We start from the raw sequence: 129,786 nt of genomic DNA, 5'->3' as shown, positions 1-129,786 counted from the left end.
CAGGGGAAGTACAAATCAAATGTAAGTTCATTTCATTACATTACCGAGAGTTTTCTGGCTAAGGAGCGCCTGGGTGGCATGTGTGACTCCTTCACCCTTCCCCGCACATTTCCTGTTCTCACAGCAACTCTTGAGAATGAGCAATGTTGAGATATTTATTTATTTGGCTGGCTGGGGGGCCTAGGGGATCCGATATGGATGGCCGGTTGTCCACATCTCAATAAATTAGACACACACACACCCATTGCTGAGTGGTGATATTTCCCCAAAGCAAAGATGCTTTTAAAAACAAAAGGGGAAAAAGAAGGAAGAGATGAGGTGAAGAATCGGCCATCAGTATAAATAAAGTTATGGGCATCCTTTGTAGGGTTCCTTCCTCTTTCTTGTCCTCCCTCACTCACTCTTTTCCTCCCTCTGTTCTTCTGTCCTTCCGTCCTTTTCCTTCCCTTCCCTTCTCTTTTCCTCCTTCCCTCTTTTCCTTCCTTCCTTCACTTCCATCCTCCCTCCCTCTTTTCCTCCCTCCCTTTTTTCTTCCCTCCCTCCTTCCCTCCCTTCCTTCTTTCCTTCCCTTCCATCCTTCCTCTTTTCCTCCTTCCCTCTTTTCCTTCCTCCTTCCCTCCCTATCTTTCCTTCCTTCCCTTCCCTTCCATCCTCCCTCTCTCTTTTCCTCCTTCCTTTTTTTCCTCCCTCCTTCCCTCCCTTCTTTCCTTCCCTTCCATCCTTCCCCTTTTCCTCCTTCCCTCTTTTCCTTCCTTCCTTCCCTTCCTTCCTCCCTCCCTCTTTTCCTCCCTCCCTCCCTTCCCATTATTTTCCTGCTACAATACTACCAAGCTCTTCTGCCAGATATCTGGCTGGTGGCAAAGAGATTCTGTAGCCCCCATCCCTGGTGAGGTCCATCCAGGCCAGACTGACTCAGCATGACTGAAATCCTGTGAAGAAAGCGGTGGGGAGGGGAAGGGGAGTGTTAACAAATTCAAGATGAAATAACTTTCTACCGTTTCCTCTTCTTTTCTGGCAAAGCAAACTAAGCGAGCACTTCCATTTATTCTTCTCCTGTAGGGATTTAATCTAACTTTGGTAAGAGGAAGCATTAAAATGCGCTAGAAGGAAGGCGAGACGGAAACAGGTCATGCTGGGTGGATTCCAACCAATTGCATATATTGGATTGTTTTATTAATGTATATGGATTTCGGGAATTTATGGCTTTTCAGAAGTTGCTAAATTAGTTCCCAGCATTCTTCGCCACCATTGGCTATAATGATTGCAGATGGGAACTGTAGTTCTATAACTCTAGAGGGTCTCATTCTCCCTCTCTCTCTCTCTCTCTCTCTCTCTCTCTCTCTCTCTCTCTCTCACACACACACACACACACACACACACACACACACACACAGAGAGAGAGAGAGAGACAGAGACAGAGACAGAGACAGAGACAGAGACAGAGACAGACTGTCTGTCTCTCTCTGTCTCTCTCTGTGTGTGTCTCTGTCTCTCTCCCCCCTCTCCCTCTTATCATTTAAAAAATGCTGCTTTATATCAAGAACCTTAAAAGTTCATCATTAAATTTTACAAGAGATACAGGAAATCCAAGGACATCCTTACGCTTAGCAGCGCAACCCTCATCATCATTCTTTTCCACTAGATCTTCCGGTCAGGATTGGTGAGCATCTGGATCCCATCAGGCTGCTAACTTCAGACAATTTCCCACTCTAACCCTTTGGTCCTGGCCGCAAATGGGAATCTTCGAACTGCAAAAAGAGATCTTTGGGCCTAGAAAGCAAGTCTTGAGAAAGTTAATTTTTTTTCCATTTTGCTTCCCGCACAAAGCTTTTCCTTGGATGGCACTTTATTTCTACTACGAGAATCCCATGGCAGACACCAGGGCTACATAATGTTCAATGGTTTTACTGTTTTTTTCATGCAACCTCTAGTGGTTGTTTCCCCCTGCCCCCTCTCATTATTATTTTTAATAATAAGAGATGCCACTGGTAAAATCCAGCAGGATCTGACAGGTTCTGGAGAACCTGTAGCGGAAATTTTGAGTACTTCGGAGAACCGGCAAATACCACCTCGGGCTGGCCCCAAAGTGGGGAGGGAATGGAGATTTTGCAGCATCTTTCCCCCAGGAGTGGGGAGGGAATGGGGATTTTGCAGTATCCTTCCCCTGGAGTGGGGTGGGAATGGAGATTTTGCAATATCCTTCCCCTGAAATGGGGTGGGAATGGGGATTTTGCAATATCCTTCCCTCAGGAGTGGGGTGGGAATGGGGATTTTACAGTATCCTTCCCCTGCCATGCCCACCAAGCCACATCCACAGAACCGGTACTAAAAAAAAATTGAATTTCACCACTGAGAGACGCCATAAACCTCATGAGAAAAATCACTGGAACCAAAATATTTTTTAAAAAAATCATTGCATGCTATAAACAAATAAATACGTCTTACGAAATATTGACGTAGAAGAAATGAAACAAAATGTTCGTCTCTCTTCCGTTATCCAGTCTTGCATTATGTAAGATAATGGATAGATTTGTGTGTGTGTGCTTGTGTGTGCGTTGCAAATACAGCAATATATGAAAAATGCTTAGATCACTTCCCCCGTTTTTCAAGCCAAGAGAGTTTGAATCATGGCTGACTAAGGGCTTCCTTTTAGCCAATGCTAAAATCTAACCACAGGTGCTAAGATTTAAACCAAAATGTTCTTCATGGACTTCAGGGGGGGGGGGAAACTCTATAACCCTCCCCTAATCCTTCCAACAACAGCTTTTGCAAAATGCTGGATAAATAAGTAAATTTTGAACGCCTCCTAAACAATAGTCGGGATTACAGGCAATCCTCAATTTAACAATCATTCATTTAACAACTATTCAAACTTAGGACATGGAAGAAAAAAAAAGCAACTTACAACCAATCCTCAAAGACTCAAAAAATCCCTTTTTACAACCCTGTAATTCCTTCATTCAGGGTCAGAATCAGGAAAACTAGATGGAGCTGAACATTTACTGGTCAGATGCCCTTCCTGATGCCACATGGAGTTCACAATATATATTTTTTCTTCGTGTGCTAGGAGAGAGAGAAACATCTAACCACTACCTAGGATTGAACTAGGGGTGAAATGCTCCCAGTTCGGACCGGATCGCCTGATCCGGTAGCGATGGCGGCGGGTGGTTCGGAGAACCGGTAGCAAAAATCCCTTCTCCCCACCCCCCCACCCCGCCATGCCCAGCTGAACCGCACGATCATCAGAGGCTTTTTAAAAAATTTTAAAAGCATTTTTTCTACAACCTCTTCGGCCGAAAAAATGCTTTTAAAAGTAAAAAAAAAAAAAAAGACTCTGATGATCGTGCGGCTCAGTTGGGATCGTCAGAGGCTTTTAAAAGCATTTTTTTCTACAATCTCTTCAGCAGAAGAGGTTGCAGGAAAAAAATGCTTTTAAAAGCCTCTGACGATCAGGCAACTCAGCTGGGATCGTCAGAAGCTTTTAAAAGCATCTTTTTAGATGCTTTTTCTGCCGAAGAGGTTGTAGAAAAAATGGTTTTAAAAGTAAAAAAAAAAAAAAAGTTGGCCATGCCCACCCAGTCACATTACCCACCACCACCAAGCCACGCCCACAGAACCGGTAGTAACAAACTTTACATTTCACCACTGGATTGAACTCTCAACCTTCTGAGTGGGAGGCAAGAGTCTTCACCACTGGGTCACCACACTACTCAGACCCAAAGACTCAAAGAGATTCTTATATTCTTCACTGCAGTTGCTACACATACACACATAAATTTTTTATTAAAATGTTTTAAAAGAAAGAAAGAAAAAAATGAATACAGGCTAATAAAAAGCATGGGAGAAAAAAGAAAAAGAAAGAAAGAAAGCAAAAAGTTAATTCAAAATGCAAAAAAATGTGATGAAAAGAAAGGAGAAAAAAAATGAGCTTTCCTCTTTCCTGCACACATCTATCTGCCTTCAAGTATAAATTCCTGGCCTCTGGGCATGTCAAGAGGCTGAGTCAGAGGCTCTTTTGCCACACCGGATTTAGAATCTGGGACAGCTCACCTTTTCTCAGGAAGACGGTGGGCCAGAAGGATGCCGTTATTAAAGTTTAAAACATTTATTTATTTAGAACTCAAACAACGTGGCTCCGGGTGGTGTAAAACAGCACGAAATGAATTATTTTAAAAAAAATTAAAATAATATAAAATTAAAAAACAAAAAATAAAATTAAAAAAACAAATAAAAATGACAAAAAAAAAAGGAAACCGCTTAGCACTAAAGCAAAAAGCATGCAAGGCAAGTAAGATCTTTCCATCTCAGGTAAGCAGGGAGAGAAATCCTGCCTTTTGCACATGCTCTATAGAACCCTGGGGCTGCTGGCAATGGTTGTGGTATGCAGTTTTTAGCATACTAAGGCCCGTGTTTCTCAGGATACTTGAAGTTCAACTCCCAGAATTCCCCACCCAGCACCTCCAGAATTATAGGGAGGTATTTTGTCACCTGAGGAGAGAGCCCAGAGGTGGGTTGTTCCCGGTTCTGTTCCCGGTTCTATAGAACCGGTAGTAAAACTGGCAGGAGGCTCCGCCCACCCGCCCGGACGTCTTAACTGACGATCTGCACATGCGCAGAAGCGCACGCGCTCCTGTTGCGAACCGGTAGTAAAGGTTAAGTAGAACCCACCCCTGAGAGAGCCAACTTTCTAATGCACAAAAATTACCACACACACACACACACATACACAATTTGTGGCGCCTCAATTTATGGCTCTACCCTAAAATTAGCAACATGGGCTGGTCAGTTGAGTTTTGCGCACTCTGCAAAAGAGCATTTGATGAGCTTGTAGTTCAAGACATCATGTGAGCGGAGCCTTAGACAAAACCACAAGTGTGAACTTTGACAACCAACTCTTCCACAACCTCTTTGAAGTGTTCAAAGCAATATTGAGGGCCACAGAAAACCCTGCCCAGTGCCCAACGCTAATCTTTCATTTAAGCCAGGGGTGAAATCCAGCAGGTTCTGACAGGTTTTGGAGAACCGGTAGCAGAAATTTTGAGTAGTTCAGAGAACCGGCAAATACCACCTCTGGCTGGCCCCAGAGTAGGGAGGGAATGGGGATTTTGCAATATCCTTCCCCCAGGAGTGGGGAAGGAATGAGGATTTTGCAATATCCTTCCCCTGCCACGCCCACCAAGCCACAGAACCGGTAGTAAAAAAAACTGAATTTCACCACTGGTTTAAGCTGTCGTTTAATATCCTTTTTTAAAAAGGCAATTGTGATCTCCCGAATGAGTTTCGCTCTCGAGTTTTCAAACCACTTCACCAGGAGTCTTCAAACTTGTCCATTTTTAAGACTTGTGTGGATTTTAACTCCTGGCTGGGAAATTCTGGGAGATCTTGAAATTGACCTGAGATATACAGGTAATACTTTAGACCAGGGGTCTCCAACCTTGGCAACTTTATGCCTGGCGGACTTCAACTCCCAGAATTCCCCAGCCAGCTTTGCTGGAATTCTGGGAGTTGAAGTCCTCCAAGCTTAAAGTTACCAAGGTTGGAAAGCACTGCTTTAGACCACAATCAACTCCGTGGAGTCCCCCATTCATGATATCTGATGCAAATATTTAAGGAGTGAAACTTGCATTGTGCTGTTATGAGAGCCAGCTTGGTCTCTAATGCAAGGCTCCCCAAACTTGGCAATTTATGGTAGTTTTTTGGTTTTCTTATTAAAGCTCTATGACAGATCAAATGGGAAAGCAGTAATGTTGGATAATGATCCCTCTGTGCAAATAAAAATAATTTAAAGAATTATGAAAATAAAGGGTTGAAGGAATGAAGTGATGATTTTCCAAATTTTGTTACTGGCCATGGAATCCATTTTTAATAGTGCAATTGACCAAGTTGTGGGCAGTTGGCAGAGGATACAAGGCCACCGGGCCAGATGTTTGCATCTCCATTGCACCCAGAGAGGGATTAAGGGAAGAAAGAGAAGTAAAGGGATGGACCCAAAAGGGGAGGCAAAACCAAGACTTGTGGACTTCAACTCCCAGAATTCCCCAGCCAGGAGTTGAAGTCCACAAGTCTTAAAAGTTGCCAAGTTTGGAGAGGTCCTCTGTCTTGTGGTTAAGGCAGTAGGCTAGAAACCTGGAGGCTGTGAGGTCTAATCCCCTGTTAGGCATGAAATCCTACTAGGTGGGTGACTTTATACAGATTATACAGATTAACAGAGTTGGAAGGGACCTTGTAGGTCATCTAGTCCAACCCCCCACCCAAACAAGAGACCCTACACTATTTCTGACAGATGACAGTCCAGTCTCTTCTTGAAAGCCTCCAGGGATGAAGCTCCCACAACTTCCGAAGACAACTTCTGTTCCATGAGTTGATTGTTCTCAGTGTCAGAAAATTTCTCCTTTATTTCCAGGTGTTTTTTTTTGTTTTTTTTTTTTTGCTTTAATTTATATGCCGCCCTTCTCCGGAGACTCAGGGCGGCTTACAATGCATTAAGCAATAGCCTTCATACTTTTGTATATTTATACAAAGTCAGTTTATTGCCCCCACAATCCGGGTCCTCATTTTACCTACCTTAGAAAGGATGGAAGGCTGAGTCAACCTTGAGCCTGGTCAGATTTGAACTTGCAGTAGTTGCAAGCAGCAGATGTTAATAACAGTGCTTTAGTCCACTGTACTACAGGCTCTTCCTATTCAATAAGATTCAGGTTGAATCTCTCCTTGTTCAGTTTCCATCCATTTGGGCCAGTTACTCTGTCTCTCAGCCCAGCCCACCTCACAGGATTGTCGTCGTTATTGTGGGGCAAATAGGAGGAAGAATGAACATCAGTGATGTTTGCCACCTTGAGTTATTTTCTCTAAAAATAAAAATAATAAAGGCAAGGGAATGAATAAACAAAGCGATGCCGGCATCATCAACATCGTGAAGAAATCCCAGTTTGCTGCCCACAGCTCTGTATTTTTAACACCCGCAAGTGCAAAACACGTTAAACAAACCCAGGGCAACAAATATTTGGCACTTGCTTTTAGAAGCTGCCAAGGTTGGGAAATACCGCACTGAGGACTAGCCGCTTCTGCAAGCAAGGACGTTTCCAGCCTGTGTTTGCCCCCGACAGCTGATGGGGCCGCGAAGTGAAGTTTTCATCACTTCCCCGTTCTTCCGGACTCCTTCATTCCGCCGCTGCTGCGTCACTCCGAAACTTCTCTAAAAAAGAGGGACGTTTTTCTGCAAGTGATGCCCGGGGTGGAGTCAGGCTAGCTGGAGGAAGGGGGTGGCTTTCAAACTTAAGTAGGGCGCGAGAAGGAAGGAACCGCAGAGTCTCTCTCTCTTTTTTATCCTTCCTCCCCTTCGGGCTGCAAGAATTGCTCCAGGATCCACTCGCTTTGCGGATTACCAGCTCGCTCCTACGCCGCCGCCGCCGCCGCCCCGGGTCTCGTTCAAGCATCCTGAATCCATGAATTGCTTCTGGACCGGCGTTTTGTTCTCCTTGGTGGTGACAGACGGTAAAAAGCGAAAAAGAAAGAGAGGGGGGAGGGAGATGGAAGGTGGGTGGGGGGAGAGAGAGAGAGAGAGGAGGGATGAGAGACAGAAAGAGAGAGAGAGAGAGAGGAGAGAGAGAGAGACAGAGAGAGAGAGAGAGAGGAGAGAGAGAGAGAAAGAAAAAAGAGAAAGAGAGAGAAAGAAAGAAAGAAAGAAACAGACGAGGGAGAGATGGGGATGAGAGAAACAGAGAGAGAGAAGGAGAGAGAGAGAGAGAGAGAAAGAGAAAGAGAAAGAGAAAGAGAAAGAAAGAGAAACAGATGAGGAAGAGAGGAGGATGAGAGAGAGACAGAGAGACAGACAGAGAGACAGAGAGAAAAAGAAAAAGAGAGAGAAGGGGAGAGAGAAAGAAAGTGAGTGAGAAAGAGAGAAAGAGAGAAAGAGAGAAAAAGAAAGAGAGAGAAGGAGAGAGAGAAAGAAAGTGAGTGAGTGAGAGAGAGAGAGAAAGAGAGAAAGAGAGAAAAAGAAAGAGAGAAGGAGAGAGAGAAAGAAGGAAGGAAGGAAGGAAGGAAGGAAGGAAGGAAGGAAGGAGGGAGGGAAAAGGAAAAGGTGATGGTGGGATGCGAATGATTTTGTGTATTGTCTTTTGTGTAAAAAGGCTGTAGATGAAAGTTGCTCTTCAGATCTCTCAAATGAGTTTCGCTCCGGAGTTTTCAAAGTTTGCTTTTATGATTGGGGGGGCGGGGGGGAGGGATGAATCGATCCGGCTGATTTCAGAGCGTTTGTGAAGGAGGAGAGAAAAAAGTAGAATTGTAGTTTTCTCTATCCTCGTCTTTTTATTCTCAATAGGAAGGGGTGCCTAATGGTTACTGTTAAGAGTTTGGGCTGCAGAAATGCAGATGACCGCCAGAGGGCAGCGCAGAACTGGCACGTCTGAGTCTTGTAACTGCCCCCTAGCGGCTGTTGAGATTATGGCAGGCGAAAGAAAGGTTTTGTTTTCTAATCTGTTTCCTCTGTTTCACTTAACAACTGCAGCGGTCCCAATTGTAGCCGTAAACTGAGGATTTACCTATTGCACCCTGCTTTACTAATGACTTCCCTTTCTACTCCTTCTAATAGTTGCTGCCCTTCAGTGCTACTCCTGTAACGGGAACAGCGACTGCCGGGATACGGAGACGTGTAAAGAGCATCAGCAGATGTGCAGAACGACTGTCATGACCATAATCAGTCGTAAGTTTTTGGGAGGGACAAAAGGGAGGATGTGATAGGGGAAAGAGGGTGGGAGAGAAAGAGTGAATGGCCCATGGCTGATGGCTGATCCAGGCTGTATAGATCAGTGATGGCACGCGTGCCACAGAGCCTCACGTCGCCATTGCTACCAGTTCTCCGAACCACCTGCCACATTCGCTACCGGATCACCCAATCCGGTCTAAACCGGGAGTATTTCACCCCTGATAGAATAGAAGGGAAGGGAAGGGAAGGGAAGGGAAGGGAAGGGAAAGGAAGGGAGCTTGGATAGCTCTGCAGACTAAGCACTGTAATTTAACACCAGCTGTCTGCAATTAAAGTAAGTTCGAATCTCGCCAAGGCTCAAGGTTGACTCAGCCTTCCATCCTTTCTAAGGTAGGTAAATTGAGGACCCAGTTTGTGGGGGCAATAAGCTGACTTTGTATAAATATACAAAAGTATGAAGGCTATTGCTTAACGCATTGTAAGCCGCCCTGAGTCTCCGGAGAAGGGCGGCATATAAATCAATTTTTTTTTAAAAAAAGGGATAGGTAGGGTAGGATAGAACAGAACAGAACAGAACAGAATAATTGAACTGAATTGAATTGAATTCTTTATTGGCCAAGTGTGATTAGACGCACAAGGAATTTGTTTCCGGTGTGTAAGCTCTCAGTGTACATACAACAATAGTGATAAGCAACAAAGTTACAATCCTAAGAAGATAAGGAGATGGGTAATAGGGAAGAGGAGAATAAAGAGGGGAATTCTGCCTTTTTTAGATAGTTTATTTATTTATTTTATTTATTTTATTCAGCTTATATAGTTTGACAGTGTTGTGGGAATTAGTTGTTTAGCAGAGTGATGGCATGGGGGAAAAACTGTCCTTGTGTCTAGTTGTCTTGACATGCAATGTCCTGTAGCGTCGTTTTTCACGTTGCCAAGTGAAGGATGGGAAAAATCCACATTTAAAACGGAGAGCCGATTTGTACGTACGAGCTCGGGACCTTGCCCTGCCTACCGTTGTGTCTCTGCCTTTCTCTTCCTCCGTTGTCCTGCAGGACCCAAGATCTCCACCTACTTCCTCAAGGGCTGTGATGTCAGTGGAAAGCCTAATAATTCCATCTCACACCTTCTGGGCCATCGGCTGGTGTTTTTGGCAGAAGAACATTGTGAAACCGATCTGTGCAACAGTGGAATACCCAAGGAAGTGCCCAGAGGTACATATTTGAGCGCACAGGAGTTTTATTCAGGGACTGATACCTATAGTAGTGGCCAAAATTGTGGAAAAACTTTGGGAAAAGTGTATTTTTTAAAACTAGATAATAACACCACTTTTTTTTTTTGGAGTAGTAGTACCATAAAATTATATATCAATGGAAAGATAATTTAATCAAGAATGTAATGCAATAACTTTTAGGAAGGGCTTGCTATTAGAATAGCAGTTACAGTAGAAAGAAGAAAAGTGAAACACGTAGAAAAAAACGAGATATACAAAAATGATCACCATAGAAAAAACGAGATATACAATGACCACGGAGACGTCTTCGGACAGCGCTGGCTCTTTGGCTTTGAAACGGAGATGAGCACCGCCCCCTAGAGTCGGGAACGACTAGCACATATGTGCAAGGGGAACCTTTAGTTCCATTCAGTTGCCCAGACTCTACCCCCGCAAGGGATTATGGGGTCGTTAAATGAAGATGATGATGATAGCATCTGTATATGTATGTTATGTATGGATTTGGGTAGTTACATGCTTTCTCTTGAGAGCAGGCAACAGAATTTCATTTTTAATGTGGGCCAGTGTGCTCACACACAAAAACGTCAATAAAAGTTACCTATCTTATCTATAATAATACTGATTTAATATATGCAAACATACACAAAGACTCGTTCACTGTTTCAATGGTTTGCTGTTTTTTTCCTCGACAGTGAGGGATATGATCCGTATCCGAGGCCATAATGAAAACCTCCTGAATTGCTACTCTTGTACAGCTGCTGATAACACTTGTAACAACCCCAGTTTCACACAGATGCGTTGTTTCTGGCCCCAGGACAGGTGCATAGATATCGCCTCCTTGACGGATACAGGAGGTGAGTCATTACCTTCTTCCGATGTACAATTTTTTGGTCGCTTCTTCCCTCCGATGTCTTCGTTTCAGACAGGAAATCATGCATTTAACCTTCATTTTAGATCTTAGCCCTCAGAGCTCGCCGGGGTTAATTCAAGCATCGCGTGTTTGCCTATTAAACGTGTTTACAGATTTAACGAAATCTCTCGGTTTAAAAGAGGGATCAGAGGGGAGCCATTTTAAACCAATCCAATCCATATAGATTTAATACATCAATAAAATACACAGGGAGCCCTCGGGTTATAACCACAACAAAGCCCATTTTTTTTGTTGCTAAGCAAAATAGTTGTTAAGTGGATTTTATCCCATTTTACAACCTTTCTTTAGGGGTGGTCTTCAAAAATTTTAGCAAGGGGTTCTCTGCTTGGTTGCTGGGTGGGTGTGGCCATGGTGGGCGTGGCCTGGTCGGCTTCCTGCACCATGGTGGGAGGGGCGTTTTTGCCCTCCCCAGGCTCCGGAGGCTTTCTTTGAGTCTCCGGGAGGTTAAAAACGGCCTACTCAGGCTCCGGAGGCCCTCTGGAGGCCGGAAACTGGCCCTTTTCTGGCCTTCCCAAACTTTTGGTAATTTTTTGCCCTCCCTGAGCCTCCACGCACACCCTGCAATTATCTGCATCCAAAACAGTCTGCGTGGGGACTTCTGGGAGGGGAGGGGGTGTTGAAGTCCACAAGTCTTAAAGTTGCCAAGGTTGGAGACCCCTGGTCTAAATCAATGTTTCTCAACCTCGGGCTCTTGACTGGGGAATTCTGGGAATTGAAGTCCACGCATCTTCAAGGGGCCAATGTGGAGAAATGCTGGTTCAAACACAGACGATACAAAATATATTTAAGCAGGATTCATCTTACCCAGAAAGCTACAAAGCTGACCAAAATTAAAACTAACCAAGCCTTTGCATGTTTGTAAGTGGAGTTGTTGTAATTAGCCAAATTAAAGGAATGGGCAAATATAGCTCAGGCAAAAATGTATTTAGAGATTTTATGTGATGCTCCAATTTGTAGTAACTTTTAGAAAATTTCAATTTTCCAGTAGTTTAAAAGATGGCAAATGGTGCACCATTCACCACACACCCACCCACTCACCCCACCAAATAAATACACTGTATATAATTAGCATTTAACTCCCCCATTCTCAGAATTGTGTGATGTCTACTAAGACGATGAAAAAACTCACAGCCAGCACTATTGTGCCGAATAATAAAGTCATTTTTTTGCCCTCTGTATGTGGGGATTAAAAATTAGCATTTTTCACTCCTCCGTTCTCAAAACTGTGGTGTTTTGTTTGGGCTGGATGGGTTCTAGTAAGAAGGTAAACCAACTCTCCCAGCTTTACTATGCAAAATAATACAGTCGCTATTATTATTTTTGCCATAAAAGGCGTGACAATTTTACATTTCAAATGTGATGGTTTACAGCAGTGGTTCTCAATTCACTATTCACTATTTTAAATTGCATGGGTTTCAATTCCCAGAATTTCCCAGGCAGCATGTGGATTCTTTAGAAGATTCCCTTTGAATTCGAATAAATGATTAAGGATCCCAAAGAGCTTTGATTTATGTGGGTTATATAGATTAATATCAGGGGTTACCCTTATTATTATTATTATTATTATTATTATTATTATTATTATTATTATCCCGAACCAGTAGTAAAAAAAATGCTTTAAAAAAGTAAAAAAAAAAAAAAAGGTTCCCACGATCACGGGCACAGCTGATTGTCACAGCTGATTATCGGAATCTTTTTTTAACTTCTTTTAGTTAAAAAATGCTTTAAAAAGTAAAAAAAAAAGCTGGCCAAGCCCACCCAGTCACATGAACCCCCCCCCTCCAAGACATGCCCACCAAGCTACGCCCACAGAACCGGTAGGGAATTTTTTTTAATTTCACCACTGATTAATATGTACTACATTAAGAATTAAACCTGAGAATGGTTATAGTAATTATTTATTTGACTCTGGGATTCCCCTGAACAGATCTTGGGGATCTCCAGAGTACACTTTGAGAAACCCTTGTCTAGAGGTCTATGGTACAAGTCATGGTTGTCCCAAAAGTACTTTTCAAAGAAAAAAGGAAGCATTTTTGGGTCAGCAACCTAGAACTAAGGAGAAATTTCCTGACAGTGAGAACAATTAACCAACCGGTGGGACAGCTTGCCTTTAGAAGTTGTGGCTGCTCTGTCACTGGAGGTTTTTAAGAAGAGATTAGACAACTATTTGTCTAATCTGAAATTAGACAGCTATGAGCTTGAGCAGAGCTTGTCTGCTTGAGCCAGGGGTTGGACTAGAACAGGGGTCTCCAACCTTGGCAACTTTAAGACTTATGGATTTCAACTCCAACTTTGGCAACTTTAAGACTTATGGATTTCAACTCCAACTTTGGCAACTTTAAGACTTATGGATTTCAACTCCAACCTTGGCAACTTTAAGACTTATGGATTTCAACTCCAACTTTGGCAACTTTAAGACTTATGGATTTCAACTCCAACCTTGGCAACTTTAAGACTTATGGATTTCAACTCCAACTTTGGCAACTTTAAGACTGGTGGACTTCAACTCCCAGAATTCCTCAGCCAGCAGCTGGCTGAGGAACTCTGGGAGTTGAAGTCCACCAGTCTTAAAGTTGCCAAGGTTGGGGACCCTTGGATACTAGAAGACCTCCAAGGTCCATCCCAGCTCTGTTATTCTGTTAAGGAATCTCAACTCATGGAACAGTGTGCCCCCTGGAGGCCAAAAACACATTTACACCATTGTTTTTCCATCCCATTGGTAGAATTACCCAAGGATCAAGAACGTATCAAAGGCTGCGGCCAGCTTTCCCACTGCCAGGATGCTCTGGGCTTCCAAAACCACAAGAGTTTCCACATGGTCAAGTGTTGTAACTCCAGCTTGTGTAACAATGATGTGCAAGGTAGGTCAACCACAACGTTGTTTTAGAGCGGTAAAAAGAGGCCTGCAGAAAAAGAAAGAGTAGCACGTATAATAGGGCTCCCCAGATGTTAGTTTGAGGACCTTCGATCATGCTCAGTTCTCATTCATCTCCTGTGGGCTGGGCTTAGCCCCCTCTTGGCGTGAAAGCCATGGTGAAATCACCCATCATAGCATCCTTTGCAGGGTGACCTAATGATACATCTGAAGTCAAAGACATACAGACAAATATTTATTTTATTTTATTTTATTTTATTTTATTTTATTTTATTTTATTTTATTTTATTTTATTTTATTTTATTTTATTTTATTTTATTTTATTTTATTTTATTTTATTTTATTTTATTTATTTTATCGAGGGCTCGCGCTTGCTTCGCTCGTGTGCACGCTTTGCTTCTGCGCATACGCAAATTGCCGATGATGACATCCGGGGTGGTGGGCGGAGCCTCCCGCCGGTTTTACTACCGGTTCTTGCGAACCGGTCCGAACCAGGGGCAACCCACCACTGCAGCAACCCTTTGCTTAATGCAGTAAGGAAACCAATTCACAGAGGTTGCTTCTCTTTGCAGATTACAAGCGGGCTCCCTTGCCCTTGAACGGGGTTACATGCCACAGCTGCGAAGGAAACGCCACTCACGGTTGTGCCCCGGATAACATCACAACCGTGCAATGCCGAGGCCCCATGGCTAAGTGCCTAGAAGCCTCAGGAATCCACGGTGAGTCACTTGTGAGAAATTCCTCTTGCACTCTCTCTCTCGCTCTCTCTCTCTCGCTCGCTCTCTCTCTCTCTCCCTCCCTCCCTCCCTCCCTCCCTCCCTCTCTAACATGCCTGAGGTGTTCTGAACTAGGCCTCCCTAGATCACGAAGCAGACTCCTCGTCCCGATAAAACCTCTTTTATTTAGGTTAAAGGGAAATTCCTCTCTAGCAAAGTCCCGGCAAACAGTCTTTTGTGAGATTTCACAACTACAGACCCTTTATCAGGCTTGGAGAGTTGCCAGGCCGATATCTTCCAAACGCCACGCTGGAACAGCAACAATTACTTGGCAAGAACGGAGGAACAGATCTTCGCCCTCGTGAATTGAACTGTCTCCTGCAAACTCCCCTCCCCTTCGCTCCTCTTTAGTCCCCATGGGAGGGGCCATTCACCATCCACCTGTGCCTTTACTCCCGAGTCGGCCCTTGTTCCTTAGCTGTTCCCTTCTCCTGGCAGCTCTGCGCATGTGCACATCGGGAACAGGCTCCAGCTTTTCTTCTGCCCCACTGATATCCACTCCGAAGGCAGCTGATAACTGTCGGAAGGCCCTGGTTCCCTCTCTGCCTCAGACGCAGAGCCCACATTAGACCCTTCCCCAGACTCCAGGACTGGCCCATGTTCCTCCCCAACCTCCACACTCTCTGAGTCTGCCACCAGCTCTGCTGGCGGGCCACAACACAAGGAGAAAGATATGGAAATAAATCTACAGAAATTGTGAGCCTGCTTCAAATGGACTAAGAGTTTCAAGCTGGCTTCAGAGTTGGGTGGAAACTCTTGTCTTTCTCAATGATCCAGACCATCTCTTGGTAGATGAAGAGAATTTTCTCAATCTGCCAATTTATCAGAATGGTATTTGCCAGTGTTTCTTAACCTTGGCAACTTGAAGATATGTGGAATTCTGGGAGTTGAAGCCCACACATCTTCCACTTGCCAAGGTAAGGAAACCCTGGTGTAGGAAGTCCACCTTCCCTTAAGTTCTCAGAGCTGAGAGAGATGGTTGTCAGTCATATGCAATTCTGACAGAATCCATATATCTGTTCCTGTAACCATTGTATAACCATCTGAAGAGCAAAAATGCATGAGTTCCGTTCCGTTCAAGAGTTTAAAAGCCCCAAAAAGAGCATTTCTCAATCATGGCAACTTGGGTGGACTTTTAACATGCTGACTGCAGAATTCTGGGAGTTGAAGTCCATCCATCTTAAAGTTGGCTGCCTAGAGAATTCTGGGAGTTGAAGTCCATCCATCTTAAAGTCGGCCGGCTGGAGAATTCTGGGAGTTGAAGTCCATCCATCTTAAAGTTGGCCAGCTGGAGAATTCTGGGAGTTGAAGTCCATCCATCTTAAAGTTGGCCAGCTGGAGAATTCTGGGAGTTGAAGTCCATCCATCTTAAAGTTGGCTGACTAGAGAATTCTGGGAGTTGAAGTCCATCCATCTTAAAGTCGGCCGGCTGGAGAAGTCTGGGAGTTGAAGTCCATCCATCTTAAAATTGCCATGGTTGAGAAACGCACCCTAGAATAAAGTCTGGCTAGCTATATCTAACCAGTCCCATACTGGACAAAACTGGTTATGTAGCCTCTGCCTCCTAGTGGTCAGCAGAACTGGGGGCATGACTTAATGTAATACCTATCTTTCCCCTCAAGAGCTTAAGGGAAAATGAACTGTATGTACCATTCAGATACCTTCTGCTTCCTACACTATGTTGTAAGACTGCATCTTTCCACGCTACGGTCCAAGTGGGAAAGGAAGACTCAGTTGCTCTCTTGCTTTCTCCCTCATTCAGGCATCTCTGGGAACTATTCCATCGTCAAAGGTTGTGCATCCCCTTCTTGGTGCAACAGTCCCTACACTTCCATCTACAAGAACCTGGGCAGCGTAGAAACCCACTGCTGTACTGGTGATCTGTGCAACAGCTTGATCATCGATGGAAAGCTAAAACCGTCTCCAAGGAGCCAAGCCAACCACCTCACCTTGGCCCACCATGCTATTATGTCAACGGGTCTCCTGCTTTTTATCGTTTTTCTCCTTTCTTGAGAAAGCTCCTGACCTCCAAGAGGAAGACGGATGCTTACTCCAGATCTGGACCAAGTAGGACTTAGAACTAGGACCTTTTCTACTTCTCCCCAATATTTAATGCAGCTGGGAATAAACAGGGAATTCCTGCTGAGAGCCCCTCCTTATGCAGGATTGCACACCTCACACCATTAAAGAGACCACAAGAATCCCTACAAAACCAGGGGTGAAGAAGAGACCGTTCTCGGGGACCAAAGAGTAGGTTTTCCAAGCACTCATGAGCCTCTCAATCTTCTCCCCTCCCTTTTTCAAAACGGTCATTAGCCAAGCTATCCATGCTTCCTTGAGGATATTTATTTTTCTTGAATATACGCAGGTAGTCCTCCGCTTACGACCACAACTGAGGCCAACGTCTCTGGTGCTAAGCGAGACATTTGTTAAGTGAGTTTTGCCCCGTTTTACAACTATTCTCCCTCCGCCTCTGAGCAATTTTGCCTCGTTGCAGCAAACAGCCTGCTTTACTTTCATTTTCGTTTTCAGCAGAGCTTGATTAGCACAAGGGGGGAAAAAAAATCTGCTCCAGCAATTTTCTTCCTTGCAGCAAGCAGCAGCAGAGGCCCGCGCAAAACAGCTGAGAGCAAAACAGCTGAGAGTCGGGAGGCCGATCCAATCAACTTGTGCTAATTAGGTTGTGCTGAAACTGAAAGGAGCTGTTTTTTAGTGGGGGGGGGAAGGTGCGTTTTATACTCTGAAAAATATGGTATATACCGCTTCACAGTGCTTTACAGTCCTCTCTAAGTGGTTTACAGAGTCAGCATATTTGCCCCCAGCAATCTGGGTCCTCATTTTACCCACCTTGGAAGGATAAACGGTCGTAAGTCACTTTTTTTAGTGCTGTTGTAACTTCGAACGGTCACAAAACTGTTGTAAGTCGAGGACTACCTGCAAGATGGCCAGCAGCCAGATCAGTATGGATAGCTTGGTGAGAATTTAGTTACGTGTTGTAAAAGAAGGGCTAGTGGCTAGGAAGGCCCGTGCTTCCTGATATCTTAGGTTTCTGCTCAACAGGATAGAATAGAATAACAGAGTTGGAAGGGCCCCTCAGAGGTCTTCTAGTCCAACCCCCTGCTTAGGCAGGAAACCCTACACCACTTCAGACAAATGGTTATCCAATCTCTTCTTAAAAACTTCCAGTGTTGGATCAATGAATGTAAGTCAAGACTGCTGAATTATAGCAAAGGTGCTGGACACGCATCTCGTGGGGAAAATCCTTATTTTTCATAGCCCGCCGTATAGGACACCATGAAATTCCTCATTCCTTTTATTTATACCTTCTCGATGCTATGAAGGACTCTTTTTAGCTGCTTGAACTCATGAAGATTCAGCCTTGTGGTCTTTTAAAATCTGGGTGGGGCACTCAAGAGCCGTCCCTGCCTTACCTACAAAGTTTGACTCATTATTGACACGAGGAACTTAAAAACGAGGAGCAGCTATTTTCCTCTTTTAGAAGTTTGTTAGCAGCGTGGAATGGTTTCTTCCTGTTATTTTATTATTTTATATATCTATTTATGGTAATAAAATATTTTTGTAACATTCAAAATGTATTCTTGCGGGCTTACTGTATTTTAATCATATTGACACTACAGACGGGTGTTCCTTCTAGATCAGTGTTTCTCAACCTTGGAAGCTTGAAGATGGGTGGACATCAACTCCCAGAATCCCCCAGCCAGCGTTGCTGGCTGGGGGATTCTGGGAGTTGAAGTCTACCCATCTTCAAGCTTCCAAGGTTGAGAAACACTGTTCTAGATGGAAGATAGAAAAGAGGTTTCGATGCCAAAGAGAATATAAAGGAGAATATTTGTAGATTAGGGTTGAAATGAGGGGTCCTTGCTGTACTCTGAGCCTGGTCATTTTCTTGCAGACATTTTATGACCCAACTAGGTAACATCCTCAGTGCCAGATGGGGGAAGAGGAGGTGTGGACTTCAACTCCCAGAATTCTCAGAATGGCTAGGGAATTCTGGGAGCTGAAGTCCATACAGCTTAAAGTTGCTGAAGTTGAGAAAAACTGAGATAAGCAAAACTCTTAAAATGAGCCCATCTCATTGGAGGTGGCATTTTTCACACATTCAGATCAAAGGAATAAAACGCAAACGTAAGTTTAATAATGTAAGAGTCGCTTTTTAATGTAATGAATAAATCGTTAAATAAAGCAAGGAGCTACTTCTGCTTGCTTTTTTAAATGAACCTGCTTGCTCTGGCCTCTTTTATTTCCTCTAACACCAGATGTGATCAAAATTCGGATGCTTGGCAACTGGTTCATATTTATGACGGTTGCATTCTGTGACCTGACAAGTAAAATCAACGAGGAAGCCATGTTCACTTAACAACCGTGTTACTAACTTAACAACAGCAGCGAATTCTGTCAATGCCCCCCTCGGAGTCTGAATCTGAGACACAAGACGAACAGCTGAGAGAGAGCGGGAGACTGGCTCCGTTGGCTGTAGAGGAAACTGGGGAAGGGCAAACTCAGGCTGGGCAGAGCAGGGGAGAGGTAGAACAAGGGAGAGGGGGTTCAGATGAAGACCAAGGCCCACCCCCTCCTCATCCTAGGGCGCGCAGGGAAGAACGCAGAAGAGAGCAACGTGGGTTGTGTAGCTTACGAGGAAGAAAAGGGCCCCAATTCCCTTCACAAGGCACACCTGGGGATGGAGTTTAAAGGAGAGGCAATTGGGAGGGGCAATTGTTGGGAACAAACGCTGAATTCATCTAGTGTTGGGAGTTGTGGCCTGTATTCCTGGCATTCCTCCTAACCAGAGGTGGGTTTCACATATTTTTACCACCGGTCCGCCACGCACCGAAAATGTGAGCACGCACCCTCACTTCGCACACGCTCACTTCACGCATGTGCACGCATGCACCTGGCCTTCAGCACATGCGCTTTGCTTGCGCGTGCGTCTTGCACACCTGTGCACGGCTTAGAAAATGTGGCATAGCACCGGGGTAGGGGAGTGGGCCCACCAGCCGTTGCCACTACTGGTTCTCCCGAGCGGATGCTGCCCTGATTGGGCCATGTGACTGATTGTTTGGGGTTGAACCGGGGGAAAACTTTTATTTTTATTTAGGTGAAAACCAAGGGGCCTCTCAGAGTTGGTTTTCACCAGATGTGTGCCAATATGATATTTCCAATAAAGCTGTTCTTTGAGGAATTCACCTGCCTCGGAAAGTTTCGCTTGCAATATTACTTGGAACCCTGACAGGCTACCTGCGTAGAGTTTATTTTAGCCAGCTATCCAAAATCATGGCTGGGCTTACAGTGTCTTAAAGATGTCTTAAACTCACTTCACAAATGTCTCACTTAACAACAGAAATGTTGGGCTCAATTGTGGTCGTTAGTCGAGGACCACCTGTGCTTATTTGGGAAACTTAAATGAGCGCAATGCTACCATTATGCCACTAGAGGGCATAATGGCAGCATGTGTAGTCTCATCTGGCTATTTGTTCCATAAATATATTTAGGTTAGTATTTGAAGTATCTTTTTAACATTTATATTTTATTGTGTTTAATCAAGATGAAATGTTAATATATATTGCCGGTTCATGTATGATATGCCATACATTAAATAAATAAATTTAGCTTATCCTTTTATTGTACACACTTTAAAAGTAAATTTTCCTTTACTGGGGATAGCACAGTATCTAATTCCATAATCAGCTGTGATAAAACTAAGAATTTTCCATGCGAGCACTGATAGACATCTGCAGAATTGTTTTTCTTTCTTTCTTTCTTTCCTTCTTTCTTTCTTTCTTTCTTTCTTTCTTTCTTTCTTTCTTTCTTTCTTTTTCTTTCTTTCTTCCTTCCTTCCTTCCTTCCTTCCTTCCTTCCTTTCTTTCTTTCTTTCTTTCTTTTTTTGGTGATGCTTTTAAGGCTTTAAGGAAATCTCAGGTCACTGTGGCATCCTCTGGAACCAAATGTGCCATCAGATAATCATTTCTCACAGGACCAATGGCAGAAATGCTTCCTATGTAAAGAGCAATAGAATGAGCAGCATTTAATTAATTGAATTTTAATTTCAGTCAAATTAAGGATTTCCTAGCTCTATCCTCTTTTACTCCTATATCACAGTTTGTCACTATAGGCCCACTGTGCCCAGGGGTGAAATCCAGCAGGTTCTGACAGGTTCTGGAGAACCGGTAGCGGAAATTTTGAGCAGTTCAGAGAACCGGTAACGGAAATTTTGACTGGTTTGGAGAACCAGCAAATGTTACCTCTGACTGGCCCGAGTGGGGTGGGAATGGAGATTTTGCAATATCCTTCCCCCAGGAGTGGGGTGGGAATGGAGATTTTGCAGTATCCTTCCCCTGCCACGCCCAACCAAGCCACGCCCACAGAACCAGTAGTAAAAATAATTGGATTTCACCACTGACTATGCCCTTAGTAAGATAATGGTTTTTTCCCTGTCCACTTGTGTCCGACTCTAGGGTGCGATGCTCATCTCTGTTTTGTGGCCAAGGGAGTCAGCCAGAGATTGTATTCAGCTGGTTTGCACCAGTTTGGGCGAACCGGGCCTGCCCACTTGCCTCGGCTCCAAATCATGCTATTTAGGCACGTTTTTGAGGCTGGGCCAGGGGTGGGTTCTACTTACCTTTACTATCGGTTCGCAACAGGAGCATAGATCATCAATTATGACGTCCAGGCGGAGCCTCACGCCACTTTTACTACTGGTTCTAAAGAACCGGACAGAACTGCTTTAAAGCCTTTTTCCCTTCCTCAAAGATCTTGCAGCCCTCATTTCTTCTACTCCGGCTTTAATTGCAGCTCAACACAGAATGAAGAGATTCTCAGTCCTTACCAAATCCTGTGAAATGCGTCTCCCACCCCAGGGTTAAATCATTGTTAATGTTTAATAATATTAAAGAGTGTTGAATGGCCCCAGTAGTATTAACACCTCTGGGACTGTTAAAAAGCCGTTGATCCATAAAGAAAAAAAAAAAAAAAACCCCAGCAACCACTTAATCAGCCTACTAGGATTTGGAAAATTTAAAAGGTAGAAATCTGTTTCGACGTGCATGGAGAGACCAAAAAAAAAGGGGGGGGAACTAAAAATGAGTCTGCCCTGGGCCACGTTATTCTTTTCACTTTGCATTCCCGACTCCATCGGTAGAACTTCGTGCTCTGAAAGTGAAAGAATGAATTAGAGGCTGTTTTACATAACATCCGTTCTAAAAGAATTCCCACAGCTGGGTTTTCCTTACCTGACCATGTTTTCAGTAATACGTTGCAGATCCTATTTGCTCTTTGATCTGTTATTTGAGCCAGTGCATCCCTATGTTGTTGTTATTGTTGTTGTTGTTGTTGTTATTATTGGTTAATCTTTAGAGAGATTCACAGCCTTTGAGTCTGGTTAATAGCTCAGCAGCTCGAGTCCTAACCAAGGACACAGGAACTGTTAAGGTGGTTATTATATTATTATTATTACAGCCATATTAAAACAACATATACCCACAAAATTTAAAAACAGTTTAAAATATATTAAAAATTTGGCCCTTATATTAAAAACTACAAACACCCAATTAAAATTCATTTTCTAAGCCAGCCCGGCCTGTTGAAACAAAAGAGTCTTAAGGGCACGGCAAAAAGTACGTAGGTCGGGGATCATGCGAATCTCCGGGGACAATTCATTCCAGAGGGTAGGTGCCCCCACAGAGAAGGCTCTCCCCCTGGGTGTCGCCAGTCGACATTGTTTGGCCGACGGCACCCTGAGGAGACCCTCTCTCTGTGGGAGCATATTGGCCGGTGGGAGGCTATCGGTGGCAGAAGGCGATCTCGTACATACCCAGGTCCTATGTAGGCACCTTCCTGAAAATTAAGCCATCTAAGAATTGAGGAGGGTCTCTGCATCTCCTATCTGGGGTGGGCTTTCTTGGGGTGGGGACACATGTGAGAGAAGGCACTGCCCCCCAGGCGTTTTATACAGAATAACAGAGTTGGAAGGGACCTTGGAGGTCTTCTAGTCCAACCCTCTGCTCAAGCAGCAGATCTTATACCATTTCCATTTATACCAGACAACTGACTGTCCAATCTTTTCTTCAAAACTTCCAGTGATGGAGCACCCACAACTTCTGAAGGCAAACCATTCCAGCGATTAATTGTTCTGAAGTTAGAAATACACGTTTTTCTTTATTGGTTCTCTCCTTGATTTGTTCCCATCTGCTGCTTCTTGTTTTCCATCTATTGCTTCTGGTCTTGCCTTCAGGTGCTTGGAGAATACGTTGGTTTCATGTCATTCATGTGGCTTTAATTCTTGTATTTGGAACTTGGCCTGGCCGTAAATGACTCTGAGTCAGCATTGTTTCTTTTATATTGTGCATTTTTTTTTTGACCTTGACCTTCTTGCTGTTTTCTATGCTTGACTGAGCTGCACTCTCTCTCTCTCTCTCTCTCTCTCTCTCCTTCCTTCCTTCCCTCCCTATCTATCTATCTATCTATCTATCTATCTATCTATCTATCTGATGTCAGCACTTCAAACTGCATTTACTATAGTGCTGACATAAGAAGGAGAAGCGGAGGCGTCTGGAAAGGGACGTTTGACTTTTCACCTACTTATTTTCCCTGGAGATAATATCCCCTAGGAGATGTGATGGGAAGGGGGAAATTCCTTTGAGCTGGAGCAGTGGATTAGGGGTAGAATGACTTGGAAGATGGCCAATGAGTGCAGGGGAGTGGGGAACGGAAAGGGAGGGTTTTGGGTCTGGAAGTCAGTGTTGGTTTCGATGGAGTCGGAGTTAGAATGTCGTGCTTAATAAATGGGAGTTTTTCTTCAAAGACTTTGTTTGAAATGCAATTTATTTGAGACGACCTCGAAACCTGACATCTATCTATCTATCTATCTATCTATCTATCTATCTATCTCTCCCCCTCCCTCCCCCCTTCCATTCTTGGATCTCTGTGCTAATGCATAAGATCCCATGACACAACCTGGTAGCTGGTGTGGGAATAATGTGCAAATGGGCATAATTAAAGATGAGTATTTCACACCTACCTTGGTCACCACTCCTCTTCCTACATGTAAGGTATTCACCAGGAAAACAAAAATGATCTTGTTTTTACCGAGCTGTGAATAGATTTGCCACTTAGTGTTTTAAACCATCATACCTTCTTCTCCCATGCTGACGTGGGCTCAGGGTTGACGTGACTCAAACCATCCAAGATTTCTTTTACAGGCTTCTGTAATTCACTGTACATGTTGCACAATTTCCTGGACTATTGGAGTTAATCTGGGACAGGAAACAATAAAAACAGATGATCCAGGCAAGAGGCAAGGAAGCCACCAAGATTTTTTTTTTTTTTAAAGGTAGCATGAAATATATTATTCCTTTCCGGGCTGGTATAACAAGCTGAGCCCAACCAACAGGCCAGGGTTGGGATTATTAACAGGCATGCAAAAACCGTGAGAATCCTGCTATTTCAGAAAGAGTGGTAGAGCAAGCAGAATTTCAGTTTTTCAGTGTGAATCACAGCAAACTTGACCTACCTTGTGATTTCAATCCAATGTAGAGTCTGATGCATTACAGCTAGTCCCCATTTAGCAACCGCACTCAAACCCAGCAACTTGGTCATTATTAAGAGAAGCAATTGCTAGCCTCGTGGTGTGACCGGAACAATCTGGAACTGAACATACTCAAAACCATAGAAATGATGGTAGACTTTAGGAGAAACCCTTCCATACTTCCACCTCTCACAATACTAGACAACACAGTATCAACAGTTCAAATTTCTAGGTTCTACCATATCGCAAGATCTAAAATGGACAGCTAACATCAAAAACGTCATCAAAAAAGCACAACAAAGAATGTTCTTTCTGCACCAACTCAGAAAGCTCAAACTGCCCAAGGAGCTGGTGACCCAGTTCTACAGAGGAATTATTGAGTCTGTCATCTGCACCTCCATAACTGTCTGGTTTGGCTCTGCAACCCAACAAGACAGACACAGACTTCAAAGGATAATTAGAACTGCAGAAAAAACAATGGCTACCAACCTGCCTTCCATTGAGGACCTGTATACTGTACGAGTCAAAAAGAGGGCTGTGATAATATTTACAGACCCCTCACATCCTGGACATAAACTGTTTCAACTCCTACCTTCAAAACGACGCTATAGAGCACTGCACACCAGAACAACTAGAAACAAGAACAGTTTTTCCCCGAACACCATCACTCTGCTAAACAAATAATTCCCTCAACACTGTCAAACTATTTACTACGTCTGCACTACTATTAATCTTCTCATCGTTCCCATCACCTATCTCCTTCCACTTATGACTGTATGACTACAATTTTGTTGCCTGTATCCTTACGATTTATATTGATAGTTTCCTGATTGCTTATTTGTACCCTATGACTATCATTAAGTGTTGTACCTTATGATTCTTGATGAACGTATCTTTTCTTTTATGTACTCCGAGAGCATATGCACCAAGACAAATTCCTTGTGTGTCCAATCACATTTGGCCAATAAAAAATTCTATTCTATTCAGTGAAACCGTAACCGTGCTTACAATCTTCCTTCAGCTTTCCATATGAAAAAGCAAAGGTCATAAATGCGAGGATTGGTCTGCAAAGGTCATAAATGTGAGGATTGGTTGCAAAGTTACTTTTTCGACACCGTTGTAATTCTGAACGGCCACTAAAAAAAGGCAGTCAAAGACAGTCACTAAATGAGACTTTCTGTAATTTCTATTGCTATTCCTCAGTTTGTATTTACTGTCTCATCTAGCAGGGCTTCTCAAAGAGGTTAACAAAACAAAAGACAGAAATATATACTACAAATGCCATGAAGACATAATTAAAATGAAAGCATGGAAGTGATAAAATCACCTTGCATTTTTTTAGTCATTCAGCTTTTTTATTTGAAAATGTTTTGCACAAAAGTACAAAAGAAACAGAACCAAAAAATGTTGAATGTTTCACATAAATGTTTTTTTTAAAGTATCCAAAAATGATAAGAATTCCCCTTTAAAAACCCTACCAAAAAAAAAAAAACCACACAGAAAGCAACAAGAAATTAAATAAATAATAACAAAAAAGGATAACAAACTAGCCAAATAGGTCATACACCTGTCAATTCAAGGTCAGTTTAAAACAATGTCACATCTTTGAAATGTTCTAGATTTTTTTAAAATCTAGAAACTGTGCCTGGTACAAAACAACCACAAAAAACAACATATATATATATAATATATATATAATTTATATTTAACTGATAAAGAAATAAAGGGAGACTAGTATAGATCTATTTCAAGCAATTTAGCTCTCATCAGCTAGCCACACCCCTACTTGGATTCGAACTTGGGCTGCCTGCAGGTAGCCACAAGTTCTCTTCCCTTCATCATCTTGAGCCAGGGGAGAGCTTAAATGTTTTTCTATCGAGACACCTGGTCTACCCCAGCATGTGGGAGGGAGCATACTGCATCCCTTTCGCCTTTCAGCTCCAATCCAGGAGCCCTCAAGCAGACGCATTAACGACAAACCATTTTATACCAAATTTATATTTCGCTGATAAAGAAATAAAGGGAGACTACTATCTATCTATCTATCTATCTATCTATCTATCTATCTATCTAAAGTGTTTTTCTGTCGAAGCATCTGGTCTACCCCAATATGGGAGGAAGCATACTGCTTCCCTTTTGCCTTTCAGCTTCAATCCAGGAGCCCTCAAGCAGTTGCATTCACAACAAACCATTTTATACCAAATTTATATTTCGGGTTTTCTCCCGCGTAAAATTGGAAGTGTCTTGGCGACGTTTCGACGAAGTCTCATTCGTCATCTTCAGGCTGGTGTTTTAAAACAAATATATATATATTTGTTTTCTTCTCTTATCATAGGCCCTTTATGTGTATTTCTCCTCAGCCGAGTATTTTCCTACGTAAACCAAGATTTTCAAAATGCTACCATAGCTCAGTGAAATCACATTCACTAGTTCTAGGCTTTTTCAGACAACAAGCAGTTTGCTACCTTTTGGGAGACTAATATAGATCTATTTCAGACTAATTAGTCCTCATCAGTTAGCCACACCCTCATCACATGTTTCCTCCCCGTAGAGGTGACCCCCGTAGAGGTCAATACGTGACCTCTATGGGGAGGAAACATGTGATGAGGGTGTGGCTAACTGATGAGGACTAATTAGTCTGAAATAGATCTATATTAGTCTCCCAAAAGGCAGCAAACTGCTTGTTGTCTGAAAAAGCCTAGAACTATATGATTGGTTGACAGTGAGAACAATTAATCAATGGATGGATTTTCCTTGAGAAGTTGTGGGTGCTCCATCATTGGAGGTTTTTAAGAAAAGACTGGACAGCCCACTTGTCTAGAATGGGTATAAGCAGGGGGTTGGACTAGAGATCCCTTCCAACTCTATTACTCTGTATTTTCTGCTTATAGTCACCTATCTGGCCCATAACTCAAGACCCCTCTTAAGTGTTTCATATTCCCATGCCTGGGTCAGCTCAGCTGCCATTTGAAGTCATACATTCTAAATAATGTGCCAGATCAACCAAGCTAGTTATTTACATTTGGAGAATTCTTCTTATCAGACTTTTAATTATGGTGGTTGCATTTCTTTTGGGAAGCAAGCCTGGATCAGAGCACGTGGAAGAACCAGCCCAGAGCAAGCAGCTGCCACACATAATCCATGCCCATCTGCACCCTAATTTCCTGGGCGCCACAGAAGTCATCCAACCAGTTTCAAACCTGCTGGCTTCAATCCTCAATCTTTGACAATGGGGAAGATAGTAGCTGCTTCAGAGTCAATATCAATAAGTCATTGAAGTCTGTGATTGCCCCGGGATTTAATAGTCTTGTCCAAACTGAATTGCTGAAGGCAAAACCCAACACAAGAGAAACACAATAATACATCAAAGCACCCTCATAATAAACCGAAGTTAAGTTTGTACAATGTGCATTACCACTTAAAAAACTAGTCAAAAAACTAGTCAAAAAAGGTTGTCATAAGGGTAGTCCTTACTTACGACCATAAGGTAAAGGTTCCCCTCGCACACATGTGCTAGTCTTTACCGACTCTAAGGGACGGTGCTCAACTCCGTTTCAAAGCCGAAGAGCCAGCGCTGTCCAAAGACGTCTCAGTGGTCATGTGGCCGGCATGACTAAACGCCAAAGGTGCACAGAACGCTGTTACCTTCCCACCAAAGGTGGTCCCTATTTTTCTACTTGCATTTTTTACCTGCTTTCAAACTGCTAGGTTGGCAGAAGCTGGGACAAGTAACGGGAGCTCACCCCATTACGTGGCACTAGGGATTCGAACTGCTGAATTGCCGACCTTCCGAATGACAAGCTCAGTGTCTTAGCCACTGAGCCACTGCGTCGCTTCTCTTATGACCATAACTGAGCCCAAAACTTCCACTGTTAAGCAAGACAGTTGTTAAGTGAGTTTTGCCCTATTTTACAACCTTTCTTGCCGCGGTTGTTAAGTGAATCACTGCAATTGTTAAGTTAGTAACACGGTTGTTAACCGAATCTGGCTTCCCCATTTGCTTGCCAGAAGGTCGCAAAAGATGATCATATGATCCCGGAACATGGCAGCCATCATAAGTACACACCAGTTGCCAAGCATCCAAATTTTGATCACGTGACCATGGGGATATTGAAGCAGTTGTTAAGTGTGAAAACAATCTGAAGTCACTTTTTTCAGTGCTGCAGTAACTTTGCACAGTCACTGAATAATGGTTGTAAGTCGAGGCCTATCTTCATGGTTAGGTTTGTGTGCTACCTGTGTTAAGTCTGGTTCTGTATGAACTCAATGCGCTAGGTCAGCCCCAAAACTTTTGGGGCAAAAGGGTTGACTCACTAACCAAGTTAAATATACAGTCAAGGCGGTTTAGACAAGAAGATAATTTCCAAGAATTTCTTCAAAATTGTTCCATATTTTGACCCCGCATGGCAGGGAGGGGCAAAATCAGCTAATTTTGGAACCCCAGTGGAGAGAAGAAGAAGAAGAAGAAGAAGAAGAAGAAGAAGAAGAAGAAGAAGAAGAAGAAGAAGAAGAAGAAGAAGAAGAAGAAGAAGAAGAAGAAGAAGAAGAGGAGGAGGAGGAGGAGGAGGAGGAGGAGGAGGAGGAGGAGGAGGAGGAGGAGGAGGAGGAGGAGGAGGAGGAGGAGGAGGAGGAGGAGGAGGAGGAGGAGGAAAACTAACTAGTAGCAAACTACACAACTGGAATTTTGGAAGAATATTCTCTGTATGTTCACAGGAAGTAAGTTCTCATGAGTTTAGTCAACCCTACTCTCAGGAAAATGCACCTCACTTTTATGAGTTTTTCCTCTACATTTATCCGTCGCACCTACCCACAATTCATTCTAGAAGAACACAGTGACAAATGCCAGACAAACCCGTTTCTCTCAAAAGGCAGGATAACAATCTAACAATTAAACAGGTAAATGTCCACCCAACTAACTGGAGAACAATATGGGACAATATGGAATAACACTGCACTATTTTTTTTTTCCTTTAAAATATATAAGCTACATTGAGGCTTATAACCGCACCCATCCTTTCTTTACAGGGTAAATTTCTTGTTGAACTCATCTAAGTTTTTTTTTTCCCCAAAACTGGGCCATGTAATTGTTGGAACACGTTACCTTCTATTTTTAACTTGCTGCCTGAACTCTTAACAATCATAGAACTGACTGAAATTCTTCTGGAGAAAGAAGAAAGAAAAAACAAAACAAGGATTGAGAAAATGTTTTCCCTTGTGGAACTGGGAATTATTTGTCACGCAACTCTTTGAATCTAAGATGTTGCTCCAGATAAAGTCACCTAAAGCCACAGAGCATAGCCACCTTAGAAAGAGTTCCAGGTATTCTGACTCACACTGTTGTCTTCTCTTTCTTCCACGACCTCATTTTAAGTTTCGATTATTGTGCCCTGCACATTTTTGTCTAACTGTATGCATTCTATGAAGTTTCAGTCTACATGATGAAGCGTGTTCTGGCATGTCCGATGCAGGAGTAGTTGGAGGCCCAGATGTTGACTCAAGCTGGGTTGCTGAGTCACAGAGATGACACCGTATCTTCTCTAATACAACAAAAAAGGTGGGAAAGAGGCCACGTCTGAGTCATTCCTTTACATGACACAGGTGCCAACTTTTCCATTGACCTTGGTGGAAAGATTACACACACGAAACTTCATGAGATCACACAGTGCCCTGGCTACGGTGCAATCTCACTCAGAGATCTCTGCAGCTTTCCTTGAAGGCAGAAGATCTAACTGGGTTGTCTATATTTTTGGTGTGATCAGATGTCTGTAGAGATTCTCAGTCATCCAGGTCATGGTTGTCCCAAAAGTGCTTTTTCAGGAGGCAACTGGACTTTCTGTCTTTTCTTTTGAAGACGTTTCGCTTCTCATCCAAGAAGCTTCTTGAACTCTGACAGGATAGCGGGGAATGGAAGGATTTATATTCCTTCCATTCCATTATATTTATAAAGGAATATAAATTCCTTTATAAACCAAGAAAGAAGCTTTTTGTGGGGAAAAAAATGAAGAGAATTCACCACGCTTCCTCCTATAGTACCATGGAAGTCAGACTTAAAGATCGCAAAACTTTGATTTGGCACTTCTATGTTTATCTATTTATTTGTTCGGTTTATATCTCTGTTTTTCTTCCTGCTGCTCAAGGAAATCTACTTAGGATTCCTCCTTGTTGTGTGATGTCCACAACCACAATGGAAGGCAATGCTGAGAGTGTCAGGATTCCAAGTAACATACCCATAGCAAACAAAACTCTGAGGCAGGCAATTTCCTCAAAGAATAGGTTTATTGTCTATGTCATATTGACACAGGCTGGTGAAAACCGACTCTGATTATTCCTGCGGTTTTCCTCTTAATTAAAAGTAAAAGTTTTTCACTTTCTCAAAACAATCAGTCACATGGTTCAATCAGGTTACTGTTCAGTTGCTAGGTGACTCCAATCCCCTCCTTCTGAGCACCTGCAGGAATGTCCTTGGTTCTCAAGAGAAAGTATTTTGTTTTGACTAGAACACACCAATTATCTATGGCTTAGGGCCGGGGTACTTACGAGACCGCCTTCTGCCACCAATAGCCTCCCACCGGCCAGTACGCTCGCACAGAGTGGGCCTCCTCAGGGTGCCGTCCGCCAGACAATGTCGGCTGGCGACCCCCAGGGGGAGAGCCTTCTCTGTGACGGCGCCCACCCTCTGGAACAACCTTCCCCCAGAGCTACGTATAATAACAGACCTCCGGATTTTTCGTCGGGCCCTGAAAACCTATTTATTTCAACTAGCTGGGCTGGCTTGTGCTAAATTTTAAATTGATTTTAAAATGGGTTGTTTTAATTCACGGCCAAAATATTTAATTATTTTAATACTGTTTTTTAAATTTTGTATGCTCTGTTTTTACTTAGGCTGTGCACCGCCCTGAGTCCTATTTGGAGAAGGGCGGTATAGAAATTTAATTAATAAAATAAAATAAAATAATATCTCTACTCCCCCTCCCTCCCTGTCCCTTTTCTCCACTGTGTCAGCGCTGAAGTCTCAAAATGGCCTCAGACAGGCCAGCTTCAGGGTTGACAGAGAGACCGATGGATCCAAGGCCACTTGGTGATGTACAAATGAATACAAATTCTGAGTCCTGAATTTGGCCCATCCCTGCAACCAGAGTACCACAGCATCCGCAGCGCACGCTATTTTTTAGGGAGGAAAAAATCTTGAGTAAAAATTTCATAGATTTTTTTTTTTAATGATGATTTTGGTGTTGTTATTGTTATTGAGCTGAGGTTGCCAGTCCCGCCATTCATTGTGCTTGTGTAACTACATTAGAATTGCCAGCCTGGTCTTTTTGTTTTGTTGTGTTTGTGACACGTTTCTCAGGTTGAACCACTATCTGGTGTTAGATACAACCTCTTGTACTACCAGCTAAATTCAGCTGACGCAGGAGAAAAAGGATGTATTTATTTATTTATTAATCACATCTATATAGCCGCCCCTCTCACGCAAAGTGAGGGGAAAAGGGAGGAAAAAGAGAGAGTGGTTTGTTGGGAGTCTCAATGTTTGTGCGTGAAACGTGAAAGAAAGAACTTGAAATGTAAGAAATTCAAAGGCAAACTAAAAAAAAATATGGCACTAATAAATTGGTTTGCTCCTCCCGCCCCCTCGGATTTCTGGTTGTTATTACATAACCTTGGGCAGAAATGAGGAACAGAATTTGAGCAAAAAATTGTTTTGATGCTCTGAACAGAAAAAAAAAAGAATATAAAAATAAAACAGAGCAGCCTTCTAAAGTGGGAAGGAAAGAAACGATAACAATAGTTACAGACCAGTCTTTCCACAATTCTCATCCAGCAAGTAATGGGGAGGTGAGCTTTATTTTGTCCAAACTCAAGAGAGGAGTTAACTACAGGTTTAACTGTACGTAAATAATCCTTTATTCCCTCAAGGATCACTTAATTAACAACGCCGTGCCTCTCCCACCAAGCCTATTATTTAAAACCTGACTTTATTTATCCAGCTCTTCTGCTACTTCTCTTTAGCCTTCTTGTTAAAATCATGTCAAGGTTCTTTTTAATATATCCCTATAAATTGTTTATTCTTTTCCCTGAACAGAGGTCATACAACTATAGCTTCCTCTTTGAGAGAATTGGGAATAGCTTTCAAAGGCTGGAAGCATCTCAGCCTGCTTTACAAAGTCTAGCATCTCCATGCTGGTGGGCCTACAGGTGTCTGTAGGCTTTGGTCAAGGAAGATGTGCATTAAACTAAAAACAGACGCTATTGTGACCAACCTCCTGAGTTTTTGGACCACACGGTGTGGATACACTTAACTGTTGGGCAAATCAAGTTTCCATCCATCCCTTATTCACCAGAAGGGCCGATTCAATAGGAGAAGCAGGGTTAAATAGGCAATCCTCGACGTACCACCACAGCTAAGCCCAAAATTTCTGTTGCTAAGTGAGACACTTATTAAATGAGCTTTTACAATCCACAGTTGTTGAGTCAGCCGCTGCAGTTCTTAAGTTAGGAACATGGTTGTTAAGTGAATCTGGCTCCTCCATAGACTTTGCTCGTCAGAAGTTCTCAAAAGGGGATGACATGATCCTGGGACCAGGGGTGGGCTGCTGGGGGTTCACAGGGGTTCGGGAGAATCTCTAGCTAAGATTCTGTACAGTTCAGAGAACCCCCAAATCCCAATCCTGGCTGGCCCTGCCCCGCCCACCCTGCCCCTCCCAGGAATCCCTACATGGCCTGTTTTGGATGCAGGTAAGTGCAGGTTGTGTGTGGAGGCTCGGGGAGGGCGAAAAACGGGCCTACTGGAAGTTCGAGAAGGCTGGGGACTGTTTCCGGCCTCCAGAGGGCCTCCGGAGCCTGGGGAGGCCGATTTCACCCTCCCAAAAGCTCGAGGAAAGCCTCCAGAGCCCGGGGAGGGCAAAAACGCCCATCACCACCACCGTGGTGCAGGAGGCCGACTAAGCCACGCCTACCATGGCCACGCCCACCCAGCAACCAGGCAGAGAACCCCTTGCTAAAATTTTTGAAGCCCACCCCTGCCTGGCACACTGCCACCGTCATAAATAGGAACCAGTTGCCAAGCATTCAAATCTTGGTCACATGACCTTGGGGGATGCTGCCACGGTCGTAAGTGTGAAAAAAAACCGGCCATGTCCCTTTTTTCCGTGGGTTCGTAACTTCGAATGTTCACTAAACAAACGGTTGTAATACAGGGGAAGACCTGCATTCCTTCCGAGGAAGGTGGAAGAGCTGTAGCAACTCCTTATCTTGATCTACATGAGGTTTACCTCCTGGCAACCAAAGCAGGGCCCTGCCATGACCTCCCAAATGGTTTCACTTGATGGAGAAAAGAAGAATTCCTTTTCAATGTCTTCCATCGCCTTTGCCATCTCTTGCTCCTCCAAGTTCAGACTTGCCTCTAATTAGGCAGGAGAATTGTTCTCTCCTGCCTCAAAGTCCTGGATGAAGAATGTAAAAAAACACACACACACACAAAAACCCCTCAACTGGCTGTACTAGTTCCCGATAGGGGCGTCACCCCAGTAAGTGGCCTCCAAGTGCTGGGAAAGGGAAGTGATGGGTTAGAGAGTGGGATGGGATGAATGGAAGAAAGCCCTCAAGGCAAGCAAGAAGCTGCTGAGCAGCCAAATCTAAGGAGGCGTGGCTGAGGGACGAGAATGAACGCCCTGCCCAAGTCATCGACTTATATTTAATGTTTAAGCTTGAACTTTTTAAGGGACTTGACAGAAGCAGAACGTTCTCAAGACCGGCAAGGGGAAAAGAAAAAAGAACCAAGGCAACGTTGGGATTTAGACGACGTAATGATGGGCGCCTACCTACAGCTCCAGATGAGCCCGTCTGTCCTTCTGGTGGCTTTGACGTTTTTCATGAAAGGTAAGAGGACGGGAGATGGTATGGCAACTGCTACAGCTTCAGGATAAGCCATGTTGGAACCAGGAATGCTTGGAAGGCAAGGGGTGACCTCTGGAAAAAGGCTTGGATGAGAAGTTCAAGTGGGAACTTCTGAGCTATCTTGGCTCAGCTCTCAGGAATGGTACCTAGTGATTGGTGATAAAGAAAGCATCGAGGATATAAAATAAAGGCCCATCCTTACCCATTTCGGCCCAATTGCTACACCTATCTGTAATAAATCTAAATTCTAGCACAGAAGCTAAACAAATCCTTAAATGGAAGATTTTTCCAGGGCGTTAACCATACCAGGTTCAAATAAGGAACTTTGCTTGGCATAAATGCATGAAGGTGCCAAAACGGTTGCTCTAAAGATCAAAGCAATATTTTTTTAGGCCATGCTGCTGCCAATGTGTGTCCCCTGCAGTATATATTTACTTTATTGTACTGGTTTTTAAAATTGGTTTTAATTAATGGTCTGATTGTTCGCCACCACCCAGAGTTATTTGTTTGAATGGGTAGCCATATAAATTGAATAAATAAATAAATTAACTTAGATTGCTGTATGTCATTTCTCTAAAATAGTTCTTGTGGCAAATGTCTGTCTGTCTATCTCTCTCTCTTTCTCTCTCTCTCTCTCTCTCTCTCTCTCTCTCTCTCTCTATCTATCTATCTATCTATCTATCTATCTATCTACATAATCTATCTATCTATCTATCTATCTATCTATCTATCACCTATCTATCATCTAGCTATCATCTAGCTAGCTAGCTATCAATCGTCTAGCTATCACCTACCTATCTGTCATCTATCTATCTATCTATCTATCTATCTATCTATCTATCTATCTATCTATTTATCCATCCATCCATCCATCCATCTTTCATCTATCATCTATCTACCTATTATTTATCTATGTATCTATTTTTCTATCTATGATTCTATCTCAGTCTCTCTATATATATCTGTTTGTCTGTCTGTGTCTGTCTGTCTGTCTGTCTATCTATCTATTTATCTATCTATCTATCTATCTATCTATCTATCTATCTATCTATCATCTATCTACCTTCTATATCATCTGCATTCCTATCAACTGATTGAAGAATACAAGGCATTCTTTTAGTTTTTCAAAGGGTTAAGTATTAGTTTTCCAAATAATTGATTCAGGCCCTCTTAATCACAACTTTCCTTCAAAAGGAAGTTTACTTTCTTTTTTCTGTCTTTTTTTTTTTCTATCATGAAATAATAGAGGCCATTGTCTACTTGTGAGCTGAGATGTGCAGCTGAAAAAGCCAGGTTGATAAATTGCGAGGACAGTTGTATTATTCAACTCAGTGATGAATTTTGTTGTATGGCGTGTGGCATGGCTTCATTTATTCACTTCACATTCTTTGGGCAATAGGCTATGGCAGTTCCATTGTGGGCTTGTCTACATTGTTTAAAGGGAGGATGTAAAACAACAGCTGTAACTCTATTTCAGAGTTTCTCAACATCAGCAGTTTTAAGACGTGTGGACTTCAACTCCCACAATTCCCCAGCCAGCCATTCTGCCTGGGAGATACTGGGAGTTGAAGTCCACACATCTTAAAGCTGTTGAGATTGGGTAACCCTCTCTCTATTTGACTGAGGACACAATATGGCAACCTGGTTTTGGTCTCTTTCCAATAAAAGTTGGGAAAATCAGAAAGGCATTCGGGTTCCTCATTATCCTCAGCAATTGGAAGACTGAGAAATAAGGCAACCATGACTCTCATTGAATAAATGATCATTTATTTAGGTAGATACATCAGGAAATGGTCACCCATTGAGCCTATGAGGCTGAAGAGGATTTTACCACAGATCTCTGAACTTCACTGAAGATCTGGGGGAAAAGGACCTTGGCCTTCATTCTCCTCACCTCATAAAAAGCTAATAGAACCAACCATTTCCTCAAAGGCAAAAGGGGGATGACATCACAAATGTCATGAGGTCATTGTACAAAGGACAAGAAATTTGGAGTTGACATAATTTGTAGAATTGACCTACATGACATCATTGTGGCTTCTAACACAGACCAAGGCTGGCAGTGTCAGATCAACAGGCAATGCTTTACCATCTGAGGAAAAATTATGCTGTTGTTTTTTTTACAGTCAAGCCCATCTTTTGTTCCACAATCAACCCCCAAAGGCCAAAAAGGAAAGATAATCATAATTCAAAGAAAAAAAACAAACCATGGTTTAGATTTTTTGCCTCTTTTCCAATAGGCCTCTTTAGAAGCCTGATGACCACAGCCAACGTGGCCAAACCTATAGCTGTTCAGCATATGCCTCTTGTGCGTATATGCCTATACAATTATTTTACAAAATGGGAGAGAGGGATGGAAAATAGGGATTTTTGTTTTAGGACATTTAACCATTGTTTCTGAAGCACTAGAAAGAGCGGGTTAGAAATAAAATTAAGATAACTTCAAAACACGAAAATATGAGTGCTAAATAGAAGGGGATTCTAAACATGGTTTGTGATTGTGCAGTCAAGCCAGGGATGGTTTTTACTTACTTTCCCTACCGGTTTGCAAATGTGAGCACACACGTGTCCCCGTCCATGCATGCACCTGGACTTCCACGCATCCACTTTGCTGGTGCACATGCGCCCGGCCTCAAAAATGTGCGTAAATAGGATGGCATAGAGCCGGTGCGGGTGGGTGGATCCAGCCGTGATTTCTTCTACCGGTTCGGGTAAACCGGTCCAACTGAATACCACCTCTGAGTCCAATTCATACCTGCCTCAGACAGGATCTCTCTTCCATAGGATGTTTGACCCTACCAAAATCAATGATTCCTTTCAAATCTAAGGCCTCCTTCTCAAGACTTCGTTTTCCGGGGATAGACAGTTCTTTAAGGTTACACAACACGGAATTTATAGGGTAGCTTTGTCAGCAAGGAATCATCGTTATGCATCATTCAACAAAAATTCCAGACTGGAGAAAGTTACGCAATAACCTAACTTAAAGCTCACCTGGGGAAATCATTTCAAATAACCCGTTTTAGAGTCATCTAATTCGGCTTCCTGTCCAGAACTACCTCTGGTGTGATGTATCCGTATCCAGACTTCCATAAGGAAGGTCTTTGCACCGTTCCAGAATGAGATTTCCATCCGGGTGATCTCACGGCACTGTTTTGGTTTCATGGCTGGGCCCAATTATTTCCGGCGATGTTTGTGGCTTATTGAAAACCGCCGAAAACCTGGTCTTCCTTTGAACTGCTGCAGCTGTGGGAAGCTTGTGGGTGACCCGTTTCCTCATTTGCAAGAGCTCTGGCTGCACCCTGTCCCTCAGCCTCCAGATATCCTAACAGGTCTTTCAAGGAGAGAAGCAGTTTGATGGATCGCTTCTTCCAGATGATAGGACTTCCTCATCTTATTTGCTCATTTGTTTATCTGGGTTTCAGCAGACAAATATAACATGAGTAAAGACGTAGATGAAGAAGGCAAGCAGAATAACAGAATTGGAAGGGACCTTGGAGGTCTTCTAGTCCAACCCCCTGTTCAGGTAGGAAGGAAACCCTCTACAATTCTGGACAAATGATTGTCTTGAAAACCTCCAGTGATGGAGCTCCCACAACTTCTGAAGGCAAGCCGTTCCACTGGTTGATTGTTCTCACTGTCAGGAAATTTCTCCTTAGTTCTAGGTTGCTTCTCTCCTTGCTTAATTTCCCTCCATTGCTTCTAGTCCTGCCTTCAGGTGTTTTGGAGGCAGGTATTTCAGATTGACCGCTTCTTCTTTGTCACAACCCCTTAGAACATTATTATCATGTCACCCCAGTCCTTCTTTTCATTAAACTAGACATACCCAATTACTGCAATTGTTCTTCATATGTTTTGGCTTCCGATCCCTTAATCGTCTTTGTTGCTCTTCTCTGCACTCTTTCTAGAGCTTTAATATCTTTTTTACACTGTGGCAACCAAAACTAGGTGCAATATTCCAAATGTGGCCTTACCAAGGCATTATAGAGTGGGACTAACACTTCACGTGATCTTGATTCTATCACTCTGTTTATGCAGCCTAGAACTGCGTTGGCTTTTTTAGCACACGGCTGGCTCATATTCAAGTGACTGTCCACTAGGACTCCAAGGAGATTGGACTGCCATTTGTCAGAAATGGTGTAGGGTCTCCTGCTTGGGCGGGGGGTTGGACTAGATGACCTACAAGGTCCCTTCCAACTCTGTTAATCTATTTAATTCCTCTTGCAGTTGTTCCTATTGAGCCAAGTGCCACCTCTTCTATACCTGTGCATTTGGGTTTTTCTTTCCTAAGTATAGAACATTTTCCCCTTTGTGTGAAGGAGTGAGGAGCGTTTTTGAGCTTCCAGGATTGAGGTAGGAGAGCAAATTTTCTGTCTGGTTTTAGCATGCTAAAATCTGTGGATTGTCATTCAATGCGTCTTTCAAAGAATGAGGGAGTGGAAAAAAGGGGTGCGTGGAAGTGTCCTGCTAAATTAGCTTTAATTTGGATGACGTGAATCGATGTATTATTCTGTTAATGAAAGCTACCCATGTTGTTTAAAAAGATTCTGGAGAAGCAGCTGTAGAAAGTTAGCACCCACCCCTCTCTTAGAAGAATGAAATATTTTGAGAAATGTTAAAAAGGCAGAACATTATATTTCTCTGGATGAGAAATGGAGAAAACATGCTCTTGGAAAACAGCACCCACATTCCTTAATAGCCCACAGCAGATGTCAGCACTTAAAAGGTAAAGAAATAGCTAGCTCTATTCACAAGCAAATACCCTCACCCAAGATCCAGCAAAGATAGGATTAGCCCTCAGCCACAATAGGAATAGCCCAAAGCCCCTTCTTTGCATCATCTCAGTTGCACCACTCCCAGCAGTCCAAACTTCAACCAAACCTAGCTCAGACAAACTCCTAGGATTTGTACATGGCCCCATGGGAGTCTGACAACAGCCAATAGAATACATGTTCTTGTACAGGAACAGGAAGCTCAAGTGCAAAGTCCAAGACAAGGTATAAATACCACCCACTCTCAACTCCATGGGGTCAGCTGCACCAGAACTACAAACATGTGGTTCTGTTCATCAATAAATGGACCCTTTTCCAATCAGCCTCCAGCCTCCATTTTGTCTCCATTGCCTTTCTCCCGGCTTGGAACTGAACCAGATGAATATTTCTTCCAACACAGCAACAACAAGTGAACTGGGAGTGTAGTTGGACGCACACAGTGCTGTGTTCCTGAGGTGCTCACACAGGTGGAAGCATTCGTATGAGACTCACCTTGGGCGGGGTCATCAGGATTAGTGAAATCACCCACCATGGATGAACCGGAGTGGAGAATGAAAGAGCTGAGAAGGTTATGCAGGAGAAAAACAGGGCGGAAGAGGCTATAATGAAAAAGCAGAGATCTGCGGATTAACGCAAAGAAGTAGGAGCAGGTGGAGATGCCTGGGAAGAAGAGCCAAAAGCATTCAAAACAAGATGAGCCATCAAGTGGAGGGGAGAAATAGATTACTGTTTTCCAGGTTGGATTTGGGAGATGCCCAGGAGGAGAAAAAGAAAACACAGGGGAAGTCCTTTGTGGGTTAATCATCTACTCTCAAATTACTAATGTCCAAAATGTATGTTGGCATCTAACACACATTTTGGCAGCTTGCAAATTCATTGTGCAAATTAGACAGTGAAAGAAATAGAATAGAATAACAGAGTTGGGAGGGACTTTGGAGGTCTTCTAGTCCAACCTCCTGCTTAGGCAGGAAACCCTGCACCACTTCAGACAAATGGTTATCCAACATCTTCTTAAAAGCTTCCAGTGTTGGAGCATTCACAACTTCTGGAGGCAAGTTGTTCCACTGGTTAATTGTTCTAACTGTCAGGAATTTTCTCCTTAGTTCTAGGTTGCTTCTCTCCTTGATTAGTTTCCACCCATTGCTTCTTGTCCTGCCCTCAGGTGCTTTGGAGAAGAGCTTGACTCCCTCTTCTTTGTGGCAGCCCCTGAGATATTGGAACACTGCTATCATGTCTCCCCTAGTCCTTCTTTTCATTAAACTAGACACACCCAAATGGAGCCCTGGTTTTCTTTAGGAGTAATTCCACCTTTGCAGTGTGATTAGCCTACGACCAGATCTGTCGGTCACCAAAAGCATTCCTCTGCTTCCTTTAGATGCTTAATTTGGATGTGATCTCGCAATCAGATCACAGGTGGCCTTTTCCTTCCTTATTTCAATCTTGGAGCTATTCAGGAATCCTAATGAAAACAGAATAACAGAATTGGAAGGGAGCTTGAAGGTCTTCTAATCCAGCGCCCTGCTCAAACAGGAAACCCTATACCATTTCAGACAAATGGTTGTCCAATCTGTTCTTATTCTCCAGGGTTGCAGTACCCACAACTTCTGGAAGCAAATATCCCTCTTTTAATAAAGTTGTGATGAGCTGAGAAGGAGAACGGCCGTCAGAACAAAAGGAAAATTGGCTGGGGTCCTTCACCCCACAGTTCATCTCAGTTTCATGGATGCTTCCCATGAAAGTCTACTTCAGTATGGCTGGCTGGCTGGCTGGCTGTGGAATTCTGGAAGTTGAAGTTCACAAGCCTTAAAGTTGCCAAGGCTGGACATTTCTGGTCTACATCAGTATATATCAGGGGTGAAATCCAACAGGTTCTGACAGGTTCTGGAGAACCGGTAGCAGAAATTTTGAGCAGTTCGGAGAACCGGCAAATACCACCTCTGGCTGGCCCCAGAGTGGGGTGGGTATGGAGATTTTGCAGTATCCTTCCCCTGCCACGCCCACCAAGCCACACCCACCAAGCCACATCACAGCCACCAAGCCACGTCCACAGAACCGGTAGTAAAAAAAATTGGATTTCACCACTGGTATATATTCACTCTTTTTAATTGGGGTTTTCTAATTTTGGACATCTGCCCTATACAGGTGCCTTGGCTCTGGAGTGCCACAGCTGTGTGGACTTGGGTGATGGCGGTTGCAGTCAGCAGCGGATGAAAAATTTGACCTGCCCCAGCAATGCCCACGTCTGTGTGGAAACCGTGGCTGCTGTGGAATGGAGTGAGTAGCCACAAATGCTTTTTTCCAGCCCAAAGGGGGATGTGACACCACAGGGTTGAGTTTTCGATTCCTTCTTTAGTTCTGCAAGTGCAAAACTTTGATTTTTTTTGGTTTCTCTGAAGCTTTTCTTCCCTTGCCAGAGTTGAGTCAGCAGAATCACCCAATGGGGAGAATGGGTGACATATAAATTTAGTAAAAAACAAATACTGGTAGTCCTCGATTTATGACCACAATGGAACCCCAAATTTCTGTCACTAAGCAAGACAGTTGTTAAGTGGGTTTTGTCCCCATTTTACAACCTTTCTTGCCACTGTTAAGTGAATCACTGCAACTGTTAAGTTAGTAACATGGTTGTTAAGTGAATCTGGCTTCCCCATTGCTTTGCTGGTCAGAAGGTCACAAAAGGGAGATCACATGACCTCTGCAACCGTCATAAATATGAGTCCATTGCCAAGCATCCAAATTTTGGTCAGGCAACCATGGGGATGCTGCAACGGTCATAAATGTGAAAAATGGTCATTAGTAACTTTGAATAAACGAACTGTTGTAAATTGAAGACTACCTGTATTTTTGCTTTCATTTCGAAAATAGAGTAGTAGCCAAAATTGTGGAAACCTTTTGGGAAAAGTTTCTAAAACTAGCTAATAACACCACTTTTTTTTTTTAGTAGTATCATAAAATTATATATCCATGGAAAGATAATTTAATCAAGAATGTAATGCAGTAACTTTTATGAAGGATTTGCTATTAGAATAGCAGTTACAGTATAAGGAAGAAAAGGGAAACACGTAGAAAAAACGAGATATACAAAAATAATCACCATGTCAGTTAATACTTCGTTGGGTAATCTTTAGCACGAATTATGGCCTTACGATGTCTTCCCATGGAGTGAACCAAGTCTTTGAGTTCTGCAGCTGTTCTAATGTGAAACCAAGATGGAATGATGGCTTCTATTAACTGGGTTTTATTGCTGGGTCGCTTCTGACTAACCAGTTTCTTTAGTTGGCTCCATAAATTATCAATGGGGTGAAGGTCTGGGCTATTCCCAGGCCATTCCAGCAGTGGAATATGATTATCTTGAAACACCAAAAAAAAAAGTGGTCTTATTAGCCATCAAACCTCAAAAATACACTTTTCCCAAAAGGTTTCCACAATTTTGGCCACTACTGTACCTTTCAGCATCACCAATAATTTGGTGATGGATACTGGAGACTCTTTGCAGCCTCCCTTCCATGCTAAATTTCCCAACCTGTACATTCATGGCTCTTCAGATGGCATTTCCTCCCGATGAATTAAAGTCCAACAAATTAACTTGGGTAGAATTGGATAGAAGGGTGGGAGGGCTACAAATTCTGGAGAGAAGGCCCCACATGTGGAGAGAAGAAGCGACATTCGCATACATTCCATGGTCAAGTTGTAACCAGACTCCCCCTTCCTTCCATGCTTTTTGTGGCTGGCTGGGGAATTCTGGGAGTTGAAGTCCATAAGGTCTTAAAGTCTACAAGGTCGCCATCTTTGGAGAGCCCTGTTCTAAGCCATCTTATCTTCCTCTGTAACCTCTTGGTTCTTTCAGGTCACGGGAAGTTCTCCGTTGGCGAAAAGGGTTGCGGGCTGGGCATGCCAGGAACCAATGACAAGGCGGTGGAAGTGCACGGCATCCTGGCTTTCTCTCAGCTCCACCAGTGCAACACGAGCCAATGCAACGTTAAACTGGACATCAAAGCACTCCAGCTGCACCCCATGGGTAAACCCCGGCCCACATAATTTCAATTTTCAATTTAATTCAATTTATATGCCGCCTCTCTCCGAAGACTCAGGGCGATAAGAACGATGCTTCTCTTTAGAAGATTGTTAGTCTTAGCCATCTACTGCTATGTCCCTGTGGAATATTGGAATATTTTCCCAGCATCCTTAATAAACTGGGACTTTCCGAATATGAAGGATCCTTAGCTTGTAAATTAAATAAATTGTAAATAAAATAAATTCCTTAGGCATGAAAGCCGGCTGGGTGACTTTGGGCCGGTCTATCTCAGCTCAACTCTGTGAGCTGTTGTGGGAAAATAGAAGGCAGGAGTCTTAGGCATGTTCATTGCCTTAAGTTATATATATAAGGCAGGGGTGAAATCCAGCAGGTTCTGACAGGTTCTGGAGAACCGGTAGCGGAAATTTTGAGCAGTTTGGAGAACCGGCAGTGGAAATTTTGAGTAGTTCAGAGAACCGGCAAATACCACCTCTGGCTGGCCCCAGAGTGGGGTGGGAATGGAGATTTTGCAATATCCTTCCCCCAGTAGTGTGGAGGGAATGGGGATTTTGCAGTATCCTTCCCCTGGAGTGGGGTGGGAATGGGGATTTTGCAGTATCCTTCCTCTGCCATGCCCACCAAGCCACACCCATGATGCCACATCATGCCCAACAAGCTACGCCCACAGAACCGGTAGTAAAAAAAAATTGGATTTCACCACTGATATAAGGGTAGAATAAAAATATGATAATGATAATAATAACAATAATGCAACAATAATAGCAATAACAGGAAGTACTGTGAGGAAAAAATACAGGAAGAAAAAGAGTAGCAAGATAAAGATAAGTGTTTCTCGACCTTGGCAACTTTAAGATGTGCGGATTTCAACTCCCAGAATTCCCCAGGCTGGCTGGAGAATTCTGGGAGTTGAAGTCCACACATCTTAAAGTTGCCAAAAATTGAGAAACAGCGATCTAGATATCCACAGAAAATTACACTGATGTGTTCCTATAGAAATGAGCTCACCTTCAGGGAATATTTGTCTTTTGTCATCCCGAGGCCCGCAAACAACGGTTGCAATGCTTTGTGTAAAACGTACAATAGCCACAAAAGCTAGTTTACCTAGAACGATGTCTCTTCACCCGTGCCTTTGTGTTCTTAGGCTAAGAGCTTTTTTTGCATAATGTGCAAATATGCTTTTAATGGTTTTGTTTTCTTTAGCCTTCCCTTTTATATAAATCCCAACAGTATTCTTTCTGGGAAAGGAAAGGTCAGATGCAGCTGAATCAATAACTAACAGAGGCAGCCTGTTTAAATTTAGGACCGGTTTCAAAAGCCACTTTTGGCTAATCTTAGTTTAGTTTATTTATTTGTCAAGCATAGATAAGATAACAGGTAAAAGTATAAACATAATTTGAATACATGAAAAGAGTAAGTAAAAAAGGAATATTAGGATAGGGACGGTAGGTACGCTGGTGCACTTATGCACTCCCCTTACAGACCTCTTAGGAATGGGGTGAGGTCAACAGTTTAAGGTTAAAGTTTTGGGGGTTTGGGGAAGAAACTACAGAGTCAGGTAGTGCATTTCAGGCATTGACCGCTCTGTTACTGAAATCATATTTTCTGCAGTCGAGTTTGGAACGGTTTACCTTGAGTTTGTATCTATTATTTGCTCGTGTATTGTTGTGGTTGAAGCTGAAGTAGTCATTGACAGGAAGGACATTGTGGCAGATAATTTTATGTACTATGCTTAGGTCAGACTGAAGTCGGCGTAGTTCTAAGTTGTCTAAGCCCAAAATCTTGGGCTTAATCTTGGCGCTAGTTTGGTTTAAGAAAAAATTATAAATACTTCTGGCCCAACTCAGTTCTAATGCTTCTTCTAGAATTCAACCAATTTAAAGTTCTTATCTTTTTCATCCTTGATAATGCTATTTTTTTTTCCTTTTTTTAAAACGGCTCTACCTCCAGATAACGTAAGTGCTCGGATTCCCAACGGAGTGGAATGCTACAGCTGTGATGGAGACAACTGCACAATGGACAAGTCTGCCATTGTCAAGTGTTATGATAATTTCCGAGGTTGTTTCCATGGCAATGTCACAATGAAAGCAGGTGAGACTTCTGAAGGTCATTTTTTAAAAAAACGTGACTAATTTGGCTTTCTTGGGATTCCAGTGACCGTAGGGCCCTAAATATGTCGGATTTCTTCCTTTCCTAGGAAAGGAGGAGCAGGGGAGATGGATTAATGGAGCTAAGAGGATGAGTAAGTGATCAGTGTCCTCTGAGTGAAGGCCATCATAACCCAGCTGAAATAAAAATTATTTTCTAATTGTGTAGGAAATCACGTTCTCCGATATATAGTAAAAACGGAGAGGAAGCAGAGGTTAAATGAGGGTATTCAGTCTTGCTCGGAGAATGGCAAACTTTTAAGAACTACAATTATATTGAGTTTTTTTTTTTTTTAAACCCTTTCTACTTATTTATTTTTTTTAAAAAAACAACACACAGCATTTATATTTCTCTGCCAGATAGATTTCTTTCCCTTAAACTTTCTTTTTTTTTCTTTTTTTAAAAAAAAGTTACAAAATTGCTGCAGCGCTGTTGGGAAGGGAGTGTATGATTTGACAAACTGTTCGCATTCTTGACTTTTTAACGGAGATTAAATGAATTGTTTGGTTAACCTTGACTCAAAAAAAAAAAATCCCTTCGCGCTGAACACAGAGAGAACTTTATTTGGAATGGAGCGGGGGGGGGAGGGTGGAAATAACACTTCGGACCAAAACTGTTAGCCTTGAAGGAGGACATCTGCCTTAAAGTTGCTTCTTCTCATCTTTTCCAGGGAATTTTTCACTGACGAAACCCATCAAAGGATGCGTTCAAGATGGCGACTGTACCAAGGTCAGGAAAGGGAGTCCTGCCATCACCCTCTCAGGCTCCTGTTGTTCAGGGAATCTCTGCAACACTAATCTCTCCAACAAGACACACTTCTCCACCTCCATCCCAAGGCTGGCCTTCCTGCCGGCTGAAGAACCCAAGGAGAACGCAACTGCCACTACCCCTTCGACGTTGGTCCGGGTCAACGCAGCCACAGCGGTAGCTTCCACTTCCGGCAAGCTCACCCGTTCTCTTGCTGTGAGCCCATCGGTGGGCGGCCCTCAGAAGGACCACAGTCATGAGCACGACCACGACCATGACCATGACCATGACCACGACCACGACCACAGTCACGAAGAGGATGAAAAGAACAACGTCGTTCAAAATAGGAAAGTGGTCCCTTCTGTGAAGGTTGAAGAAAGACAAGTTGGTGGGCCGAAGGGAGGCGTAGCAGGCTTGCAGGGGTCAGTCCTGGTGACTTTTCTGCTCCTTGGCTTGTGTCTGTGAAGGTGACTCAAAGGAGTGAAATGACATTCAACCTCCTTCCTCCTCCTTTTTTTTTTTCTTCTTTGCTAGATCGAAGCTTATCGCGTACAGCTTTGCCTCATTTGGTACGATCGCTCCCGCTCTGAGCAGGAGGTTGGACTAGAAGGCCTCCAAAGTCCCTTCCAACTCTGTTATTCTATTGTGTTAATTCTGTTTTGTCTGCCTGTACTAGGCCTCTTCTCAAGAAGCCGGCATTTTGGATGTAATGTCCGATTGATGACGTTTGAGTATCGGAAATAAATTTTCCTTTGGTGCGCTTCAGTGGTGGGTTCCTCCCGGTTCGGCCCGGTTCCGCTGAGCCGGTAGCGGTGACGATATGACATCACCAAACCGGTTCTGCCCCCCCGCCCCCTGCCCCCCCGTCCCCTCCTGCATTATTCTTACCTTTTATTTGGCCCCACCCCCAATCTATTGCTGCCTCCTGAGTCCCAGCTGATCGGCTAGAAGGAAAAAAACTGTTTAAACTCTTGCCGCGGAGCTTCAAAGGGCCGCCCTACAGCTGATCAGTGTTAAAAGGCAGTGTGGTGGTAGACCGGTGCCTGCAAAAATGAATGGGTAGACCAGTGCCTCCAAAAACAAATGAGTAGACCGGTACAGCTCTGCAAGCAGTTAAAAGCCTGGTAGACCAGTACCTCTGCTAAATCCTAAAGAATTGTCACATGACCATCAAGCCACGCCCACAAAATAAACCACGCTCACAGAACCGGTAGTAAAAAAAATTAGAACCCACCCCTGGTGCGCTGCTCTATAACACGTACTCCTTGACTTACAACCATTCGCTTAGTGACCGTTCAACGTTACAGTCGCACCGAAACCAGTGACCTTCAAACCGTCCCTTGCACTTATGACCGTCACAGCATCCAAAAAAATCATGTGGTCAAAATTCAGACGCTTGGCAACAGGCAAATATTTACAATAGTTGCGGCATTGCAGTGTGACGGGATCGCCATTTGTGACCGTCCCAGATGGCTTCTGACAAGCAAAGTCAAGGAGAGAAGCCAGATTTGCTTAATGACTACATGGCTCACTTAACAACTGCTGTGATTCACTTAACAACCATGGCAAAAAAAAGGTTGTAAAATTGGGCATATGGCACTTAACAAGCGCCTTAGTAGTAAAAAAAAATCTGGTCTCCATTGTGCTCTTAGGTCCAGAACTACCTGTACTTTATTTTCATGGTAGTCATTAGAAATTAAGACTCACTGCTCTGGTATATGATTCATCTCATGTTTATGGGTAGCAAAACCTGGTTTCAGTCTTCCAAAACAAAGTCAATTCCTTTTGCATGGGGGCCTTTTCCTGCCCTCCTCTTCCAATATTATTTTGTGCCGATCAGACTTCCAGAGTTTTGGCAGTTCACATAAATTTTGACTTGACAGAGGTCAGAAGGAAGGCGCATGCAGCTGAAGTTAAGCTGTAACTTAATGACGTAAAACCGACCAACTCAAAGAAATCAGCTTTTTGCGTGGGCCCTAATGATTTAACCCTGTCAAAGTGTTCTGGAAATCATGAATGCCAAAATGTGGTCTGAGATCCAGGAGGTGGTAGACAGGTTTTGGTTGAGAGCTTACACCAGGAAGAGTGTAGAGTTAAGTGGATTGTTGCCACTTTGAAATTTGAATTTTAATCCTGAAATGCTGGAGCAGAGCTATGAAAGTATAAAATCAACACATGTAGCTCTTTACTTTTTCAAGGGGATCTATCCCAGGGAAGAAATCCAGCAGGTCCTGACAGGTTCTGGAGAACCGGTAATGGAAATTTTGAGTAGTTTGGAGAACCGGCAAATACCGCCTCTGGCTGGTCCCAGAGTGGAGTGGGAATGGAGATTTTGCAGTATCCTTCCCCTGGAGTGGGGTGGAAATGGAGATTTTGTAGCATCCTTCCCCAGCCACGCCCACCAAGCCACACCACGCCCACCAAGCCACATCCACAGAACCAGTAGTAAAAATATTTGGATTTCACCACTGATCTATCCCAACTTCAGTGAATGAATAAAATGAATCAAACTGTAACCCTCACCAGACAGATCATGTAAAATAGGAAATAAAACCTTTAGACGGCAATTTTGCATTTTAAGTACTTTCCATAATTTGCACACATGATGAAATGTTTATTTTTTTAACATTTGAGGGGAGATGGATTTCGGGGGTTTTGCCTTCTCATGCTCAATTGAGCCTGGAACCAACCAGCAAACATCTGCTCCATAAACTGATATCAAAGCCAATAGAATGCCAAATCAAGGGATAAGACAAAGATTGAAGTTTTGACTAAATTCATACAACGCTCTAGACCAGGGATGTCAAACTCTCTGTGGTGGCACCTACCCTTTGGAACAATCTACCCCCAGACATACGAGTGATCTCCGACCTCCGGACTTTTCGTCGGGCCCTAAAAACTTATTTTTTTCAGTTAGCCGGTCTCTCTTGATTTTATGGTTGGTTTTAAAATTTGATACGGATTTTAAATTGATAAATTTTAAACTACGGGCCAAATTTATCTAATTATTTTAAATCTATTTTTAACTGTAACTTTATGTATAAATGTTTTTATTTTGGCTGTTCACCGCCCTGAGTCCGAAAGGAGAAGGGCGGTATAGAAGTTTGAATAATAAATAAATAAATAAATAAATGTCAGGGGCGCCTGTGGCAACCCAAGTGCTCTGCCAGTGAAAACAGGCTCCCGAGCTCTGTATCCAGGTATGACGGCCTCGTTCAACCCTCTGCCAGTGCAAACGGAGCTTAGGAGGGCTGCATGCGGCCCTCCCGAGCTCCGTTTGTGCTGGCAGAGAGTTGCACGAGACCGTCGCAGCCGGAAATGGAGCTCAGGAGCCCGTTTTCATTGGCAGAAACACCGTAGGCCGGTCCTTCACTGTTTCCAGAGTGGCCCCGTGGGCCAAATCTAAGCACTTTGCAGATCGGATGCGGCCTGCAGGTCTTGAGTCTCACACCCCTGCTCTAGACTAAACTAAAACGAGGGTTGTTTGTGAGTCAGCTTATTGCGTATTTCCAGCCATTATCTTAGCATGTCACAATGAACCAGGTCATCGGATTAGGGCACAATACGATTTATTCATTTGGCTCTAGCATGTTATGTGAACATAGAAATTGTATTTAGTTCACTTGGGTGAAGGGTGCGTTGTAGGAACCCAGCTCCTAAATCTCGGCAGAAATCCCACCCACCCTCCCACCCACCCTTGTTGCTCTCAAGCAGGAACAAATCAAATCCCCAAAGTTTAAACACATCTGGTGCTGTTATTCTTCATTCAGTTTATTTTGTTCCTGTTTGTAAATAGCTTTAATTGTGACTCTTGCCAAAGTAATAAATGTCAAGGAAAACTGGACTCGGAAATATATTAACAAATAAAGAGATTGGAACTTGGCTGGTCAAAGTGCCTTGCTTAGGAGATTTGCAGGGTGTGTGTCTCTCTCTCTCTCTCTCTCTCTCTGTTGCTTCTTATTGCTCATCACTCTTGTTATTTGCCATTTTCATGCTATGAGGCTGTTGGAAGAAACGTCCATCTGGGTTCAGTTCCAAGTGGGGAGAAAGACACTGGAAACATGGAGGCTGATTGGAAAGATGGTTTAATGGTGAAGCAGAACCACCAAGCACGTGTGATTCTGGGTAGCTGACCACATGAAGTTGAGGGAGAGAGAGGTATTTATGCACCTTCTCTTGGGCCTTGCCCTTGAGCTTCCTGTTCCTGTGCAAGAAATATATTCTATTGGTTGTCAGACTCCCATGGGGCTATGTAGGGATCATAGCAGAGGTGGGTTTCAGCAGGTTCTGACCACTTCTGGAGAACTGGTAGTGGAAATTTTGTGTAGTTCTGAGAACCAGTAGTAAAAATTCTGACTGGCCCCGCCTCCATCTATTCTCTGCCTCCCGAGTCCCAGTTGATTGGGAGGAAATGGGGATTTTGCAGTAACCTTCCCCTGGAGTGGGGTGGGAATGCAGATTTTAAATATCCTGCCATGCCCACCAAGCCATGCCACGCCCACCAAGCAACACCCACAGAACCGGTAGTAAAAAATTTTGAAACCCACCACTGGATCATAGCTGACTTTTTAGGTTGTCTGAATTAAGTTTGACTGAAACCTGGACTCTCTGAGAGGATGTAGTGAGAAGGTCTGTGTCCTTAAAGGGTGTTGGGCCATTCCTATTGTGTCTTAATGGCTTTCCTGGTTTGGATCTTGAGTGAGGGCTGATCCTATCATTCTACCGAATTCTGCCTTTGTTCCAAATATCCTGACTTGAATGAATTAGAAATCTGCATTTCTAAAAGCTGGTCTCAACTTAATATCTGCTTGGGGGCAGGAAACTGTGGCTCTGAGTTTCTGTTTCCTTTCAGATTTCTATTTCTCGTTTAGAGGAAATATAATATTCTGCCTTTTTAAATATTTCTCAATTTGAAATCTCCTAGAAATTTCATTCTTCTAGGAGAGGGGTGAGTGCTAACTTTATACAAGACAAAATAAGGAGAGACCGTCGCAGCCGGAAATGGAGCTCAGGAGCCCGTTTTCATAATAAGGAGAGGACAAAATAAGGAGAGAATAACAGTAACAGAGTTGGAAGGGACCTTGGAGGTCATTTAGTCCAACCCCCTGATCACGCAGGAGATCTGTACTAGGGATTCGAACCGCCAAACTGACAACCTTTCTGAGAGGTCTTGTTCTTGCAGTACAAGAAAACAAGGAAGGAAGGAGGGTAAACCTGTGGTTGAAATATGTGAGGGTTGAAAGAAGAGATGGGGGTTCCTGTCCATCAGTGTCCTAGAAGGACCCCTATTGGAGATCAAAGGGAATGGGGTGCTACCTTCTAAAACCATCCATCTTTGATGAGCTGGGACAGTGTTTCTCAACCTTGGCCATTTGAAGAAGTGTGGACTTCAATTCTCAGAATTCCCCAGCTAGCATGACTGGCTGGGGAATTCTGGGGGTTGAAGTCCACACCTCTTCAAGTGGTCAAGGTTGAGAAACACTGAGCCAAAAGACAAAGACTTGGTAGCCTAAAGAAAGACATTTCTGGCTTTGCTAATTGTAGCATTACCAATTCTAAGACTGACCTACAAGTTTCTTTCAGGTTTAAATTCATCTTGTTCCTCCATAGTTAGGTGGTGGGAGGTCCTTCTGAAATATTGCTCAAAGAAAGAGAATGGTTCATAATTCTTCAAGGGATTTCTGGACGCTCTTAAAGAATTCGCAGAGCAACCCTTGAGTAGCAAGGGTGTGCACATGAAAAGCAATTGAGAGTAATTATGAAATAACACAGCCAACACAGAGATACACTGAGTTGTGTTTACTTTCAGGAAATAGTAATAAGGCACAGTCCAATAAACAGTCCAGGTCATTCATGTATAAAGCAGTAGATGGTTAAACAATAGTCCAGGGATAATCCAATAACAAAGTCTTCTTACCAGTCGTTGTAGTCATATACACTAATCAGTTCTTCTGTATTGGCAAACAGTAGCAAAACACAGCAAATAGCAAAGAGTCAGTAAAAGGAAGCAAAGAGAAACAAACCAGGTTTCTAGCTCCCTTTTAAGGACATTGGCTACAGAGCTAACCAATCAGGATACAGTATGATACAATACAGCAATACAGCAGTCTTAAAGCAATATTGATGGTTTATATATTGTCAGCCCAATAAATTAGATAAAATCATTTCCTAACAGACATGTCAGATTTTACCACATACAGAGTAGTTATTAAAGGTAAAAGTTCCCCTTGCACATCTGTGCTAGTCATTCCCGACTCTAGGAGACGGTGCTCATCTCTGTTTCAAAGCCGAAGAGCCAGCGTTGTCCGAAGACATCTCTGTGGTCATGTGGCCAGCATGACTCAACGCCAAAGAAGCACAGAACGATGTTACCTTCCCACCAAAGGTGGTCCCTATTTTTCTACTTGCATTTTTTACGTGTTTTCGAACTGCTAGGTTGGCAGAAGCTGGGACAAGGAACGGGTGATCACCCCGTTACGCGGCACGAGGGATTCGAACAGCTGAACTGCTGACCTTTCGATCGACAAGCTCAGCATCTTAACCACTGAGCCACTGCATCTCTACTGACTGAGCCACCGCGTCCCTACACAGAGTAGTTATTAGATGGCAAAAACAGCTTTCTTAAAGCTTGCTTTTGCTTAGCAAGCCAAGATTAGCAAATATAAATAAAAATCTGGTTCCAAATTTCCTAATGGACACCTCAACTATTGACTACTTTTGAAGGCCTGGCCTTGCTCCTATTTGGAGCCCAACTCAGTGAAATGATGAAACTGAGGGAAAAACAACAAGAGTTTTTTTTAGGAGGAACTATCTTTCAATAACTACAGATTTTCTTACATAAGACCATGCTTTGTCTGAGGTTGACCAAGACCTACAGTGGAGAAAAGGGAATTGGAGAAGAGGAAGGAAGGAAGGAAGAACGGAGGCGAGGGATAGAGGAGACAGACTACCCTTTTGCACAAAGGAAAAACTATGCAACCTTGTTAAGCCTGTTGTTTGTCTATAATATATAGGGCTGCTGTGTGGGGGAGGTTACTGTTAGTCATTCTCAGATTGTGCATGACTATCACATGCGATTCTCCAGTTGTGTGTCTTTCTTCTATCTTCCTTGCTTAGTTAAAGAACGTATCATAGTTATTTCCTTGAAAGAAAGAGTTAAAAATCTTCATTTTTTCCATCCACTTGACCTGCACCCAACAGAAAGAACTGGATTGGCTGCCCAGCAGTATAAAAATAAATAGTAAGATATATTGGGCATCAATTAGATCCAGTTAACCGTGTGGGTGGCTTGGTTTTCTCAGTGTCAAGGGAAGAAAGCTGAACTTTAAATGTTACATTTCCCCGGATGAGGAGATAATAAATTATCTAATAATTTTTTAGTAGAAATTTCCCTTAGTTTTCCTAAGGGAAAACTCTTTGACGACCAAAATTACTTAAGAACAAACTTTCTTAACTGATCTTCTCCAGACACAAAGACAAGTTCCTACTTTCATTAACATAAAAATCCTAAACAACATAGGGAATGGCTCTTTCTGAGATCTGTCTAGACCAGTATTTCTCCTACCTTGGCAGCTTGAAGATGTATGGACTTCAACTCCCAGAATTCCCCAGCCAGCAAGGCTGATATAGGAGAATTCTGGGAGTTGAAGTTCATATATCTTCAAGTCAAACACTGGCCTAGACTAGTGTGTTCCTCAATCTGGACAACTTTAAGATGTGTGGACTTCAACTCCCAGAATTCTCCTATATCAGCCTTACTGGCTGGGGGATTCTGGGAGTTGAAGTCCACACATCTTAAAGTTGCAAGTCTGTGGTCTAGACCAGAGGTCTTCAAACTTGGCAGCTTTAAGACTTGTGGACTTTAACTCCCAGAATTCTCCAGCCAGCGTAGCTCTAAATAGAAGCAATACACTTTACTCTTAGGGCTTGAAGAGGGACACTGTCACTTATCAGAGCTATTTTCAAGAAACAAAGCAGCAACTACATTTTATTTCATTTGGACAATTTGTAGAATAAATGTTTGCTTTTCTGCATTCTACTTCTTTTTGGTCAACAAGCTGTACCAAGTAACTGTCAGGGTTCCAAGTAATAAAGCCATTGCATTGGTGGAAAAATTTATAGAATGTCGAATATGAGCATTTACAGTTAATTAAGACTCTCGAAACCATGCCCCACTCTTCTTTGTAAGATTGTGTTGGCCTTCTTAGTTTTTACTTTTCAAGATAGCTTACCCATGGTAATCAAATAAAATCTGTCCAAGAATGGTTTCTCTATGGATACAATAAATGTACTCTGAGAAAATTTAGGAGCCCTGGAAAGGAAGGAAGGAAGGAAGGAAGGGAGGGAGGGAGGGAGGGAGGGAGGGAGAAGAGGAAGAGGAAGAGGAAGAGGAAAAGGAAAAGGAAGAAGAAGAGGAAAGGAAAGAAGGAAGGAAGGAAGGGGAAGGGGAAGGGGAAAGGAAAGAAGGGGAAGGGGAAAGGAAAGAAGGAAGGAAGGGAAAAGGAAAGGAAAGGAGGAAGGGGAAAGGAAAGGGAAGGAAAGGAAAGGAAAGAAAGGAAAGGAAAGGAAAGGAAAGGAAAGGAAAGGAAAGGAAAGGAAAGGAAAGGAAAGGAAAGGAAAGGAAAGGAAAGGAAAGGAAAGGAAAGGAAAGAAGGGAGTTTCTTGCATGGAATGATGCTGAGGTGGGATCTGGGTGATTGGAAAGCTAAAGGAGGGGCTGATATACAGGTAGTCCTCCTCTTACAACTTTTCACTTAATGGCAGTTCAAAGTTACGGTAGCCCTTGAAAAAAGTGACTTACAACCCATCCTTGAAGTTACAACTATCACACCCTCCCACGGTCACACAATCACAATTCAGGCGCTTGGCAATCGAAGATGGAGTCAAGATGTAGAGAGACAGGTCTAAATTCATGTTTGTGGCTGAGGGTGAGCTCGAACCAGGAATATCTTGGACCTAAAGCACCTCCCTTCCACCCAAACAGCCAAATAAATTGAGGCACTCCTGTACGTGCGAACCCCACCAATGAGTTGCTTTAGGAGAGATCGGACAAACTTGTTCACCCAACCCTTGAATCTCCAGCAACAAGACGCAACTCGTTTACAGGTGGCTGAAGAGCAGGCCTGAGAAGCATCCGTCATTCGTAATTCCAAGCCACATCAGCAGATTGCGAGGACTTCTCAGCTGGTTCTTTTTCAGAGGAGGTGACAGAGTCCAAAGACTCAACAAGTCTTGAAACGTTTGGACAGGTGAGGCCATCTCCAACCGTTCCTGAAGCTTCCAAGATAGGGCAACGGGTACTGTATGCTCTACATGGCTTGCCAGAGATTGGGAGTGACACACTTGTTATGGAAAGTGTAGCACGGAATATGTTAAAGGGCTGTCTTGAATCACGGGCATTCGGTAAATCATGTGGTTCCTCAGAAATAAATCAGCAGGAGCCCAACCAAGAGCAGAGCTTCCAGTTTTTGTGGTGGCTGCAGAGTGGCTTTTCACACCCTCCCGGCTTGATCTGCACACATGACGTATGTCGACTGAATTCAATTTAAGCCACCACAGGAGCAGCCCTCCCTTATCCAAAGACACTCCTCTCCAAGACTTCCACCCGACCACATTTCTCAACTCTTAGTTCCCCTTCTTCTAGGGGATTTATTTTAAGAGCATTCTTTGGTTCTGCGGAATGAGCAGTTTGTGATGATGCCCATCATTTTTCACAGCCTGGCATAGCCGCAATCGTTCCGGTTAGGACAGGAGGTGAATCTTCAACAGTGGAGAGATTCTGCATGATCGCATCTAGCAGGAAGAGATTTTCCTCAAGTTCCTCTTTTCGGCAGGAGTTAATCTTGGCCTTGGATGAGGTCCAAAATCACAACCAGGCGGAGAAACTAAGCGGCAGCCAAGAAATCCGCATATTTTTTTTATTTTTTATTTTTTGTAAAGGGAGCCCAGAGAAATACAGAAGACGTAATTCCTGCAGCCTAAAACAGGTAATTCCAGGGTCTGATCCAGACACCTTCACCTTCACACCACAGTTTCTGGGGGAACTGTGCAAATTCCAGAACAACAACAGTCTTGACTCTTATCCTTGTCTACACTGTTTCTGGATGTGTTAGACTGTCCAAACTTGGGATGGGTGTGTTTTGGTTTGCTCCGTCTTGAGAGATGGGTTCTGCTCGGTCACCTCTTGTCATGTTTCACTAGTTTTATAAGAATGAAGTTTGTAGTCTTGTGGTTTTGCATTACGAAGTACGTGATTGCAATAACCAGGAAAGTTTTATTCCGGTGTGATGTGCTGACTTGATTTTAACAGCTGGACAGGATTGGAAAACAGCTTGATTAGAGCTAGGTGTACACACTTTCTAATATCGGCGCGCTTGTGGGACAGCTAGAGGTTAGTGGCACCTGTCCCATTGTGCAATGTACACAAAAATATTTCTCTTCACAAGGAGTTCAAGTAGTTTAACTGGAAGTGACTTTATCAAAGAACTAGGAATTCCGAAGTCAGTTAAAGTATTATTTAACTTTCCCTACCTTACCCAAAGGTGTTTTTTTTCAGGAGGCAACTGGACTTCCTTCTTTTTTCTTTTGAAGACGTTTCGCTTCTCATCCAAGAAGCTTCTTCAGCTCTGGCAGGATAGCGGGGAGTGGAAGGATTTATATTCCTTGCAGAGAGCTGGTCATTTGCATCCTTTTAGAGGGTCCTTGAAGCACTTGGAAGTTGATCTGTGTCCTCAGGGTCACCTGAGTGGTGGAAATGGTTCCTGTAGTCTGAAATTTTTCCTCTGGAAATCCATTCCTTCGTACTCCCACACCATTCCAAGGCTGGTCATCCCAAATTGTATAGCTAAAAGTCTGCAGAGATTCTCAGTCATCCAGGTCATGGTTGTCCTAAAGATGCTTTTTTTTCAGAAGGCAGCTGGACTTTCTTCTTTTTTCTTTTGAAGATGTTTTGCTTCTCATCCAAGAAGCTTCTTCAGCTCTGGCAGGATAGCGGGGAGTGGAAGGATTTATATTCCTTGCAGAGAGCTGGTCATTTGCATCCTTTTAGAGGGTCCTTGAAGCAGGTGGAGGTTTATCTGTGTCCTCAGGATCACCTGAGTGGTTTTCCTGGGTCCTGTAGTCTGCATTTTTTTCCCTCTGGAAATCCATTCCTACTCCCACACCATTCTAAGGATGTTCTTCCCAAATTGTATAGCTAAAAGTCAATCAAAGACTTGACCTGGATGACTGAGAAACTCTACAGACTTTTCCCTACCTGAGTTCACCTCCCACCCTTAAAAAAAAAAAAGAATGGAATATCTTCAATAATTAAAAGTACTCAAGTATAGGAGCAGAGCCTGGTGCTATGGAGACATTGGTCTAATATTATGTCTAACATCTGATGTTGGCCTAACATCTGTCTGTTCCATTAGATCTGAGATGCAGGTCCTGTTTGTTAGGGAATTATATATCTGGGGGTCCTAGGAGGTGGTCCTATTCTGACATGGTGCCTGCCTTATGAGACATTCTCTTCCTTAAAGTGAGGTGAGCTCCATCCCTGTTAATATTCCAGGAGACCAAAATATTTGAATAAGATGATTTAGAGTTAGGGTTAGGTTTTAGAAAAAAGATTGACTTTAAATTAAAGGATTTCAATTTGAAAAAAGTAATGAGAAAGGGAGTGAGAAAGAAAAATTGACCAAGGTTAGAGATTAGAGCAAATGGTAATATTGGTTACATACCAGAAGAAACAGAAGGAAAATAAAACAAAAAATTAGAGAGAAAGAATATTATGGCAAAAAATTGTGTTGGAGAAAACTAAACTCTATAAAAAATTTGACTCGGCCAATACTCTATCAGAAAAAATGTATTGTTTGTTTGTTTGTGTGTGTTTGTTTTGAAAAAAAATAAAAAACTTTTCTTAAAAAAAAAATATTCCAGAAGACCTTCAAGACCAGGCTAAATCTGAGGATCTCAGAGAACTGGTAAGATCTTGAGGTAGCTCCAGTACTGAAATTCACATTCTTCTCACTTGGGCTTTCTAGTTTTTAAATATTTTTTTAAATAATGAGTGTTTTGATATATTTATCGTTCTAATTTATTGTTGTGGGGAGTTCCAGAAACGCTTTTTGTGAGATGGGCTGCCATATAAAAATGATAAATATTATAGAAATGTTTAGAAGCATCGGATGCTACAGCTGGGCATTCAATTCCATCCCTACAATGTAAGTCATCTGCTCCTCGAGAGTTCCTGATGACCATCCAATCTTTGATTTGAAATTTCTGACTTTGGGGAAGCTGCCACTTTCTGAAACCATCTACTCGCACCGTCAGCAGTTTCATTCTTTGAACCCCTGGGAAATGCAGAAGTACCCTATATTTCTATAGGGTAGATATGAAGAAGGATTGCACCTCCGTTCTTCCTTCCTCCTTTTGACCATGTCTGGTGGTTCCCCTGAGCTTGGCAAAAGCTCCTTTCTCGCTAGTTCATCCAGTTGTTGGATTAGAGATGCTGAAATTCTACCATCTAGTGATGAATTTGGGGAGCAGCACATGAGAGAAAACATGCATGGCCTGAGTTTTTTATTTATATATATATATATATATATATATATATATATATATATATATATATATATATATATATATATATAGTTTCTGGGCTTTTTGTATCTTGCTGAAAAGCAACAACTCTGTGCTGCAGTTTGGGAGACTCAAATAGCTATTTCTGCCTTGTAAGGCATCATTACTGCAGCACAGAGTTGTTGCTTTTCAGCAAGAAACTTCGCGCCGAATAATAAGCAAGAAAATTTTTACCAAAAGTTACATAAGAAGATATTAGAAATGGAATATCAAAATATTTGTGTTGTAGGAGACTTTTATGCAATAGTAGACGCAAAACTAGACTATAAGAGTAGTAAGACAGGAAAACAGATTTGAAAAAAAGACACTTCCTAAAGCATTGATTCTCCTTTTCCAGGTTTTGTTGACCGGAGAAGGACCACCTGATTTCCTAATCTTCCCACTCCGTAAAGTCCTGTTGCATCATGAACGTTAATTTCACCGCTCCGTGCATTTCCAATGCATCCTTGCCCTCATCCTCGGATACCAAGTTGGACGTGAGCAGGCTCATGGACATGCTTCAGATCTTCTTCTACGCAGTTCTTTTTCTGCTTGGTTCTCTGGGCAATGGAGCTGTGCTTTGGATCACAGCCCGTCAGACTACACGGACCATCAGCTGTGTCTGGTTCTTCAATCTAGCGCTGGCTGACTTTCTCTTCTCAGTCACCCGGATTGTGCCCCTCTTGAAGAATGCTTTTGATAACGGGTGGCCCTTTGGAAGCTTCCTGTGCAAAGCCAACAGCTTCATCAAGTATCTCAACATGTTCGGCAGCGTCTTCCTCTTAGCTGCCATCAGCATTGACCGGGCAACTTGCGTAGCCTACCCAATATGGACCAAAAGGCACCGGGACAGCCGCTTGGCATGGGTCGCTGCCATCGGAGCTTGGTTGTTGGCCATTGGCACAAGTAGTCCTTTCTATCTCTACCGTGGCATAAAAATTGACAAGTCTAACAAGACCAAGTGCTCCTTTGCCCTGGAGGGAAATGAAACCGCCAAACTGGCCATCTATATGTTGAGACTGATTTGTGGGTTCTTGGCCCCTTTCGCCGTCATTGTGGTCTGCTACGGCATCATCGTTGTGGTGCTGAGGAGACGACGGGCTTCCCTCCGTTCCAAGAAACCTTTCAGGGTCATCCTGGTTCTCGTGGTCACGTTCTTCCTCTGTTGGGCACCGTATCACATCTTCCTCCTCCTCAAATTGGCAGACGTGAAAGGCATAGGACTTTCTATTGGCCTCCCCCTCTCTTCCTTCCTGGCCTACCTCAACAGCTGTGTCAACCCTATCCTTTACTTTTTCATGGGCATGGACTTCCACCGAAAGCTGACTCTTTACAGCATAAGGGCTGCATTCAGGAGAACCTTGTTTGAAGACAGTGGCACCTCATTTAGGAGGAAGTCCAGGAAGGAGATGGCTTCTTCCACGGATGAGCTACCTCAATCTTCAGTAGTCCCTCAGATGCATTGCAGAACCTTAACACTTCCAAGTTCGGTTTAGGAAACTCATGTGGACTAGGAACTCATAGGTGACAGGTGAGGAACATAGAATCATAGGGTTGTAAGGGATCTTGGAAGTCTTCTACTAGTCCAACCTCCTGCTCAAGGCAGGAGACCTTCTACCATCCCAGTCAAACGGTGGTCCAGTCTATTTCTGAAAACCTCCAGTGACGGAGTACCCACAACTTCTGGTCGTTCTGCTGGTTAATTGTTCTCACTATCAGAAAAATTTCTCCTTACTTCTAGGTTGGACCTCTCTTTAACTGTTCTGTCCTAGGCTTCCCCAAACCACGAAGCAGACTCCTTGTCCCGACAAACCCCTTTTTATTAAGTTACTGTGAATTCCCCTCATTCACATCCAGCAAAGCCCCGGCAAACAGTCTTTCCAGGGTGAATTTACAAACACAGACCTTATCTGGCTTGGAGAGCTGCCAGGCCGATATCTTCAAAACACAGCGCTGTACAAGAAAGTACTTGGCAAGGGGTCTCGGAGAGTCACCAATTAAGGGAACTAATTGTCTCCTGCAAACTCCCCTCCCCTTTTGCTCCTCTTTTATTCCCTCTGGGAGGGGCCATTCACCAGCCACTTGTGCCTTTACTCCCAAGTCGTCCCTTGTTCCTTAACTATTCCGTTCTCCTGACAGCTCTATGCACGCGCACATCGGGAACAGGCTCCAACTGTTCTTCTGCCCCACTGATCTTCGACTCTGAAGGCAGCTGATAACTGTCGGGCGGCCCTGGCCCCATCTCTGCCTCCGATGCAGAGCCTTCATCAGAGCCTTCCTCAGACTCCAGGACCGGCCCATGTTCCTCCCCAACCTCCTCACTCTCTGTGTCTGCCACCAGTTCCGCTGGCGGGTCAGAACACAAGGAGAAAGATATGGAAATAAATCTACAGAAATCGTGAGCCTGCTTCAAATGGACTAAGAGTTTCAAGCTGGCTTCAGAATTGGGTGGAAACTCCTCAGTGTCTGAGTCTGCCACCTGTTCCGCTGGCCACTGGCGGGCCACAACATTAACAAGCTCCCCCCCTCCCCACATTGCTTCTTGTCCTGCCCTGTGGTGCTTTGGAGAATAAGAGGCTTTGTAGTGCAAAACATGAGGAAGACAGCAGTCTGATGGAGGGTGATCCATCGCAGCCATTAACTAGAGAAATACAAGATTTCTTTTTCCGCTTTTATTCCATCCACCCGTCTGAACTGTTGATATTTTCTGGACGTTATAAAACTACAAATACCTCTGTGTGAAAAGGAGCTTTTACTTCCATCATGAATTGCAAATGATGGGTTGTTTTGCTTTATATTCCTCATGTATGTTATTTTTCCTTTGACGTTGATGTATACAGTATGTATAAACTTTTAGCTATATTTGTACATTTGTGTCTTTGGAAACTTATTCAAACGACTCTGCTAATTAGCAGCCCTGTCTGAAGTTTAAGCAATAGCCTTCATACTTTTGTATATTTATACAAAGTCAGCTTATTGCCCCCACAAACTGGGTCCTCAATTTACCTACCTTAGAAAGGATGGAAGGCTGAGTCAACCTTGAGCCTGGTGAGATTTGAACTTACAGTAATTGCAGACAGCTGGTGTTAATCACAATGCTATCAGTCTGCTGAGCCACCAGGAATTGAAGTCCACACGTCTTAAAATGGCCAAGAATCTGTTGAGAAACACAGATTCAGATTTTCCGCCTTGATTAAAGTGCTTGGAAATTGCTGAATATTGCAGTCAAAAACATCTGGAAGAGGCCACCAGCTTCAGAAAAACCTTTCCACTCTTATCATACTGCAATTATTGCTTTCTCTGTGTGTTTGCTTTTAGCTAAAGTGGATATTCTTGTGATGTCATTCTGTTTATTGATTCATGCTCTCGACTCCGCACTGGATAGCCTTTAAATAAACATATTTCCATTATTTATAGCAAGCCAACAAAAAAAATATATAATCACGTGGCCAAAAGGAGGATCCTCCCCCTCCATCTCTCTCTCTCTCTCTAGTTTACCAAAGCAGTGGAGTTTTATATCACCCAGGCTGCCTTTCCTTTGCATGATCACAAAATGACATATATAAATTGGTAACCAGTTTTATCTTTGGAGCAACCTTGCAAAGAAGATGAAGGGGGAAAGGTAATAACTGCCATAGATCAACTCTTGATTTTCATGCAACTAAAATACAGGTAGTCCTCAATGTACGGTAGTTTGTTTAGTGACCATACGAAGTTACAATGGCACTGAAAGGAAGTGCCCTGAAAATTATGCATTCTGTGTGGATGAAGATGGTGGCTCCAACTGGTTCCGCCACTGTCCTGTGGGAATACTGTCTCCTATCTGGTCATCGTGTCTTCTTCTCCCACCCTTAGCCCTCCTTTGGCTGTGATCCCTATTTTTCTTTTTCTATTAATGAACAACAAAGCTGACACAGCAACTTGTCTACTTAAAGATGCTGAATAGCTTAGACTCTTGGCTTAGACTTGTATGAGAAACTATAAATAAAAGAGAATAGAAGCGCATTGCAAGAACTCAGCTCGTGAGCTTCCTCTATGGGTCGCTCTCTCCCTCTCTCTCTCCCTCCCTCCCTCTCTCACTTTCTCTTCCTCTCCCTGTTATTACTTTTTTTTTTTTTAATGTTCTTGCAAACCTTTTCTTCTCATGCCACTGATCTAAGAAGCAGAGTGGACCCACCAGCCCCTGGACTGGGCTGACTGGACCCGTACTGGTAGTCTTACTGCTATCCCTAAGCTCTTTTATTTTTCTTCATTTGAGGAATTGCATTCATCTTTGTTTGTTTTTTGGGTGTAGGAAGTTAGCACCCACCCCTCTCCTAGAAAAATGAACTATTCTAGGAAATATTAAAAAGGCAGGATATTATACCTTCCTGGATGAGAAATGGAGAAACATGTTTTAAAGATAAAGCAGCTCCCTGCAGCTCCCTGACCATCACCCCCTCACACTTTTGTCAATGGGCAAGGCCTGAGCCAGTCTATTCTACGTAACAACGATCTACCTCCTTCAGGCAGAGCCATAATAGGAATTTCCCAAAGCCCTTTCATTACATTCATCACCCAGCAAGAGTCAACCAAACTTGGGACTCAGGACAACCTGCAGAGCATGGCCCCATGGGAGTCTGACAACCAATCAGAATACAAGCTCAAATTCAAAAGCCCAGAGAGGGTATAAAACTCAGGCACTCTCAGCATCTCTTCTCTTTTTCTGCTTCACCCAACATTATCAAGGCATGTGATCCTGTCCACCATTAAAAACAATCTTTCCAAACACTCACCATGTTTCCAGTGTCTTCCTTCCCACTTGGAACTGGACCCAATGGACATTTCTTCCAACAGGGGTTTCAGGAACAAATGTCAGAGACGGAAGAATCAAGATCACACACTAAGTTCCAGTAAAGATGATTTATTTATTTTTTTTATTTTTTAATTTGATTTATATGCCGCCCTTCTCCGGAGACTCAGGGCGGCTTACATTGCTTTTAAGCAATAGCTTTCATCCTTTTGTATATTTATACAAAGTCAGCTTATTTGCCCCCACAATCCGGGTCCTCATTTTACCTACCTTAGAAAGGATGGAAGGCTGAGTCAACCTTGAGCCTGGCGAGATTCGAACCTGCAGTAATTGCAGGCAGCTGGTCTTAATAACAGGGTGTTTTAAACCACTCTACTACCAAGGCTCTTGGTATTGATCATGCCTACACAGGAGAATCTAGTCAACTAACGGTCATCGCTACATTGATGCTAGATAAGAGTCAACAGAATTCAAAAGGGGCTGGATTTAGATTGTTTGTGGGAACATTAAGGAGTCCAGACTGATTCCTCTCTTGACTCCTCCCCAGGCTCTACCACTTCTTGGGAGGACAATGCAACCCACTATTTTCAGTGATGTTTTAGCTACTTCACAGCTGGGTCATCCCTTCCAATAGTCTGTTCAGGACAATCACCAATGGTCAGACATTTGCCATTGCCATTTCTCTGGGATGTATTGGACAACCACCAGCAGTTACAGAGGCCCAATGTCAACAGCAACATGGAGAAAAAAGAACCTCCGAGCCTGCAGCATAGAAATTGGTGGCTTTTGGGTAGAAACCAGCAGCTAGTCACGGATCTTGAAGTGTAACAAGATAAGACTAAGTAGCACATACCCTGTTTCCCCTAAAGTAAGACATCCCCCTGATAATAAGCCCAATTGAGCTTTTGAGCGCATGTGCTAAAATAAGCCCCCCCCAAAAATAAGCTCTCCCCGAAAATATTTAAATGCATGCACAGCCGGTTCCTGCCATTTCCTCTGGTTAAGGTTAGGGGGACAGAGCTGGAAATCAGGTAAAATGCTCCACGTGCCCCAAAATAATAAGACATCCCCAAAAATAAGGCCAAGCATTTATTTTGGGGTTCAAAAAAATATAAGGCAGGGTCTTATTTTCGGGGAAACATGGTAGCAGATCCATTCCGAAATCAAGGTTTCCCAACAGCAATGGGAGTAAAGGCAGAGTTACATCACTTTTTTAATCTTTAAATTAAAAAAAAAAATTAAAGAAGAGATTGGACAGTGATTTGTCTGAAATGGTATAGGGTTTCCCCCTCTGCTCAGAGTGGGGGTTGGACTAGAAGACCTCCAAAGTCCCTCCCAACTCTGTTCTTCTGTTATTTTGTTAACTGTATGACTTCAGCCTTTCTCATGTGTATCCAACCAGTTCTTTTTGCTGCTAAACTCACTCCCACCTTTTGTGTAAAAAAACAACAACAGCCATACACCGGACATCATCGCCATGAAAGGAAAAGATGTGGAGATTCTAGAAGGAGTGCAGAGAAGAGCAATGAAGATGATTAGAGGACTGGAGGCTAAAACATATGAAGAATAGGTATAGGAACTGGGTATGTCTAGTTTAATGAAAAGAAGGACCAGGGGAGACATGATAGCAGTTTTCCAATATCTCAGAGGTTGCCACAAAGAAGAGGGAGTCAAGCTATTCTCCAAAGCACCTGAGGGTAGGACAAGAAGCAACAGATGGAAAAAAGCCAACACAGTTCTGGGCTGCATAAATAGAGGGATAGAATCCAGATCACGTGAAGTGTTAATACCACTTTATAATGCCTTGGTAAGGCCACACTTGGACTACTGCATCCACTTTTGGTCGCCATGATGTAAAAAAGATGTTGAGACTCTAGAAAGAGTGCAGAGAAGAGCAACAAAGACGATTAGGGGACTGGAGGCTAAAACATATGAAGAACGGTTGCAGGAACTGGGTATGTCTAGTTTAATGAAAAGAAGGACTAGAGGTGACATGATAGCAGGATTCCAATATCTCAGGGGCTGCCCCAAAGAAGAGGGAGTCAAGTTATTCTCCAAAGCACCTGAGGGCAGGACAAGAAGCAATGGGTGGAAACTCATCAAGGAGAGAAGCAACCTAGACAGTGAGAACAATTCATCAGTGGAACAACTTTGCCTCCAGAAGTTGTGAATGCTCCAACACTGGAAGATTTTAAGAAGAGATTGGACAGCCATTTGTCTGAACTCGTAGAGGGTCTCCTGCCTGAGCAGGGGGTTGGACTAGAAGACCTCCAAGATCCCTTCCAACTCTGTTATTCTATTCTATTCTATTCTATTCTATTCTATTCTATTCTATTCTATTCTATTCTATTCTATTCTATTTCTATTCTATTCTATTCTATTCTATTCTATTTCTATTTCTATTCTATTCTATTCTATTTCTATTCTATTCTATTCTATTCTATTCTGTTAAAAACTTTCCTCTTCTTGATTTATATCCATCCTTCAGAGCTGGGAGGGCTGCCATAAGTTTAAAAGAAGTCCATAAAAATCAACTGGCATGATCTACATGCAATTAACATCCTTGGTGTCTGGACTCAGAGGGTCTGGAGGAATTGCTGTATTTTCAAAATATTTTTCCCGAGAAGCCCATTGGAAGTAATTCTTAGGAAGACTTTCCTGGTGACCACTAAACTTTCATGAACTTTCTTATCTGATTTGGTCCAGACACTTAGAAGCTGCTGGCATCTCTTTTATTATTGTTATTATTATTAATGGGAAGAGCTAAAACAACTTTGCTATTTTCAGACCTGACATCTGCCAAAAGATTTTGTGCACAGCCTTTTCTGACATTTGACTAAAGGGCCATTATTCCTGGGAACTGAAAAGGGGAAGTAGTGGCCTTCTGGATTGCCCCACAGGGGAAATGCAGGTTGAGATGGGGCAACCAAGAATCCTTTTTATACAAAACAGGCAGTAATCCTCAATTGTTTGAAATGGTGTAGGGTTTCCTGCTTGAATAGTGGGGTTGGACTAGAAGAGTGGTCACCAACCGGTGGTATGTGGACCACCGGTGGTCTGCGAGAAAATTTTGGTGGTCTGCAGAAAAATTATTTGCTTTTTTTAATATTGCATTACATCGGGCGTCCTCAAACTATGCCCCTGGGCCGGATACATGCAATGAACATTTGTGTTGCTGCAGAGAGTCTCCCCCTTCAGGGTCTTTTAGTGTGGGGCAGGGGGGGGCAAAAATTCCAACTTGGGATCTGCTTCGGCCTTCTGGTGCAGGGCTTTGGGCGAAGGCTGGAGAGAAGTACCGCTGGTGGCAAGGAGCCCGAGGGCCTTGTTCAAGTGGGACAGCAGATCACCTCTAGAATCTGAAAAACTTCCACACATGGATTTGGTTCTACTGTATTTCCCCAAAAACACAGGTCTTATATTATTTTTTGCTCCAAAAGGCCCATTAGGGCTTATTTTCTGGTTAGGTCTTATTTTTAGGGAAATACGGTACTAAATGCACCCATCTGGCTGATAATCTTAACTGGGTCTTATTTTGGGAGTACGGTTTATATTACGAGCATCCTGAAAAATCATGCTAGGACTTATTTTCTGGTTGGGTCTTATTGGGCCTTGGTGGAGCAGCAGACTAAAGCACTGTTAAGTAACACCAGCTGCCTGCAATTACTGCAAGTTCAAATCTCACCAGGCTCAAGGTTGACTCAGCCTTCCATCCTTTCGAGGTAGGTAAAATGAGGACCCGGATTGTGAGGGCAATAAGCTGACTTTGTATAAAAAAGAACACCGCTTTTGGGGGGGGCAAAAAGCCCCACTAAGCAGGTATATACAAAAGTATGAAAGCTATTGCTTAATGCATTGTAAGCCGCCCTGAGTCTCCGGAGAAGGGTGGCATATAAATCGAACCTAAATAAATAAATAAATAAATGAATGAATAAATAAATAAATAAATAAATAAATTTTGGGGGAAACAGAGTAGTCTGAAAGCAACTTGAGACTTCTGTAATTTCATGGCATTGGCTGCAATGAACAAGTTAATTTATTTCTGGCTCGGTTGCACATCACTGAAACCGCAGCAAAGCTACTTTTCTCTTTAAGCGTATTGTGCTGGCTCTGAGGAATTTCTGACCAGTCCAGCTTCTGTATTTGCAGGAGGTTTACCTCTTCTTTGGCTCTGGCCAGTGGGTTTTTTTTGGGGGGGCTGCAGAATAGGTGTGTTTCTGTGTGGGTGCAGATTTATTTTTTTTCTACTTCTCTTTCATTCCTAACTGAGCATAAAGAACTCAGTTTAACACTAAAAGGAGAAAATCTGAGTTCAGCTTCAACACCCACCCAAAATCCACTCAATCCAGATTCGGTCCTGCTAATGGACGTGACTCCTTTTCACAAAACGACATAAATGGATGCATTCGACATTTGGCTTTGAAGGACACCCCTTGCCCCAAGTCGCCAATGATACCGGTACTCCTTGGCTTACAACAGTTCATTCAGGGACCGTTCGAAGTTACGACGACCGCTGGAAAAAGTTGACGTGACCGTTTTTCCACACTTAACGACCGTTGCAACTTCCCCACGGTCGTGGGATCACAATGCAGACGCTCGGCAATGGATTCCTACTTATGACGGCTGCAGTGTCCTGTGGACATCTTTTGCCGCCTTCTGTCGCAATGATTCACGTAACAGCATTGGCAAGAAAGAGGGTTTTTTATAAAACAAGTTTTTATTGGTTTTTTATCGTTTTTGAACCGAGTATTGGCCATATCATCTTATACAATTTATCAAATTCAAATACATTTTACTCAATTACAATTTTTGCCACAGTTTTCTTTTTTTCCCTTTTTTTAATCATATCTCAATATTTCTTTGCTTACTTATATAAACAGCATCTTCATTCGCTCTCAAATTCTAACTTTCCTGCTTATTCATATTTATTCTCTTTTATTTTTTAACCATTCATTCTTTATCTTAATATATTTATATATGTTCGGGGTTGCCTTTCTTCCAATTCATCTTTTTTGTTATACAGCAATCTTTCTTCTCAATCCTGCCATCTCCCTCTCTTCTTTCCTTCTTACTTTCTTTTTCCCTCCTCTCCTGCTCCTCTCTACTTCCCCTTCCTTTCTCCTTCTCCTCCTTTCTTCTTCCCTGTCTAGCCCTCTCTCCTACTCTGGTTTCCCCTCTCTTCCTTCCTCCCCTCTCTTCCATCCCTCTCTCTTCTCCCCTTCTCTTCCATCTCTCTACTCTCTACTCCTCTTTCATCTCTCTCTATTGCTGTATTCATTTTCAATTTAATATTTTCCACTATGGTGTCCAGGCAAACCCCATTTTGGGCAAGAAAGGTTGTAACATGGGGGGAAATTCACTTCACCACTGTCTCACTTAGCACCAGAAATGTTGGGCTCAATTATGGTTGTAGGTAAGGACTACCTGTATAAGGTTTTACCGTCTTGTGTGAATCCAGTTGCTTCATCTTACTTGAGAAAGGTAATTTAACAGATTTAACAGATTAACAGAGTTGGAAGGGATCTTGCAGGTCATCAAGTCCAACCCCCTGCCCAAGCAGGACATCTACATCTGCCTCTACCTAGGATCACCCAACACAATGTCACTTATGAAATCTCCTGTTGGTTTAGACAGCTGGCAAGGTGGCTGCAACACAATCCCCACAGACAACATGCTGTGGTGTTTGCTAAGTCAAGTCGCTCTTTGGAAATATAGCACAAGAAGTCAAGCAAAGATCCTGAAGGTTAGCAGATTTTTGTGGCTTTTGCGGAACGTCTGTGACTTCTCAGGAAAAATTTTAAAAAAACCCCAACCACGTGGACTGTCCTTTATTTATGTTCCGTATAAACCAACTTTGTTGGTTCAAGGGAGAGCAGCACAGCTGTTAGCAGAGGAGACCAGCCGCAGCTGAATAATCCTAGTTTCCTGTAAAAAGAAGTTCAACAAAGGAGAAGAGACGTGATTCCTATAGCTTCAAACAGGTAATTCTGGAGTCTTGACCCAGGATGTCCCATCTTCTTGTGATTGGGGTTGGGTTTATTGTAACACCAAAATAGCCCTGTCATGTCTGGATATTCGTTTCTGGATACTTTAGACCAGTGGTGAAATCCAAATTTTTTTACTGCCGGTTCTGTGGGCATGACTTGGTGGGCATGGTGTGGCTTGATGGGTGTGGCTTGGTGGGCATGGCAGGGGAAAGATACTGCAAAATCTCCATTCCCACTCCCCTCCAGGGGAAGGGTTTTGCAAAATCTCCATTCCCACCCCACTCTGGGGCCAGCCAGAGATGGTATTTGCCGGTTCTCCGAACTGCTCAAAGTTTCCGCTGCCGGTTCTCCAGAACCTGTCAGAACCTGCTGGATTTCACCCCTGCTAAGTATGAGAAACGATCTTCCATTTAAAACTGGTTCAGTTCAGAAAGAAATTGAGATATTTCTAAATGCATTAAAGGAAATAGATTGGTTTGTTTCCAAGTAAATACAACACGGGTTGGTTAAAGTTCACTTATCCTAGAAGGGGTAGAAATGTGTTGGAATTCCACCCTCTAATGTTGGACCATGGGAACTGAAATCCAGCCAATCTGGGAACATCACATCAGGAAATCTTGGAGAAAACAGGATGCATTTTCTTTATATTACAGATAGTCCTCGATTTATGACCACAATGGAGTCCAACATTTCTGTTTCTAAGTGAAACACTTGTTATGTGAATGATGTCCCATTTTACGTCCTTTCTTGCCATGGTTGTTAAGTGAATCACTCCAATTGTTAAGTTTGTGACATGGTTGTTAAGTGAATCTGGCTTCCCCATTGACTTTGCTTGTCAGAAGGTCGCAAAAGGGGATGACATGACCCCCGGGACACTGCAACCATCATAAATATGAATCAGTTGCCAAGCATTCAAATTTTGATTACATCACCGGAGGGCAGGGATGGGCAATTGTGGCTCTTTGACAACCTGTGGACTTCAACTCCCAGAATTCCTGAGACAGCTGTCTCAGCTAGAGAATTTAGAAAATTTAGGAACAAATCCAGGGCTGTAAAGATAAACATATTCAATTGCCCAGACTAATATTTTTTTAGCATCTTTTAGCAATGTTGGCAAAGAAAAGGTATTGGATTACAGAAGTTTGCCTACTAAATACAATTACTTTAGCACCCTTAAAATGTTACGTACTCTTCCAGGTTCTGGAGATTTCCAGAGTAGGTCGATTAAATAACATGAATTCTCTTGAGTTCAGAAAAGAGCTGCGGTGGCGCAGTGGTTAGAGTGCAGTACTGCAGCTACTTCTGCTGACTGCCGGCTGCCTGCAATTTGGCAGTTCGACTCTCACCCAGCTCAAGGTTGACTCAGCCTTCCATCCTCCTGAGGTGGATTAAACGAGGGCCCAGATTGTTGGGGGCAATATGTAAACCCCTTAGAGAGGGCTGTAAAGCACTGTGAAGCGGTACATAAGTCTGAGTGCTATTCTCCCTTTTGTTATTCTCTCTTTTTTCAGATTTTTTCATTTAATTTTTTTAGGTCGCCTTCTCTGCAACATCCCATTTGCATCATGAATGCTAGCTCCACTGCCTTGTGGCTTCCCAATGCATCCTTGCCATCACCCTTGGAAACCATCTCTGATTTAAATAGATACAGAGATGTTCTTAAAATCATCTTCTACACGGTTATTTTTCTCTTTGGTTCCTTCGGCAATGGAATTGTGATCTGGATCACCGGCCGCCAAATCTCACGGACCATCAGCTGTGTTTGGTTCTTCAACCTAGCTCTGGCTGACTTCCTCTTCTCCGTGAGTCGTATAGCACCTCTTGTAGCGGTGAAGGAAGGTTGGGCCTTTGGGAGCTTTGCGTGCAAAGCCAACGGCTTCATCAAGTACCTCAACATGTTCTGCAGCGAGTTTCTCTTAGCCTCAATCAGCATGGACCGGGCTGCTTGTATCGCCTACCCGTTATGGGCCAGAAAACACCGAAACATCTCCTTGGTATGGCTTGCAGCTGTCGGAGCTTGGCTCATGGCCATCGTCACAAGTATCCCTTTCTTCCTTTACCGTAAGGTGGACACCAAGAACAACCAAATCAAATGTTTGGTGATGCTAAAGGAAGAAGAACCAGGAGTACAAGTGACCATCTACATGTTGAGGCTGATATGTGGGTTCTTGGCTCCCTTCACCATCATTGTGGTCTGTTACGGCATCATCATCGTGGTCCTGAGGAGACGTCAGACCTCCCTCCACTCAAAGAAGTCCTTCAAAGTCATCTTGGCCCTGGTAGTCACTTTCTTTGTCTGTTGGTTGCCCTATCACATCACCCAGCTCCTTAAACTGCTAGGAGCGAATGGCCCAACCTTCTCGTTTATTACTCTTGTTGCGGCCTTCCTGGCCTACCTCAACAGTTGTGCAAATCCATTCCTTTATTTCTTCATGAGCGTGGACTTCCACAAAAAGTTGACCCTCTGTAATATCATCAGGGCACTCAAGGGAACCTTACTGGAAGAAAACAGCACCCTAATTAGAAAATCCACCAGTAGCCATAAAGGTTCATTTTCTATGAGTGAGCAGGCAATATCCACAGAAATCTCTCAGTTGCCCTGTGGAAACTCAACCCTTCCAACGTGAAGTATCCCAGGACCAGTGAAATTTGAATTTGTGAGCTTCAGTTTTGTTTCTTTTCAGAGACCTGAGCCACAATTTTGAATGTGTTGAAGTTTTAAATGTTTGTGGGTGGAAAGGGCTGACAGAAAGCAACCTGTTCCCCTCATAACGAGCTATGAAATTGCTTTAATTGTTTTGCATTAGTTATATAGAGTATAGGAATTCTGGGCATCCATGTCACTCATATCTGAAGGTTGTTTTCTTTCAGACTCTTATTCATCAGGAACCTTATCATGGTCTATCTCCAATTTTAGCCAAATCACAAGCCATCATGGAACTTTGTTAAAATGATAGTTAAGAGACCCTTTGGATCTGCTTTTCTTGTTTTGAATAGAGCAGGGGTGCCAAATCTTGTCAACTTTAAGACTTGCGGACTTCCACTCCCAGAATTCCCCAGCCAGCCATGCTGGCTGGGGAATTCTGGGAGTGGAAGTCCGCAAGTCTTAAAGTTGACAAGGCTGGACACCCCTGGAATACAGTATTTGCCTTTGGCCTGCAAATTTTGTGGATGCAAGATTATATTCAACTGTGCTATTTATTGTTGATAATTGTTAGAAAATAGGAAATTTGCTTCGGCAAGAATCTGGTGAGAAGCTTGGGCATGCAGAAACTATTTCTGATTTTATGCGTGCTGGAATTGTTGGGATGGGTAGCAGCCTCCTTGTTCTGCAATAAATCTGTCATTCTCTACCTCCTCCCTCTGGTGATTCTTAAGTGCATGTTGCAAAAGAGACTTAACCAACTGTTGTAAATTCCGTTGGTTAGATAACTCAATATCTGTCTCAGATTACTGTCAGAGTTCCACCGAAGCGCTCTTAAGGATTCTGCAATGAACTTTCTCAACTTTTGTAAGCTCAAAGGAAGGCTCTTCGCCTTTGATTCAACTTTTCCAAGCTCAGTCTCACTTAGCAACAGAAATGTTGGGCTCAATTGTGGTCGTACGTTGAGGACTATATGTACCTGGAGGGGGCCGTCAGCTTTGGAAGAACAGCACCATATCTCCCAATTCAGTATTATTCCCTCGGTTTGCTTGCTCTGTGTTTCCTTTAGTTTGAAACATGAATGTTTTTTAACTGTTACGCTGTGATTTATATTTTTATATTTTTTGTACTACTCTGGGCTCTGTGGAGGATTACAGGTTTGTTACTCTTACAACTAGACAACCTTGACTGGTTGTCTTATCATTTCAGAGATATTTTCCTTACCTAAAGAGAGAAATAGAATGAAAATATTATGGGCAAAAAAAAAAGCAAGGAGAGCAGAAATGACTTCCGGCATCCCGGTGGCTTCCCCAGTGACTTTCCTTGTAGGAAGCTGACAGGAAGCGTGGGAAATTATGATTGTGGCTTACCACAGTGGCACAGTGCAACAATTCTCAACCTTGTCTTCACCATGGACCCCCTTTAAATACCTTTTGTGGCCAAATGGGCTACCTTACAGAATGCATCTAAAATCTGGGACCCATGACTCCTGTGGGATTGAAATTTGGCAAGCTGTGGCTGCTTCTGTGCTCCATGATTCTCAAGCTGTGCTCCAAGGACTGCTGGGGAGGGGGCTGTGAGGTCATCTCAAGGTCCATGAAGGCTTGATGAATTCTAGTGCTCTAAATCTTGAGTTAAATCTTGGGGGCTCATATCTAAATGGTTGTCCACTAGGACTCCAAGATCCCTCTCACAGTTACTACTATTGAGCAAGGTACCACATATATGGTACCTGTGCATTTTGTTTTTCTTCCCTAAATGTAGAACCTTACTTTTTTTCACTGTTGAATTTCATTTTGTTAGATAGGGTCCAATGTTCAAAATCCTTCTGCACCTTGAGCCTATCTTCTGGAGTGTTGGCTATTCCTGCCAGCTTAGTGTCATCTGCAAGGAGCCTTGGTAGAACAGTGGTTTAAAGCACCCTGTTATTAACACAGCTGCCTGCAATTTCTGCAGGTTCGAATCTTACCAGGCTCAAGGTTGACTCAGCCTTCCATCCTTTCGAAGGTAGATTAAATGAGGACCCAGTTTGTGGGGGCAATAAGCTGACTTTGTATAAATATACAAAAGTATGAAGGCTATTGCTTAACGCATTGTAAGCCGCCCTGAGTCTCCGGAGAAGGGCGGCATATAAATCAAATAAAAATAAAAAATAAAATAATAAATTGGTGTGGCGCACAATTTATATTCACTAGAAAGCAGGAAATCCTGCTATCTAGTGAATCTAAATTGCGCGGCGCGGCTATTTCCCCCCCCTCGCTGTTCTACTTACCTTGTTAAGCCTTCATTCACCGCATGAAGCGCACATTTGGTGCGCATTGCACCTGCACACACAGCAAACCGGTGGCAATCCACAGAGGATTTCACCACTGAATGAAGGCTTCTTAAAACATTGTCTTTCTAGACAGGAATACACTGAGTCTGTTTTCACTTAAAGGATTTATACAATAAATATTCCATACATGGTTTTTTGTACATGGCTTCCCTTTTAACAGTGTTCCCAGGTTTTTTTAAAGAAAAGAACCAAAACACATAATAAATATAAAGAGATCTATACAGCATGGGGGGGAAGGAGGAGAAGTTCTCCCTTCTGATCGAGGAACGCGGCACTTCTGATCAAAGTGTCCTACAGAAATCTCAAGAACATTTTCCATCAGCCGACTGACTTATGCCATTGCAAAAAAATAATAAAAAAAAATCACCTCCGATTTCCAGACAAGTGTCGTGTTTTCTTTTGAGTTAAGGGCATCTTCCAGAGAAATTGTGAATTCTGAATTCTCTGGAATAAGATTGCTGTCTTTGATGCAACTGGCCAGAATCCATATCAACTTCCAGCTACCATTTCCAAGTCTTCCAACTTCCAAATGCCATTTGACGTTTTCTCCAGAAATAGTGTGATCGGAAATGTCTTCTGAGCGGGGTCCATAAAACATCCAATCCATCCATCATCTTCAAGTATCAACAGTTGCAACTCTGGGTACTGAACAAGCCCTATATGGAAGTTAGACTCCAACAAACATTAAAGCATCCAAGTTCGGCCACTGGATCTCTTGGTGATCAGTTTTTCCCTTAGAAGGAGATACCCCAGTAAAACCTTGGGAGGAAAAGCTATTCCCCAACTGAAGATTTAAAGAATCCATTTCATCTGAAAAAAACCTGGTCAGTATCGAGTGTTTTCCTCGGCTGCCGTGACAATGGCATCCATCCAGATCCGCATAGCCTCTGGACTTGGTGCCACCATGCAGAAGAGGCGATCGTAAGTCTTGACACAGAAGGTCAGTTTGGGGTTGGGACTCTGCCAAAAGCAAAAAAGAGCAATGAATGGACGGATGAAAATAGTGTGCTATATTCACACACAGAACCTCTTAACCCACTTACTGAATTGATCGATACTCCTGTATTAGGGTGATTTTTTTTCTTTCTAATGTTTTTCTCCACTTTTTCTCCCACATCATTGGGATTTGGTCCATTGGTTGCCATAGAAATTGACTGATTGATTTCTCACCCGAGCCTGACATAGTGGGCTGAGAGAGAGTGAGTGGTCCAAAGTGCCCCAGATGGCTTTCATAACTAAGACAAAACTAGAACTCACTGTCTCCTGGTGATTGGCCCAAACTCATCTAACCAGCTTTCATACTTAAGTGGGACTAGAACTCACTGTCTCCTGGTGACTGGTCCAAACTCACCTAATTAGCTTTCATACCTAAAGTGGGACTAGAACTCACTGTCTCCTGGTGATTTGCCTAAACTCACCTAACCAGCTTTCATACTTAAGGTGGGACTAGAACTCACTGTCTCCTGGTGACTGGTCCAAACTCACCTAATTAGCTTTCATACCTAAAGTGGGACTAGAACTCACTGTCTCCTGGTGATTGGCCCAAACTCATCTAACTAGCTTTCATACTTAAGTGGGACTAGAACTCACTGTCTCCTGGTGATTGGCCCAAACTCACCTAACCAGCTTTCATATTTAAGGTGGGACTAGAACTCACTGTCTCCTGGTGATTGGTCCAAACTCACCTAACCAGCTTTCATACTTAAGTGGGACTAGAACTCACTGTCTCCTGGTGACTGGTCCAAACTCATCTAACCAGCTTTCATACCTAAAGTGGGACTAGAACTCACTGTCTCCTGGTTTCCAGCCTGGTGCCTTCACCATTGTGTCAGGGTTCCTATGTTGACGCCTTTGTCCTCATTGCTATAAGCAATGCACATAAGCAACAATAGAAACCTAGTTAAGATTTGGACAGCCACGCTGAATATGGTGTATCAATGGGACCATGAGATTTATAAATTATGCTTATAACACATGTTGAGTGAAGATCATTGTGTAAAAACATAAATACTGTATTATTTTAAAGAATGGTTTGTTTGTCCTTTGTTTATTTGACTTGTTTGCATACAACTGCCTCATGACAGTTCGCAGCAAGCCCGAGAACAACTCTTAAAAAATAAATAAAACTGTTAGTGCAAAGGATAATAAAATAAACGTTGAAAAAGACCACAAAGCATTACAGCAATAACATTTCAAGATAAAGGCCCATCACGGAAGACAGAAGCAAACGCAGCGCTGTTAAGCAATTAAAAACTGACAGTAATTAAAACGGGATTGTAAAGATGAAAAGCTAAAGACATTTTTTTAAAAAAATGTCTCAGGGCTTTTCTCAAATGGTGTCAGCAAAGAAGCCAAGATTATTGATTCTGGGAAGGTTAGGAAATGTGCGAAATATGACAACTTTTCCAAAGAAATTCAGGGCAATCTGATCTTAAAGTAGTTTCATTATTCATTTGAACTACGATGGGAAAGTATTCAGAGGTGGTGGGAAACTTTGCAGGGAGATCAATTTGCTTATGGAAAGGCCGACACGCAGTTCTTGCCCTCTGCAATTAACATTCCCAGGCCAAATGTAAGGGGCAAAAAGTTTCTGCTGAATAAATAGTTCTGGATAAAATTTATTAGGTGTCAGATGGTTCGCAGGACACTGTTTTGACTAAGCCAGTTCAAACTTTGTGCCTCTATTCCCGGAAATTATTCGGTTTATAGTTATAGTCATACGCTATAGCAGATGTTGTCTGCCTAGGATTGTGACTTTGGGGCGGGGGGGGGGGTTTGAAATATCTGAGGGGGAGGGACTTGCACACACAAAATTGGTTTGCTGTTCCAACTCAGCCTGGAGAAGCCTGCATGAAGTAAAGACGGTGTACATTTCTGGCTAGAAAGACCAAACATCACACCAAAACAGGGGTGAAATGCTATCGGTTCAGGCCAGTTTGCCCGAACTGGTAGTAAAAAAAATGCTACTGGTTCCCCGAACCGGTAGTAAAAAAAGTAAAAAAAAAAAAAATTCCGAAGATCAGCTGAGCGACGCGCAATCGTCTGAGCTTTTTAATTTTAAATTTTTAAAGCATTTTTAACTACCGGTTCCAGAGAACCGCTAGTAAAAAAATGCTTAAAAAGTAAACATTTTAAGACAAGCCACGCCCAACAAGCCATGCCACACAGTAGTGGGATTCAAAAATTTTTACTACCGGTTCTGTCGATGTGGCTTGGTGGGCATGGCAGGAGAAAGATACTGTAAAATCTCCATTCCCTCCCCACTCCAGGGCAAGGTTACTGCAAAATCCCCATTTCCTCCCAATCAGCTGGGACTCGGGAGACAGAGAATAGATAGGGGTGGGGCCAGCCAGAGGTGGTATTTACCGGTTCTCCGAACTACTCAAAATTTCCACTACCGGTTCTCCAAAACTGGTCAGAACCTGCTGAAACCAGTCTTTGATGCCATGCCCACCAAGCCATGCCCACAGAACCAGTAGTAAAAAAATATGAATCCCACCACTGGAAGGGAGGCTTGGTCACTCAGCCCAAAATTCTAATGGCCTGAATTGGTTTGGATCCCATAGCCCCTCCCAGGTCTACATGAATTAAAAAAAGGGACTTTTAGCAAATCTCTACACTTGGTACCTTGAAAGCACTGCGGAGATGGTCACAGTAAACCTCTTCAATGGCCTGGAAATAGATCACACCCTTAAGCTTGGTCTCTTCTTTGTCTGGAGGGGGATTAACAAAAAAAAAATCACAGCTCCATGTTAGCAAGTTGGGAAAGACAGAATTATTTGACAAAGTGGCAAAATGAGTGGGCCAACGAAATGCTGTGGATATAATTTACTTGGGCTTCAGTAAGGCATTTGATAAAGTAGACCACAACCTACTACTTGAGAAGACAGAAAAAATGTATTTAGACAGCATCACCACTAGATGGATTTCTAACTGGCTGACCAACCACTCTCAATGTATAGTCCTTAATGGAACTGCATCTACATGGAAGAGAGTATGGGGTCTTAAGCCCAGAACTCTTCAATATCTTCATCAATGATATAGAAAACGAAGGAAGGCCCAATGGATACAATGAGCTACCAACCTGCCTTCCATTGAGGACCTGTATACTGCACGAGTCAAAAAGAGGGCTGTGAAAATATCTACAGACCCCTCGCATCCTGGACATAAATTGTTTCAACTTCTATAGGTTGAAGTGAAGTGGTGTGCAGTGCGCTATAGGGCACTGCACACCAAAACAACTAGACACAAGGACAGTTTTTTCCCCAATGCCATCACTCTGCTAAACAACTAATTCCCACAACACTGTCAAATAATTTACTAAGACTGTATTACTATTATTCTTCTCTTCCTTATTAGTATCTATCTCTTCCCACTTATTACTATAACCATGTTTCTTGAATCTTTCAATTTATATTGTTTTTATTTGTTTCCTAGTATGATTTGATAGCTTATTAGTAACCTTGACTATCACTGTGTTGTATCTTTTTATTCTCGATGAATGTATTTATTCTCCTTATGTACACTGAGAGCATATACACCTAAGACAAATTCCTTGTGTGTCCAATCACACTTGGCCAATAAAGAATTCTATTCTATTCTATTCTATTCTATTCTATTCTATTCTATTCTATTCTATTCTATTCTATTCTATTCTATTCTATTCCAATTCTAATTCTAATTCTAATTCTAATTCTATTCTATTCTATTCTACTCTACTCTACTCTACTCTACTCTACTCTACTCTACTCTATTCTATTCTATTCTATTCTATTCTATTCTATTCTATGAGAAATGCCTGGATTCATTGCTCTAATCTTGCCTTCAATTAAGTGGTTATATTCACCCAGTAAATTTAAACAGTTCAATTGAAGACCTACTGGCCACATTCACGCCATTCTCCATCCCCCAGATGAACCTGTTAACGCATCCTTTCTCCTGGTCCCTTAGATAGGCAGTGCATGCCAATGGAATGCACTGAAGCTAAGACCAAGTCTTCTCCATCAGCAGCAGAGAGTGAAGAATTAACTACCTGTCTCTATCCTCTCTCTCCCTCTCTCTCTCACCTGTGTAATACGCCAAGACGCGCTTCTGGCGATCAAAAGTGAACCAACGTTTCTTCCAAGTCTTGATCCTCCCGCCCATCTTGACCAGGTAACCCTTGCAAGATTTGCTGGTCACCCTCACGTGCTGGCAGGTCTCGACGCTATGCCCCGACGCCTCCAGATGTTTGCGCAGGTCAAAGGCAGCTGGTTTAGGTTCCCGGATCTCCATGGAGTTGTGGATCTGTAGGGCAACGAGAAGGCAAGGCTTAAAAACCAGACAGATGTCGGCCCAAGGAAGCTCTATGCTGTGGTTTGTTTTCCTCATTTGGAGGAAAGAGATTTTGTGCAAATTCAGCATTCGCGCAATGCTGGGTCATGTTGGAACTGATGGTTCCCTTCCTGTAACCTAAACAACTGTTCTACAGATGGATCTTCCATGGTCCTCCCAGTATATTTTAGCAAGTGACCAGAAAATAAGCTTCTAAGCTTTCTGACTTCTTCTAACCTCGTGATGGCAAACCTATGGCACGCGTGCCAGAAGTGGCACGCAGAGTCCTCTCTGTGGGCACGTGCGCCATTGCCAGCTGCTCTTCTAATTTCTGGCACGCACATGCACACCGGTCAGCTGGTTTTCGCGGGTGCCGGAGCGCCGGAGAACAGCCTGAAAACGCTCAAAAAATGCCCCCAAAACAGGCCATTTTTCGGGCTGTTTTTGGCCCGAAAAACGGCCTGAAAACAGCCCCAAAAACACCCCAAAAAGGCCAAAAAACAGGCATGTGCGCACCAGCCAGCTGATCTTCAGGTTTCCAGTGCTCTTGCTCGCGCACATGCATGCATATGAACCAGGGGTGAAATCCAGCAGGTTCTGACAGGTTCTGGAGAACCGGTAGCAGACATTTTGAGCAGTTCAGAGAACTGGCCAATACCGCCTCTGGCTGGCCCCAGAGTGGGGTGGGAATGGAGATTTTGTAGTATCCTTCCCCTGCCACGCCCATCAAGCCATGCCCACCAAGCCACACCCACAGAACCGGTAGTAAAAAAATTTGGATTTCACCACTGACATGGTCGCATGTTCCCGTTTGGGCACTCAGTGCCGAAAAGGTCTGCCATCGCTGTTCTAACTGGTATCTTCACTATTTAGATCAGGGGTATCTACCACCCTTGATACTGAACTTTAAGACCTGTAGACTCCAACTCCCATGCTGGCTGGGGAATTCTGGGAGTTGGAGTCCACAGGTCTTAAAGTTGCACACCCCTGATTTAGTTCATCAAATCACTGTCCTTAACATGAAGATGAAGTTTTCACCTCTAATGAAAACACTGAGATTAAAACAAATTCTAAATCTGGAATACATGCTCACCCACATGCTACGCCTGAACAAATAACGACATTATTATAGCCTAACATGATTCGCACCGCGTGTCAAGACAATGTCTGGATTCCTCTCTAACCAGACAAACTTCCCAACCTCATTTTAACCTAGCCTAAGATGCTAAGAAAATCCTCCCGACCCAAACCTTTGGCATTTTCTAGAGATTCCCTTTCCATCTCAGCTCAAACTCTGACCTCCCAAAGATTGAAAAAAGATTGGCAAAGCATATTATATTCTTGGGTTCTTCTCGATAAAGACGGAGATCTCCTTACCATGTTCGAAGGGGCCAATTCAATGCGTTTCACTTCCTCAGCTACCTTCTTAGCTTCCTGAAACGAAAGACGGTTGAAGGCGGTTTGCATGTGGTAAGAACAGGGGACAGGCAGTACCATCCCAGCTGCTGCAGACATATCACCCGCTCAAAAAACCAAAAACCCCAAGGATACACAAGAAAGACCACAAGCTCTTTCTCTTCCTCCTAGACCAACTCTGGATATTTTTACCCAGCGTGCTGGAAGAGCCGTCAAAAAGCTGACAGGGTGAAATCTGCAACTTCCTCATTCGCAAAATCACGTGAGAAGCAGATGAGAGAAGCAGGGTTACTCGGGTTTAGATCAAAAGTCACAGCAATGAGTCAGAAATGGTTTGATATATGATAATTTCCTGATTGAAACTTTAGGGTGATTAGAATGATTGATTTATTTTATTTATTTATTGGTTCGATTTTATATGCCGCCCTTCTTCGGAGACTCAGGGCGGCTTACAATGCGTTAAGCAATAGCCTTCATACTTTTGTATATACCTGCTTAGTAGGGCTTTTGGCCACCCCTAAGCGGTGTTCTTTTTTATACAAAGTCAGCTTATTGCCCCCACAATCCGGGTCCTCATTTTACCTACCTTCGAAAGGATGGAAGGCTGAGTCAACCTTGAGGATCCCAACCCTGTTAGACTTTCGTAAAGCCCTAAAAAAAACTGGCTATGTTTTCATGCTTGGGATGCTGAATATGTTAAGGGCCCCGTTTCTTGGCTGTATTGCTAACTGGTCAAGTATCTTGATCCTATGTATATTTTTTTAATCTGAATGTTTTTAGTGTTTTTAATTGTAATGTATTGTCTGGATTGTAAAATGCCCAGAGTCAGGGACTGAGATGGGCAGCTATAGAAATTGAATGAATGAATGAATGAATGAATGAATGAATGAATGAATGAATGGATGAATGAATGAATTAATTAATTAATTAATTAAACGTCCCAAAGGTGCTTTTCAAAAGGCAACTGGACTTCCTTGGTTTTGACCTGGATGATTGAGAATCTCCATGGATAGATGGATGGATGGAAGGAAGGAAGGGAGGATGGATGGATGGATGGATGGATGGATGAATGGCAAAAATTTGACTATGGTCCAGGAGTTGGGTCTGCTCTCTCATCCTCTTACCCTTTCTTGCAGCAATCTTTCTCGTTCAGCCATGGCTTCCCGCACCCGGCGTTCCATCTCTGCCAGTTTGGTGACACAGTTTTCAAGGCTGTCGGCAGAAATACCCAGTTAATGCCAATCAATCCTGATGTACGGCCATGCCAATGGAAAAGAAACAGGCCCTCTATAGGAAATCTTTGACTCATCAAGCCATATCATTTTAAGATAGGAAGTGATCTTGGAAATTAATCCATCGGGGTCACTAGGTGGGAAAATTATGCACCTGTGGCATCCGTGAGAACTGTCTGAAAGTTGAGTCACGACAACTGGACTTGCCTTCTTGTTAGTTTGAGATGTTTCGCTGCCCATCCAAGCAACTTCTTCTGACTGAACAAGTCGGTTAGAAGAATCTGAGTAGGCAGAGAGTCATTGGAATGTGCCAAATCCTAAAATTCTAGGGGGATTCCCGCACCAGCTGCTTGGATGGGCAGCAAAACATCTCAAACCAACAAGAAAATAAGTCCAGCTGCCATGGCTCAACTTCCAGACATTTCTACCTGGATGACTGAGAATCTTCACTGACACCCCTCAGAGTTAATCATCTGGACTCTGCCTAAATACCTCTAGTTCTAGACTAGAACTAGAGAGAGTTAGTTAAAGTCAGGGGTGGGATTGAAAAATTTCAGCAGCCGGTTCGCTGCCTGGTCGCTGGGTGAACATGGCCATGGGGGCATGGCCTACTCGGCCTCCTGCAACGGGGGTGGGGGGTGGGGGAGCATTTTTCCCCTCCCCAGGCTCCGAGGCTTTCCTGAAGCCTCCAGGAGGGCAAAAATGGCCTCCTCTGGGCTCCTGAGGCCCTCTGTAGGCCGGAAACAACCCCAATTCCGGTACTTCTGGTAGGCCTGTTTTTCACCCTCCCAGAGCCTCCGCATGTGCCCTGAATTTACCTGGCATCCAAAACGTGCTGCGTGGAGACTCCTGGGAGGGGCAGGGTGGGGTGGGCGGGGTCAGCCAGCCCTTGGAACAACCGTTTCAGCGAATCAAATTAAAATTAACATCTGGTTCTCCTGAACTGGTCCGAACCGGCTGAATCCCACCCGTGGTTAAAGTCAAAGTGAGCAAATAGCATTTGAGGAGGGTGAGAGGAAAGGCGATACTTCTTTTTCCAATAGGGCTTGCCCTAGTCTTATCAGTCTTACACCCTGAACTTAATCTCATCATACATAGCAACATGGATTCCTTTCAAGGAACATGGATTCCTTGGAAGCTGTGGATAGAATGACATTTGGGGGAGGGCCAATTTAGTTTGACTGGAGAAGACTGCAAAGAACGAAGTTAAGCAGCTCTTTGGTGAAGCAGGCTGAAATGTAAAGAAGGAAGACATCAGTGGGATGAGAATGGGATCATGTGCTGACCTGTAAGCTCCTTGAGAGGTTCCTCCCACCTGCCTGGTAGTTGCCTGGCCACCCAGCAGCTGGTAAAGGGGTTTGTTGTAACGTGAGAACTGGAGGTTTGGACTTCCCAGATAATGACCGTTGCTTCCGTTGGAGAGTTGAGCCACCAGAAGGCTGGGATCCAAAGCACCTGGAAGACACAAGTAGATGCAAAGTCAAGATAGCATCAACACCAGAGGTGGGGTTCAGCAGGTTCTGACCAGTTCTGGAGAACCGGTAGCGGAAATTTTGAGTAGTTTGGAGAACCGGTAGTAAAAATTCTGACTGGCCCCGCCCCCATCCATTCTCTGTCTCCCAATACCAACCAGCTGATCGGGAGGAAATTGAGATTTTACAGTATCCTTCCCCTAGAATGGGGTGGGAATGGAGATTTTACAGTATCCTTCCCCTGTCACGCCCATCAAGCCACGCCCATCAAGCCACACCTACAGAACCGGTAGTAAAAAATTTTGAAAGCCACTACTGATCAGCACCCTCAGAAGACATCTTAAAATCAACTTCCTTTTGGTCCAGTTGCTGCTTACTTTAAGTTTATGATTGCATGACTGTCCTACTGACCTTGTTAGGACTGTATTTGAGTAGTCAAACACCTTTGCCTGCCAAAACTCTCATTCAGTGTTGACAATCAGTGAAGGAAGAATATTTAACACCACAAAGAATTTTGTGGCACCTCGCTTAATACTGATGCTTGTATGGAACCAAATGCATCATGCATCTTTTTTTCCCTAGTCTGTCTGTCTTTCTTTCTTTCTTTCTTTCTTTCTTTCTTTCTTTCTTTCTTTCTTTCTTTCTTTCTTTCTTTCTTTCTTCCTTCCTTCCTTCCTTCCTTCCTTCCTTCCTTCCTTTCTCTTTCTCTTTCTCTTTCTCTTTCTCTTTCTCTTTCTCTTTCTCTTTCTTCTCACTCTCTCTCTCAGCGGTGAAATCCAATTTTTTTTACTACCGGTTCTGTGGGTGTGGCTTGGTGGGCGTGGCAGGGGAAGGATACTGCAAAATCTCCATTCCCACCCCACTCCAGGGGAAGGGTATTGCAAAATCTCCATTCCCACCCTACTCTGGGGCCAGCCAGGGGTGGTATTTGCCAGTTCTCCAAACTACTCAAAATTTCTACTACCGGTTTTCCAAACTACTCAAAATTTCCGCTACGGGTTCTCCAGAACCTGTCAGAACCTGCTGGATTTCACCCCTGCTCTTGTGTTCTCTCTCTGTCTCTGTCTCTCTCTCTTCCCCTCTCCCTCTCCCTCCCTCTCATTCTCCCTCCCTCCCTCCCCCTTGGAATTCCAGACCAAGAAATCAAATTGAACAATTGAACAATTTCTCCTGTAAAAACTCAAGAGATCTTGAGAAACTTAGTGAAAACCATGTGAGTTTTCCACCATTCTTCTTTATTAAGAAAATGTCTTATTTTTCATTTTGGTGGCCAGTGGGTACCAAAGAGAGGGTGTTCTACTGATACATGTTGTTCCCACATGGTCCACCCACCCCAGCCCACTGCTGAACCCATACCATGCATTGAAATGGGACGTTGAGGAGAGCGGGCCGGGAGGCGATCCCTACTCCTGCGAGGTAGACTGGCGGTCCGTTGCAGTCCAATCGAACCCTGAGAAGGGAAAGCAAAGAATATAAAGGGAGTCTCCTTCAGCAGCAGTTTGGATGAGTAACCTGGCCTTCCCAGGATGCAATTTGTTTCTGCATCCTTTGTGGTTCTTTGAGCTTGTCTCGAACTGTTTCTGAACTCCCTGATTAGTTGAATTCTGGGTGCATCTCATGGAAACAGAATCCTGATCTGCTTCAAAATGCTAGCTTGGATCACACATCTACTTCACCCAGGTCAGCTAATTAGGATGATCTGCAATGCTATGTTGGGTTGTTGGCTGGGGAATTCTGGGAGTTGAAGTCCATAGATCCAGAGGTGGGATTGAACAATTTCAGCAACTGGTTTGCTGCCTGGTTGCTGGCTGGGCATGGCATGGGGGTGTAGCCTACTCGGCCTCCTGCACCACGGGGGGGGGGGGGGTTGTTTTCACCCTCCCCAGGCTCCGGAGGCTTTCCTCAAGCCTCCAAGATGGCGAAAACAGCCTCCCCCGGGCACTGGAGGCCCTCCGGAGGCCGGAAATGTGCCCGTTTCCGGACTTCTGGTACTTCCAGTAGGCCTGTTTTTCACCCTCCCCAGGCTCCGGAGGCTTTCCTGGAGCCTCCAGGAGGGCAAAAACGGCCTCCCTCAGGGCAGGGTGGAGTGGTCAGAGTCAGCCAGTCCTTGGAACAACCGGTTCGGCGAACCAGATTAAAATTAACATCTGGTTCAGCTGATCTGGCCCGAACCGGCTGAATCCCACTCCTGCAGATATCTTAAAGTTGCCAAGGTTAACAGTATTCTATAGAAATTATTACTCCGTCCCTTTAAGACTTTTTTTTCCTTATGAACAGTAAAGCAATGCAACTTTAGTCTTTAGTCATGCTAAAACTTTTGGGGATTTCTTTGTTAATCTTATTTTTCCTGTTTAGGGTCTTTGGTCAGGAAGCATTAATCATTTTTAAGATCAGTGTGCTGAGTTTACATGTTACTTTTATCAGCTGTTTGGCAGTAAAAAAAAATTAAAAGATTTGGGGAGGACAGAGACAGAACGTTCATTGAAGAACATTCACATCCCTTAAAAATTATTTTTAACGGTAACCCAAATCAATGTAGGATTGTTTCCATTGTTTTTGGTAGCAAACGTCAGCAGCTGGAATGGAAACCTCAAAATAGAAAATTCTTCTTTAAATTCTATTATTAGATATTGTAAATATTTTCTTCTGAAAAATGCCCAGCAAATGTGGGTAATTTAAGGTCAATTCAAGCTTTTCCCAAAGCCTAAGAATTGTCCTGAATAGCAAAAATCCATTAAAAGTTACCAGAGATAACAACAAATCTATTTTAACCTTGGTCAAATAAACCAACCTTATATTCTTTTATTTTTAACAAAGATCAAGATTGTTAAAAAGTAAAAGGAAGGAGTACTGTTATTGTATGTTTATTGTACTTCCTTGTGTGGGGTATAGAATAATTGGTCCCATTACTCACACGGACCCAAAAGACTCTGACATTGCTACTTTCGATATTAATTCTTTAACCAAAACTTTTGTAACACAGGTAGTCCTCGGCTTACAACAATTCACTTAGTGACTGTTCAAAGTTACAACAGCACTGAAAAAAATGACTTGGCTGTTTTTCACTTTCGACCATTGCAGCTTCCCCATGGCCACATGATCAGAATTCAAACATTTGGCAATGGACTCATATTTATGACGATTGCAGTGTCCCGGGGTCATGTGATCAACTTTTTCAACCTTCTGACAAGCAAAGTCAATAGAGAAGCCACATTCACTTAACAACCAGGTTACTAATTTAACAACTGCAGTGTTTCACTTAACAACTGTGGCAAGAAAGGTCGTAAAATGGATCAAAACTCGCGAAGCCACTGTCTTGCTTAACAACATAAATTTGGGGCTCAATTGTGGTTGTAAGTTGAGGACTAGGTGTACCGGAGCTTATGGAAGCTCTTTTGAGAGGGAAAAGGGTCTCTCTTGAAAACCAACATAGAAATCGGCAACAAACAGACAAATAAATGTTAATTAGGTATCTTGTCTCAAGATATAATGAGAGAAAAAAGACAATACAAATCTTCAGCTTCTAAAAAACTTTAGCACATGTAAAAAGAACTTCTGCGGTGGCCTAGAGGTGGAGCTCTTGCCTCACAATCAGGAGGTTGTGAGTTTGATCCTAGGTAGAGGCAGATGTAGGGTTTCCCGCTAGGGCAGGGGTTTGGACTAGATGACCTGCGAGGTCCCTTCCAACTCTGTTAATCTGTTAAAAAGACGGCACTGAAAATTAACCCAGGCCAAAGAGACAGAACACACCTTGACAGAACTGCAGACAGAGAAGACACAGGAGGACGAGTCCGACTGGTCAGAACCCAAGACAATGACCTTCCGATCCGTTTTTTGGGTAAAAGTCAGCTGCAGGGAGAGAGAGACACATATCACTGCTGGAAGAAGGGTGGGGATGGAAGGGAGAGGGCCTGCTTTTCCAAACATGAAATGCCAAATCCAAGAAAGCCCTTCAGATGTTGTTGAACTTCAACCCTGGAACATCTGGAGGTCCCCGTAATCCCCATTCTCTGGACTAGAACCAAACGAACATCAGAAGGGACTTAAAGACCGAATTTGCACACTCTGTTAAGGGAGGCGAAAAAGGAGACTGGATTCCTCATATTGCGGGATTCCAGCCCTTATGTCGGCACATCGTGTGAACAGCGTCATAATTCAGATTGGGGGGGGGGTGTTGTCATGTGATCATTTTTCGCGACCTTCTGACAAGCAAAGTCAATGGGGGAAGCCAGATTCACTTAACAACTGGATTACTCACTTATCAACGGCTCCATGGCTTAGGACCTGGTTATTTACGGGACCGCCTACTACCACAAGCAGCCTCCCACGGGCTGGTATGCTCTCATAGAGAGGGGCTCCTCCGGGTGCCATCAGCTAAATAATGTCGACTGGTGGCCCCCAGGGGGAGGGCCTTCTCTGTGGGGGCACCCACTATCTGGAACGAGCTCCCCCCAGAGATACGGAGGATCCCGGATCTACGCACTTTCCGCCGTGCTCTTAAGACTCTCCTATTCCAGCAAGCCGGCCTGGCCTAATTTTCTCCCCTATTTTAAAATTCTTTTAAATCGAAATTTTAATCTGTTTTAAATTATCTGGATTTTTTTAATTGTCTCGGGCTAAATTATTTAATCTGGTTTTAATCATGTCTTTTAACTTTTGTATCTATGTATTTTATTTTGTGCCTGTTCACCGCCCTGAGTCCTTCGGGAGTAGGGCGGTATATAAATCTAATAAAACAAACAAACAAAAACAAACTGAACAACTGAGGCAAGAAAGGTCATAAAATGGGGCAACAGTCACTTAACAACAGAAATTTGGAGCTCACTTATGGTCGTAAATCGAGGATTATATGTAAAAAAATAAAATAAAATAAAACTAATCTGCGGTGAAGTCACTTGACCGAGTTTCTCCGACCGCTGTGTTTCAAAGCCCCCCACAAAAGTTGCGCCTGTTAAATTTTCTACCTGCTTTGATTCATTAAAGCCATGAAAAAGGGGAACAGGGTAGCCGTCTCCATCCTGGGATAACCTAATGTGCAGAGTCCACAATGCCCTTCTGAATGTGGAATGCAGCCTTGGATGCCCTCAAGAACAGGGAGATAGAAAAGCACTGCAAAGTCCTAGAGAGGCTTACCTGGGTCACGCCCTCCTTATTTTCCGACAGGTCCTCCCCGTTCGCTGAATACTCCTGGCTCATATCCATGAGGCGACTTTTCTCCTAAATGCAGACAAGCAACGAGTCATTCTTCGAGATCAGGAAGACATGTTTGGAGAAGTTTCTGCTGAAGCACATCACAGCCTGCCCTATCAGCTGCACTGTGCTGCCTCCTGATGTCAAGACTTAAAGCAGTGTTTTTGGCAACTTGAAGATGGGTAGATTTCAACCTGAAGATGTATGGACTTCAACTCCCAGAATTCCAGAGTGTGGACTTCCAACTCCAAGTTCCCAGCTGACTGGGAAATTCTGGGAGTTGGAAGTCCACACATTGGAATTCTGGGTGTTGAAGTCCACACATCTTCAGGTTGAAGTCTACATATCTTGAGGTTGCCAAGTACATTTTTAAATATTCAGTTGACATATTTAATGAATAAAAGATATAATAATAATAATAGTGTCCGACTCTAGAGGGCAGTGCTCATTTCTTAATCCAGGGAGCCAGCACTGTCATTTCCATGGTCATATAGCCGAGGCGCACGGAAGGCTGTTATTTTCCCACCTAAGTGGTACCTATTTATCTACTCGCATTTACATGCTTTCGAACAGCTAGAGCAGGAGCTAGAGCAAGGAATGGGAGCTCACCCATAGTGCAGAGCATGGGTCTCGAACCTCTCCACGGGTCTCAAACCTTTAAACGACTGAGCCATCCTGACCAGCTTAGACTATGAAGGATAAAACTCCATCCCAAAACTCAAATTCTCCTACACTCAAGGTTCAAAAAAAAACTCAAATAAGGCAAGGGTTTTTTAATAGATTAGACGTTTCCAGCTTCTGAAGAGTCTTCTGAATGAGTGGAAGAAAACTCAGTGAAATAAAATTCTAGGATTTCACAGTGTGAAACAGGCAAGGAGACTTTGGAAAGATCAGAAGTTCAGGGTTGGGTGTCTTAATAGTAACTTATTTCTTATGTTGTAAACACCTGAGACTTACAGTAATCAGGAATATCTGCATATCCAGAGCATGTTGCAACCGAAGAGTTTCAGGCAGAATCCCGTATCTGCAGATTCTGTTCATGTAGGATTCTTTTTCATTAACTTCAGCTAAAAATATCTCCATACTCGTTCAATTCTTTCATGGAATGTATAAGTTCTCGACTTATGAACACAATTGGGACCTTAATTTCTAGTTGCCAAGCACCCAAATTTTGAACACATGTCTGTGTAGAGGCTGTGACTGTTGTCAGTGCCAGGGTTACAGGTAGTCCTCGACTTACAACAGTTCATTTAGTGCCCGTTCAAAGTTACAATGGCACTGAAAAAAAGTGACTTATGATCATTTTTCACAGCTCAGTTCTTTGCAGCATCCTCGATCATAATTCAGATGCTCGGCAACTGGACTCGTCTTTATGATGGCTGCAGTGTCCCAGGGTCACATGATCCCCTTTTGCAAGCAAAGTGAATGGGGAAGTCAGATTCACTTAACCACCAGGTTACTCATTTATCAACTGCAGTGATTCACTTAACAGCTGTGGCAAGAAAGTCATAAAATGGGGCAAAACTCACTTAACAAATGTCTCACTTAATCACAGAAATTTTGGGCTCCATTGTGGTCATAAGTCAAGGACCACCTGTAGTCGTAGTTCTCTTTTCCCAGTGCGACTGTAACTTCAAACAGTGGCTAAACAAATGGTTGTAAGTTGAGGGACTACCTGTATTTCAGATGTCCAGCTCAGAAGAACCAAAAGCGGTCCATTCCATCAGCTCTTAAATCCATGACTAGGTCAGCCAACATTTGGAAGGATAGATAGATAGATAGATAGATAGATAGATAGATAGATAGATGGATGGATGGATGGATGACAGATAGACAGACAGACAGACAGGTAGACAGGCAATGATAGACAATAATAGATAGATAGATAGATAGATAGATAGATAGATAGATAGATAGACAGACAGACAGACAGACAGACAGACAGACAGACAATGATAGACAATAATAGAGAGATAGATAGATGATAGATAGATAGATAGATAGATAGATAGATAGATAGATAGATGATAGACAGACAGACAGATGATGGATAGATAGATGATAGACAGACAGACAGACAGACAATGATAGACAATAATAGAGATAGATAGATAGATAGATAGATAGATAGATAGATAGATAGATAGATAGATGATAGACAGACAGACAGATGATGGATAGATAGATGACAGACAGACAGATGATAGATAGATAGATAGATAGATAGATAGATAGATAGATAGATAGATAGATAGATAGATAGATAGACAGACAGATAGACAGACAGACAGACGGACAGATAGAATTAATTCTTTATTGGCCAAGTTGGACTTGGACATGATTGGACATGAAGTGTCATAAGTGGGAGGAGATGGGTGATAATAACAATTAGAAGATTAATAGTAATAGTAATGCAGACTTAGTGAATAATTTGACAGTGCTGTGGGAATTAGTTGTTTAGCAGAGTGATGGCATTCGGGAAAAAACTGTTCTTGTGTCTAGTTGTTCTGGTGTGCAGTGCTCTATAGTGTCCTTTTGAGAGTAGGAGTTGAAACAATTTATGTCCAGGATGCGAGGGGTCTGTAGATATTTTCACAGCCCTCTTTTTGACTCGTGCAGTATACAGGTCCTCCATGGAAGGCAGGTTGGTAGCCATTGTTTTTTAAAAACGTTCTTCTAAAACGTTCATCCTGCTCAAAGGCAGGAAAGCTGAGCTGGCAGCTTCTAAAGTCATTAGCACTGCCTGATCTCAAATTCTAATTCTATCTTCCAACAAGCCTTCTGAAAAACATACAGATCTAATGCAGGTTCAAGAAGGAAGTTTCTCCCCAAACAAACCACATTCAGGAACCCAACGAAACGTCACCCTTGCGATCTCACCACAGATTAGCAAGAGAAGACGGTACTTGGTTGAGGGATTCAGAATTACCGCTTGCACATTTTGAAAGCGTGGGAAAGCAGGTAGGCAAAACAAAAAAAACAAAAAAAAACTGAGTGTGAAAATCAGGATACTCAAAAGCTTCTTGGCAGAGGACAAGGGATTCCTTACCGCGTTGAGATGGCTGACAGCCTCTCCCTCCTCTTGTGCAAATCTCTGGCACACACCCATCATTTGTTCTTGTGTTAAAAGGGCTTGGCCTTCCAGCTTCTTCACTGTCTTCTACATGGGTGGAGAGAAACTTGGTGAACGAAAAAAAAATCTAAGATTTCAAGAGAGATAGTAATTCTCCCTACAGACAGTGCCTGTTCAAAAGTGACAGGTGTGGTTAAGAGAGAGAGAGAGAGAGAGAGAGAGAGAGAGAGAGAGAGAGAGAGAGAGAGAGAGAGAGAGAGAGAGAGAGAAAGAAAGAAAGAAAGAAAGAAAGAAAGAAAGAAAGAAAGAAAGAAAGAAAGAAAGAAAGAAAGAAAGAAAGAAAAAGAAATACAACTGTGGAATCGCCAACCCATTGCAAAATGTTTTGCGGGTGATTCATCTACTTTTTTACAGGGACTTTGTGGTTAAGAGTGCGTATTGTCTAAAAAAAAAAAACCACAGTACAGTACGGCTACAAAGCCGAAGGATCTCAAGGCGAAAGCAATTTCGCCAACCGCTGAAGATCCTTATAAGATATAAGTAAATCCATTGTTTTCAATTGTCTTTCATTTTGAATACTACAAAATTCCGGAATGTCTTCAAAAGCAAACGGGCAAGAATTGAAGACGTGAACCCCATAATTACATGTTGCTTAGTTTTAAAGTCAGCTTTCTCAAATGACTAAGTTACAGTTCAACCAGATCTAAGTTTGAAGTCAAAAATAAAACATTTCCAGAATTATTTGCTATTATTTTGGTGCACAAGCTGGGATGTTCGTTTATCAATAACATCTATCACGAATTAAGCCGAATATACGTACGTGTCCCAGGATAATGTTTCAGGGTCCTATCTGGGTCGGTCACTGGGACCAAAGGTTTTCTCTTCTGAGCTTTCAGACTCGTGCTGGAGCCCATCTTCAGGGAACTTCTCTCTAGCTAGAACTTCTCTCTTTTGGACTCGTGCTGGAGCCCATCTTCAGGGAACTTCTCTCTAGCTAGAACTTCTCTCTTTTGGACTCCTGCTGGAGCCCATCTTCAGGGAACTTCTCTCTAGCTAGAACTTCTCTCTTTCAGACTCGTGCTGGAGCCCATTTTCAGGGAACTTCTCTCTAGCTAGAACTTCTCTCTTTCGGACTTGTGCTGGAGCCCATCTTCAAGGAACTTCTCTCTAGCTAGAACTTCTCTCTTTTGGACTCCTGCTGGAGCCTATCTTCAGGGAACTTCTCTCTGAAGTGTGTGCTTTGAGCTGTTCTGTGTGTGGTATTGTGCCTGTTGTTTGTGACCTTTTTAGATGTTGATTGGGGTGTTGATGGCTGGCTATTAAGTCGTTGATGTTGGCAAAGACCCAGTTTGGATCCAATAGCATCTATATTTCTGCCCTTCCGATCATTTTGTAAAAGATGGCCTTATCTAACTCAGTTCCTTCCAAACATATTCGATCAGTTTCCATAAATACTAAATGGCATTTCCTTTGACAGCCCTGGCTCAGCATCATTGGTAATGAAGTCCAACATAACTGGAGGAAACCAGATTGAGGAGGACTTACAGGGACAATCGTGGACTGAAAACTGAGGGGAGAAATTGGATCAAAAGGATTAAGACGACCACTTCTCACCTTCCTTTGGTTAATGCTGTTCTGCAAGTGAGTGATCTCTTCAGTCAGAGTGCGACAAACAGCTTCTTTTTCCTCTTCTAGGTGGCTTTCGCGTTCTAGTTGTTGGAATTCCAGATCTTCATAACATCTCAGGGCTCCTTCTAGCATCTCAGATGTCTAGGAAAGAATTAATAGAATTCTTTATTGGCCAGATGTGATTGGACACATGAGGAATTTGTCTTCGGTGCATAAACTCTCGGTGTACATAAAAAAATACATTCATCAAGAATCATAAGATACAACACTTGGGTCTTGCATATATTAACTGCAACTAGGATTGTATTTGCACAACAATGGAAACACGATGAGATTCCATCTGAGGGGAATGTAATTAAGAAAATATTGGAATGTGCAGAAATGGATAGATTAATGCTTACTATTAAGGGTAAAGAAGAAACTGAATATTTTTTGATATGGGATATATTCTATCAATGGCTAGACAATAGAAACAGAAGTTAGAAAGGAGGAGATATAAAAAGAGGAAATGTCAATGTGAAAGTTGTTTAAAAAAGATGATGCTAAGTATTATTGTTATTATATTATTATATTATTAATATTATGGTGATGAATACTACAACAAATATGTGGATTATGATTGTTTAAAAATAACTGTACCCAGATCACACACTGTTTGATGGAAATTGAATGTTATATAAATAAAACAAATAAAACACGCAGGGGGAAAAGAATAGTATGATACAACACTTAGTGATAGTCATAGGATGCTAAATAAGCAATCAAAATCATGCTAGGAAACTAAATAAAACAATTTAAGATACAAGCAAGAAGGTTATAGTCATAAGTAGAAGAGCAGTTACCATCCCTGGATTTCATCTTCTCAAAGGGCACCTTCCAATACGTTAAAAAAAATGGGTGCATCTCAGTGATGAAATCCAATTTTTTTTTTACTACCGGTTCTGTGGGCATGGCTTGGTGGGCATGGCAGGGGAAGGATGCTGCAAAATCTCCATTCCCAGCCCACTCTGGGGCCAGCCAGAGGTGGTATTTGCCGGTTCTCGGAACTGCTCAAAATTTCCGCTACCGATTCTCCAGAACCTGTCAGAACCTGCTGGATTTCACCCCTGGTGCATCTGATTCAAAACTGCAAAATCCAAGCAGGCAGTTCAATCTTCACTCAGATGATGGGACAAACAACCACGACTGAAGTGCTTCCACCAAAATCAGACCTCTTTATATTCCAAAACTCAGCACATCCCTCAACCTAGGTAGGATCGCATTGTCAATTTTGACTGATCTCAACAAGCTAAGGCAGGTCAGACCCGTTCGAACTCACCGTGAAATTTCCAAATATCAGAGACCAGACTAAGAAGTCAAAGCAACGGTCCAGAAGAAGACAAGTGCTAAACACCTTCTGTATCAGGAGATCATTCCCGTGTGATTTAATGGACATGGACTATCTCCTGCTGAACGCTGAATTGAACTGACACACACTTACCTCCTGTAGTTGCTTCTGCATCCGTTCACGCATTGATTCCGGCTGGTTGTTTAGGTGGATCTGAGACTCCGCATGTTGTCTCTGGAGCTCTTCTACTCTCTGACGTTCTCGTTGTAGACGTGCCTTCTCCTGCCAAAAGAGAAGCAGGGCAGGGTAGTGTCACTACCTGTCCATGGGCGATGTAAATATATCTAGCCACTCCTGCTGGTAGGAATAGATACACCTTCCTCACCCAGAGATGATCAAAGCTCTGATAAGACTGCCTGGGAGGCCTTCTTCTCACCGATGGGGTAACCTCGGAGTTGCATTGAACAACTCCCCTACTTAAGCAGGAATTCCAGCAGGTAAATGAGCAAGCTGGAATAGGAGGCATGGATTACTAGGTTCACGGAGTGTGGGGAATCCTCGGCTAACATCCATAATTGGAACTGGAAATCATGTCGTAAAACAATACAGTCATAATTCAATTTCTGGCCTTTTTCATGGCAGTCATTAAGCGAACACTGTAGTAGTTTAAGCGAACACATTTATTTGAATGGATATTTTGGCCAGAAACCAGCAAAAATGTCAGAAACAAGCACGAAACTCCATGAATTGCAGGTAGTCCTTGACTTACAACAATTGGTTTATTGACTGCTCAAAGTTACAACAGCAATGAACAAAGTGACTTATGACCATTTTTCACACTTAACAACCGTTGCAGCATTCCCCATGGTCACGTGATCAAAATAAGGATGCTTGGCAACTGATTCATATTTATGACGGTTGCAGTGTCCCGGGGTCACGTGATCCCCTTTTGCAACCTTCTGAAAGCAAAGTCAATGGGGAAGTTGGATTCACTTAACAACTGGGTTACTAACTTAACGACTGCAGTGATTCGCTTAGCAACTGTGGCAGGAAAGGTTTGCAAAAGGGGACAAAACTCACTTAACCACCGTCTCGCTTAGCAACAGAAATGTTGGGCGCAATTGTGGTCGTAAATCGAGGACTGTCTGTAGAGTCACATGACAACAAGGACTGGGCAGTTTTATGCATGTATTCATTCAGTCATTCATTTAGAAAATGTATAGAGCCAACCAGCTTAACTACATACACTTGGGCAGCTGATAACAATCTACAGACACAAAAATAAAACCTAAAAAGCAATGAGGCACCGCAATAAACTCCTGCATCTCTATCAGGCTCAGCAAAAGGGCTGGTGCAGCACCTGGGAAATCAGCCAAGTCTGCAACATTCTGGAAGGGAGAGGGGGAGTTGATGCTGTTCCATAGTGAGGTGCTGTTGTGGTCCGCCAGCAGCCTGCGGCAGCAGAGTCAGACAGTGAAGAGGCTGGGGAGGAACATGGGCCAATCCTGGAGTCTGGGGAAGGCCTGGACAAGGGCTCTGCATCAGAGGAAGAGATAGGGCCAGGGCCACCTGGGAGTTATGTGTGGACTCCGGAGCCTCCAGAGTCAGACATCAGAGAGGCAAAGAAACAGGGGGAGCCTGTTCCTAGTGCACGCATGCACAGAGCTGCCAGAAGGCAAGAGCAGCTAAAGCAAAAGGGACGACTCAGGAGTAAGGGCCAGTAGATGATTGGCCCCTCCTATAAGGCTTAAAAGAGAAACAAAGGCACTTGGGTCTTTTGCAGGAAAGCAACGTTGCTAACTCTGTTTCCAGTCAGCATCTCTTGTTTGTTACTGAACTTCGTGGGGCTTTGCCAATTAAGGCCTTTGGCAGGGTGTCAAAGAAGATAAAGGTTGGTGATTATCCCAAAGGACGTCTTCCGAAGGACTTGTTTTGCAACTAATTGGGACTCAGCTGGGAATGAACGTAATTCTCAGCTGTTACAATAAAATAGGTTTGTTTGGGACTAATTGTGTCTTGTAATGACTCAGTAACCCTAGGTCACAACAGGTGCCGCCATAGAGAAAACTCTCTCTATTGCATTGTTTCTCAACCTTGACCGCTTGAAGATGGGTGGACTTCTACTCCCAGAATTCCATGGTCAACAGGCTGCCTATGGAATTCTGGGAGTTGAAGTCCACCTGTCTTCAAGCGATCAAGGTTGAGAAACACTACTGTATGGACTACAGACAGAGGCACTCCAGTCTTAAATATTGCTATCCCTGAAATCTAGCAATTACAAAAGGAGAAGCTAGCTTAAAATAGATTCCTGTTTTCTATTGGAAAGTGGAATTTGTCAGAAAGAAGAACCGCCATCAATATACGTCCATCTCCCTCAAGTCTGAGTAGCAGGTTCAGCAGGCAGAAGAAGGCAGAAAGCACTGATCAGTAAAGGATTCTGGGAGAAAGCGTGAACAATTCAAGCCGAGTCCGAAGAACGCGGACTTCGCCCTTTTCACATTGGCTGCATGCAGAATAAAAAGATTGCTAGAAATGGGGAAAGCTGACATTTCATTAGCCGGACTATTTATCCCAGGATGGAAGAATCTGAGAATTGTAACTGAGTGACATCTGGAGGATAATGAGTTCCTCATCCTAAAATGATCCATTTAGTTTAACATTATTTAAACTAAACAATACGAATTGAATGAAATGAATAGTTTGTTTTAATAAGCGTAGATTTTCAGGAGAACAGGCAAGTATTTTTTTATATCCCCTAATATATTCCTCCCTTCCTTCCTTCCTTCCTTCCTTCCTTCCTTCCTTCCTTCCTTCCTTCCTTCCTTCCTTCCTTCCCCCATGGAGATGACCATAGGGAAAATGCATAGTTTTCCATGACTCATGAGATCAAGGGTGACCCCAGCATGCCATAGAAAGTAATACCAACAATTGTTAAATATGTAGTAGAAGAAAGCAGCAGAATAGAATTGATCCCACAAGGTTTCCTCCTTGTATGGATAGTATCATTCCATAGTTTGGTCACTAGGTGGTGCTGGACTTGATAGGCTCTTGGTGGAGTCTGGTGTTTCCCTGTTCCTGTCGTGTTGTCAAGCCTAAGCCCAAAGACAACACAATGAGTGCAGTTCAAGTGCAGTTCCTTATCTGCTTACACCTAATAGACAGATTCTTGCCAGACTAAAGTTATAACCCCCTAACCTAATAGATATATCCTGGGAGATTCTAGGGTGTGAGTCAGGGGTGAAATCCAGCAGGTTCTGACAGGTTCTATAGAACCGGTAGCGGAAATTTTGAGCAGTTCGGAGAACCGGCAGCAGAAATTTTGAGAAGTTCGGAGAACCGGCAAATGCCACCTCTGGCTGGCCCCAGAATGGGGTGGGAATGGAGATTTTGCAATATACTTCCCCCAAGAGCGGGAAGGGAATGGGGATTTTGCAATATCCTTCCCCTGCCACACCCACCAAGCCACGCCCACCAAGCCATGCCCACAGAACCGGTAGTAAAAAAAATTGGATTTCACCACTGGTGTGAGTACCCTGATTCTTTTCTTCCCACCTCCATAAAGTTCAGGACTGTGCAGTCTCTTGTCTTTGAACCCATTCTAGAATGTTCTGGCTCCTCCTTGAGAAGCCGCAGTGCTATTGCTCACACAGACACACTCCTTCTCCAGGTGCACATTCCATCGCGCCTGTTCTTTACCGGAGAAAGAGATTAAAATTTCTAACTATCTTCATGGCATTCGTGCCCTCTCCTTTTATTCACCTCTCTCCTTCACCAAGCTAAGTTGCATATTTATAACGTGCAAAATGACAGAAGGGAAACATAAAAAGGCGAGATGGAGGAATAACTGGATGGGTGAGTTGGGAGGCTTTAAGAAGCCAGAATCCTCAGCTGTGTTTTTATATTTGCTCTTTAAAGCTTAGATTGTGATGGACACTATTTGTAGAGAGTAAGAAAGATGACCTTGACGGGAGATATGTGAGCTATGTACCAAAGCAACAAAGGGAAAGACGGACGTTAAGTTCGAAACAATCAGAAACATGCGGAAGAGTCTCTGATGGACACCTCCCTAATAGAAGAGGAGGAGATAGAGCACGATCAGTCTAGCATGATTGTTATTGTAGCCTCTCTCAAGAAAAGTAATCTTAGCCTTCCTATGGAATTGAATTCTGGTCTGGTCTATCTGGTGGGATTCACCACTATAGGAGTGATTAGAATGGAGTATTGCAGGCAAACTCTGCCCGCAGCCTGGAGTTTGATGCTAACAGAGTTCAAGGTTGACTCAGCCTTCTATCCTTCTGTGGTCAGTAAAATGAGGACCCAGATTGCTAGGGACAATATGCAAATAATGCTTGCATTGTAAATCATCCAAAAAGTGTTGTAGAACAGGGGTCCCCAATCCCGGGTCGTGGGCCAGTACCGGGATGTGGCCCATTTGGAAACGGGACGCACAAGCAGTGGGCAAGCATGTGTGCACAGCTCTACTTGTGTGAGTGGTGAGTTCCATTTGTGGGAGCGGCAGGTGTGTGCCTGCCACTCACACAGAACCATCCCCTCTCCCGACATTCCTGGTCCCACAAAGCTGGAAAGGTTGGGGACCACTTCTGTAAAGCACTATGGGTCGGTATATAAGCCTATATGCCAGGGGTGTTAAACTCAAGGCCTACGGGCCAGATCCGACCCATGGAGTGCTTAGATCTGGCCTGCAGGACTGTCCTGGACAAGCCCGTGGTGCCTCTGCCAGTGAAAATGGAGCTCGGGAGGACCACGTGCGGCCCTCCTGAGCTCCGTTTTCGCTGGCAAAGGGTTGCAGGAGGACGTCCCAGCCGAAAACAGGGCTCGGGAGCCTGTTTTCGCTGGTACAACACTCAGGCCATCACAGGCACCCCCTGACACAAGTGACGTCAAGCTGGCCAAACACCAGTGGTGGGTTGCCCCCACCGGTTCGCACCAGTTCTATAGAACCAGTAGTAAAACCGGCGGGAGGCTCTGCCCACCAACCCCGACGTCATCAGAACGCTTCTGCGCGGCCCCGTTGCGAACTGGTAGTAAAGGTAAGTAGAACCCACCCCTGCCACATACCCCCATCCCCGTCCCCCGAGGTCAAACACAACCCTGATGCGGCCCTCAATGAAATCAAGTTTGACACCCCTGATATATACTATCCCTGCTGCTGTAGAGCTGTGATGAAAAACAGACTAGCAAGGCATGCAACCAAGACAGAGATTTTTATGAGATCATTAAATTACAAAATCATTAAGGTCTGAAAAGAACTTGAAGGCCTTCTCGTTCACTTCCTCCTGCCATTCCAGATGAGTGGTAGTTCAAAACTGGACATATTCCAGTCAAAGTTTTGTTGAGCCATTTACCCGGGAAGTTATGAGGACAGACGCAAAATATCAACAGAGTTTCTGATAAGAGAAAATTAAGGAAGCCAAAGGGTAAAATTCAAGAAGGGAAGAAAAATAAGGGAGAAGAGATCAACGGGGACATTGGAGCATAAAAGGTTAACGTTCAGTCCAGCTGGACAGTGACCTTCGAAAGAGATACAGAAATCACAAAACAAAGTCCTTTGCTTCCAGCGGTTTGAAGTCCCCCAGAGGAGCGGAGGCCTATTCTCCACAGCCAGCATGGGAATCGAGTAGAAATAACTTTGCTACCGGTAATTTTTCAACCACCAGCCTCTTTGTTTTTAATTTACACGTCCTGAGCCCCAGAGGGAAGGCGGGATAGGTGCTGTGAGACTACTACTTATTGTTTCATCCATTGGTAGCTGGAGAGTTATGAGGGACCTATTACTGAAACCCAACACAAAGGAATAAATAGAGTACTTGCAAGCCAGTTGTAAGTTAAAGGAAGGGAGGCAACTGTTTTAAACAGGTCACGCTCAGGGATGGCGCTAGAGCAGGGGTCTCCAAGCTTAGCAACTTTAAGATTTATGGATTTTAACTCCCAGAGTTCCTCAGCCAGCTTTGCAGAGCTTTGCTCTAGGAGTTGAAGTCCACAAGTCTTAAAGTTGCCAAGGTTGGCGATCTCTCCCTGCACTAGAGGATTGAGCTATGGGCATTTTGCCTCCTCTTCTGGCTCTTTTTGGGGCAACCATCCTGTCCTACAACTCATTTTGAAGCAAGAGCCAACCATCATCTCAACTGGTCCCCGCTTAAGGAATTGGAAGAGGACAAGCTATGATCTACTTCAGGCGTCCTGATCCAGTCCAGAACTGAAGCTGCAACTAGAGAATTTTTGGGGGAAGAGGGGGGGAGGGTGAAATCATAAGAAAACTGCTGAAGAGCAGTTGCTCACCTTCTCGCGTTCTTCACGGCACCTGAGCTCCGTCTCCACGAGACGATCTTTCAGCTCCACCAGCCGTTCTTCCTCTCGCCGTAGCTCCTGCCTCTCTTCCTGCAGCTCCCCTTCTAACAAGGCACCTTCCAGGTCCATCTGCCAAGAAGAGGAGGAGACAGGTCAGGGGAACGTTGCCAAAACATCTTGACGTGCCCCGATGTGTGTGCTGGCTGACTGACTGACGCAACATCAACACAGCCACGGGGAGGTGCAGAGAGGCAAAGCGAAGCCTACAAAACGGGAACTGGGAGAATCCGAGCATGCCAACGTCCACATTTCCAGCCCAGAAAATGGCTTCCTCCACTGAGGTGAGCACCTTCAGCATTGAGTGATGGAGATTTCCTGTCCAAGGGAACAAACAAGTCCTTTTCTTCGTCCTCCTTCTACGTCGCCTCTGTTCTTCCTCAATTGCTTGGGTGTGGGCCTCTCAACACTGGTTTTACAGGTGCTGATTGTTGTCCAATCAACAACCTCACGATGCAGGGAGGGGACTGAATAAGCTAAGGTGTACCTCTATATTCAGCTCTTTCTTCCGATGATGCAGCTCCTTGAGCTGGTTTTCAAGGGCTGAGATTTTGCTCAGAGCCGCACGTTGGTCATCTTTAGGATCACCGCCAGCGCTTCCACTACGAAGACCCTCATGCTGGGAAGAGAGGGAGGCAGAATCAGAAGTCGCAAGGCTTAACGTTGCAATGATATGAGGAATCTTCCTAATTTTTTTTTTTTAATTTGATTTATATGCCGCCCTTCTCCGGAGACTCAGGGCAGCTTACAATGCGTTAAGCAATAGCCTTCATACTTTTGTATATTTATACAAAGTCAGCTTATTGCCCCCACAAACTGGGTCCTCATTTAACCTACCTTAGAAAGGATGGAAGGCTGAGTCAACCTTGAGCCTGGTGAGATTCGAACTTACAGTAATTGCAGACAGCTGGTGTTAATCACAATGCTTTTAGTCTGCTAAGCCACCAGGCCCTAAATTAGAAAACGCGTTTAGCAGTATGGATACTGTTGTGACCCAGGCCCACGTAATTGATATTAAATGCAAAACAGTTCCAAGAAACAAACAGATTTATTTTTCGTCGGGCCCTGAAAACCCATTTATTTCAATTAGCGGGGCTGGCTTGAGTTAATTTTAAATTGATTTTAAATTGGGTTATTTTAATTTACGGCCAAAAATATTTAATTATTTTAAATTGTTTTTAAATTTTGTATGTATTGTTTTTTATTCTGGCTGTTCACCGCCCTGAGTCCTATTTTGGAGAAGGGCGGTATAGAAATTTAAATAAATAAAATAAATAAATAAATAAATAAATAAAACAGCTGAGAATTAACTCATTTTCAGCGTATTCTAAATGAAATGAAAGCAAAGTCCTCAAAACACCAGTCTTTAGTTTATCTCTGACCTTGGGATAATTAGGCAAACTGCCAAAGGCTTTTCTTGGCAACAGTTCAGGAACAGAAGGAATAACTACAGCCAAACTAGAAGCAATTCTCTCAACGGTTGTTTTCCGGCAAAGAGGCCAAGAGCCATTGCTGGTCTTTTAAGCCTTATGGGAAGGGCCAATCATCTCTTGGTCCTACTCCCGAGTCGTCCTCTCTGCTTTAGCTGCTCCTGCCTTCTGGCAACTCTTCTCATACGTGCACTAGGAACAGGCTCCTCTTATTCCTCTGCCTCTCTACTGTCAGCCTCTGGTGGCTCCAAAGTCCACACATCACTCCCCGATGGCCCTGGCCCCATCTCTGCCTCCGACGCAGAGCCCTCATCCAGACCTTCCCCAGCCTCCAGGACTGGCCCATATTCTTCCTCAGCCTCCTCGCTGTCCGACTCCGCTGCCAGCTCCGTTCCCTTGTATCTCTGGGGCCAGCCAGAGGTGGTATTTGCCAGTTCTCCGAACTGCTCAAAATTTCCACTACCGGTTTTCCAGAACCTGTCAGAACCTGCTGGATTTCACCCCTGCTGTGGAGTCCTTGGTGCTCTCTAAGCGTGGTGGCTTTTCTGCAGACATTTCATTACCCAACTAGGTAACCTCATCAATGCTAAAAGGGAGCGGGGTTTGCTCTTACCAGCTTCTCGATGGAGCCATTGGTCTGGATTTGCTTGAAAGCAAACCCCACTCCCTTCTAGTACTGATGAGGTTACCTAGTTGGGTCGAGAAACGTCTGCAAGAAAACTACCAAGCTCCAAGAGCACCAAGGATCCCAGGGGATATGTTTTTATTCAAACCACAACAAATAGAGGAGTATTATACATGTGATGAGTTGGGTATTAAGAAAAAGAAGAATTCCGGTCCACAAACGTGTAAAGCTTCTTAGCGCCGGATGCCAATACTCACCCCATTTTGGATGCTCTCTGTGCTACTGGCTTCATCCTCTTCTGCACAGCCACCGGAATGGCTGCCTGACGGAGAGTCGTTTTCCGAAGAAACCGAGTCCCCTTCGGCACTGCTCTGAGCCGGGGAACCCTCGCAATCCGGTGAGCGGCTGCATTTCTGTTCATCCAGAAGTTGTCCCTTTTCCAAGGCTGCTGGATAAGGACACAGCTCTGCTTGGTTGAACAGGCCCATAGCTTTGGGGTCGAGTGCTCAACAGCGCATGGTCCCTGCTGGGCCCTGCAGTTATGAAGCATAAGAGGCAATTCTGTCATAAATACAGGAAGAATTTGACCAAATGGCAGTGAAAAAAAAAAAAAAGAAAACCAAGGAAGGCTCCGCCCTAACTGTATAGGTAGTCCTCGACTTACGACCACCACTGAGCCCAAAATTTCTGCTGCTACACGACAATTAAGTGAATTTTGCCCCGTTTTACGACCTTTCTGGCCACAGTGAATCATTGCATTTGTTAAGTTAGCAATTTGGTTGTTAAGTTAGCAATCTGGGTTTCCCGTTAACTTTGCTGGTCAGAAGGTCCCAAAAAGTGATCACATGACACACACACACACACACACACACACACACACACACACCCAGGACACTGCAACTGTCATAAATACAAGACAGTTGCCAATCATCTGAATTTTGGTCCTGTGGACTGTGGGAATCCTTGAAATGGCCATCAGTGTGAAAAACAGTCATTTATTTATTTATTTATTTATTTATTTATTTATTTATTTATTTATTTATTTATTTATTTATTTATTTATTTATTTATTTATTAGTTCGATTTATATGCTGCTCTTCTCCGGAGACTCAGGGCGTCTTACAATGTATTAAGCAATAGCCTTCATACTTTTGTATATACCTGCTTAGTAGGGCTTTTTGGCCCCCACAAGCGGTGTTCTATTTTATACAAAGTCAGCTTATTGCCCCCACAAACCAGGTCCTCATTTTACCCACCTCGGAAGGATGGAAGGCTGAGTCAACCTTGAGCCTGGTGAGAATTGAACTTGCAGTAATTGCAGGCAGCTGGCAGCTAAGTGCTACTTTAACAGCAGTTTAGTCCGCTGCGCCACCAAGGCTCCTCCTCATAATAGGAGGAGCCTAATAGGAGGAGCCACCTCCTAAAAGGAGTGGCCACTGTATGCCACTCCTCATACAGTGGCATGGACAAAAGTCATAAGTCACTTTTGTCCGTGCCACTGTAACCTCAAATGTTCACTGAATGTATGGTTATAAATTGAGGACTATCTGTATACTGTAGATATCTCGGTCATAGGTAAGAAAAGATGGTGTTGCTGAAATTCTTTTAATTCTAGCCTTTTCTTATTTAATTACGGCGTCTCTGTGACAAACCTTCTTGCAAAAGAAATTGCCTTTAGGCTAAGAACAAGCAGCTGGCATATTGGTTGACTACAATTCCCATTTTGTAGGCTAGGCCAGCTGGGCTCTTGGAAACTGCACTTCAGCAATATCTGGAATACGACAGATTTCCCACTATAGTCTAATAGTCCAATCTTTTGAGTAAGTCCACAAATCAGCTCCTAGCCAATAATATTGATTGATCTTAACTTATGACCAAAATTTGGGGAATTCTGGGAGTTGAAGTCCACACATCGTCCAGCGGCCAAGGTTGAGAAACACTGAGCTATGCCAACGTTGTGCTAATTACAACATTCTAAGGCAGCCTACAAAATTGTGTGTCCATGCCTGCGTGCGTGTTTGTATGTCCTACAAGTTGAATCACGCATGTTATTCTTCTATTCCTTTCGCTCTTTGTATTATTATTTTTTAAAAAAATAAATATTTTTATATCATTAAGCTGTTATCCGCCCTGCAGCTATTTCTGCCGAGGTCCCTAAGGTGGAGTTCAAATATTCCAATTCGCAAAACAGAAAAAAACGAAACATGTGAAAGAATTGGAAACGATTGAAAGACTTCATGTGAACAGAAAGGAGGTTTTGATCTGTTGAAAACTAGTTATTATCCAGTCGGCCCCAAACCTTCAGGGGGTTTATATGTTAAAGTCTACAAGCTGGTGTTGTGTTAATCTGTCATGCTCCCTCCCACCTCTGCGGACACTTTTTTTTAAACAAAATTCTTACATAAATAAACAGGCAAGAAACTGGTTCTGACATTCTCAGAAGCCTGGTCTCCAGAGCAAGAAACACCCTTTGAACACAAAAGCATCTCATAAAGAAAAGAAAAAAAGAAAACCAGAACCATTAATTAGATTAATACAAATGCCAAGCTAATCCCTCCAGCTGTAGGATGCAAGCTGGTGCCGGCAGCTACAAAGGGAAGAGAAGACCTTAAAACCATAAGGTATCTGCCAAAATTGCTCCTCTAGCTTTCAACAATCCTTATGATCACTTTTATTTCCTCCTGATGGGACAATATCTCTTAGGAGATGTTATAGATCCCAAAGATAATCCTTCCATCATACCAAAAGCCAGTTATACTACTTCCTGTCCTTATGACTGGAGTGGGCAACTATGGTTAGAATAAAGTAGAGTAGAGTAGAGTAGAGTAGAGTAGAGTAGAGTAGAGTAGAGTAGAGTAGAATAGAATAGAATAGAATAGAATAGAATAGAATAGAATAGAATAAGAATTGGAAGGGACCTTGGAGGTCATCTAGTCCAACCCCCTGCTCATGCAGGAGTCTTATACTAGGGATTCGAACTGCCGAACTGCCGACCTTTCTGATCGACAAGATATGGTCCCTTGGACCATACTTTTTTTTTTAATCTATAACACCAGCCAGCGTAAAACATGTGTATTCAACATCCACTTAGTATCTGCAGACATGAGGTTAGAGCTTAGGACATTCCAGAAATTGCCTTCTGAGTATCTACTGAGGGACAGTGAACCTCACTTGAAGAGCGCATGTGTTTCTCCCTTGTTATCACTCCTAGCTTGTTTCTTTCCACTTGAGATGCCTTCATGTGGGACAAAAATAATAACAAGGTCAGTGTTTTTCATAGATGCCAAGAAGCAGGCTGAGAAGAGCCTGGAGAGCAGCAGAAACAGGCAGCCATCTTGTGAAGAGCTCGGGGGGGAAAAATCCGTGATTAGGGCATCTAATGGAGGCCTTCGTGCTCCTTTAATTTTTTATCCGGAAACCCCTGTTGCTGTGAGCCCCGATTAGGAGTTCCATCACGAAGATCGGTGGAGGAGAATGGTGACTTTCAGTTTTGGCTTAGCAGGTTGTATGAACTATGGTAGTTACTACGGTTTTGTAACCCAAGGCTTAAGGATCAGGGTCATGTGTTAATTATGACAATTATGGTTTATTCAACAAAGCAGAGTTCAAAACACAACTTGGCACACTTAGGAGATGTAGTCTGAAGTGGGTGGGCAGGCAGTGTTTATTCCTTCCTTCCTTCCTTCCTTCCTTCCTTCCTTCCTTCCTTCCTTCCTTCCTTCCTTCCTTCCTCCCTCCCTCCTTTCCTCCCTCTTTCTCTTTCTCTCTCTCTCTCTCTCTCTCTGTCTCTTCTTTCTTTCTTTCTTTCTTTCTTTCTTTCTTTCTTTCTTTCTTTCTTTCTTTCTTTCTTTCTTTCTCTTCCCCTTTGGAGATGACCATAAAGCAAATGCATAGTTTTCCATGACTCATTTAGTGACCGTTCAAAATTACAATGACACTGAAAAGAAGTGACTTATGACCATTTTTCACACTTACGACCATTTCAGCAATCCCCTGTGGTCATGTGATCAAAATTCAGACACCTGGCAACTGACTCATATTTATGACGGTTCCAGTGTCCTGTGGTGGTCATGTCATCCCTTTTTGAAACTTTCTGACAAGCAATGTCAATGGGGAAAGCGAGGTTCATTTAACAACTATGTGACTAACTTAACGTGAATCAATCCCTTAACAACTGTGGCAAGAAAAGTGGTAAAACAGAGTAAGTCTCACTTAACAACTGTCTCACTTAGCAACAGAAATGTTGGACTCAATTGTGATCATAAGTCGAGAACCACCTGTACAGAGATTACGCAAGACCCACAAATAACCTATTTGAAACTTGGCTTGTTTTGAAACTGTGTATTATGCCTTGAGGTCTTGTGCAAAGCCAGTCTTTTCTACTAATTTATGACTGAACAATTGATGGTTGTGACAGTCAGCTCTTTTCCCCAGGACACATGCTTCTCTGGTGTGCCAGTAGCACAGTCATAAATGCCCGTCAAACAGGGTGTAGTCACCTTCCAAGGGAGCTCAGTCACCCCAATAGGGACTCGGAGGCTGCTCCTTCCTGCAATGTTGCTAATGCTACATTACAAAACCAATACTACAAATACGTTGCAACATCCAGGTCGGATTGGGACCTCCCAGAGACAGAGATGGAAGAAAGGAGGAGGTGCGCTCTCACCTTTAAGAACTGCTCGGTGGCCGTGCACACAAGGGACAAGCAAATTGGGTTGATCAGATCTAAACCTAATTCTCACTAACCCCCAGTGTTTCTCAGCCTTGCCAGTTTAAGATAGAACACAGAATGACAGGGATGGAAGCAATGGTGAAATTCACATTTTTTTTCACTACCGGTTCTGTGGGCGTGGCTTGGTGGGCGTGGTGTGGTGTGGTGTGGTGTGGCTTGGTGGGCATGGCAGGGGAAGGATACTGCAAAATCCCCATTCCCTCCCCACTCCTGGGGGAAGGATACTACAAAAGCTCCATTCCCACCCCACCCTGGGGCCAGCCAGAGGTGGTATTTGCCAGTTCTCCGAACTACTCAAAATTTCCACTACCGGTTCTCTGAACTGCTCAAAATTTCCGCTACCGGTTCTCCAGAACCTGTCAGCACCTGCTGAATTTCACCCCTGGATGGAAGGGACCTTGGAGGTCTTGTAGTCCAGCCCTCTGCTCAAGTAGGAAATTCCTACACCATTTCAGACAGATGGTTGTCCAATCTCTTCTTCAAAACCTCTAGTGATGGAGCATCCATGATTTCTGAAGGCAAATGGTTGATTGTTCTCACTGGCAGGAAATGTCTTCTTAGTTCAAGGATGGAGGAGGAGCCTTGGTGGCGCAGCTGACTAAAGCGCTGTTAAGTAGCACCAGCTGCCTGCAATTACTGCAAGTTCGAATCTCACCAGGCTCAAGGTTGACTCAGCCTTCCATCCTTCCAAGGTAGGTAAAATGAGGACCCGGATTGTGGGCGCAATAAGATGACTTTGTATAAAAAAGAACACCACTTATAAATCCACTGAACTAGACTGTGGATTTATTGGTCCAGATTAATTATATTGTGTGACTCCTGCTTTTTGAATTCATAATTTATAGCCGTAAAAATATTTGAATTTCCGTCACTTTTATCAAGGCAACAGGAGATGGAAGACACTATCTGGAAAAGATAGAAATTACATGTCCTACTTTGCAAATAAGACCTACAGTCCTTCTAACGTGAGACATCAGAAAAGCTCCTCCTGAAATAAGCAAACAGGACATGGATTTGCATATGATTTGCACAAGGGATGTAAATGCATAGATGGGCATTTACAAATAAAAGCCACTCACAGTGGGTGAACCTGATACTCGCCAGGCTAACTTTTCAGAACACCCAGCCTACCTCCTTGAGTTTCAAGATGGAACAAGGTGGGTGTAAATAAATATATTGATTAAATATAGAAAGGATTGTCCGGATCCCAGTTCCTTTAAGAAGATTGCTTACCAACAAAGGAGCAGCTGACTTCCTAAACAGGTTTTGAGACGGGTTAGATCAGCGGTCACCAACTGGTGGTCCATGAGAAAATTTTGGTGGTCCTCAGAAAAAATATTTGCATTTTTTTAATATTGCACTAAATCAGGGGTCCTCAAACTATGGCCCCTGGGCCAGATACATGCAAAGAACGTTTGTGTTGCTGCAGAGTCTCCCCCTTTGGGGTCTTTTTGTGCGGGTCAGAGGGGGGGCAGAAATTCCGACGGGGTCTGTTTCAGCTTCCTGGTGAGGGGCTTTGGGCGAAGGCTGGAGGGAAGCGCCGCTGGTGGCGAAGAGCCAAAGGGCCTCGTTCCATTGGGACTGCATCATGGCCTGGAACTGGCTGACCATCTCAACCCGCTGAGCCTCCAGGTGCCGGTACCTGGCCTTGTACTCCTGCAGGTCTTCCCTCTGCTTGGAAAGCCTATGCTCCTAGTCCTCAGTGAGGTGCCTCTGCTGAGCCTCCTTCTCGGTCAGATCCAATTTGAACTGAGCTGTTTTGCCAACTTTCTCATGGTGGCTGCTTAGCTCCAACAACTGCTTCCTGTTGGGACCCTAAGGAGCTCAGGCGGGGAGGCGAGGAGTGGCTGGGAGGGGAGGGGCGAGTAGAGGCCAGCAAGGCGCCCCTCGACGTGAGCGACATTGAGTTGGCCATCAAGTTGGCCATGCCCACCCAGTCACATGACCACCTGGCCACGCCCACCCAGCCAGTCATTAGGCAGATCATATTAGTGGTCCATGAGATTTAAAATTATGAATTTAGTGGTCCCTGAGGTCCGAAAGGTTGGGGACCCCTTGGTTAGAATTAGATCAATGCTTTGCAAGTTTGGCTTCAAGTTGGGACTCCAACTCCCAGAATTTCTCCATCATGGCTGAAGTCATGAGGATGGCTGGAGAATTCTGGGAGTTGAAGTCCACAGGTCTTACAGTTTCCAAGTTTGCGAAACACTGAGTTAGTACTCTGCGACTCACTTTTATTTCCACCCACTGATAAAAGTGTTGTCAGGAAGAACCGAGTGGCCTATGAATAATGCATACCTGCCAAAGGTCTCAGCTCCTTTCTGTGAAGAAACCAAAGGGAGGTGACAGGGGAAGCCGGTGGCTGATATCTCCAGAAAGTTATTCTCGTGGGGTTTTTCTTTCTTCCTTTTCTCTTTAAAGTCGTGTTTAGAGCAATCAGGCCATCCAAGAGAGCATAAAGTCATTAAGATACACACAAACACACACACCCACACACACACACCCCAACCTTGCTGGCAATACAAGACTGGGCAACTGTAATTGGAGTACAGAGGACGCAGCAATGGAAAAGTTGACTGCCGAAGCTTAATTAAATTCAAGCAGGATCGGTTGCCTTACATACAGCATGTCCCACAGACATGTAAGCTAAGCCGTTTAAGAATAGAGGTTTGGAAGAATAAAGAGAAACTACTTTAAAATATAATTAAAATGGACCCAATATAAATGAGCAATGATCACACAGAAGTCCAAAGTATAATCTGAAATATTCAAGTAGCCATTAGAGGTTAAAGGGAAGAGAGAGATGGAGGGGAAAAAAAGAAAAAGAGACTATTAGAATGTTTTTGCCTTCCTTCCTTCCTTCCGCCCTCCCTCCCTATCTTTCCTTCCTTCCCTGCTTCCTTCTCTCCCTCCCTTCTCCTCTTCTTTCTCCCTCCCTCTTTCTTTCCTTCCATTCCTTCTTTCCCCTCTTCCCCTCCCTCCCTCCTTTCTTTCTTTCCTTTTTTCTTTCTTTTTCTCTCTCTTTTCTCTCTCCTTCCTTCCCTCCTTCCCTCTCCTTCCCTTCTCCTCTTCTTTCTCCCTCCCTCCTTCTTTCCTTCCATTCCTTCTTTCCCCTCTTTCCCTCCCTCCCTCCTTTCTTTCTTTCCTTCTTTTTCTTTCTTTTTCTCTCTTTTCTCTCTCCTTCCTTCCCTCCTTCCTTCCCTCCCCCTATCTTTCCTTCCTTCCTTCCCTCCCTCCCTGCCTCCCTCTCTCCCTCCCTTCTGTTCTTTTCTCCCTCCTTCTTTCCTTCCATTCTTTAGTTCCCCTCTTCCCCTCCTTCCCTCCTTCCCTCCTTTCTTTCTTTCTTTCCTTCTTTTTCTTTCTCTTTTTCTCTCTGTTTTCTCTCTCTCCTTCCTTCCCTCTCTCCTTCCTTCCTCCCTCCTTCCCTCCCTATCCTTCCTTCCTTCCTTCTTTTTTTCCTTTTCCTTTCTTTCTCTTTCTAAACAATACATGTAGCCCTCGACTTACAACAGTTCATTTAGTGACCATTCAAAATTACAAGGGCACGGAAAAGGGTGACTTATGACCGTTTTTCACAGTTACGACTTTTGCAGCATCCACGTGTTCCCGGGTTCAAAATTCAGATGTATGGCAACAAGTTCATATTTATGACCATTGCAATATCCCAAGATCATATGATTCCCTTTTGCGATCTTCTGTCAAGAAGAGTCAATGGAGAAGTCAGATTCACATAACAATCAGGTTACTAATTTAACAACTGCAGTGATTCGCTGAACAATTGTGACAAAAAATAATCATATTTTCACTTCAACCTTTGCTTCAGGGTTAGATTTATTTTACATGTATTTACAGATTCCTTTCCCTTTCGCTGGTGTCTGTTTTACTTCATCATTAGCTACTTGACCTTTAATTAAATATTTTTATAAGCAGGAAGAAAGATACATACATTCGCCCACAGCAGAGTAAATTAAAAAAACAAAACCAGTTATATCTTCAACCATGTTAGGTATGGTAACCAACCTTAGCAGGGATAAAAGGCCGGTGGTTGGTCCCTAAATTTCTGTGGTAGCTGATTAATGCAACTCTCTATTACAGTGTTTCTCAACCTTGGTAGCTTGAAGATGGGTGGACTTCAACTCCCAGAATCCTCCAGCCAGCAGCGCTGGCTGGGGGATTCTGGGAGTTGAAGTCCACCCATCTTCAAGCTTCCAAGGTTGAAAAACACTGCTCTATTACAAGATGACCAACACCATCATTTGACTGACACACCTCAACAGTTTTAGCCGCTGCTAAGGAGCAGGAGTTAATTAAATATTTGGCAGCCTGGCTACCTGTTCCTTTTTCTGCATTTGCTTAATTTAGCCCAGGAAATCACCTTGCAGGACTGTTAAGGCCCACCTTAACAATTAAGACATTTGTGTACTGCACCACACTAGGAATGCGGTCCATTTGCTCTCCACTGAAATCTCAAACAACTTTTAACTTGTTTTAGGAAGATCAAAGCCCACAGCCCCACCTTATAATTTATAATTCCTTGCCCAAGAATCTAATCAAGAGTGAATAAAATCCATGCCGTCCTCACCAGGAATGTTGCCTAATTAAATAAATCCAGAGATAGTAATCATATAGCTTTCTTTCAGGGATTCCTCAGTCGTTAAATCCGTGTATCTTATATATGTACAAATAAAAGGAATTGTTCCGAGGCAGCTGTTTGTAACAGCAAATATTCTCGTGTTGAAAGAAAAGGGGAACACCTCTACATATATAAGCAATTGTCATCTAAAGATCTGGAAACAGAAATGGAAGAATTTCAAACCTCTAGATTCCTGTTTCTCAACCTTGATTCTGTAAACTGCTTTTTAAAATATTAATATTATTATTATTATTATTATTATTATTATTATTATTATTATTAAGTTTTTCTAAATTATTATTTTATTTTTTTACAAACATATCAATCCGTGAACAGTGTGGCATCTGGGTGTCAAACATTCTAATACAAATAAAACTAATACCCTGTTTCCCCGAAAATAAGACATCCCCTGATAATAAGCCCAATCGAGCTTTTGAGCGCATGCGGTAAAATAAGCCTCCCGCCAAAAATAAGCCCTCCCCGAAAATATTTAAATGCAGAGCTGGAAATCAGGTAAGACGGCAAGAGGAGCCCCATCTTGCTCCACGCACCCCAAAATAATAAGACCTCCCTGAAAATAAGGCCAAGCGCTTATTTCGGGGTTCAAAAAAATATAAGACAGGGTCTTATTTTCGGGAAAACATGGTAGCATTAGTCATAGTTATCACTTTCAAAGCAAAGCTGGCTGAGAAACTCTGGGAGTTGAAGTCCACAAATCTTAAAGCGGCCAAGGTTGGAGACCCCTGGTTTAAATGATTATTTTTCAACCTTGGCCACTTTAAGATGGGTGGACTTCAGCACCCAGAATTCCCCAGCCAGCATGCTCCATACTGGCTAGAGAATTCTGGGAGTTGAAGTCACCCATCTTAAAATTGCCAAGGTTAAAAAAACGCTACTGTAGCTCAATGTTGAACCAGACAGAAAATCACCTTGTGAGACAATCCTCCATCTTCTTCATAAAAAGTTCTAATGAAAGCTAGACAACCACTATGGCACAAACCAAAAGTTCCTCCCTCGTTCATTAAATGTGTCAAATCTGCTGCACAATTTATTCAGAGGCACTTTGTGTGTTTGTGTGTGTGTGTTTGTGTGTAACTGATTTATCAGCCAAACATGGCATCCCCATCTACATAAAATCTCAAATAAAGCCTCAGTAGAATCTCAAATAAAACCTCCAGTTTTATACGTGGAGAGCAAGATTCGCATCTTTGATTTGGCCCAAGATTTGACAGACTTGAACACTGGGCCCTATCTAACAAAATGAAATTCAATGTAGAGAAAAGTAAAGTCTTACACTTAGGTAAGAAAAACCAAAAGCACACATATAAACTGGAGGAAACCAGACTTAATAGCAGTGACTATGAGAGGGATCTTGGAGTCTTAGTGGACAATCGGCTAAATATGAGTTAACAATGTGCAGCGGCAGCCAAAAAAGCCAGTGCAATCCTAAATTGCATTAACAGAGGGATACAATCAAAATCAAGGGAGGTACTAATACCACTCAATAAAGCCCTAGTAAGACCACACCTAGAGTACTGCATCCAGTTTTGGTCACCACACTATAAAAAAGATGTCAAGACTCTAGAAAGAGTGCAGAGAAGAGCAACCAAGATGATTAGGAGACTGGAGACTAAAACATGTGAAGAACAGTTACATGAACTGGGCATGGGTAGTCTAGTGAAGAGAAGGACCAGGGGAGACATGATAGCCGTTTTCCAATATTTGAGAGGCTGCCACAGAGAGGAGGGGGTCAAGCTGTTTTCCAAAGCACCTGAAGGCCAGACAAGGAATAATGGATGGAAACTGACCAAGGAGAGATTCAACCTAGAAATGAGAAGGAACTTTCTGACAGTGAGAACAATCAACCAATGGAAGTTGTAGGAGCTTCATCACTTCAGACTTTCAAGGAAAGATTGAACTGCCATTTGTCAGAAATGGTATAGGGTCGTGATGGCGAACCTATGGCACACGTGCCACAGGTGTCACGCAGAGCCATATTGGTGGGCACATGAGCGTTGCCCTAGCTCAGCTACAGCATGCTTGCGTGCGCTGGCCAGCTGATTTTTGGGCCTTCTGGGCCCAACGGAAATCGGCAAACGGGCTGTTTCCGGGCTACGGAGGGCCTCCGGGGAGATGGGCAAGGCTGTTTTTGCCCTCCCCAGGCTCCTAGAAAGCCTCTGGAGCCTGGGGAGGGCAAAAAAACGGGCCTACTGGGCCCAACGTGTGATCACATGCCAAAAGCGGGGGGAACATGGAGGGATCACGCACGCATGCATGGGGGGCAGGGTGCATAGAATTATGAGTGAGGGCACGCAGGCGCGCGACCAGCCCGCACTCCCCCAGATTTGGCACGTGATGGTAAAAAGGTTAGCCATCACTGGTATAGGGCCTCCTGCTTGAGTGGGTGAGTTGGACGAGATGACCTATAACAGTGATGGCTAACCTTTTTGCCGTCGTGTGCCAAAAGCGGGGGGAGAACGGGGAGGTTGCGTGTGAGCGTGCCCACACCCATAATTCAATGCCGTCCCGCGCATGACCCCCTCCGCACTCCCCCCGCTTTTGGCACCCGATGGCAAAAAGGTTACCAGTGGGCCCGGTAGGCCCGTTTTTCGCCCTCCCCAGGCTCCAGAGGCTTTTCTGGAGCCTGGGGAGGGCGAAAATGGCCTTCCCCACTGCTCCGGAGGCTGGAAATGGCCCGTTTCTTGACTTCCAGTGGGCCTGAAAGGCCCGAAAATCAGCTGGCCTTTGCACGTGTGCACGCTGGAGCTGAGCTAGGGCAATGCTCGCGTGCCCACAGATATGGCTCTGCATGCCACCTTTGGCACGTGTGCCATAGGTTCGCCATCACGGACCTATAAGCTCCCTTCGAACTCTGTTAATCTGACTCTCTTCATAAAGACCTTGGACAAGCGGCTGTTTGTTTAGCCTCGCTGCATCTCGTGGGTTGCTTTAAGGATAAACAACAGCCTATAAATTTCCCTGAGTCTCAAGGACAGGGCCAGAAAGCAACTGCAGCCCGTTTTCTGTGGCAAGAGCATTACCAGACTGACGTCAAAAATCCCCTTTAAGCAAGAGATTTGTCTCTGCTCCAGAAACTTAGCATCTGATTTAGATCCTTGTGGCACCCCAAACAGGCCGCGCTGGGATAAACTGCTTTGCTCGGCTATTTTCAAGCCGGTTGAGCAAGGGAGAAACCTATATACATATCACATTAAAAAATACGATGGCAGTGTCTTGGTACAACCCATCAAGGCAGATTTCCTACTGGCTGGGCTCCAACACGACTTCTCCTCCCTGCCAGAACTCTTGGTTTTATTTATTTTTTTTACCTTTTCAACCACCTTTCTGCCTTCACATCCTATGACCAGCCCAGAGCCGAATGCAAAATTTTCCTGGGAAAAGTCAACGTTGCTCAGAAGAACCCCTAACTGACAGCCAATCCTTGTCACAACTTGCACAAGTTTTCAAACACGGGAGACGCTCTTTTTTTTTATTTTTTAACCCTTCTGTGTGTGAATCCCTTTCGATTCCTCTTCTGGAGCTTTCCAGACCCCACCACCATTTTCATCTTCTCTAACGGCTTCATTCGGCTTCACAATCCCCATTTCAAACTCCAGAAAAAACAAATCCATCTTTTGTACGGCTTGCTTTGGACTTTGCTACGCATGAAGAAATCCAACTTTCTGGGAAGGCAGTAACCTTATTTGGAGACCCACCAACTACTCCATTCTGCCTGTGTTTCCCAGGGGACGAACCGGCCAGACAATCTGCCCCATTTGCCAGGAATCCGTAAGGTCATTATCTCTGACCCTTCCCAGGTTCTCCATGCCTGGCCTTCAAGAAACATCCAACACCAGATCTCCCCCCATTCCTCGGTGTGATACTGCAGATATTTTTTTCTGAGTAGAGCAGAGTGTTCATTCAATCAGTTCAATCCAATTTACTGCAGTCCAAGACCAGGAAAAGATCATAAAACGAATAAAATTTAAGACCGGGTTAAAATACATCGGTAAAATAACTCGCCTCTCCTATGTGAAATCCAGGTTACGGCCCTTATTAAGTGATGATGTAAACCCTAAAATTACATCAAGTTATGAGGTCTAAAATTACAACCGAGTTGAAGAAGGTGTCTATTAATATCAGCATAATGGTACTATCTAAAAGTTAAATGAATCGTAGTGACACAGGATTGCTCTGTCGGATATTGGCCCATCAGAGCTGGACGGAGGATCTTCTGTTCAAAACTACAACATGAGGTCAGTTACTTTAGTTTATTGCCATTGCACGAAATGAAATGCCATCTTCAGCATACATCATACATTTTTTAAAAAGCCTATAAAAATAAAACAAAAACACACATCCTTCCCATTCTATGTATACCACTGAACTGAAAACTCCCAATATTGCATTAATCTTGCACTATATACAGTAGAATTCAATATACAGTTACTGCTCTGGGATAGAAGCTGTTTTTTTCAGCCTATTTGTCCTTGCTTTTAAGTACTTCTATAAGCAGCACCTAGGCTGAATCTGAATGGTGAAGGAGATATACTTTTTAGTCTTTTGGCTACGACGATCATCATGTGCAGTGTGCATGCATTCACTCTCAACCAAGGAGAAAGTTTGCTGTTACTTTCTCTTTCTCTCCCTGGATCCAGTTGCTCACTTCTAATCCAATCAGATGTTCTTCCCCTCAACAAAGTGGCGGGTGAATGGGTAAAGGGGGGGGTCTATTTTCCCCGGACTGCCCTTCAGTCTTTCTCCTTTACCCTCCGCACCCATGTTTCCTCTCCCCCCCACTTACCTGTGTGCCCTAGCTTTTCTCACCATCACCTTTTCTAATTGGGGGTGGGTAAGGGGGGGTCTTATCCCAAAGTGATAGACAGCTGTCACTCACCTGGTAGGGGGGTTTCTTGCAATTTGCAAAGCCACCGAGAGGCCAGCCGTCCTCTTTTTGGGTGCCTGCCTTCCTCCTTCCTGCTCAGGAGTGGAACGCCTGGGCTTCTGCCACTGCTTCAGCCTGCAGTGTCAGCCTGCAGGAGCTGCCTGCCGCGCTCGGCTTCCTGGTTTTCAAACAAGTTTTACAACCCTGCTTTGGAAAAAACAAAACCAGTGACATCACAGGGCTCGCTGGAAGGGGGTTGTTGGGGGTGAGGGGTAGAGAGAGAGAGAACTAGCTACCCTGGAGAGTTTTGCTCTGAATTGGATGGGGAGGAAGAAGACTAGGAAAATCCCAGCTGTGCTTTTGGGGGATGTGGATGGGGAGGGGGGGCTCTGCCCTGCGACGGAGAGGAAAAAGTGACTTCTTAAATGACAACTTAAGCCAGGCGTGGAAATTCAGCTGCAGATGACAAGCAGGGAGAGAACTGGGGGCAAAGGTTGTTTTTTTTTTTGGCAGACAAGTTCAAATACTTCTGACGTTGTATGTCAAAGAGCTAGACAGGGGGAAAGTGAAGGTTTCTGGAGGAGGATGCTGAACTACAACTCCCAGCATCCTGCATTCTGGGCTCTGCTGCTACATTGCTGGAAATTTTAGATCAGCAGTTAGGAAGAGAGAGATTGGACCACCGCTCGTCTGAAATGGTCTCCAACTCAAGCATGGGGTTGGATTAGAAGACCTCCCGGGTCCCTTCCAACTTTGTTATTCGGTTAAAAAGTTGCCCGCCACCGATGGATCAAAACTTCGAAAGCCGTAATAAAGAGTTGTTTGGAAGAAATTTTGTTAATAAATATAGAAGTCAAACCGGAATGTTTCCTCTTGGGAATGACAGAGGGTAAATACAAGAAAGACATAAATTATCTACTACTGTATATACTTACAGCGGCACGGATAGCTTTTGCTCAGAAGTGGAAAGAGAAAGATACCCCAGCTGAAGAGGAAATACTACTAAAAATTTTCAACTGCGCAGAAATGGATAGACTCACCTTGGAACTCGAGGATAAAAGCGAAACATTGTACTATAAAATCTGGACAAAATTCTACAAATGGTTAGATAAAAGGAGGAGAGCCGAGACAAATGTGTAGTGTTAGACTAGAAATATATACGTTGTTATAAATAAATGTGTATGTGAATTGTATGGATAGGTACATATATATATATAGATAGATAGATAGATAGATATGTATAATTGTATAGAAATAAGGTATAAATTATTATTATTATATTATGTTTAAATAACATATAAGGTTTAAGGAATATATTAGTATATTATCATTAGTATATTATGTATTAGTTTAAAGTATGGAAGATACTTGGGACCAGTGACGTCATATCTTTGCCCAATGTTTTTAATTTTTAATTTAATTTAATTTAATTTAATTTTTAATTTGATTTATATGCCGCCCTTCTCCGGAGACTCAGGGCGCCTTACAATGCGTTAAGCAATAGCCTTCATCCTTTTGTATATTTATACAAAGTCAGCTTATTGCCCCCCCAAACTGGCTCCTCAATTTACCTACCTTAGAAAGGATGGAAGGCTGAGACAACCTTGAGCCCGGGGAGATTCGAACTTAAAGTAATTGCAGACAGCTGGTGTTAATCACAAGGCTATCAATCTGCTGAGCCACCATTATTAATAAAAAACTTTTTATTAAAAAAAAAAAACTTTGAAAGCTGTGTTGGTCAGACCTGCCAGCACTTAAATCTCTAAAGGGTTTATCAAACTTGCTGACTTTAAGAGGGTAACAGATTAACAGTGTCAGAAGGGACCTTGTAGGTCATCTAGTCCAGCCCCCTGCCCAAGCACGAGACGCTACTACACCATTTCGGAGAGATGGCAGTCCGATCTCTTCTTGAAAGCTGAACGTCAACTCCCAGAATTCCCCAGCCAGCAGGACTGGAGTCGTTAAGTGGATCATGTAGTCATTGAGCGAATTTGGCTACCCCCGTTGACTTGATTTGGCGGAAACCGACTGGGAAGGTCACAAAAGGGGATCGCGGGATACTACAACCGTCGTAAATATGTGACCGTTGCCAAGTGCCCGAATTACGTAATTGTGGAGGGATGCTGGGACAGCTATAAGTGCAAGGACCAGTCATAAGTCGCTGTTTTCAGAGCCATTGTGGCTTTGGTTGGTAAACGAATGTTTGTAAGTTGAGAACTACCTGTAGTTACGTTTGCAGGAAGAAGGAACTCCCTCATGCCCGTTTCTCCATTTAAGTGGCTTCTCTCTCCCACAAATCATTTCTACTTAATAATTATATATTACCTGTACCTTAATAATAGAGGAAATGGCTATTTAGGCTACCATATAATAAATACCTGTGGAGGCAGGTAAGGAGATGGCAGGAAAACTGACTCCACCCTGCAAATCTTAACTGATTCTGTTTTTCTCCCCCTGTGTTGTTGTCATTGTTGACCGCACAATCTGCCAGAATGTTTAGACTAGATTGGGCATTTTTATCCACCTATCAAGTACTTCCCAAGGATCTGGAATATTATTATTCTCCTACACTGCCTTTATTTATTTTATTTATTTTATTTATTTATTTTTATATGCCGCCCTTCTCCAGAGACTCAGGGAGGCTTACAATGCATTAAGCAATAGCCTTCATTCTTTTGTATATTTTTTATACAAAGTCAGCTTATTGCTCCCACAATCCGGGTCCTCATTTTACCCACCTTAGAAAGGATGGAAGGCTGAGTCGACCTTGAGCCTGGGGAGAATTGAACTCGCAGTAATTGCAGGCAGCTGGATGTTAAATGCTGCCTTAGTAGGAGGCATTAGCCTCCTACGCCACTCAGGCTCCTATATCTATACCTTTATATATCCCAGTTCAAGTTTTACCTTGTTCCAGTGGTTTTCAAACTCAGATGTATGGACTTCAACTCCCAGAATTCCTCAGCCAGCATTCCCTCTGCTTCTCTTATACCACATAACAATCAAGGCAAGATTATTTTAGTGTTGTTTTTTTTTTCACATTAGCTTTCCAAGGATTGAAATGTCATTTCTCTTTTATCTCTTAATGGAGAGAGATTCTCAACCTCAGTCACTTGAAAATATGTGGACTTCAACTCCCGGAATTCCTCAGCCAGCATAGCAAGACATCTTCAAGCGACCACAGTTGAAAAATGCTGTAGTAGAACAATAAAGCCTTAATTCTAGCCTTCGTCTAGAGCAGAGGTCTTCAAACTTGGCAGCTTTAAGACTTGTGGACTTCAACTCCCAGAATTCTCCAGCCAGCATAGCTTTCATGCTCCAGCCAGCATAGCACCATAGCTGGCTGGAGAATTCTGGGAGTTGAAGTCCACAAGTCTTAAAGCTGTCAAGTTTGAAGACCTCTGCTCTAGAGTCTGCTGTACCTTGAAGTTATGACTAAACAAAACAATACCACAATAACAGCATCATGACCTCCAACAACAATCTAGGAGCCTGAGTGGCGTAGGAGGCTAATGCCTCCTACTAAGGCAGCATATCCAGCTGCCTGCAATTACGGTGAGTTCAATTCTCACCAGGCTCAAGGTCGACTCAGCCTTCCATCCTTTCTAAGGTGGGTAAAATGAGGACCCGGTTTGTGGGGGCAATAAGCTGACTTTGTATAAAATATACAAAAGTATGAAGGCTATTGCTTAACGCATTGTAAGCCGCCCCGAGTCTCCGGAGAAGGGCAGCATATAAAAATAAATAAATAAATAAAAAATAAAATAAAATAAAACAATCTAACCTAATCCACACAACCGCTGTTATGTTACAAAAAGGGGTTAATCAAAGGGGTTAATCTACCTGCCAGATACATCCTCCAAGATTTGCAAAATTTGGGGTCCAACCAATTGGGGAGAGGGGAGTTTCTGATGTTCTGGAGGGAGAGACATATTATTTTATGTTAGATTATCTTTTGGAAACACACACGCCTATGTGATCATGCCGGGAAAAGCTGAATAAATTTAATTGATGGTATCTCTGTGTCTGTTTGTGCAACTCATTATTTGGCTGTTCGGAAAGAAAGGGAAACCTGTCTGTTAAACCTCAAATCATAACTATGCTTATCCGTTTCCTGTAACGTGACTTTCTGCTTGATGCAAGGGTTTTTTTTGCCGAGAGGTAAATGGACTGAAATAATATTTGCTCTTAGGTTTGGCACTAGAGAGAGCCAGCCATAAATGAGATTATACAGTAAGTAAGTAAAGAACAAATATTTCACTACCGATTATGAGGAGGAGAGAAGCAGGGGTGGGCTGCTGGGGGTTCGCAGGGGTTCGGGAAAACCTCTAGCTAAGATTCTGTGCAGTTCAGAGAACCCCCAAATCCCACTCCTGGCTGGCCCCACCCATCTCGCCCCGCCCCACCCCTCCCAGGAGTCCCCACGCGGCCCGTTTTGGATGCAGATAAGTGCAGGGTGTGTGCGGAGGCTCAGGGAGGGTGAAAAACGGGCCCACCAGAAGTTCGGGAATGCTGGAAACGGGCCCGTTTCCGGCCTCCAGAGGGCCTCCAGAGCCTGGGGAGGCCGTTTTCGCCCTCCTGGAGGCTTGAGAAAAACCTCCGGAGCACAGGGAGGGCAACACCCCCCCCCATGGTGCAGGAGGCTGACTAGGCCATGCCCACCATGGCCACGCCCACCCAGCAACCGGGCAAAGAACCCCTTGCTAAAACTTTTGAAGCCCACCCCTGGCGAGAAGGATAGCACAGGTACAATAATCCTCGATTTACAACCAGCATTGAGCCCAAGAGTTCTGTTGCTAAGTGAGAACAGTTATTAAGTGAATTCTGTCCCATTTTGCCACCTTTTCTTGCCACAGTTTGAAGTGAATACTGCAGTTGTTGAGTTAGTAACACGGTTGTTAAATGAATCTGGCTTACCCATTGACTTTTTGCTTGTCAGAAGGTCGCAAAAGGGGATCCCATGACCCCGGGACACTGCAACGGTCATAAATATGAGTCAGTTGTTGCCAAATGTCTGAATTTTGATCACATGACCATGGGGAGGCTACAACGGTCATAAGTCACTTTTTCAGTGCGGCTATAACTTTGAATGGTCACCAAGTGAACTGTTATAAGTCGAGGACTACCTGTATTAAGGATAGGAAGCAGGGAGGGAGGGAGGGAGGCAGCAGGATTTAGGGGAGGAAAGCTCAAGAAAAGTCAAGGTGATCACAACCTTATAATGAAAGCCTGTAATGGGTTGTGGGAATGGCCTTGGGAGACAGGAGGAAGAGCTGCAGTTTAGACAAATGGTCGTGCAAAAAATGTCTCAGCCCATGGAAGGAGGGGGAGGCGTGGGAAGCGTTTCACAAGGGACCCTCCCTAGTTTTCCAGAGTGTATAAAAAGAAGGAAGGGGAAAAATACTGCACAATTTTATTCATGAAACCGTGCGATAAAAATAGAGCTAGGATTCATAGTTGGTGCTCGGACGACCTCGCAGGGCTAACAATGCCCCCATCTTTATTTCAGGGATGTTGCAGCAACTGCAGAGTTGTGGGTGGCATCTTGATTTTTTGGATCTCCTCCTTCCTCGGAGGCAGCCCTGGGAGTGGGGGGGGGGTCCACTTTAGTTCTCCAAACCTGAAGGAAAACAGCTGGAATAAGAAAAGGGGGAGGGGGGAGTAACACAAATGCTGGTAGAGAAACAGAAGCTGGTCTTGGATGACGGCTTCTGACCGTGCATTCATTGGGCAAAGTGTTCGCTTTATATCCGTATTCTTGTCTGCTCTGTTTGTCTGGCTAATTGTCTTATCTTTGGTCAATAAGGCCAAAGGCTGCACTATGAAACTATAAAGTGAATTCAAGAGACTTTCTTTCTTTCTTTCTTTCTTTCTTTCTTTCTTTCTTTCTTTCTTTCTTTCTTTCTTTTTTTTCTTTCTTTCTTTCTTTCTTTCTCTTTCTTTCTTTCTTTCCCTTGCTTCCTTAACTTTCTTCCTTTCCTTTCCTTTCTTCTTTCTTTCCTTCTTTTCTTTCTTCCATTTCCTTTCCCTTTCTTCCTCTCCCTTATCCTTCTTTCCTTCCCCCCTTCCTTCCTTCCTTTTCTTTCTTTCTTTCTTTTTCTTTCTTTCCTTTCCTTCCTTTCTTTCTTTTCTTTCTTCCCTTCCCTTTCCCTTAATGTCTCTCCTCTCTCTTCCCCTCCCTCCCTCCCTTCCTTTTCCTTTCCTTTCCTTTCTTCTTTCTTTCCTTCATTCCTTCTTTTCTTTCTTCCATTTCCTTTCCCTTTATTACTTTCCCTTACTCTCCCCTCCTTCCTTCCTTCCTTTTTTCTTTCTTTCTTTCTTTTCCTTCCTTCCTTTCTTTCCTTTCCTTCCTTTCCTTTCTTCCTTCCTTCTTTCCTTCTTTTCATTCCCTTCTTTTCTTTTTTCCCTTCCCTTTCTTTATTCCTTTCCTCTCTCTTCCCCTCCCTCCCTCCCTTCCTCCCTTCCTTTTCCTTTCCTTTCCTTTCCTTCCTTTCTTTCTTTTCCTTCCTTCCTTTCCTTTCTTCTTTCTTTCTTTCCTTCGTTCCTTTCTTCCTCTATCTTTCTTTCCATTTGGTGAATATTTTCCTGTGCTGCAGACAGATGCCCTGTGGGACAGTGATAAGAATAAAATGCAGAACTGCCTGTCTGGTTCCAACTGGAAGAGTAGCCACTCCTTCCTGTCACAACAATTCATTCTATCACTTCCAAATCTCGGGGCAACTCTGCCCCCGTTATGAACACTCCTAGAACCCAGGCAGAAAATTCCCACAAATCAGGGGGAACAACCGAATCCACCTTTGTGTACAGTTGCCCTCTGGGACAGTTGCTTTTTACGGGTCCTCCTTGACTTACGACCATTTGTTTAGCGACTGTTCAAAGTTTCAACGGCACTGAAAAAAGTGCCTTATACCTGGTCCCCACATTTATGACAATCGTAGCAAAATGCAGGCAATGGACGTGCAGTTACGATGGTAACTGCACTCTAACCACTGCGCCACCACAGCTCTTTCTTTATTTTACTTTTAATTCATTGGAGGTGTTCTCTACTTTAACCCATGGCCAGTTCAGTTATGCTTGTTAGCTAAGAGATGACACAATATACTAGTGTTACTCAATCTGTAACGACAGGTTGTATGGACTTCGACTCCCAGAATTCCCCAGTCAGTTGTTGTTGTTGTTGTTGTTGTTGTTGTTGTTGTTATTATTATTATTATTATTATTATTATTAGTTAATCTTTAGTGAGATTCACAGCCTTTGAGGCTGGTTAATAGCTCAGCAGCTCGTGTCCTAACCAAGGACCTAGGAATTGTTAAGGTATCGTCGGAGGATGTAAGCTGTTCCGAATAAGGTGGTTTTGTGTAGAGTCAAATTATTATTATTATTATTATTATTATTATTATTATTATTATTATTATTTATTCAATTTATATACCGCCCTTCTCCTATTTGGCTCAGGGCGGTGCACAGCCAAGGATAAAAACATACCAATACAAAATTTAAAATCAATTAAAAGAATTATACAGCTTTGGCCCACAATTTAAAACAATCCAATTAAAACCCAATTGATGCAGTTATGCTGGCATCTTAGGCTTGCTCAGGTTGAAAAACATTTGAACATACTAGTCTCCAAACACGGTTTACAAAGGCCGATGGCTGATTTTATGCGTCGTGCTAATCCAGAACCAGACAAAATGTGCCTTAGCGTAATTTCAGATCAATATTTTTTCTCAGTTTGCCTTTCTGGTGGTCAGCTTAAAATAAATCCAAAAACAACATGGGTGGGAAAAGGACACAGGTGGCCACAGGAAGGGCGTTCATCCTGTTTTATCCATGGCCCCCCAAATCCCATGTTTTCTGCTTTGATGATATTTTCAGACCTTTTAGGGGAGTTTCCCTCCAAAGCTGCTCCACGATAATTGATAACAATCCTGCAGTGGATGCCAGCTGTATCTTCTGCTTTGGCAGCTTAAGATAAGTGTTTCTCAATGGGATCATTTCCTGCCCAATCTTTTATTAATCTACCTCTTTGGCCTCCAGCTAACTGGATATAAAGCCCTTTCGGACATCTCTTCTAAGATCCCAGCTGAAATCTGATTCACAGTCTGACATGTATTAAAATTGTGTTTCCCAATCTTGGCTGGCTATCTATCTATCTATCTATCTATCTATCTATCTATCTATCTATCTATCTAAACCATCAATCCATCGATCCATCGATCCATCGATCTATCTCATCTATCTCTATATCTATCTCATTTATCATCTATATCTATCTATCTTCTATCTATCTATAACATCTATATCTGTATCTGTCATTTATAATCTATCTATATCTGTCATTATCTATATCTATCATCTATCTATTTATTTATCTATCATCTATATCTATCTATCTATCTATCTATCTATCTATCTATCTATCTATCTATCTCTATCTACCTATCTCTATCTATCATTTATCATCTATCTATCTATCTATCTATCTATCTATCTATCTATCTATAACATCTATACCCGTATCTGTCGTTTATAATCTATCTATATCTGTCATTTATTATCTATATCTATCATCTATCTATTTATTTATCTATCATCTATCTATCTCTATCTATCTATCTATCTATCTATCTATCTATCTATCTATCTATCATTTATCATCTATATCTATCTATCTATCTATCTATCTATCTCTATCTGTCTGTCTGTCTGTCTGTCTGTCTATCATTTATCATCTATCTATATCTATCATCTATCTATCCTCTATCTATCTAACTTATTTATTTATCAAATTTATTGTCTGCCCATCTTACCACCAGGTAACTCTGGGTGATTAAAAAAGATAAAACTGTATATATAAAAATATAAAAACAAGAAGTGTGATAGCTAAAAGATGGGGCAGGAGGGAGCAGGACGAGTAGTGGGGGGCAGGTGGGATCTGATATTAATCTATCAACTGTCCCCCCCCCCCATATGAAACATTTCTTTTGGAGCCCCAAGCTAACTGGTAGAGCCAAGTGCTTTGGCTCTTGTGAAGGGTTGGAGAAGACTTCCAGGGGTATGAATTTCAACTGCCAGAATTTTATCAATGCCCATGCTGGCAGTGGAATTCTGGGAGTTGAAGTCCTCATACCTAGAAATCGCCAAGGTAAGGAAACACTACACATATTTGAATATTTATGAAGCTCTGGCTAATATGAAACCCCCAAAGAGCTGGAATATGCTATCACCTCACCCTATGAAGTTCATTGAAGGCCAAAGTATCTTCTGCTGCATTCTCCAAGGAGCAGATATTGGCCATGGAGGTTCTCCTGATTATTTTCTCAATTAATGGCCATGGGCATAGAAGGTCAGAGGAGCAGAAGCGGTGCTGAAGGACCAGGCCTGGATGTAGGACAGCATTAACCGACGTTGGCCAATCTAGAAACATTTGATGGGACTTAGATGGGAAATCATCAAGAATCCCAGCAAAAACACCCTATTCTTCCTTATTTCTAGGGAACCTCCCTAAATAAGTATGTAAAGTCCCTAGGAGTTGAACTCAGCTCAAAGGACTTCTCCTTTTACACTTTCCTTCCCCCGTAGTCACTTTCTGAGATGAATCACTTTCAGTTTCATGTCTCTGGAGATTTTCAATCATCCAGGGTCATGGTGGTCCCAAAAATGCTTTTTTTCAAAAAGCAACTGGACTTTCTTGGAGGGGGGGTTGCCCCTTGAAAACATTTTGCTTTGCATCCAAGAAGCTTCTTTAGTTTTGACTGAATGGTAGAGAATAGAACCGTGTGCCCTTTCACCAATCCCAAGAAGGTTCCACACCCATTTGCACGCTGATTCAGAGGATCATGAAGGTACAGATAAATCCCCAAATGGCCTCAATGACTGTCAGAGAACTAAGATCAACCCCAGAGTGAGAATAGAGTAGAGTAGAGTAGAGTAGAGTAGAGTAGAGTAGAGTAGAGTAGAGTAGGGTAGGGTAGGGTAGGGTAGGGTAGGGTAGGGTAGGGTAGGGTAGGGTAGGGTAGGGTAGAGTAGAGTAGAGTAGAGTAGAATAGAATAGAATAGGGTAGAATAACAGAATAGAATAGAACAGAATAGAATAGAATAATAGAATAGAATAATAGAATAGTAGAATAGTAGAATAATAGAGCAGAACAGAACAGAACAGAATTCTTTACTGGCCAAGTGTGATTGGACACATAAAGAATTTGTCTTTGATGCATTATTTCTCATTGAACATAAAGCTATAATGACCAGATGACTGCAAAGACTATAAATCTTTCCATTCCCCACACTTCAGTCAGAACTGAAGAAGCTTCTTAGGTGAGAATGAAACATTTTCATTCAACCCTGAGCTACAAATATTCTCTTCTATTGATATTCCTTCTTGGTCGCAGCTAACGTCCATGTTTGAAGTTGTTGTGGGCATGTTTGTAGCCCATAATTTTTGGATGTCTAGCCTGTTTAGAAGGTTGTGTGGATAATAAAGGTAGAAATTAGGAGCGGGGAAAACTATTATTATATAAGCAAAATGATCCAGACAATACGCAGTTCGCTAAGCACCTATGTATGTAAAATGAAAATGTATAAATAAACTGTTTTTTTTTTTTAAAAAAAAGAAGGTTGTTAGAATCAATCAGCTTCAAAGCAAGGATGGAAATAATGCAAGTGGGCTATAATGAAGAGCTTTTCCCCCCATTTCAAATGGGGGGACCTCCATGGATGGCGTGGGATCAGCGGTCACCAACTGGTGGTCCATGGACCACTGGTGGTCCGTGAGAAAATGTTGGTGGTCCGCAGAAAAATTATTTGCATTTTTTATATTGCACTAAATCAGGGGTCCTCAAACTACGGCCCCTGGGCCGGATACGTGCAGTGATTGTTTGTGTTGCTGCAGAGAGTCTCCCCCTTTGGGGTCTTTTTGTGCAGGTCGGAGGGGGACAGAAATTCCGACTTGGGGTCTGCACAGCCTCCTGGTGCAAGGCTTTGAGTGAAGGCTGGAGGGAAGTGCCACTGGTAGCAAAGAGCCAAAGGGCCTCGTTCCAGTGGGACTGCATCATGGCCTGGAACTGGCTGACCATCTCAACCCGCTGAGCCTCCAGGCGCCGGTACCTGGCCTTGCACTCCCGCAGGTCTTCCCTCTGCTTGGAAAGCCTATGCTCATAGTCCTCAGTGAGGTGCTTCTGATGAGCCTCCTTCTCGGTCAGATCCAATTTGAACTGAGCTGTTTTGCCAACTTTCTCATGGTGGCTGCTTAGCTCCAACAACTGCTTCCTGTTGGGACCCTAAGGAGCCCGGGCAGGGAGGCGAGGAGTGGCTGGGAGGGGAGAGGCGAGTAGAGGCCAGCAAGGCGCCCCTCGACGTGAGCGACATCGAGTTGGCCACGACCACCCCACCTAGCCACGCCCACCCAGCCGGTCGTTAGGCAGATCGTATTAGTGGTTCGCAGGATTTAAAATTATGAATTTAGTGGTCCCTGAGGTCCGAAAGGTTGGGGACCCCTGGTGTGGATCACATCTTCTACCCTCGGCTTAGCTTCTGCAGAACGATCACCTGTGGGACTTCCAGGCCCGTGATAAAAATAAAGTGGTGGAGAAGTATCTTCCCATCTTTGGCATGGAGAGACCACCCTTGGCAAATTGCACAAACACAGCACAATCTCACTGTCTGGCCTGTGGGAAAAAGCAGTTTCTCATACGTGAGCCTGGCTGGGCTGCCAATCAAAACATGTCTGATCCTGTCTTGATTCCCCTGTGTTTACCTGACTTTTATCACTTCCCTTGGGAAACTTCAGTCTTCGCTGGGAAGAAGGGACGCGACAGGCTGGGGTACAGGATGTTTCGCCCCCTTCGACATCTAAAAAAGATTTTTAAGCACAGGTAGTCCTGGATTTACAACTGTTCGTTTAGTGACGATTTGAAGTTACAACGGCACCGAAAAATGTGACTCAGGGTCATTTTTCACACTTACGACCCTTGCAGCATCCCCGTTGTGACGTGATCAAAATTCACCGGCTTGGCAATTGATTCGTAATTATGACGGCTGCAGAGTCCTGGGTTCGTGTGATCTGCTTTTGCGACCTTCTGACAAACACCACAGAAAAGGGAACAAGGTGGAAGTTGGAAGTTGAAAGATGATTAATAATGTATAAACAAATAATATTGTACCATTATTATTATTATTATTATTATTATTATTATTATTATTATTATTATCATCATCATCATCATTATTATTTATTCATTAAACATGAAACTCAGTCAACTGAACATTTAAAAATGCATCACAAATACCATTGACTGGTGCTAATGGTTGATACGGGTTGCTGCCAGCGTCCTAGGGATCAACCAAGGATCTTCTTAAGATGTACGATGTTCCGAGTAGCGCAGTTTTTTGCAGTTCCACTGGTGTTATTGCAGGAAGCTACACTTTGCTGATGTATCTTATAAAATTCTTGGACATGGTAC

General features: G+C 43.3%; 5 protein-coding genes and 1 long non-coding RNA gene across 8 annotated transcripts; 4 read left to right on the top strand and 2 right to left on the bottom strand.

The window, feature by feature from the left end:
* Positions 1-7,227: 7,227 nt before the first annotated feature.
* On the top strand, positions 7,228-18,109 carry PLAUR (plasminogen activator, urokinase receptor). Its single transcript, XM_034438419.3, has 7 exons — positions 7,228-7,494; positions 8,591-8,701; positions 9,757-9,915; positions 10,628-10,789; positions 13,590-13,727; positions 14,314-14,460; positions 16,280-18,109. Exons 1-7 carry the CDS (start codon positions 7,446-7,448, stop codon positions 16,528-16,530), a joined length of 1,017 nt encoding a protein of 338 aa, XP_034294310.2. The 5' UTR covers positions 7,228-7,445; the 3' UTR covers positions 16,531-18,109.
* A 2,305-nt stretch (positions 18,110-20,414) lies between these two features.
* LOC117677873 (uncharacterized) lies at positions 20,415-24,718 on the bottom strand. Its single transcript, XR_009623109.2, has 3 exons — positions 24,651-24,718; positions 23,665-23,786; positions 20,415-20,530 (listed from the first exon to the last, which is right to left on the bottom strand). It is a non-coding gene; the product is annotated as an uncharacterized LOC117677873 (long non-coding RNA).
* Positions 24,719-33,525: 8,807 nt separating this feature from the next.
* On the top strand, positions 33,526-46,414 carry LOC117677633 (ly6/PLAUR domain-containing protein 3). Its single transcript, XM_034437950.3, has 5 exons — positions 33,526-33,934; positions 40,864-40,995; positions 42,569-42,739; positions 44,705-44,845; positions 45,573-46,414. The coding sequence occupies exons 1-5, from the start codon at positions 33,862-33,864 to the stop codon at positions 46,112-46,114; spliced, it is 1,059 nt and encodes a 352-aa protein (XP_034293841.2). The 5' UTR covers positions 33,526-33,861; the 3' UTR covers positions 46,115-46,414.
* A 9,146-nt stretch (positions 46,415-55,560) lies between these two features.
* LOC132712439 (chemerin-like receptor 1) lies at positions 55,561-61,117 on the top strand. Of its 2 annotated transcripts, none has more exons than XM_087876382.1 (2): positions 55,561-55,635; positions 58,608-61,117. In XM_087876382.1, the coding sequence occupies exon 2, from the start codon at positions 58,675-58,677 to the stop codon at positions 59,743-59,745; it is 1,071 nt and encodes a 356-aa protein (XP_087732508.1). In that variant the 5' UTR covers positions 55,561-55,635; positions 58,608-58,674; the 3' UTR covers positions 59,746-61,117. The 2 variants fall into 2 exon arrangements, with proteins under 2 accessions (XP_087732508.1, XP_060549855.2); XM_060693872.2 differs by lacking the exon at positions 55,561-55,635 and adding an exon at positions 57,528-57,612.
* Positions 61,118-68,902: 7,785 nt separating this feature from the next.
* Positions 68,903-74,179, top strand: LOC117677635 (formyl peptide receptor 2-like). The gene is made up of 2 exons (XM_034437954.2): positions 68,903-69,019; positions 70,560-74,179. The coding sequence occupies exon 2, from the start codon at positions 70,591-70,593 to the stop codon at positions 71,650-71,652; it is 1,062 nt and encodes a 353-aa protein (XP_034293845.2). The 5' UTR covers positions 68,903-69,019; positions 70,560-70,590; the 3' UTR covers positions 71,653-74,179.
* On the bottom strand, positions 74,094-117,810 carry PHLDB3 (pleckstrin homology like domain family B member 3). Of its 2 annotated transcripts, XM_034437955.3 has the most exons (16): positions 117,340-117,810; positions 103,335-103,610; positions 101,510-101,641; positions 100,957-101,094; positions 94,810-94,938; positions 93,315-93,470; positions 91,677-91,787; positions 88,571-88,654; positions 87,188-87,286; positions 84,794-84,887; positions 83,252-83,420; positions 81,858-81,945; positions 80,695-80,751; positions 79,071-79,290; positions 77,632-77,717; positions 74,094-74,964 (listed from the first exon to the last, which is right to left on the bottom strand). In XM_034437955.3, exons 2-16 carry the CDS (start codon positions 103,563-103,565, stop codon positions 74,830-74,832), a joined length of 1,929 nt encoding a protein of 642 aa, XP_034293846.1. In that variant the 5' UTR covers positions 103,566-103,610; positions 117,340-117,810; the 3' UTR covers positions 74,094-74,829. The 2 variants fall into 2 exon arrangements, with proteins under 2 accessions (XP_034293846.1, XP_087732507.1); XM_087876381.1 differs by lacking the exon at positions 91,677-91,787 and having other exon boundaries at positions 117,340-117,518.
* Between the last annotated feature and the right edge of the window lie 11,976 nt (positions 117,811-129,786).

Source organism: Pantherophis guttatus, chromosome 10, assembly GCF_059756535.1.
Source record: "Pantherophis guttatus breed Tessera chromosome 10, ASM5975653v1, whole genome shotgun sequence".
Lineage (NCBI taxonomy): Eukaryota > Metazoa > Chordata > Lepidosauria > Squamata > Colubridae > Pantherophis > Pantherophis guttatus.
This window is presented reverse-complemented; position numbering and strand designations above follow the sequence as displayed.

Coding starts and splice junctions, on each gene's coding strand:
- PLAUR (XM_034438419.3), top strand. CDS start 7,446: ATGAATTGCTTCTGGACCGGCGTTTTGTTCTCCTTGGTGGTGACAGAC. Junction 9,916..10,627: donor ACCCAAGGAAGTGCCCAGAG/GTACATATTTGA, acceptor TTTCCTCGACAG/TGAGGGATATGATCCGTATC. Junction 14,461..16,279: donor AGAAGCCTCAGGAATCCACG/GTGAGTCACTTG, acceptor TCCCTCATTCAG/GCATCTCTGGGAACTATTCC.
- LOC117677633 (XM_034437950.3), top strand. CDS start 33,862: ATGATGGGCGCCTACCTACAGCTCCAGATGAGCCCGTCTGTCCTTCTG. Junction 33,935..40,863: donor TTTGACGTTTTTCATGAAAG/GTAAGAGGACGG, acceptor TGCCCTATACAG/GTGCCTTGGCTCTGGAGTGC. Junction 42,740..44,704: donor ACTCCAGCTGCACCCCATGG/GTAAACCCCGGC, acceptor CTCTACCTCCAG/ATAACGTAAGTGCTCGGATT.
- LOC132712439 (XM_087876382.1), top strand. CDS start 58,675: ATGAACGTTAATTTCACCGCTCCGTGCATTTCCAATGCATCCTTGCCC.
- LOC117677635 (XM_034437954.2), top strand. CDS start 70,591: ATGAATGCTAGCTCCACTGCCTTGTGGCTTCCCAATGCATCCTTGCCA.
- PHLDB3 (XM_034437955.3), bottom strand. CDS start 103,565: ATGGGCCTGTTCAACCAAGCAGAGCTGTGTCCTTATCCAGCAGCCTTG. Junction 101,642..103,334: donor CAGAGAGCATCCAAAATGGG/GTGAGTATTGGC, acceptor CTCTCTTCCCAG/CATGAGGGTCTTCGTAGTGG. Junction 80,752..81,857: donor AAAGATTGCTGCAAGAAAGG/GTAAGAGGATGA, acceptor CTTTCGTTTCAG/GAAGCTAAGAAGGTAGCTGA.